This window comes from Coregonus clupeaformis, chromosome 3 (assembly GCF_020615455.1).
Source record: "Coregonus clupeaformis isolate EN_2021a chromosome 3, ASM2061545v1, whole genome shotgun sequence".
Classification (NCBI taxonomy): Eukaryota; Metazoa; Chordata; class Actinopteri; order Salmoniformes; family Salmonidae; genus Coregonus; species Coregonus clupeaformis.
In genome coordinates, this window is record NC_059194.1 from 36,396,053 (window position 1) to 36,540,231 (window position 144,179).

Below are 144,179 nucleotides of genomic sequence, written 5' to 3' on the forward strand. Positions count from 1 at the left end.
TTTGGTCGGTGGTGTCTGCCTCTCCTACTCTCCAGTTCCTCCCTGCCTCCCCCATTTTGCTGTACTCTCTCCTCTCGCTCTCAGTTTGGTTTAATTTAATAATAAGAGATGTCTGTTCTTTCACCTTGTTAGTTCCCTACTCTCCCTTTCCTGCATTTCAGTTTATGGAAATACACCCCGACTGCACTCAGGGATACTACCTTTGCAAATTCCTCTGATAAAATGTAATGGTAAAGGTTTGAATGTAAACAGTAGAGTGCTGAGAAACTTCACAGAGGAAATAAAAGGGAGTTCCAGTGAACTCCAGCCAAGCTTAGGGAGGCAAAGGAGAAAAGAACTGACAGCCTCAGTCATAGCAATGATGAGAAAGTCGGAGACAAACATAAGTCTCTGCCTTGCTCCGACTGTTGTTCCTTAACCTGAAAGTACACAGACATGATTCTCTAGAGTCCAGAGAAAAGCTGAGGAAAAATACTGATCCTGTCATTTTCATAGTAATGGCACAGAATAATCATTGGACATCTGTTGTTTACCGTACCATCTCTATCCTCTGAAGACATTAGAGATGTTTAAAGGGACAAAACAAGATCGCTTTCAAATGTCAGCAAATGTTGAAACAATTTAAGCCCACATATGAAGAAAGGTAAGGACACTAGGAGCTGAATTAGGGAATTGGAAAAGTTTGCTGTAGCGTCTGTTTGTGTTGTAAAGTTTGAAGAGTGGTGCAACTCTATCACTGGTCGGTTGGCAGGCCGGAGCTTCGTTTGCGGAAAACTGACCGTATTGTGTCGAGCCACTTTGACAAAATGGCACTCCTACAGTGAACTACAGCATGCCATAATTTCTCACTCAGTTACTAAAATATGGACTGAACTGTCAGACAGGGAGTACTGCAACGTACTTCCTCCTCTAAATACCCCCTCCAATGTGGGTGGAGAGCTACAGTGGTGGCAAAATAAAGGCATTAATCCGGAAGGATCCAAAAGGAAATGTTTTACTCTCTGGCTCCTACAGTGCTGCTTCTCTCCAATGAATGTTATAGTATGTGGCTCTGTCTCTAAAAATGTCCCAGTCTAATTCATATTTAATGACTATATTCATTTACATTTGCATATTTATTATATGTGAGGTTATAGCAGAATAGTCTGAAAGTCAATGCAGCTACCCCCCAACCTGCAAATAACTTATAGAAAAGCACTTCAAGGCTTGTTCTAATGAGTTTCTAAATATTTCATTTCTATTCAAATGTACTCTGAATGAATGTAAGTTTCTCTCAACAATTAAACTAATGATCAGCACTTACTGTACTGTTTGTAGAGGTTGCACTGTATACTCTCACTTACAAAAGCACAAAAGACATTCTGAATTTTTTTTACCCCTTGAAAGTTCAGCCACATGCCTAAAGCCTATAGATTCCTTCTCCAACTGCATAAATTTTTTATTTACCATTTTATTCTGGGTGGTGGTGTTACTTTAATGTTTTCTTCTGGTGGTATTGTGTTTCTGACTTTTCTGTTGAATCACAACAGCTCTTAAGCACTAGAGGGAAGCAGGTTTGAACAGATGCTGCAGATGAAAAGAGCCACAGCCAAATTCCCTGCAAAACATTAGGAAAATTTAAAGCCATTCTCTGATACTCTCTACCATGCATCATCGGTGGAGGCTGAACCCCAAAGAGCATCCTAATGATCTCCATTGTGAAAGACGGTGAAGATTATTGCATCTCTGAATAGATCACATTTTAATTAAGGCAGACAGCATGCTGGGATGACAGCAGCTGCCTAGTAATATTTTTGAGATAGGCTGGCATGGCTGGCGTAGTCCTCCTAGCACAGCCATTACACCCAGCCCTGGCAGGGTACACCACCCTGTGCCAGGGCCTCATTATGCCCCCTTTGTACATTCTGCCTGAGGGTAAAGGTGTGTCCTGCCTCCTGCCCCCGGGCTGTGGGTGGCACCTCGGATTCCAATGCAGCAGATGTGCCCGTGCTGCACAATGGGACACATGGTTCGGTTGACAGGGTTTTATTAAACAAGGCTAAAACCGGGTCCCTCCAGGAGCAATGTGTTTGATTGAGTTGGAAAAGCATCGCTATTGTCCAGCGGTTTATGGGGAAACAGGTTACACTGATAGTCCCCAGTAAGGGTGTTATGGCCAGCCAATGACAGTTGTCCTAAGAAACCTGGGCTGCTCCACAGAGAAGGCACCTTTAGCTGGTGTCAGACTCTGTTTATTGCAGCCTCATTGATGTTATTCTTCTCTCAGCGTTTGTCAGTTTCTGCTGTGGAGGGATTTTGTAAAGAATATTTCATATCAAAAGAATTGTGTGTAGGTTTCAGGTTTGTATTGAGCTTTTTTTTATGATCTCGATATCCACATTTCTAAGGTCCCACTGCATAGAACTCAAGGACTCAAAATAACATAAAACATAAATAATTGCCGAAGCAAAACGCCTCCCTTATTGCAAAATCTCGGGAAGGAAGGGCTTGGAAAGGGAGCATTGGGTGTTCTCAAATCTTTTTCACATTTAACTTTACGCTTTGTTTTTCTTTAATTATTATCAGGCTAACATTTTTAATAAGTTATTAAATACAGTGGGGAAAAAAAGTATTTAGTCAGTCACCAATTGTGCAAGTGTCACGGTTTCGGCCGAGGCTGCTCCTCCTCCTGGTTCGGGCAGGCTTCGGCGGTCGTCGTCTCCGGAGTACTAGCTGCCACCGATCTATGTTTCATGTTCGTTTGGTTTGGTCTTGATGTTGTACACCTGTGTCTAGTTAGTCCTCGTTAGTGTTCTATTTAGTTCTCGTTGTGTGTGTCTGTGTTTGTGTGTTATTGTTTGACTGTCGTGCCGGTAGGCTGTATTTTCCACTGTTTGCTCGGTTGAGCATTTTCTCCAATTGTTTGGAGTGTTTTGCGCACCTGTTTGTGCGCCCGTTGTTATTCGCCTACGTGCGGAGTTTTGCCTCAGGGCATTTATTCGTGATTTATTTTGTTGTGCTCTACTAAAGTCTTTTGGACTAACGTACTGCGTCCTGCGCCTGATTCCAACACCACACCCACCTACATCTACACTGACAGAATAACACACCATTATGGAATCAGCAGGATCGGCTGTGACACCGGTGTCGCTCGAGGAGCATATCCATTGGCAGGAGGGCCAGATAAGACAACTGCAGACCGCTCTACAGGACGTGATCAACACCCTGCACCGATGGGAAGCCAGCAGGGTACCCACACCTCCACCTACCCTGTCCACCCCATCGGCCGGTCCACCAGCCCCAGGTCCGGAACCCAGGAGGATTCGGCTCTCGCTCCCGAGGGCGTATGACGGAACAGCTGCCGGGTGTCAGGGGTTTCTCCTGCAGGTGGAGCTCTACCTGGCCACTGTACACCCGGTGCCCTCGGGACACGAGAGCGTTTCCGCTCTCATCTCCTGTCTCTCGGGAAAGGCGTTGGAGTGGGCTAACGCTGAGTGGAGGAAGATGGACGCCAACACCATCTCCTACGCCGAGTTCTCCCGCCGCTTCAAGGCCATGTTTGACCATCCACCTGAGGGCAAAGCGGCGGGGGAGCGGCTAGTCCACTTGAGACAGGGGAGGAGGAGCGCACAGGCGTTTGCTTTGGAGTACCGGACTCTAGCGGCGGATGCAGGGTGGAATGAACGGGCTCTCATTGACCATTTTCGGTGTAGCCTCCGGGAGGACGTTCAACGAGAGTTGGCCTGCAGGGATACCCATCTGACTTTCGACCAGTTGGTTGATATGTCCATCCGTTTAGACACCCTGCTGGCCACCCGTGGACGTCCCGAGGGGGGTCCGTCCATTCCTCCCTCCGGCACCTCCGAGCCGAGCCCTATGGAGCTCGGGGGTGCCGGCGCTAGAGAACGGAGTGGGAGGAGCCCGAGGGGGCCTGTCTCCTGCACCAAGTGCGGCCGTGGAGGGCACACTGCGGCCAGGTGCTGGGGAGGGTTCTCCGGGGGAGAAGACAACAGGCCACGCACTGGGGGGGCCTCCCAGGTGAGTAGACGCCCCACCTACCCAGAGCTTTCTGTTGCGCACTTTTGTATACCTGTTGGTTTTCCACAGGTTGCACCTCATTCCCAGCATAAGGCGCTAATAGATTCAGGCGCAGCTGGGAATTTTGTTGATCGAAAGTTTTGTTTAGAGTTAGGGATCCCTCTCCTACCCGTTGACAAACCTTTTCCCGTTCATGCCTTAGATAGCCGTCCGTTGGGGTCGGGGTTGATCAGGGAGGTTACAGCGCCACTTAGGATGTGTGCGCAGGGGGGTCATGAAGAGACTATACAGCTGTATCTGATCGACTCTCCTGCGTACCCAGTGGTGCTGGGGATTCCCTGGTTAAGCACCCATAACCCTGCTATTTCGTGGCAACAGAGGGCTCTCGATGGGTGGTCTGCTCAGTGTGAGGGGCGATGTCTGGGTGTTTCCGTGGGGGCGACTTCGGTGAAAAGTCCAAACCAAGTGCCCGCATTGCACATTCCGCCTGAATATGGGGATTTAGCTCTTGTGTTTAGCAAAACTAGGGCGACGCAGTTGCCTCCCCATAGACAGGGGGATTGTGCGATTGATCTCCAGGCAGGAGCAGCGCTCCCACGGAGCCATGTGTATCCTTTGTCTCAAGAGGAGAGAAAAGCTATGGAGACCTACATAGCCGAATCTTTGAGACAGGGATACATTCGGCCTTCCACTTCCCCCGCCTCTTCGAGTTTCTTTTTTGTGAAAAAGAAAGATGGAGGGTTGCGCCCGTGCATTGATTACCGTGGTCTCAATCAGATTACTGTGAAATACAGTTATCCACTCCCTCTGATTGCGACCATGACAGAATCATTGCATGGGGCGCGGTTTTTCACAAAATTGGATCTCAGGAGCGCGTATAACTTGGTGCGCATTAGGGGGGGCGATGAATGGAAAACAGCGTTTAGTACCACGTCAGGTCATTTCGAATATCTTGTCATGCCATATGGGTTGATGAATGCTCCATCAGTCTTTCAATCCTTTGTAGATGACATTTTCCGGGATATGCAGGGACAAGGGGTGGTCGTGTACATTGATGATATTCTGGTGTACTCGTCTACCCGAGCCAAGCATGTAACCCTGGTGCGACGTGTATTGAGGAGGCTGTTGGAGCACGACCTATATGTCAAGGCAGAGAAATGTCTGTTTTTCCAGGAATCGGTCTCCTTTTTTGGGTTATCGGTTGTCCGCGTCAGGGGTGAGTATGGAGGTGGATCGTGTGTCCGCTGTGCGTAATTGGCAAACTCCAACCACTGTAAAAGAGGTGCAGCAGTTCTTGGGCTTTGCGAATTACTACCGGAGGTTTATCCGGGGGTTTTGGACAGGTGGCAGCTCCCATCACGTCCCTTCTGAAAGGGGGGTCCGGTGCGCCTGCAGTGGTCAGCTGATGCGGACAGGGCCTTTGGGAGACTGAAGGACCTGTTTACGTCGGCTCCGGTGCTGGCGCATCCGGATCCCACAATTCCCTTTCAGGTTGAGGTGGACGCGTCTGAGGCTGGTATAGGGGCCGTGCTCTCTCTACGGTCCGGCTCGCCACCTAAACTCCGCCCCTGTGCTTTTTACTCCAAAAAGCTCAGCCCGGCGGAGCGTAACTATGACGTTGGGGACAGGGAGCTGTTAGCTGTAGTTCAGGCCCTTAAGGTGTGGAGGCATTGGCTTGAGGGGGCTCAACACCCTTTCCTCATTTTGACTGACCATCGGAACCTGGAGTACATCCGGGCAGCGAGGAGACTGAACCCTCGCCAGGCTCGATGGAGTATGTTTCTCACCAGGTTCGTATTTAAAATCACGTACATCCCTGGGTCCCAGAATGGCAAGGCAGATGCACTGTCCCGGCGGTATGACACGGAGGAGAGGTCCGTTGAGCCTACTCCCATCCTACCGGAGTCTTGCCTTGTGGCACCGGTGGTGTGGGAGGTCGATGCCAAGATCGAGCGAGCGTTGCGTACCGACCCCAGCCCTCCACAATGTCCTGAGGGTCGGAGGTACGTTCCGCTCGAGATTCGGGATCGACTCATCTACTGGGCTCACACGTCACCCTCCTCAGGACATCCGGGTATTGGCCGGACAGTGCATTGCCTTAGCACTAAATACTGGTGGGCTACATTGGCTAGGGATGTGAGGGTTTATGTCTCCTCCTGCTCGGTGTGCGCCCAGTGTAAGGCGCCCCGACATCTGCCCAGGGGTAAGTCACAGCCCCTACCCGTTCCACAACGACCATGGTCCCACCTCTCGGTGGATTTTGTAACAGACCTTCCCCTCTCTCAGGGGAATACCACCATCCTGGTAGTTGTGGACCGGTTCTCTAAGGCCTGTCGTCTTCTCCCTATGTCGGGTCTTCCTACTGCCCTACAGACCGCTGAGGCCATATTTACCCACGTCTTCCGGCATTACGGGGTCCCCGAGGATATAGTGTCTGATCGAGGCCCCCAGTTTACCTCCCGTGTGTGGAGAGCGTTTATGGAGCGTTTGGGGGTCTCGGTTAGCCTTACCTCGGGGTACCACCCGGAGAGTAACGGGCAGGTGGAACGTGTCAACCAGGATGTGGGTAGGTTTCTGAGGTCGTATTGCCAGGACCGGCCTGAGGAGTGGGCGTGTTACATTCCCTGGGCCGAGATGGCCCAGAACTCTCTCCGCCACTCCTCTACTAACCTAACCCCTTTTCAATGTGTATTAGGTTACCAGCCGGGTCTGGCACCGTGGCAGCAGAGCCAGATCGAGGTCCCTGCGGTGGATGATTGGATGAGGCGCTCGGAAGAGACGTGGAACGCTGCCCACGTCCACCTGCAGCGGGCCGTCCTTCGTCACAAGGCGAGATCCGATCTCCACCGCAGTGAGGGGCCGGTGTACGCACCCGGAGATCGAGTCTGGCTCTCTACCAGAAACCTGCCCCTCCGCCTGCCCTGCCGGAAGCTGGGTCGGCGGTTTGTGGGGCCCTTTAAAGTCCTGAGAAGATTGAACGAGGTGTGTTATAGGTTACATCTACCTGTTGAATATAAGAATATTAACCCCTCGTTCCATGTGTCTCTTCTCAGGCCGGTGGTAGCTGGTCCACTCCAGGACAATGAGATAGGAGAGGCTCCTCCGCCCCCATTGGACATCGAGGGGCTCCGGCGTACACCGTTCGGTCCATCTTGGACTCCAGACGCCGGATGGGGGTCTCCAGTATCTCGTGGAGTGGGAGGGGTACGGCCCGGAGGAGCGGTGCTGGGTGCCGCGGAGGGACATCCTAGACCCATCTCTCCTGTCGGAGTTCCACCGGGACCATCCCGCGCGCCCTGCTCCGCGTCCTCCTGGTCGTCCCCGAGGCCGGGGTCGGCGCACGGCTGGAGCCGCGCGTCAAGGGGGTACTGTCACGGTTTCGGCCGAGGCTGCTCCTCCTCCTGGTTCGGGCAGGCTTCGGCGGTCGTCGTCTCCGGAGTACTAGCTGCCACCGATCTATGTTTCATGTTCGTTTGGTTTGGTCTTGATGTTGTACACCTGTGTCTAGTTAGTCCTCGTTAGTGTTCTATTTAGTTCTCGTTGTGTGTGTCTGTGTTTGTGTGTTATTGTTTGACTGTCGTGCCGGTAGGCTGTATTTTCCACTGTTTGCTCGGTTGAGCATTTTCTCCAATTGTTTGGAGTGTTTTGCGCACCTGTTTGTGCGCCCGTTGTTATTCGCCTACGTGCGGAGTTTTGCCTCAGGGCATTTATTCGTGATTTATTTTGTTGTGCTCTACTAAAGTCTTTTGGACTAACGTACTGCGTCCTGCGCCTGATTCCACCACCACACCCACCTACATCTACACTGACAGCAAGTTCTCCCACTTAAAAAGATGAGAGAGGCCTGTAATTTTCATCATAGGTACACGTCAACTATGACAGACAAAATGAGAAAAAGAAAATCCAGAAAATCACATTGTAGGATTTGTTATGAATTTATTTGCAAATTATGGTGGAAAATAAGTATTTGGTCAATAACAAAAGTTTCTCAATACTTTGTTATATACCCTTTGTTGGCAATGACACAGGTCAAACGTTTTCTGTAAGTCTTCACAAGGTTTTCACACACTGTTGCTGGTATTTTGGCCCATTCCTCCATGCAGATCTCCTCTAGAGCAGTGATGTTTTGGGGCTGTCGCTGAGCAACACACACTTTCAACTCCCTCCAAAGATTTTCTATGGGGTTGAGATCTGGAGACTGGCTAGGCCACTCCAGGACCTTGAAATGCTTCTTACGAAGCCACTCCTTCGTTGCCCGGGTGGTGTGTTTGGGATCATTGTCATGCTGAAAGACCCAGCCACATTTCATATTCAATGCATTTGCTGATGGAAGGAGGTTTTCTTTCAAAATCTCACGATACATGGCCCCATTCATTCTTTCCTTTATACGGATCAGTTGTCCTGGTCCCTTTGCAGAAAAACAGCCCCAAAGCATGATGTTTCCACCCCCATGCTTCACAGTAGGTATGGTGTTCTTTGGATGCAACTCAGCATTCTTTGTCCTCCAAACACGACGAGTTGAGTTTTTACCAAAAAGTTATGTTTTGGTTTCATCTGACCATATGACATTCTCCCAATCCTCTTCTGGATCATCCAAATGCACTCTAGCAAACTTCAGACGGGCCTGGACATGTACTGGCTTAAGCAGGGGGACACGTCTGGCACTGCATGATTTGAGTCCCTGGCGGCGTAGGGTGTTACTGATGGTAGGCTTTGTTACTTTGGTCCCAGCTCTCTGCAGGTCATTTACTAGGTCCCCCCGTGTGGTTCTGGGATTTTTGCTCACCGTTCTTGTGATCATTTTGACCCCACGGGGTGAGATCTTGCGTGGAGCCCCAGATCGAGGGAGATTATCAGTGGTCTTGTATGTCTTCCATTTCCTAATAATTGCTCCCACAGTTGATTTCTTCAAACCAAGCTGCTTACCTATTGCAGATTCAGTCATTCCAGCCTGGTGCAGGTCTACAATTTTGTTTCTGGTGTCCTTAGACAGCTCTTTGGTCTTGGCCATAGAGGAGTTTGGAGTGTGACTGTTTGAGGTTGGGGACAGGTGTCTTTTATACTTATAACAAGTTCAAACAGGTGCCATTAATACAGGTAACGAGTGGAGGACAGAGGAGTCTCTTAAAGAAGAAGTTACAGGTTTGTGAGAGCCAGAAATCTTGCTTGTTTGTAGGTGACCAAATACTTATTTTCCACCATAATTTGCAAATAAATTCATAAAAAATCCTACAATGTGATTTTCTGGATTTTTTTCTTCTCAATTTGTCTGTCATAGTTGACGTGTACCTATGATGAAAATTACAGGCCTCTCATCTTTTTAAGTGGGAGAACTTGCACAATTGGTGGCTGACTAAATACTTTTTTTCCCCACTGTATAATCTCCACTAGTAAAGGCCTTGCCTCATCATTAGCTTGTAGATTTATTCTGTCCTGGTAGCTACAGTAGTTCCTCAATGAAAGGTTTCGAGCTTATGCCGCGACACATTTGTGGTAGATGGTGTTAGATTTTGGTAAATTGTGTCATTGCGCCACACTATCGCAAGGGGGAATTAGAACGCTGATTACTCGTTTGGTTATGCTTTTGGTTTCTCTCCCTCGAAAAACAGAAATAATTCTAAAATAACAAACTGGCTTTATTTACCACAGTGTGGAAAGAGTGATAGCCCCTCTACAGTGCCTTCGGAAAGTATTCAGACCCCTTCACCTTTTCACATTTTGTTACGTTACAACTTTATTTTAAAATTGATTAAATTGTTTAGTTTTTTCTCATCAATCTACACATAATACTCATAATGACAAAGCAAAAACAGAAAAATCACATTTACATAAGTATTCAGACCCTTTACTCAGTACTTTTTTGAAGCACCTTTGGCAGCTATTACATTATAGACTCTTCTTGGGTATGACGCTACAAGCTTGGTACACCTGTATTTGGGGAGTTTCTCCCATTCTTCTCTGCAGATCCTCTCAAGCTGTGTCAGGTTGGATGGGGAGCATTGCTGCTCAGCTTTTTTCAGGTCTCTCCGGAGATGTTCGATCGGGTTCAAGTCCGGGCTCTGGCTGGGCCACTCAAGGACATTCAGAGATTTGTCCCAAAGCCACTCCTGCATTATCTTAGCTGTGTGCTTAGGGTCATTGTGCAGTCTGAGGTCCTGAGCGCTCTGTAGCAGGTTTTTATCAAGGATCTCTCTATACTTTGCTCAGTTCATCTTTCCCTCGATCCTGACTAGTCTCACAGTCCCTGCCGCTGAAAATCATCCCCACAGCATGATGCTGCCACCACCATGCTTCACTGTAGGGATGGTGCCAGGTTTCCTCCATACGTGACGCTTGGCATTTAGGCCAACGAGTTCAATCTTGGTTTCCTCAGACCAGAGAATCTTGTTTCTCATGGTCTGAGAGTCTTTAGGTGCCTTTTGACAAACTCCAAGAGGGCTGTCATGTGCCTTTTACTGAGGAGTGGCTTCCATCTGGCCACTCTACCATAAAGGCCTGATTGGTGGAGTGCTGCAGAGATGGTTGTCCTTCTGGAATGTTCTCCCATCTCCACAGAGGAACTCTAGAGCTCTGTCAGAGTGACCATCGGGTTCTTGGTCACCTCCCTGACCAAGGCCCTTCTCCCTTGATTGCTCAGCTCTAGGAAGAGTCTTGGTGGTTTCAAACTTCTTCCATTTCAGAATGATGGAGGCCACTGTGATCTTGGGGACCTTCAATGCTGCAGACATTTTTTGGTACCCTTCCCCAGATCTGTGCCTCGACACAATCCTGTCTCGGCGCTCAACGGAAATTTCATTCAACCTCATGGCTTGGTTTTTGCTCTGACATGCACTGTCAACTGTGGGACCTTAAATACACAGGTGTGTGCCTTTCCAAATCATATCCTATCAATTGAATTTACCACAGGTGGATTCCAATCAAGCAAAGGGTCTGAATACAAACATTAAAAAAAAACTGTTTTCACTTTGTCATTATAGGGTATTGTGTGTAGATTTTTTATTTAATCCATTTTGGAATATGGCTGTAAAGTTACAAAATGTGGAAAAAGTCAAGGGGTCTGAACACTTTCCGAAGGCACTGTATATAAAGTGAGTTCCTGAAACATTTGTCATTTATCTCAATACACCCTCATATGCCATGTCTTGAAATATGCAGACAGACGGATTAAAAGTACATTTCCATTTTAATACTTCTGACAGCCAACTTTCTAACTCCGCATAACATTCCCAAAAGGCATGGATTATTATAACCTAAAGAAAAATGAACCTGGTATCCAATTTAATTTACTGCGAGCCTAAGACCAATGGGTTTAACCTTTTGAGTAAATTATTATATTAAAGAAAGAAGCAGTCTCTTATGAGTTCCGAGAGCCGATCCATTACCCAACAAAATAACATCAATTTATTTAACCTAATTGTTTTTATGACTATTTTAGGCTATTATTCCTCTTTTCCTGCATTAATTAATTTGTCTGCATGTCTATTCAACATTTGGCTAAAAAGAAACCATGCCATGAATTAAGAACAATATATGTTTCTTTTCACAATGCAATGCGGCACATTGACAACTGAAATCGTTTCGAGAGAGCCGTCTAATATTAGCCAACAAAAAAAGTACTAAAACAATCACTTCAAAAACAGTCCATTCATCACTCGTATTTCTTCACATTGCTGTGCAGGAAAAGCCTGTCATCCACTGTACATGGTCACAGGCTCACAGCTGGCTTCTCTCTGACACCACAAATCAATCTGTAGGTGACGCTTTATACTTTAAAACCAGGTGAAGAGTAGGCTGTTTGCTTCGAACAATAGAGGAAATCAACAAGATCCACAAGTATTCTTTCACAATAGCTGACCTTATGTTATCTGCAGTTTTGAGCTGGGAACTGTCCCACTCTTTGGTGGATAAAACTCTCTCCACGAGCACCCACTATTTGTTTAACATTTTTACATTTTAGTCATTTAGCAGACGCTCTTATCCAGAGCGACTTAGTTAGTGAGTGAGTGCATACATATTTGTATTTATTTATACTGGCCCCCCGTGGGAAACGAACCCACAACCCTGGCGTTGCAAACGCCATGCTCTACCAACTGAGCTACATCCCTGCCGGCCATTCCCTCCCCTACCCTGGACGACGCTGGGCCAATTGCGCGCCACCTCATGGGTCTCACGGTCACGGCCGGCTACGACAGAGCCTGGATTCGAACCAGGATCTCTAGTGGCACAGCTAGCACTGCGATGCAGTGCCTTAGATCACTGCGCCACTCAGGAGATATGAGCTGTAAGGCACAGTATCCTTTTTTTTTTACCGTCAGTCCACATGTCAAGTTTTATTGCACCATTGTATTTAACCAAGTTCACTCTCAACTCCGGGACCACCTACTTTTTTTTTTGCCCAATACAGGACTCTACTGCAAGAGAGAGACTCTCGGACATAAACATTCACACATTCATCAATTTACAAAAGGATAGTCTAATAGCTTGGCTAGGTGTGAAAAATCCCCCAATTTGTATGCCAGTTTAGGCTACCGATAGATGCTGCAGTCAGTCAGAGTTTAGTTATATTGTAAAGTGTAGCCTAATGGCCAGAAACGGCAAACTTGCAATGTATTTGAGACGTAAGTCCTCTAACGTTTTACATTTCTAACTCAATATCTCAAAGTTCCTGGGAGTGTGTAAACTTACATTTTGTATTGCCCTATCATTTTTGTATGTTCTCTGTAGTTACAGTTGAAGTTGGAAGTTTACATACACTTAGGTTGGAGTCATTAAAACTCATTTTTTCAACCACTCCACAAATGTCTTGTTAACAAACTATAGTTTTGGCAAGTTGGTTAGAAGATCTACTTTGTGCATGACACAAATAATTTGTCCAACAATTGTTTACAGACAGATTATTTCACTTATAATTCATGTATCACAATTCCAGTGGGTCAGAAGTTTACATACACTAAGTTGACTGTGCCTTTAAACAGCTTGGAAAATTCCAGAAAATGATGTCATGGCTTTAGAGTCAATTGGAGGTGTACCTGTGGATGTATTTCAAGGCCTACCTTCAAACTCAGTGCCTCTTTGCTTGACATCATGGGAAAATCTAAAGAAATCAGCCAAGACCTCAGAAAGAATATGGTAGACCTCAACAAGTCTGGATCATCCTTGGGAGCAATTTCCAAACACCTGAAGGTACCACGTTCATCTGTACAAACAATAGTACGCAAGAACAAACACCATGGGACCACGCAGCCATCATGCCGCTCAGGAAGGAGACGCGTTCTGTTTCCTAGAGAAGAACGTATTTTGGTGCGAAAAGTGCAAATCAATTCCAGAACAACAGCAAAGGACCTTGGGAAGATGCTGCAGGAAACAGGTACAAAAGTATCTATGTCCACAGTAAAACGAGTCCTATATCGACATAACCTGAAAGGCTGCTCAGCAAGGAAGAAGCCACTGCTCCAAAACCGCCATAAAAAAGCCAGACTACGGTTTGCAACTGCACATGGGGACAAAGATCGTACTTTTTGGAGAAATGTCCTCTGGTCTGATTAAACAAAAATAGTAATATTGATGGCCATAATGACCATTGTTATGTTCGGAGGAAAAAGGGGGTTGCTTGCAAGCCGAAGAACACCATCCCAACCGTGAAGCATGGGGGTGGCAGCATCATGCTGTGGGGGTGCTTCGCTGCACGAGGGACTGGTTCACTTCACAAAAAGGAGGGCATCATGAGGAAGGAAAATGATGTGGATATATTGAAGCAACATCTCAAGACATCAGTCAGGAAGTTAAAGCTTGGTCGCAAATAGGTCTTCCAAATGGACAATGACCCCAAGCATACTTCCAAAGGTGTGGCAAAATAGCTTAAGGACATCAAAGTCAAGGTATTAGAGTGGCCATCACAAAGCCCTGACCTCAATCCTATAGAACATTTGTGGGCAGAACTGAAAAAGCGTGTGCGAGCAAGGAGGCATACACACCTGACTCAGTTACACCAGCTCTGTCATGAGGAATGGGCCAAAATTCACCCAACTTATTGTGGGAAGCTTGTGGAAGGCTACCCGAAACGTTTGACCCAAGTTAAACAATTTAAAAGCAATGCTACCAAATACTGATTTAGTGTATGTAAACTTCTGACCCACTGGGAATGTGATGAAATAAATAAAAGCTGAAATAAATCATTCTCTCTACTATTATTCTGACATTTCACATTCTTAAAATAAAGTGGTGATCCTAACTGACCTAAGACAGGGAATTTTTACTAGGATTACATGTCAGGAATTGTGAAAAACTGAGTTTAAATGTATTTGGCTAAGGTGTATGTAAACTTCCGACTTCAACTGTATGTACTTGAAAATGTATCAATTTACCAATTTGGCACATTTGGGCAGACTTGATACAAAATAGTCCAGTATTACAATGCTTCACTGGATCAATCTGAAACTTTTCGCACACTGCTAAATTGCGCCTAAACTGCAATATTATATTGTGGCCTTTCTCTTGCATTTCAAAGATTTTTTTGGTTTGTAATATCTTTTACTAGATCTAATTTTTTTAATTCTCCTACATTCATTTCACATTTCCACAAACTTCAAAGTGTTTCCTTTCAAATGGTATCAAAAATATGCATATCCTTGCTTCAGGTCCTGAGCTACAGGCAGTTAGATTTAGGTATGTCATTGTAGGAGAAAATTGAAGAAAAGGGTCCGATCCTTAAGAGGATAACCACCATCGAGCTGTAGGCCGAAAAGCGCATCCTGTTTAGTCCTAATACTGTAACTTACTACGCTTGAAGCCTCTTTAGTCATAAGAGTTCCACCTATTCAACAGATATTTAGGAGACCTCATGAGCTGTCCTAACAGTTAAGAGTAACCAGCAGGTGTCTTGATTATAGAAAAAGACAGCAAATCAGTGGTTACTGCACCACAGACAGGCAATTGCTTTGTTAAAATAATGTTTTGATATTTCTGTATGATCAAACCATAAATGATCTAGACCTACATGCAACAGTATCTGTTGCACTTTTGACAATGATGTTACATGAGGCCTAATTCACATGATATGCCTAAAATACTTATAACCACTAGGCTAATAAATAATCACATTTTCCTTTTGATTATTTCATTAACTTATACCTATGTTATTTTAAGGTATCCTTTTGGAGTGCATGCAAAAGTGATTTAGAGTTGTTGAACTGGAGTGACGAGTGTGTTGATATAATGGTAATATTTTTAAAATTATTAAAAGCGGAATAGTTATAAAATATTTTTCCATTACAACATTTGATATGCAGTCACATTCACCCTGGTTGTCTGAAGCGTGCTGTAGAGTTCACATCTGGCGATGTAACCAATATAATAACCAATTGCGATGACACAACTCACATGTCTTTCAAAGAGTCTTCTAATAACCTAATGAAAGCCTAAAGCCAACAAAACAAGATATTTACAACCAATATTGTTTAGATAATATATATATTTTTTTAAATATAAACTTAAATAAACAATTCCCAGAATGAAATATAGGCTGCAAAAATCCTATGTTAAATTTAATTTGCTAAAATATTTCATTAATCACTTGAACGAAAGCCTCAATTAGCCGACAAATAAAGCTAAAACAATGTAGGGCTGTAAGGCACAAATATCCTATTTTTAGAAAATCTAATGTTATTGCACTATTGTATTTACCCATGTTCTCTCTCATGACCACCCACCAGCTGATTTTCTTGCCCAATGCAGGACTCTATAGTGCGAGAGGAGAGCGACTCTTGGACAGAAACATTCACACCCCCATTAATTTACAAAACGATAGTCTAATAGCTCGGCTAGGTTTGAATGCTGTGGTCAGTCATCTGGGCAAGGGTAGGAGCGCAGACTGATCACTAGAAATAGTGCCACCACAGTTGTCAATGCTCTAGCAAGCTGTGAGAATCCTGTGAATACTGATGATACCTCATGGTAATAGCTAGTCATTTTGAATAATTTTGTTTTAAGCCTTCCCCAAACCATAACCCTAACCTTAACCACATGGAATTAATGCCTACACTGTTAACCTTTTAGTTGTTTCTATTTTAACCCTGTAACCAATGTGAAATTAACCCTGTAAAGACAAGGAAAGAAAGAAGGCACTTTTTATGATTATATGTATATGACTATATATAACGATTTATTTAAGTTGCTGTAAGACTGGAATGTTACCAAATAGATAACAACGCTAGAAAAATTAAATATATCTGACCATTTGGAACTGTGTAAACAACACAACAAATGCAATAATAGTACTGCCAAGATTAAAAACAGGCACATGCATACGTGATTAGAATTGCTTTAGCCAACATGTTGCAGTTCATTTATTGTTTAATTATTCAAGCCTCCCTTTGTTATTTATTTTTATAACTAAAATGCTTGAACTAAGTTGTCAGACCAAAGGAGCGGACTGAACAGTTCACCTGACACAAGACTAAAGTTGGACATTTGTAACTCATTATCACAGACCAAATTTTGCCCTAACAAAAATGCATCAACCCCCTACAAATATGTAAATGTATTATTTATTCCGCATAATAATCAAAACAACCTTATAATAGGTAATGATTTATACACTGTATATCCAATAGAAAGAAACACATACAGTATTTGTTCATCAACATCTTTGTTTTCGTTAATAAAATGATTAAAAGGACGAGCTAGAGTAGATGTGCTCAAAGATGCCCTCTAGTGGTTCAAATGAGCATTAACGGCAAGCACTGCGACTCGTCGAGGCATACCACAGCATACCTCACGCTATACTCCAGTATGACACAACTTTGAAATGAGGAACCACTGTAGGTAAACCATGTGTTGCCTCAGAAGAATCCATCAAAGGGGAAGAGAGATGAGAGAGGCGCTGTCAGAAACGTCAGGAATCAGATTTATTTCACTCCTGTTCCTATATTGTGGAATTAACATGCAGTTATCTTTAACAAATTCTCAATGCATGAGTTAACACGGTAAAGGGGTCACGTGACAAGATGGCGGTGCGAATCACCTCAAGATAAAAACGTAATATTCAATATCAGTAAGTTAGACTAAATATTAGCACTTCATATACTCTTGGGTAATAACATTCAATCTGGATAATAACACAAAACAAATCATAAGGCTAGAGAAATCTATCGACAAATATTACAACAACACGCAACACTCAAACATGACGGAGGTTAAACGAGGAGAATCAATGTCCAAGAGAAAACGTGACATCTCGACGGATACATATTATTTAAAGTTGAAGTCGGAAGTTTACATACACCTTAGCCAAATACATTTATACTCAGTTTTTCACAATTCCTGACATTTAATTATAGTCTTAGGTCAGTTAGGATCACCACTTTATTTTAAGAATGTGAAATATTAGAATAATAGTAGAGAGAATGAATTCCACATTCCCAGTGGGTCAGAAGTTTACATACACTCAATTAGTATTTGGTAGCATTGCCTTTAAATTGTTTAACTTGGGTCAAACGTTTCGGGTAGCCTTCCACAAGCTTCCCACAATAAGTTGGGTGAATTTTGGCCCATTCCTCCTGACAGAGCAGGTGTAAAGTGGCTTGCGAAAGTATTCACCCCCCTTCGAATATTTCCTATTTTGTTGCCTTACAAATGAAAATAGATTTTTTTTAGGTTTGTATCATTTGATTTACACAACATGCCTACCACTTTGAAGATGCAAAATATTTTACAAACAAGAAATAAGACAAAACAACAGAAAACTTGAGCGTGCATTACTAGTCTGTCCTAAGGACAGATACTCCAATATCCACTGTGGAGCTTTGCAGCTCCTTCAGGGTTATCTTTGGTCTCTTTGTTGCCTCTCTGATTAATGCCCTCCTTGCCTGGTCCGTGAGTTTTGGTGGGCGGCCCTCTCTTGGCAGGTTTGTTGTGGTGCCATATTCTTTCAATTTTTTAATAATGGATTTAATGGGGCTCCGTGGCATGTTCAAAGTTTAGGATATTTCCTTATAACCCAACCCTAATTTGTACTTCTCCACAACTTTGACCCTGACCTGTTTGGAGAGCTCTTTGGTCATCATGATGCCACTTGCTTGGTGGTGCCCCTTGCTTAGTGGTGTTGCAGACTCTGGGGCCTTTCAGAACAGGTGTGTATATACTGAGATCATGTGACAGATCATGTGACACTTAGATTGCACACAGGCATACTTTATTTAACTAATTATGTGACTTCTGAAGGTAATTGGTTGCACCAGATCTTATTTAGGGGCTTCATAGCAAAGTGGGTGAATACATATGCACGCACCACTTTTCCGTAATTTATTTTTTAGAATTTTTTGAAACAAGTAATTTTTTTCATTTCACTTCACCAATTTGGACTATTTTGTGTATGTCCATTACATGAAATCAAAATCAAAATCCATTTAAATTTCAGGTTGTAATGCAACAAAATAGGAAAAATGCCAAGGGGGCTGAATACTTTTCCAAGGCACTGTAATGGAGTCAGGTTTGTAGGCCTCCTTGCTTGCACACGCTTTTTCAGTTCTGCCCACACATTTTCTATAGGACTGAGGTCAGGGCTTTGTGATGGCCACTCCAATACCTTGACTTTGTTGTCCTTAAGCCATTTTGCCACAACTTTGGAAGTATGCTTGGGGTCATTGTCCATTTGGAAGACCCATTTGCGACCAAACTTTAACTTCCTGACTGATGTCTTGATGTTGCTTCAATATATCCACATAATTTTCCTTCCTCATGATGCCATCTATTTTGTGAAGTGCACCATTCCCTCCGGCAGCAAAGCACCCCCGTGTTTCACGTTTGGGATGGTGTTCTTCGGCTTGCAAGCACCCCCTTTTTCCTCCAAACATAACGTTGGCAATTATGGCCAAACAGTTCTATTTTTGTATCATCAGACCAGAGGACATTTCTCCAAAAAGTGCAGTTTCAATCCGTAGTCTGGTTTTTTATGGTTTTGGAGCAGTGGCTTCTTCCTTGCTGAGCGGCGTTTCAGGTTATGTCGATATAGGACTTGTTTTACTGTGGATATAGATACTTTTGTACCTGTTTCTTCCAGCATCTTCACAAGGTCCTTTGCTGTTGTTCTGGGATTGATTTGCACTTTTCGCACCAAAGTATGTTCATCTCTAGGCGACAGAATGCGTCTCCTTCCTGAGCGGTATGACGGCTGCGTGGTCCCATGGTGTTTATACTTGCGTACTATTGTTTGTACAGATGAACGTGGTACCTTCAGGCATTTGGAAATTGAGAGAGAGAGAGAGAGAGAGAGAGAGAGAGTGCTCTGTTAAAGGCCCAGTGCCAATAATGACTCTGTCCCTCAGATAGAAGCCGCAGTGCCCCCTTCCCTGCCACGCACCACTCCCTGCTCATCCTTTACTGAAGCAAGTGCAATTTCCCCTGCAATCCAGCCTTTCCAGAGTGACAGTAACAGATGGACAGGTGTTCTCTTTATTGAGAAATCTGCCACAATTCTCGATTTTCACTCCACCACCTTGATTTTGATTGATGGCAAACTTAACAAACCACTTAGGAATTTCCCTGCTGCAAAGTTTGCTGTATTCTAGAGGCATACAAATAACAAAAATCCAACTCAAGAAAGTAAAAGGTCCTGGGACATATTTCCTTGTTTTTACATTTGCTGTGTTGCATAAGGTAATCCATATGTTTTCCTAGCCATGTCTGTCTATATTCATATGACCTCATCAAATGCATGTTAAGATTGAGGCAAACATCTGGCTCTGTTGACCTCCTGGGCTGTGAATAAATATACTGACACTTAAGAGTTTCATTTTCAATCTCATCCCTTTCATACCAGCAGGGAGGGAGGAGGAACAACCGTTCTCTCCAAAGAAGCAGCGTACTATTCAAACACAGTGTCGACACCGGGAAAGGTCCAGTGTCCCTTCACATGGGACTGAGGAAAGAAACCATTTTACCAATCCAAAAATATTCTCCCTGGGGAGACCATTACATTCAGCCTCTCTCGCCATGAGAGCAGCTAGATGAAAAACAGGGCTGGCTATTCAAGAGTGAGAAATGCTCTATGTTGGCTGTATTACACAAGAACAGACTGAGCTGTGGAATAACAATCCATTGGCTCTGCCTTGGATCAGCATTGATCAATGTTTACCTGAGGCTGTGTTCAATTTTACATTACTGCTTCAGCACAACTCTGTGCATTTGGGATATTTTACCACTGCGGGTTACCAATCAATCCTGTTAAAGATTCCGAACTCAAATCCCAAACTGTTCTATGTCTGTGTATATCTGTATTTCCCACTAATCTCAAGGTCTAAATGTCACGATCGTTGAGAGACGGGTCAGACCAAGGCGCAGCGTGGTATGCGTACATATTTATTAAATAGAATAAACACTTGACAAAAAAACAAAAGCAACATAACGTGACGTGACGTCCTATGGGCTATACTCACAACAAGCCTAACAGGAACACAAACACGAGTTAAGATCCCACGACAAAGGCAGGCAAAATGGCTGCCTAAGTATGATCCCCAATCAGAGACAACGATCGACAGCTGCCTCTGATTGGGAACCACACCCGGCCAACATAGATCTACACATACTAGATCATACACATAGATATACACATAGAAACTCACACCCTGACCAAACCAACGAGAAACAACAGGCATTTACAGGTCAGGGCATTACAGTACCCCCCAAAGGTTCGGACTCCGGCCGCAATACCTAACTTAAAAGGGGAGGGTCCGGGTGGGCATCTAGCCTTGGTGGCGGCTCCGGCTCCGGGCGTGACATCCTCTCCCTTACTGCCTCCCCGTTGCACCCCTGGTCTGGTCTGGACCGGACCTCGGCGCGATGCTTCCCCTCTCAGTCCTCCCACGATGCACCAAGCCCTGTCTGGACCCTGGTGTGGAGGCCCTGACCCTGGATAGGGGCCGACGTCTGGGCCTGGACTGGCAATCTCCCCGCGATGCACCAAGCCCTGTCTGGACCATGGTGTGGGAGGCCCCGACCCAGGAGAGGGGTTGACGTCTGGTTCTGGAGCCACTGACCGGAGCTGAATTGGACCCCGGTGGAGCGGACTGCTCTGCCTCTGGACTGAAGCAGCTGACCAGAGCTGGACTGGACCCCGATGGTGCGGACTGCTCTGGCACTGGATTGGTGCAGCTGACCGGAGCTGGACTGGGCACCGGTGGAGCGGACTGCTCTGGCACTGGAGTGGAGCAGCTGACCGGAGCTGGACTAGGCACCGGTGGAGCGGACTGCTCTGGCACTGGAGTGGAGCAGCTGACCGGAGCTGGACTGGACACTGGTGGAGCGGACTGCTCTGGCACCAGCCGTACCGGTCTGGGGACACGCACCACTGGTCTGGTGCGAGGAACAAACATGGGCCGCACCGGGCTGGGAACACGCACCACTGGTCTGGTGCGAGGAGCAGGCACGGGCCGTGCCGGACTGGAGACGCGCACCACTCATTTGGTGCGAGGAGCAGGCACGGGCTGTGCCGGACTGGGAACACGCACCACTGGTCTGGTGCGAGGAGCAGGTACGGGCCGTACCGGGCTGGTGACACGCACCACTGGTTTGGTGCGGGGAGCAGGTACGGGCCGTACCGGACTGGATACACGCACCACTGGTTTGGTGCGGGGAGCAGATACGGGGCGTACCGAGCTGGTGACACGCACCACTGGTTTGGTGCGAAGAGCAAGTACGGGCCGTACCGGACTGGATACACGCACCACTGGTTTGGTGCGGGGATTAGGTACGGGGCATACCGAGCTGGCGACACGCACCACTGGTTTGGTGCGAGGAGCAGGTACGGGCCGTACCAGACTGGATACACGCACCACTGGTTTGGTGCGGGGAGCAGGTACAGGGCGTACCGGGCTGGCGACACGCATTACTGGTTTGGTGCGGGGAGCAGGTACGGGCGTACCGGGCTGGCGACACGCACCACTGGTTTGGTGCGGGGAGCAGGTACGGGACTGTGGAGGCGTACTGGAGGTCTGGATTGTAAAGCTTGCACAACCCGTAATGGCTGGATGCCCACTTGTGCACGGCACGTGCGGGGCGCTGGCACAGGTCGCACTGGGCTGTGAACGCGCACTGGTGACACAGTGTGTAGGACTGGCGCAGGATATACTGGACCGTGGAGGCACACTGGAGACCAGGAGCGTTGCGCCGGCACAACCCGTCCTGGCTGGATGCCCACTTTCGCACGACACGTGCGGGGCGCTGGCACAGGACATACTGGGCTGTGAATGCGCACTGGCAACACAGTGCGTATCTCCTCATACCTAGGTTCCTCAATAAACACACGCTCCTTTTGTTGCCTGACCAGCTCCTCTCTCCGTGCCTCCACTATTTCCTTCTCCCTACGGGCCTCTTGCAGCTCCTCCTCTTTAAGGGAGCTCTCCTGCTCTATTCTCCCTATCAGCCCCCGTAATGTGGTGGCCTCCTCTCTTAAACTCTCGATCCGCAGGTCTTGGAGGACCTCTAAAATAGCGGCCTCCTCCTCTATTGTCAGCCCTTTCACGGCCTCCTGCTGCCTCGTCGTCCACCCCGTGTGCCCCCCCGATATTTTTTTATTGGGGCTGCTTCTCTGGCTTTCTTCGTGACTGAGTCCTTTTGAGTCTATGTTTCTCCTCTCCTGCCTGGGCCGCCTCCTTCGCCCAGGGTCCTCTACCAGCCAATATCTCCTCCCAAGTCCAAAATGTCTTTCCCACCTGTGTCCAGGGTGTCTACTGCTCCTGGGCACGCTGCTTGGTCTTTTGGTGGTGGGATCTTCTGTCACGATCGTTGAGAGACGGGTCAGACCAAGGCGCAGCGTGGTATGCGTACATAATTATTAAATAGAATAAACACTTGACAAAACAACAAAAGCAACATAACGTGACGTGAAGTCCTATGGGCTATACTCACAACAAGCCTAACAGGAACACAAACACGAGTCAAGATCCCACAACAAAGGTAGGCAAAATGGCTGCCTAAGTATGAACCCCAATCAGAGACAACGATCGACAGCTGCCTCTGATTGGGAACCACAGCCGACCAACATAGATCTACACATACTAGATCATACACATAGATATACAGTGGGGAAAAAAAGTATTTAGTCAGCCACCAATTGTGCAAGTTCTCCCACTTAAAAAGATGAGAGAGGCCTGTAATTTTCATCATAGGTACATGTCAACTATGACAGACAAATTGAGAAAAAAAATTCCAGAAAATCACATTGTAGGATTTTTTATGAATTTATTTGCAAATTATGGTGGAAAATAAGTATTTGGTCACCTACAAACAAGCAAGATTTCTGGCTCTCACAGACCTGTAACTTCTTCTTTAAGAGGCTCCTCTGTCCTCCACTCGTTACCTGTATTAATGGCACCTGTTTGAACTTGTTATCAGTATAAAAGACACCTGTCCACAACCTCAAACAGTCACACTCCAAACTCCACTATGGCCAAGACCAAAGAGCTGTCAAAGGACACCAGAAACAAAATTGTAGACCTGCACCAGGCTGGGAAGACTGAATCTGCAATAGGTAAGCAGCTTGGTTTGAAGAAAACAACTGTGGGAGCAATTCTTAGGAAATGGAAGACATACAAGACCACTGATAATCTCCCTCGATGTGGGGCTCCACGCAAGATCTCACCCCGTGGGGTCAAAATGATCACAAGAACGGTGAGCAAAAATCCCAGAACCACATGGGGGGACCTAGTGAATGACCTGCAGAGAGCCGGGACCAAAGTAACAAAGCCTACCATCAGTAACACACTACACCGCCAGGGACTGAAATCCTGCAGTGCCAGACGTGTCCCCCCTGCTTAAGCCAGTACATGTCCAGGCCCGTCTGAAGTTTGCTAGAGTGCATTTGGATGATCCAGAAGAGGATTGGGAGAATGTTATATGGTCAGATGAAACCAAAATATAACTTTTTGGTAAAAACTCAACTCGTCGTGTTTGGAGGACAAAGAATGCTGAGTTGCATCCAAAGAGCACCATACCTACTGTGAAGCATGGGGGTGGAAAATTCATGCTTTGGGGCTGTTTTCCTGCAAAGGGACCAGGACGACTGATCCGTGTAAAGGAAAGAATGAATGGGGCCATGTATCGTGAGATTTTGAGTGAAAACCTCCTTCCATCAGCAAGGGCATTGAAGATGAAACGTGGCTGGGTCTTTCAGCATGATAATGATCCCAAACACACCGCCCGGCAACGAAGGAGTGGCTTCGTAAGAAGCATTTCAAGGTCCTGGAGTGGCCTAGCCAGTCTCCAGATCTCAACCCCATAGAAAATATTTGGAGGGAGTTGAAAGTCCGTGTTGCCCAGCGACAGCCCCAAAACATCACTGCACTAGAGGAGATCTGCATGGAGGAATGGGCCAAAATACCAGCAACAGTGTGTGAAAACCTTGTGAACACTTACAGAAAACGTTTGACCTGTGTCATTGCCAACAAAGGGTATATAACAAAGTATTGAGAAACTTTTGTTATTGACCAAATACTTATTTTCCACCATAATTTGGAAATAAATTCATGAAAAATCCTACAATGGTGATTTTCTGGATTTTTTTTCTCATTTTGTCTGTCATAGTTGACGTGTACCTATGATGAAAATTACAGGCCTCTCTCATCTTTTTAAGTGGGAGAACTTGCACAATTGGTGGCTGACTAAATACTTTTTTTCCCCACTGTACACATAGAAACTCACACCCTGACCAAACCAACGAGAAACAACAGGCATTTACAGGTCAGGGCGTGACACTTAAAAACAATGAGATAACCGAAATGTGATGGAAAAGTGCACTGTCATAGAATAGGACATGATTGGAGAGCAAACTGTGCAGTAGAAATCAGGGTTGGGCTCAATTCGAATTGAAGGCAGTCAATTCAGGAAGTAAATTGAAATTCCAATTCAATGATTAAAAAAGGGGCATCTATTTTAAATGACTTCTCAATTAACTGAAAAGGAGAAGCTATTTATGTTAAAAAATATTACATTTTAGGATTTTAAATTCAAATCACTTCCTGAATTGACTGTCTTTAATTCGAATTGAGTCCAAACCTGGTAGAAATGTGCTGCAAGGTTAAAGGCAGATGGTGATGGGTCGAATGACAACTACATGAGACAAGAGCAATGAGCCCGAAGGATTTCGCCTACCCACAACCCAGTCAGTCCATGTGTAGGGTGGCCCAGCCCCCGAAGTGACACTTATCAACTGTTTGCAAGGATTCCTCTGTGTTGATCTTGCCAACCCCCATTCTGTCACATCTCTGGGTAGCAGAGGTTCTGTTGTCTTCACATCCTGTAGGTCTGATATCTGATTGGAAGTTAACAGACAGTAATGCTATTGGTCAACAACTCAGATTTAAAATCTAAACATGGTCAAATGGTTATAAAAGGAACGTTATGAGGTGGGATTATGGTTAATTGTTTAGTTAGCTATTTTCTGTAATTAGCTTGACATTAACTTGTAAATAATGATCTTGTTGTGCGTTTATTTTCCTGTAATAATGAACACAAATTAGTTAAAGTTAAGAAGTTGTCAGCTATATGAAATTGTCATTATTTGAACTGGCTAGAAACGAACCAAAACATTGTTTAGAAATTTGCTTTTCGTTGCGTGGTTTGCTAGATTGACATACTAAATTCATTTTTAAAAGACACCAGTTATGCTATTTTTGTCAGATGACAATAGAATGTTCATGATGTCACTGCGACAACTGTGTACAGACCAGCCTGTAATCTTTGGTTATTTACTACACTACCGTACTCACTCTGTTTAGCACATGGCCTAATGTGAATCCTTAAAGAGTTGGGTGGGGCTAAGGTTTAAGAGGGTGTGAACACTGTGGAATGGGTGTAGACAAAGAAGAGCTCTCCAGTAGATGTACCAAAACATTCAAGTTCCATTTAATGGGTTTACAAGTTTATCAACTTCCAAAGCACAATTACTTTCCCATTGTTCCTCAACTGTAGAGTATGACATACCATTTTCTAGCTCTGAGTCTCTACTTTTATCCAATGTAAAAAAAAAAATATTCAAATGTTGCTACATGAGACTGAATCGGGCCGGTCGGTCACATATAATATGCTATGATAAATATTACCACACTACACATGCATTTGGTTCGAACACGCCAAGTCTGGGACCAAAATACTCCTTAACAGCTTCTACTCCCAAGCCATAAGACTGCTGAACAGTTATTCAAATGGCTATTTGCATTGACCCCTTTATTTTATTCTTATTTATTTAAAACTCTTGCATAGGCTCGATGTACACTCACTGGACACTAACCACACACTAACACATACTACACTGACACTCCAACACACACACACACACACACACACACACACACACACACACACACACACAGTCTTGTATAACTGACCTTGTGGGGACACACAATTCAGTCCCATTCAAAGTCCTATTTTCCCTAACCCTTACCCTAACCCTAACCTTAACCCAAAAATCTAAATTTAACCCCAACCCTAACCCTAGCTCCTAACCCTAATCCTAAAACGGATCCTAGCTCCTAAACCTAATTCTAACCCTAACACTAATGCTGACCTTAACCCTAAACCCCCTAGAAATAGAATATAACCTTGTGGGTCAGTTGGACAAATGTTTGTTTGTTTGCTATTCTTGTGGGGACCAGAAGTATAGTTAAACATGTCCGCACTTTATGTTACGTTATGGTAGTCCATCGTATCCGATGATGACTTGCACTTCTGAGGTAACGGTGAAATCTTTGGTGACTGTATAGTCCAATCCGAGATCCACAAACTTTATTGCAGGTGGGGCATGTGCAGTCTGTGTTGGCGAGGGCAGGCATGGTTGTACGGTGCATTTGGAAAGTATTCAGAACCCTTGACTTTTTTACGTTACAGCCTTCTTCTAAAATTGATTCAATTGATTTTCTTCCTCATCAATCTACACAATACCCCATAATGACAAAGCAAAAATAGGTTTTTATAAATGTGTGCAAATTTATTTAAAAAAAGAAACAGAAATATCACATTTACATAAGTATTCAGACCCTTTACTCAGTACTTTGTTAAAGCACGTTTGGCAGTTATTACAGCCTCATATTTTCTTGGGTAAGACACTACAAGCTTGGCACATGTATTTGGGGAGTTTCTCCCATTCTTCTCTGCAGATCCTCTCAAGCTCTGTCAGGTTGAATGGTGAGCATCGCTGCACAGCTATTTTCAGGTCTCTCCAGAGATGTTCCATTGAGTTGAAGACCGGGCTCTGGCTGGGCCACTCAAGGACATTCAGAGACTTGTCCAGAAGCCACTCCTGCGTTGTCTTGGCTATGTGCTTAGGGCCGTTGTCCTGTTGGAAGCTGAACCTTCACCCCAGTCTGAGGTCCTGAGCGCTCTGGAGCAGGTTTTCATCAAGGATCTCTCTGTACTTTGCTCCGTTCATTTTTCCCTCGATCCCGACCATTCTCCCAGTCCCTGCCACTGAAAAACATCCCCACAGCATGATGCTGCCACCACCATGCTTCACCGTAGGGATGGTGCTAGGTTTCCTCCAGATTTGACGCAAGGCATTCAGGCCAAAGAGTTCAATCTTGGTTTCATCAGACAATAGAATCTTGTTTCTCGTAATAATATAATAATATTCCATTTAGCAGATGCTTTTATCCAAAGCGACTTAAAGTCATGTGTGCATACATTTTTACGTATGGGTGGTCCCGGGGATCGAACCCACTACCCTGGCGTTACAAGCGCCATGCTCTACCAATTGAGCTACAGAGGAGTCTGAGAGTCCTTTAGGTGCCTTTTGGCAAACTCCAAACAGGCTGTCATGTGCCTTTTACTGAGGAGTGGCTTCTGTCTGGCCACTCTACCATAAAGGCCTAATTGGTGGAGTGCTGTAAAGATGGTTGGCCTTCTGGAAGGCTCTCCCATCTCCAAAGAGGAACTCTAGAGCTCTGTCAGAGTGACCATCGGGTTCTTGGTCACCTCCCTGACCAAGGCCCTTCTCCCCCGATTGCTCAATTTGGCCGGGCGGCCAGCTCTAGGAGGAGTCTTGGTGGTTCCAAACTTCTTCCATTTAAGAATGATGGAGGCCACTGTGTTCTTGGGGACCTTTGATGAGGCAGAAATGTTTTGGTACCCTTCCCCAGATCTGTGCCTCAACACAATCCTGTCTCGGAGGTCTACAGACAATTCCTTCAACCTCAAGGTTTGGTTTTTGCTCTGACATGCACTGTCAACTGTGGGGCCTTATATAGACAGGTGTGTGCCTTTCCAAATCATGTCCAGTCAATTGAATTTACCACAGGTGGATTCCAATCAAGTTGTAGAAACATCTCAAGGATGATCAATGGAAACAGAATGCACCTGAGCTCAATTTTGAGTCTCATAGCAAAGGGTCTGAAAACTTATGTAAATAAGGTATCTGTTTTTTATTTTTAATACATTTGCAAAAAATTCTCAACCTGTTTTCGCTTTGTCATAATGGGCTATTGTGTGTAGATTGATGAGGAAAATATTTTATTTAATCAATTTTAGAATAAGGCTGTATGTGGAAAAAGTTAAGGGGTCTGAATACTTTCCGAATGCACTGTATGTCTCCTGAACTGGAACGGTTGGCAGCAGCTTCTTCCAGGTCTGTAGGTTTGATGTTGCACTTCTTCAGCAACGTTTTCAGCTGGTCCTTGTAGCGCTTCATCCGCCCCCCTGCAGACCGCCGGGCAAGATGTAGCTGGCCAGACAGGATCTTCCGCAGCAAGCGCTCCTTAGACATTCTACTGACATGCTCAAACCAGTGCAGTGTGTGTTGGGTGATCATGGCCTCCATACTCTTGCAGTTGGTCTTAGCAAGTATTTCTGTATGGGGCACACGGTCGCACCAGGTGGTTTTAGGGTGCGCTGCAGGCATCTTATGTGGAATTGCTCAAACTAATTGTTGTGGCGATTTTAAGTGACCCAGGCTTCACAGCTGTAAAGAAGTGTGGTGATGCAGAGAGCTTGATAGATGCGACTTTGGTGTAGAGGTGGAGATCCCTCTTTTGGAAGACCCTGCATCTGAGTTTTTTTAAGGCAGCTGATGCTTGCTTGATCCTCTTTTGAATTTCAAGGTTGATGCTTCAGTCCTCCGAGAGGATGCTGCCCAGGTATTTGAATGACGGGGCCTGGTAATTGACCGTAAATTAACATAAACACATTTAGCATCTCCTGGCTTCCACACATAGCCTACAAGCCACTGATGCAGACCTTTGGAACATCTATATTTTAAAAAGTCTAATAAATCCATGTAATATAGCCTACACCTTCACAATAAATCCATTATTTATTTTCGACAGGTCTAAAGAGACATGATATGAAGAGAATGTTGTCTATTTCAGAAGAACAGAATAGCATTCTCTGAGTTATCCTTATGTTAGGTCCTGATATGGCTATGCCATATGGCTGTGGGCTACACTCATTTAGCAGATAAGATTAGCTTAGAATTCGGTGGCATTATTTTATAGTATGAAGAACACAATTGAACAAAGCTGAATAAAATAGAAAGGATATCTTCTCCAAATGATTTGAGGGAGTGTGCAAATGCGGCTATTCTGTGTTGAGCGGTTAACAAAGAAACAGGTACTCCTATATGCTTAATTTAGAGTTATTTATGTAACTTTAGTTGTGATACAACTACAGCCCCCCTAAAAAAATCCTTGCCTTTTGCGGCCAGTGGCCGTTGTGCCCTTGGGCTGAATATAATCATTTTAATTCCCTTCTCCCTGCTGTGTGCTCCGAAGCACGTCTCACTCGCATGGCTCTCCGTCATGTGATCGGGTCTTTTTCACAGGCTACAAGTGAAGACAGACACATCCGGGATGCAACTGCGCACATCCTTATCCAATTTCAAGGTGCATATTGAAGATATTGGAAGAACTGTCCACATTTTATTTTTGTCAGCCAACAAGATGAGTAGGGCTAACGAACATCGAAAGCACTAGCCCATGTCAATCTACTATCCCCCATAGAACAAAAGTTGACCTATTCTGTGCAATAAATAAATATTCCAAATATAGTCTGGGACAGTTGTGGGATGTGAGAGATCCAAAATTAATACAACCACTAGCATCAAAAAAATATTTGTTACACAATGAAGCTGATGCAACAGATCAGAACGTTTAGCTTAAAATGTTGATGAACTATTAGGCTATTTCTTCACATTACAAGCGCAGCAATGCGCACATGGCAGTAGGCTATAAGCGCAAATGTTTAGCAGGAAAACAACATGATCAAAAGTGATCGAAAATGCGTTCATGTATGTAATGCTTCTATTATAAAGGTGCATTGTTATGGTGAAAATGATCTTCCCCAAAGTTGAAACGCATGCACTGCGTACAGTATGTATGCCAGTTAGGCTCTACACACGTTGTAAAACGAAATAATGTGCTTAATTTTAAGAAGTTATTTGGCTCTTTAGTTATGATACAAACCTTATCAAAACATATAGGCCTATTGGCTAGGCTACATGAGGTGTGCGACTATGATTTGAAAAAGTCGCAAAAAAAGGTATGCATTGTTTCTTGCCTCACAAGTGATAATATATAATTCACAAGTGATCGGCTAATATTGTCACCCATCAGACTATTCTTGATTTCATCTTTACATATATTAAATAAAATATGTGAAATTTGTTTTGATTTAGAATGGACCATTATCCTGCACCTGTCTCGAAACAGGGGCAGGGGGAAAAAATACATGTCATCTATGCACTTAAATAGCAAATGGAGGACACTTTTCCCATGGTTCATTTTCATTCCAGCCAGGAACACTACACTCTTGTTGTAAAGACAAGCGATGTGCTTAATATTAGGAAAGTTGAGATATAAACATATTAGGCCTAGCCTATAGAAAGCTAATGTGATCCTCCTCTTTATAATAGAAGCCATCACTCTGTTTTCTCACACAATTGCATAGCCTATAGAAATGTTGCGCAACATGAGCTCATGTGCTCTCATGAAGTGTTTGATTAGATTTTCGATCACATTTGCATTGATGTTAGAGTGATTAGAGGGACGATAGAGTGCTGAGTACCAGGCAGTTAGCAAGTTTGGTAGGCTACTAATGACCATCAGCAGCATCAGAGCTTGGAGAAGCCTAATCACCGTGACTAAACGGTCACAAGGAATTTGACTGCCTTCATGACTCGTGACCTGCCGGTAATACGGTCACCGTAACAGCCCTACTCCTGCCCACCTATGGCCACCCGAGCCATCATCCCATCATGGAACTGGCAGGATTTTGACAAATTTGTCTGGATAGCCAAATACATTTGAGTAGAATGGCCCATAGTAGTTCCCTGCTTACAGTGTCGAAGGCCTAGGAGAGGTCGAGAAAGGCCATGAAAAGGTCCTGATGTTGTTCACGGCACTTCTCCTGGAGTTGCCGTGCTGTGAATGTCATGTCACCTGTACTCCTGTTCTTTCTGAAGCCACATTGTGACTCTGTCAGGAGTTCCTCTTTGATGTTGTTCACCAGCCTGTGTAGCATCACCTTGGCCAGGACCTTGCCAGCAACAATCAGAAGGGATATCCCCGGCTGTTGCCGCAGATGGACTTGCCACCCTTGTTCTTATAGATGGTGACAATGTTTGCATCCCGGTCCCAAACCTCAGTGATGTACTGGTGGAATGTTCTGGTGCAGAAGTAACCTCCCTTCTTAAGTAAATATGTCTGGATGCTGTCAGCGCCAGGAGTCTTGTTGTTCTTGAGGGAACATATAGCTAATAACACCTCTTGGAAGTTTGGTGAATGGTTGAGGTCTTGAATGGGTGGACGGACAGGAAGTTCTTCCAGGATGGAGTGGACTGTAGGAGAGCGCTGATTGAGTAATCCTTCAAAGTGGTCAGCCCGACTCATCAGGATCTGGTTTTGGTACTTCAAGAGAGTCAGACCATCAGCTGTTTTCAGGGGGGTGACGGAGCAACTTCTAGGGCCATAGATAGCTTTAGCTGAGTTGAAGAAATTGTGCACGTCATTTTGTCGGCATACATTTGGATTTCCTGTGCCTTATTCGTCCACCATTCATTCTGCAGAGCACGCAGGGTTGTTTGCACTTCCTTGTGTGATGCACGCAGATGTGAGGCTGTTGAGAGTAGCTCTGTGCGCTTTGTGCATATTGTCCAGTAAGGTTGTAATGGTGTCTAAATTCTCATCGAACCAGTCCTGATGTTTTCTACCTCTGTAGCCAATGGAGTGGGCCGCTGCCTGATAGAGCACTGAGCTGATAGATGGCCACTTCTGGTCCATGGGGTCCTCTGCGCTCAGAAGAGGCTCAGTCTCCATCAGCCTTTCAGCAAGAGAGCGACGGAACTCGTTCCTTACTGCAGCTTTCACAGGCCGGGTACACTCTTACTGGACATTGAGGGGACGTATTTTCACCTGGAGTTTAGCCAGTGTCATACAGTGATCTGTCCAGCATTCTGCACCCCTCATGGCACGTGTCAGCAGGACGTCATTAGTGTCAGAACTTCTCACTATCACGTAGTCTATCAGGTGCCAGTTTTTGGAGCGTGGGTGCATCCATGATGTTTTATATTTGTTATTCTGCTGGAACAAGGTGTTAGTGATGATGAGATCATGCTCAGCACATAGAGTTAGCAGTCTCATGCCGTTCTCATTGACCTGGCCAACACCATGCCTACCCAGCACTCCGCTCTATCTCCTGTTGTTCTGTCCCACTTTAACGTTGAACTCACCCAGCAGAAAGATCTTGTCATTCCTGGGGATGCGGTGAAGGGCCATTTTTAGGCTGCTCGGTCAGCTGGGGTGAGCAGTGTGGCTCCTAAATAGGGCTGCTCGGTCACACAGGGGTCTGCCGAGAGCAGCTGCCACTCAAGTCCCAACTGCTGGTGACCATAATAGTCCTGTGCCACTGGTGTGCAGGGGTCTGATTAAGGGCTACCGGTGCATTCACTCCTGTCCCCGTCACCAGACACCCCAACGCCGCCAGAGTTTATTCCAGTTTCCGGTTGATGACTTCACCGAGGTCAGAAGTGGATACCTGCGCAAAGGAAGTTATTTAAAGTGCCACTGAGGGTGCGCAATCCCCAACAGCACTAGTTCACTGTAAGAAGGTGAATTCCAGTGGCAAGGGGGGAAACCCAGGACGACCAGTATCTTCCACAGCTGCAGGAGGCTGCCGGATCCCCAGTCTGTCAGTGTCTGCCTACCGCGCGCCGCCAGCACACAGCTTTTCTCTCAGGGTGTGCTCCCCTAGCCTTTGTTGTACCAGACTAACCCACAAGGCAGCGGGGCAGTGGTTGATGGCTGCCAGGGTGTGTCCATACAGAGGTGGGCTTGTACAGACGCTGGTTAACCCCTGCCGGTTATCCTGGAGTTTCAAGACAACCAGTTAACGTGTGCCGCCACAAGGAGGCCCGACAGGAGTCTTGGTTATGGAGAGGCTTTGTACCGGCAAGGGCTAGCCAGTGGCAGCGAGCTATAAGCGAGAGTATACAAGCATGGTAAGCGGGCATCCAACTTACCTCTACCTAGGAACTACTGCACTAGAGGCGTCACATGCACCCTGCAGTTGCCTGCCTACACACTCGTCCACACATACAAACACATACACATACACACAAGCACGCATATTGACGCCACACACATACATTCACATACACACAAGCACGCATATTGACGCCACACACATACATTCACATACACACAAGCACGCATATTGACGCCACACACATACATTCACATTCCTTCACACTCTTCACATAAGTTGCTGTGACTCTCTGTTTATTAACTATGCATAGTCACTTTACCCCTACCTACGTGTACATATTACTTAAATTACCTCGATTAACCCGTATCCCTGCAAATTGACCCGGTACCAGTACCCCTTTTATATAGCCTCATTATTGGTATTTTTGTTCCTTACTTTTTAAAAACTCTGCATTGTTGATTAAATTACCATTAAAAAAAGATGATAAAAATATCATCCCACTGGCTCAACTTTAACTGACACTGACTCAGCTCCTGCCGACTCAACTCCCAAAGACACAACTGCTTCTGACGCTGACAACAGTCCTGCGTTTCAACTCATCAGGCGTCTGCTCATTACAGTGCTTACACACAGGCTTCAGATATACCTGTCAACATCATGCTCACTTCACTTCATGTTGTACGCGTAATGAGGGAGAGCTCGGTTTGTTATTTTGGAATGTTTGTTGTTTTGAAAGTTTCTGAAAAAAAGTGTTCTATTGAAAAATTTGGTTACTAGCTAGCTACCTTTTAAAGTTTGATTCCGAGACGCGGTTGGCATCAGTTGCTGGGGCCACTGCTATCTGTCCAGGGATCCTGCCGAACCAAAGGTCTGAGGAGCTGTTTGGCGTAGCAGCTAGTCTAGCTGCTAGCTGCCTATCAAGCTAGCAGGGTTTCCTTGAGGGCTTGAACGCAGCCCGCAACACAGTTAGCCCTTTTGGCTGGGACCGCAGATTGTCCCGGGCTTGTGGCTGTCTAGATCCCTGCTGTTTGTTGCTCTTTCCATCTTCCCTGCAACTTGCCCTGTCTGGAACTGTGAGGAGTAACAGCGTAGCCTACATTGCTACCAAGACAAAGACCAAAACAGGTGAATGATCTTTTAAACAAAAATAGTTCTACAAGCAGTTGTTACAACAACAAGAAAATTGCTTTAAGTGTTGTGTCCAAATACTGGTCGAGTCCACTAATAAAATAATGGACGACCTGAGGTGCAGGATCTGAAGAACAGTTTGCATTTCTCCCAGGGTCAGTTCAATGAGTTTAAACAGGAGAACGGCAAGATGACAGCAATCTATAAGTGATTGAGAGAGGACATCAGTTCTGTATGTGAATCCATGATAACAATGACGGAGAAATCAGATTATCTCGAGGGACAATCAAGGCGGAACAACATTGTTGTGGACAGAATTTCCACATGAGACCTGGACGGATCTTGGAGAAACTGGACCACAGGATAATTTAAGATGGAGCGCCCACAGGACTGGAAAGTCAACCAGCAGCCCAGGTGACAGGCCCAGGCTGATAGTAGTCAAGTTCCTGAGGTTCAAGGACGAGTTAGCGGTTCTGGAAAGAGCCAAGAACTTGATTGGAAAATACATCTTCCTCAATGAAGACTATCCTTAAGCTGTGCGCCAGAAGAGGAAAAAACGCATCCCAGCCATGAAAGCTGCCAGAGCGTGTGGGGACATTGCTTACATCCATTGTCCACCCTCCCTCCCAAAAGCCTGGAAGGGATTAGCTTCAACCCTGCAGCGCACACACATACTTACACACACCAACTGATTAATGGACTGCTGAATGTTAGTTTTTTTATCTTGTTGTGTTTGTTCTTTTACATATTATGTCTATCTCTGATAAACTACCCAGGAAAGAGCTGAAAATAGCCCATATTAATATGTAGCCTTAGAAACAAGGTTCATGAAACGAATAACTTGCTAACACCAGAGAACATTCATATATTAGCCATTTCTGAGGCTCACTTAGATAATTCCTTTGATGATACAGCAGTTGCAATACAAGGATATAACATCTATAGAAGAGACAGGAATGCTTATGGGGGAGTTGTTGCTGTATATATTCAGAGCCATATCCCTGTAATGCTTATAGTGTTGTGGTTGCAGGTTCACCTGCTTCATCTAAACCCTATTATTTTAGGTGTTGCTATAGATGTAAAGTGTTGGTCCCATGTTTCATTAACTCAAATAAAAGTTCCCGAAATTTTCCATATGCACAAAAAGCGTATTTCTCTCAAATTTTGTTCACTAATTTGTTTACATCCTTGGTGGTGAACATTTATAATTTTCCAAGATAATCCATCCACCTGACAGGTGTGACATATCAAGAAGCTGATTTAACAGCATGATCATTACTAGGTGCACCTTGTGCTGGGGAAAATAAAAGGCCACTCTAAAATGTGCAGTTTTGTCAAAAAACACAATGCCACAGATGTCTCAAGTTTTGAGGGAAGGTGCAATTGTCATGTTGACTGCAGGAATGTCCACCAGAGCTGTTGCCAGAGAATTGAATGTTCATTTCTCTACCATAAGCAGCCTCCAACATTGTTTTAGAGAATTTGGCAGTACATCAAACCGGCCTCACAACCGCAGACCACATGCATGCCTTGGTGTGGGTGAGCTGTCAATGTTGTGAACAGAGTGCCCCATGGTGGCAGTGGGGTTATGGTATGGGCAGGCGTAAGCTATGGACAACAAACACAATTGCATTTTATCAATGGCAATTTCAATGCAGAGAGATACCGTGACGGGATCCTGAGGTCCGTTGTCGTGCCATTCATCCGCCACCATCACGTCATGTTTCAGCATGATAATGCACGGCCACATGTCGCAAGGATCTGTACACAATTCCTGGAAGCTGAAAATGTCCCAGTTCTTCCATGGCCTGCATACTCACCAGATATGTCACCAATTGGGCATGTTTGGGAGGCTCTGGATCGACGTGTACGACAGCATGTTCCAGTTCCCACCAATATCCAGAGGGACAACATTCCACAGGTCACAATTAACAGCCTGATACCCTCTATGCAAAGGAGATGTGTCGCGCTGCATGAGGCAAATGGTGGTCACACCAGATACTGACTGGTTTTCTGATCCACCCCCCTACTTTTTTTTAAAAGGTATCTGTGACCAACAGATGCATACAGTGGCTTGCGAAAGTATTCACCCCCCTTGGCATTTTTCCTATTTTCTTGCCTTACAACCTGGAATTAAAATTGATTTTTGGGGGGTTTGTATAATTTGATTTACACAACACGCCTACCACTTTGAAGATGCAAAATATTTTTTATTGTGAAACAAACAATAAATAAGACAGAAAAACAGACAAGTTGAGCGTGCATAACTATTCACCAGTCACTCACATGGGTGAGAAATTGTGACTATAATTGCATAATGGAACTGTATTTGATTTGTATGTGAACTTTATGTCCAATTACAAAAAAGAGGGGCTTTGCACTCCAGACTGGGACTCATCAAAGCCAACAGCAGGGCCAGGAGGGGTGAAAATGCTAGAGGCCTTCCAGCTACTGCAGACCTACTGTACTTCACCCACTGTTGGTCTGCCTACATCACCACCAGTATCTTGAGAGGGTTACCTGGGTCCTCAGATTCAGGGTTCTCAATGGCCACAAGGTTGGGGGGCAGCACCTCACTGTCACTGTCAGAATTTACAAAAATCTCCTGAATTTCTGCATTTCTGAGATGTCGCCTTTTGAAAGGCATTGCTAATGCTTCAGCTTAGCCCACTAGCTACATACAGAAACAACAACACTGAATGGTTCCAAGTGAGTGTCGGGGTGACGTGATTGGCTGCCGGTGTGGTGATACTGATGATTTATCTCCACAGATGGTTTGTTTACATAGCAGGTTAGGACCATTAACATGGCAGGTTAGGTGAATTAACGTAGGAGGTTAAGATAATTAGGTTAGGGTCAGGAAAAGGGATAGGCTTAGCTACAATGCTACAGTTGTCCCCAATGCGACCTCTAGATAGAGCTTTTGTAGGTCTAGCTACTCCAACTAGCCACAATGGTAGAAACGTAAACAAACCATCTGTGGCGGCAAATCATCAGTATCACAACACCGGCACGGGCCACTTGTATCAATTAATCACTATCAGAAAATGGTTTGTGTGGTAATCATTTATTTATTATTTTATTCACGTTTTCAAGTACTGTTGACAAATCATGAATTCCAATAATTGCATAGATTGTAATGGACACGTGTGTAAAATACTTTGAAGGTTGTACTGATTATGATGAGCTAATGCTAAGCAATTTGCCGGCTATGTGTGGAGCCATGTTTGTTGACATCATTCAAAGCATTCTTGGTGTCACGTAAACGTCTGTCATACCAAAGATGTTTTAGCAAAATGAGGTGAAGGGATGGTTCAGTCGTCTTTTGATTAAACTTCCAGAAATGAATGATGGGAAGTGAATGATGGTAGACGACACACCCCCTTCACCTTCAACATGCATCCTGCAAATAAACCCAACTCATCTTGTCACCTCTTCTTATCTTTGGTTGACGAAGAAAAACAAACTTGCCGCGTACAAACAACCCACCGTCAAATTACTTTGGACTTTTAGAAAAGTATTTTACTCAATTATTTCGATCACTGGTGAGCTCACCCGTGATGTGATGAATTGTAAATAGCAATTGGCTAATGCATGTTATGGTTTCTATCAGCCAAGATTTGGCTAAAAGTTAGCGCTAGGACAGCCTACATTTTCCGATTTGGATGAATATTGTGTTATGCTGTTGCTGCTTCTCTGAATGTCTGCATCCAAAAAGAAGCGGTTCACATTGAGGACAGTGTGTTCGTATGTGTCAAAGGGTTTCAACCTACCATCCTCATTTATTGATCGCATTTTTACTAACACTGTAAAACTTTGTTCTAAAGCTGTATCCGTACCCATTGGATGCAGTGATAGTGGCTATTTCCAGGAATGTCAAAGTTCCACTAAAATAGTGTTTAAGAGATCATACAAAATATTTTGCTGTGACTCTTATGCGGATGATGTAAAAAATATTTGTTGGTCTGATGTGATTAATAAGGAGCATCCAGACGCTGCACTTGATTAATTTATGAAATTACTTCTTCCAATTATTGATAAACATGCACCTGTTAAGAAACTGTTAGAACTGTTAAGGCTCCATGGATTGATAAGGAATTGAAAAACTGTATGGTTGAAAGAGATGGGGCAAAAGGAGTGTCTAATAAGTCTGGCTGCACGTCTGACTGGCTGACTTATTACTGCAACTTTAAGAAGAAGAAATTGTATTATGAAGCCAAGATCAATGATAGAAAGAATGATGGGAAAAAAACGTTGGAATACTTTAAATGAAATTATGAGCAGAAAGACACATTCTACTCCATCTTTCATCGAATTAGAAGGCTTATCCATTTCATGTTGCCAATTATTTGAATGATTACTTAATTGGCAAATTGGGCAAATTTAGGCAGGAAATGCCAACAACGAATAGTGAGCCATCGTATTCATGCATAAAAAAAACAAATAATGAAAAGCATTGTAAGTTATGATTTTGTAAAGTCAGTGTGGGAGAGGTGAAAACATTATTGTTATCGATCAATAATGACAAACCTCCTGGCATTGACGAAGATGGAAAGCTACTGAGGATGGGAGCTGACTCTATAGCCACTCCTATCTGTCATATCTTTAATGCTTGGATTAAAATGTTGTCCTTGTTGTGCGTCTGATTAAATCACCATGGAAGCATACCAGAGCTGCGGACATTTCTTTTTTCTTTGATACGTTCTTTTGTCCTGCACCTGATTAGTTGAATGTGCATATTTTCTCTTTTTTCTTTCAGCTTGCTGCCAGCTCTTAGCAAACTGTTGGAACAAATTGTGTTTAAACAAATACGATGTTATTTCTCTGTAAACAAATTAACAGACTTTCTGCATAATTATAGAGAAGGGCACTCAACATGTACTGCATTGACACAAATTACTGATGATCCTGTCAGGATGTATCACCGCCTGGTACGGCAACTGCACCGCCCGCAACCGCAGGGCTCTCCAGAGGGTGGTGCGGTCTGCCGAACGCATTACCGGGGGCAAACTACCCGCCCTACAGGACACCTACAGCACCCGATGTCACAGGAAGGCCAAAAAGATCATCAAGGACATCAACCTGTCACGATTCAGACAGACGACCAGAGGACCACAATTGCGTCACACCAGAAAGTTTATTAAACTTAAGGGAAAAGGGAAGTAGGGAGTGAATGAAGGCTCCAGGGGTAACAGGGATCCCGTCCAATGCGCTGGGTCTGTGCCCCCCCAGTGGCAGCGATGCGTCCTATGAAGCCGGTGGTGGGTGGTCCAGAAGTCCTGGGGGGGGGGAGACACAGACACAACAGGGCGGAATGAAACCAGGCAGCAGTACAGTTCAAGGGAAATCCAAAATACGTAGTAGCAAGGCAGAAGGCTGGTCAGAGTTACCGGGATTGAAGAGTAGTCAGGAGTCGTAATGGCAGAAGCAGGTCTGGATCTCCTGAGGCAGAAGAGTATCCAAAAAACAGGCAGGTCCGGGGTCACAAAACCAGGGTGAGCCAGAAGCGCGAGCAAACAGGTTCCGGGTGTGAGCTTTGCAGACGATCTGACACCGGAGAGCTGAAAGACAGGGCCTTAAATACTGGGAGAGGTTAGTGGGTAATGCAGCGCAGCTGGCAGAGTAATTAGAGCCGAGCAGAGCAGGGACAGGTGGAGCTAGTTAGGCTGAGTAGAGAGAGGGAGGTGAGCAGAGTGGAAGATAGTGGAAACAAATTAAGGTGGTAACCCGGTGGAGTGAGAGGGCTCATGACAGAACCCCCCCCAAGGGACGGCCCCAGAAGTCCCAAGAGCAACACCACGCCGGGCGGGAGGAGGGGAGCCGGAGGAGGGCTAGAACTCCTCCGAACGGTCCGAGTGAACGTCCTCATCCTCGGAGGAAGCCGGAGGGCCGTGGTCGGGGAGATGGGACAGGTCCCGAGACAGGATCAGGCACAGGACAGGAAGCCGAGCGGGCCGGACGGTTAGGGACCCCTCTGGGGCGGCCCCTACGGATTGCAGGTTGATCAGGATGCCGTTGGTGGAAAGCGGTGATGAGAGTCCTATCCACAATCCGACTAGCTGGCACCCAGGTCCTTTCCTCAGGTCCATAGCCCTCCCAGTCAATGAGGTACTGGAGACCCCTACCCCTCCGTCTGGACCGAAGCAGGCGGCGGACGGTGTAAACCAGACCACCATCGACGAGCCGTGGAGGAGGAGGACCAGGCGCAGCAGGGACCAGCGGACTCTCATGGATGGGCTTAATCTTAGACACATGGAAAGTGGGGTGCACCCTCAGGGAATTAGGCAGTTGGAGCCGGACAGCAGTTGGGCTAATCACTCTTATGATAGGGAATGGGCCAATGAACCGAGGTGCCAGCTTCTGCGACTCCACCCTGAGTGGCAGGTTCTTCGATGACAACCACACCCTTTGACCAACATGGTAGGTGGGAGCAGGAATTCTCCGACGGTTGGCCCCGGTAGTGTAGCTGGCAACGGACCTGAGGAGTGTGGCTCGGGCTTGTGACCAGGTGCGGCGACATCGACGGGCAAAAGCAAGTGCAGATGGGCAAGTAACCTCCTCCTCCTGGCTGGCAAATAGAGGAGGCTGGTATCCATAAACACATTGGAAAGGGGACATACCGATGGCAGAGCAGGTCAGAGAATTGTGTGCGTACTCCACCCATGTCAATTGCTGCGACCAGGAGTGGGGGTTGCGTGAAGTCATGCATCGCAGCGCCTTCTCGAGCTCCTGATTAGCCCGCTCTGACTGCCCATTGGATTGGGGATGGAATCCGGAAGTCAGACTGACTGTGGCTCCCAGCAGGTGACAGAACTCCTTCCAAAAAGCGGAGGAGAATTGTGGACCACGGTCAGAAACAACATCCCTTGGCAGTCCGTGGATCCGGAAGACGTGTTCCAGGACCACCTGGGCGGTCTCCTTGGCGGTTGGGAGCTTGGGGAGGGGAATGAAGTGTGCCATCTTGCTGAAACGGTCAACGATGGTGAGAATGACGGTCATGCCACTTGAAGGGGGGCAGCCCCGTGACAAAGTCAAGGGCGATGTGAGACCAGGGACGTCTGGGCACAGGCAGGGGCTGCAGCAATCCGGCAGGGGGCTGGCAGGACGACTTGTGTTGGTTGCAGATGGGGCAGGCTTGGACGAATTCCCGTACATCCTTCCTCAGAGAGGGCCACCAGAACCTCTGGGCGAGCAGGTTGTAAGTGCGGGTGGAGCCAGGGTGACAAGCTAGGCGGGAGTCATGTCCCCACTGAATGACCTGGGACCTCAGGTCTTGGGGGACAAAAAGGCGGTCAGCTGGGCAAGTGCTGGGACCTGGCTGGTTACGGAGAGCCTCCAGCACCTGTTCCTCAACAGCCCAGGTCAGAGCTGCAACGATGCAGGGACTTGGCAGAATCGACACAGGGTCCTTGGAGGGGGTGTCATCCTTCTGGAATTGACGGGAGAGGGCGTCTGGCTTGGTGTTGCGTGATCCAGGCCGGTATGACAGAGTGAAATTAAACCTGGTGAAGAACAGGGCCCAGCGGGACTGCCTGGAGTTCAACCGTTTGGCCGTGCGGATGTACTCCAAGTTCTTATGATCGGTCCAAACGAGAAATGGAATGGTGGACCCCTCCAGCCAGTGACGCCACTCCTCCAAGGCAAGCTTCACAGCCAGCAGCTCACGGTTCCCTATGTCGTAATTGCACTCAGAGGGGGACAACCGACGTGAGAAAAAGGCACAGGGATGGAGCTTCCTATCCTCCGCAGCCCACTGAGAAATCACAGCCCCAACTCCCACATCCGAGGCGTCCACCTCCACAATGAATTGCCGGTCCACATCAGGCATCTGGAGGATGGGAGCGGAGGTGAACCTCACCTTGAGGGTACTGAAGGCTTTGTCGGCTGCTGGGGTCCAGGTGAAGGGTTGCTTGGTGCTGGTTAGAGCAGTGAGAGGGGCAGCAACGGTACTGTAGTTCCGGATAAACTTCCTATAGAAGTTAGCAAACCCCAGAAACTGTTGCAGCTTCTTTCTGTTCTCCGGAACAGGCCATGAAGTGACTGCTGATACTTTGGCAGGATCCATTTGGATACTTCCTTCTGCCACTATGTACCCCAGGAAGGCCACTGTCTTGACGTGAAACTCACATTTCTCTGCCTTGGCGTAGAGGGAATTCTCCAGAAGACGATGAAGGACTTGCTGGACATGGCGGGTGTGTTCAGACAGGTTTCTGGAGTAAATTAAGATGTCATCCAGGTAAACGAAGACAAACTTGTTTAACATGTCCCGCAGTACATCATTCACTAGAGCCTGGAACACAGCCGGAGCATTGGTGAGGCCAAAAGGCATAACCAGATACTCGTAGTGGCCTGTTGGTGTATTGAATGCGGTTTTCCATTCATCTCCCTCCCGGATCCGCACTAGGTGGTAAGCGTTTCTGAGATCCAACTTGGTAAAAACAGTGGCTCCCTGGAGCAACTCAAAAGCAGAGGTGAGCAGAGGCAGAGGGTAACGGTTCTTCACTGTGATGTCGTTGAGTCCCCTGTAGTCGATGCAGGGGCGAAGAGATCCGTCCTTCTTCCCCACAAAGAAGAAGCCAGCACCAGCAGGAGATGAAGATGAACGGATTAATCCTGCGGACAGAGAGCCATTGATGTAGTCCTCCATGGACTTTCTTTCAGGAGCAGACAACGAATAAAGACGACCCCTTGGAGGAGCTGTTCCAGGGAGGAGGTCGATGGCACAGTCGTACGGTCGGTGAGGGGGCAGAGATGTGGCTCTTGCTTTGTTAAACACCTCTCTGAGACCGTGGTAGCATTCTGGGACATTGGAGAGGTCAGGAGCGGAGTTAGTAGGTACTGGCCGAGGGGGTAGTGCGGCAGCAAGCAGGCAGGTTCGGTGGCAGTCCTCTCCCCACTCCCTGATCACCCCGGTCACCCAGTCGAGCTGAGGGTTGTGCCGGGCGGAGCCATGGGTAACCCAGGATGAGGGGTTGGCCTGGAGAGGGGGAGCAGGTGAAACTGGATAGTTTCTTGATGGTTTCCGGACAGACCCATCGAGACCGGGGCCGTGACATGAGTGACCGATCCGAGTAAGTGTCCGTCCAGTGCCCGGGCAGGAATAGGAGGTGTCAAACGGAGGTTCTCCAGTCCCAGTTGGCGTGCCAGCTTGATGTCCATTATGTTGGCTTCGGCGCCAGAATCCACCAGAGCAGCCAGGGTGTGAGTTGAGTCAGAGAGGCGGAGGTGAACTTGCAGCAGGGGTTTGCGGTCGGAGGACTGGATGGTCATTGAACTCAACCGGACTCCCCCTACGCCCGGTGAGCTTCGGCCCTTTAAAGGGCAGGTTACCACACGATGTCCATCACCTCCACAATAGAGGCAGAGGTTTGAGGTGAAGCGGCGCTGGCGCTCTGCAGGAGTGAGGGAGGCTCGCCCAATCTCCATAGGCTCAGACTGATCAAGCTGACCTGGGTGAGTGGCAGTAGATGACAGGAACCCAGTCGGATCTCTCCGAATGCCGGTAGTAGGTGGACCTTGGCGCCCCCTCTCACGACGACGGGTCTGTATCCTTCTGTCGATCCTGACAGTCAGTGCGATGGCTTCATCAAGAGTGGAAGGCAGTTCATGGGAGACCAACTCGTCCTTGATATAGTCAGCCAAACTATGGAAGAACGCGTCCACCAACGATGGTGTGTTCCAAGAACTTCGTCTAGCCAGGGTTCGGAAGTCGATGGAATGGTCTGCGACTGTACGTCTGCCTTGTCGAATACTGAACAGTTCACGAGACGCCTCTGCGGTGGGTGAATCCAGGTCAAACACCTTCAGCATCTCCTCAGCAAACAGGTCGAAGGTTGCACATGCGGGGGGTTTGACGTTCGAACTCTGCTGTTCCCCAGAGTCGAGCTCGGCCCGTCAGGTGAGTGATGGCATACCCAACTTTAGCCCCTCCGTGGCGAAGGTCCTTGGCTGCAAGGAGAACTGAAGTCGGCAGCTAGTCAGGAATGGCCGGACCTGGGTTGAATCGCCGTTGAACCGCTCGGGGTTTCCAATCTTGGGTTCGGAGCAGCGGCTGCAATGACCGGGGCAGGTAACTCGGGGGCTGGGCTGGTGGGCAGACTGGCTGGGGTAAGGTTGGTGAGGAGTTGAATGATCATGGCGAGTTGTTGTTGCTGCTGCTGGAACTGCTGCTCATGCTCATCGGTTTCCATGTCGGGGAAAGTGTGCGCTGAGTCCATAATGGTCAGATCGTACTGTCACGATTCAGACAGACGACCAGAGGACCACAATTGCGTCACACCAGAAAGTTTATTAAACTTAAGGGAAAAGGGAAGTAGGGAGTGAATGAAGGCTCCAGGGGTAACAGGGATCCCGTCCAATGCGCTGGGTCTGTGCCCCCCCAGTGGCAGCGATGCGTCCTATGAAGCCGGTGGTGGGTGGTCCAGAAGTCCTGGGGGGAGACACAGACACAACAGGGCGGAATGAAACCAGGCAGCAGTACAGTTCAAGGGAAATCCAAAATACGTAGTAGCAAGGCAGAAGGCTGGTCAGAGTTACCGGGATTGAAGAGTAGTCAGGAGTCGTAATGGCAGAAGCAGGTCTGGATCTCCTGAGGCAGAAGAGTATCCAAAAAACAGGCAGGTCCGGGGGTCACAAAACCAGGGTGAGCCAGAAGCGCGAGCAAACAGGTTCCGGGTGTGAGCTTTGCAGACGATCTGACACCGGAGAGCTGAAAGACAGGGCCTTAAATACTGGGAGAGGTTAGTGGGTAATGCAGCGCAGCTGGCAGAGTAATTAGAGCCGAGCAGAGCAGGGACAGGTGGAGCTAGTTAGGCTGAGTAGAGAGAGGGAGGTGAGCAGAGTGGAAGATAGTGGAAACAAATTAAGGTGGTAACCCGGTGGAGTGAGAGGGCTCATGACACAACCACCGGAGCCACTGCCTGCGCACCCCGCTATCATCCAGAAGGCAAGGTCAGTACAGGTGCATCAAAGCTGGGACCGAGAGACTGAAAAACAGCTTCTATCTCAAGGCCATCAGACTGTTAAATAGCCATCACTGGCACATTAGAGGCTGCTGCTGCCTATAGAAATCACTGGCCACTTTAAGAAATGGAACACTAGTCACTTTAATAATGTTTATATATCTTGTATTACTCATCTCATATGTATATACTGTATTCTATAATATTCTACTGTATCTTACAGTTTACATTACATTTTAGTCATTTAGCAGATGCTCTTATCCAGAGCGGCTTACAGTTAGTGAATGCATACATGTTTTTTTTTTTGTTTTTTTTTTTCATACTGGCCCCCCGTGGGAAACGAACCCACATCCCTGCCGGCCAAACCCTCCCCTACCTTGGACGACGCTGGACCAATTGTGCGTTGCCCATGGGTCTCCCGGTCGCGGCCAGCTGCGACAGATTATGGACTCGAACCAGGATCTCTAGTGGCACAGCTAGCACTGTGATGCAGTGCCTTAGACCACTGCGTCACTCGGGAGTCAAGTCTTAGTCCATGCCACTCTGCAAGGGGCACCATGAAGACCAAGGAGCACTCCAAACATGTCAGGGACAAAGTTGTGGAGAAGTACAGATCAGGATTGGGTTATAAAAAATATCAGAAACTTTGAACATCCAACGGAGCACCATTAAATCCATTCTAAAAAATTTAAAGAATATGGCACCACAACAAACCTGTCAAGAGAGGGCCGCCCACCAAAACTAATGGACCAGGCAAGGAGGGCATTAATCAGAGAGGCATCAAAGAGACCAAACATAACCCTGAAGGAGCTGCAAAGCTCCACAGCGGAGATTGGAGTATCTGTCCATAGAACTACTTTAAGCAGTACACTCCACAGAGCTGGGCTTTACGGAAGAGTGGCCAGAAAAAAGCCATTGATTAAAGAAAAAAATATGCAAACACGTTTGGTGTTCACCAAAAGGCATGTGGGAGACTCCCCAAACATATGGAAGAAGGTACTCTGGTCAGATGACACTAAAATTGAGCTTTTGGGCAATCAAGGAAAACGCTATGTCTGGCGCAAACCCAACACCTCTCATCACCCCGAGAACACAAACCCCATGCATGGTGGTGGCAGCATCATGCTGTGGGGTTATTTTTCATCGGCAGGGAATTGAATGAATGATGGATGGCGCTAAATATAGGGAAATCCTTGAGGGAAACCTGTTTCATTCTTCCAGAGATTTGAGACTGGGACGGAGGTTCACCTTCCAGCAGGACAATGACCCTAAGCATACTGCTAAAGTGACACTCGAGTGGTTTAAGGGGAAACATTTAAGTGTCTTGGAATAGCCTAGTCAAAGCCCAGACCTCAATCCAATTGAAAATCTGTGGTATGACTTAAAGATTGCAGTACACCAGCAGAACCCATCCAACTTGAAGGAGCTGGAGCAGTTTTGCCTTGAAGAATGGCCAAAAATCCCAGTGGCTAGATGTGCCAAGCTTGTAGAGACATACCCCAAGAGACTTGCAGCTGTAATTGCTGCAAAAGGTTGCTCTACAAATTATTGACTTTGGGGGGGTGAATGCTCAAGTTTTCTTTTTTTGGGTCTTATTTCTTGTTTGTTTCACAAAAAAAAATATTTTGCATCTTCAAAGTGGTAGGCATGTTGTGCAAATGAAATGATACAAACCACCAAAAAATCTATTTTAATTCCAGGTTGTAAGGCAAGAAAATAAGAAAAATGCTAAGGGGGTGAAACCTTTTGCAAGCCACTGTATGTTGTGAAATTGTTAGATATTACTTGGTATATATTACTGCACTGTCGGGGCTACATGCGCAAGCATTTCATTACACCCGCAATAACAACTGCTAAACACGTGTATGTGACAAATAAAATGTGATTTGATTTGATTGGTTGAACGAAATTGATAAGAAGAAGATTGTGGGAGCTGTACTGTTAAATTTCAGTGTAGCCTTTGATATAATTGACCATAACCTAATGTTGAGAGAACTTACAGGTACAGTTCCAGTCAAAAGTTTGGACACACCTACTCATTCAAGGGTTTTTCTTTATTTTTACTATTTTCTACATTGTAGAATAATAGTGAAGACATCAAAACTATGAAATAACACATATGGAATCATATAGTAACCAAAAAAGTTATATTTTATATTTGAGATTCTTCAAATAGCCACCCTTTGCCTTGATGACAGCTTTGCACACTCTTGGCATTCTCTCAACCAGCTTCACCTGGAATGCTATTCCAACAGTCTTGAAGGAGTTCCCACATATGCTGAGCACTTATTGGTTGTTTTTCCTTCGCTCTGCGGTCCGACTCATGCCAAACCATCTCAATTGGGGATTATGGAGGCCAGGTCATCTGATGCAGCACTCCATCACTCTCCTTCTTGGTAAAATTGCCCCTACACAGCCTGGAGGTGTGTTGGGTCATTGTCATGTTGAAAAACAAATGATAGTCCCACTAAGCCCAAACCAGATGGGATGGCGTAGAATGCTGTGGTAGCCATGCTGGTTAAGTGTGCCTTGAATTCTAAATAAATCACAGACAATGTCACCAGCAAAGCACCCCCACACCATAACGCCTCCTCCTCCATGCTTTACGGAGGGAACTACACATGCGGAGATCATCCATTCACCCACATCGCGTCTCACAAAGACACGGTGGTTGGAACCAAAAATCTCAAATTTGGACTCCAGACCAAAGGACAATTTCCACTGGTCTAATGTCCATTGCTAATTTTTCTTGGCCCAAGCAGGTCTCTTCTTCTTATTGGTGTCCTTTAGTAGTGGTTTCTTTGCAGCAATTCGACCATAAAGGCCTGAATCAAACAGTCCCCTCTGAACAGTTGATGTTGAGATGTGTCTGTGACTTGAACTCTGTGAAGCATTTATTTGGGCTGCAATTTCTGAGTCTGGTAACTCTAATGAACTTATCCTCTGCAGCAGGACATGCAGGGATCTTTTTAAAGACCACCCCACTGGCTACCGTGGCAATGGAACAGTTGTATAGGACTTTGATAGCACAGACAACAAGGTGTATTTCACAGAATGCCTCTGCACCAGGGGTTGGAACCGGTTCAGAGAACCGAACTGAAAACATTTTTGGAGGAAAATAATCTGAACTGAGAAGGAAAGTGATCAATACTGTTCCGGAACAGAACCCTCACACTGTCACAACGTATTCCATTGTCTGCCTGCCAGCTGAAAATCTTTGCCAGTGTCCGTGCATGTGTAGGCTACCTTCCCCTTCCCCTCTGAAGCATAGGCTACTGTAGCGTACTGACGTTACAAGCATGATTCAGAAATTAGGGAGGGAGATTTTTTATTAGAAAAGAATGGATTCACTTTTTCAATGCTAATTAGGGATTCTATATTTATCACGTTTCACATTAGATTCAGTAACTAATGCTGGTGCCGCTCTGCACACACAAGCTTGTTAGCTAGCTAGCTAGCTCTGGTCCAACATTAAGCCAACTCTTGGAAGTTCAAGGACATTCAAAGTTCATTCATAGAAGCCGCTCCTCCATAGTTCAAATTCTGTGGGCCTAATTCAGATAATGCATTTCATACAAGATACCCAGCGCTTCGAGCCAAGCTTCCTCCTCCACCCTCTCACACTCTCTCTCCACATGCAAAATTTCAGTCGCATCCCGTGCCCTATACTTGCGTGTCCAATACATGTAAACAACAGCTTTCCCACTCCATAGCAAGCTGCTCTATCCGCACTGATTGGTGAACCAATTTAATGTCGAGCTAAATAAAATCTAAAACATTTCAGAGGTTTAGCAGAGAGCAACGATATAAACCATCACTTTTGGGGAGTTCGAACCGGTTCAGAACTTTATTTTGCTGGTCGGAAAAGTGTAACGGAACAAAAATAAATAATGGTTCTGTTCAGAACAAAACGATTTGAAAATAATTAAGTTCCAATTTCACACCTGCCTTCGCTTTGGCTCCTCCTCCTGTCCAGCTCAGGCATTCGGTGTCACCGGCCTTCTAGCTGCTATCGAACCTGCTGCTGGAAAACGCCTTTCACTCATCAACCCCGGACTTGTCTCATCATCATTACACACACCTGGTTCCAATCCCCACTCTATCACTGTATATACAGTACTCCCTCTGTCATTTGTCTTTGTCGGTCATTGTAATTGTTGCTTGTTTTCCTGAGAGGAATCTCTCCTACTATTTCCTGAGTACTGTATATTTAGCACCGTGGGTTTCGTCTCGCTTTAAGCTATGGTGCGCTAATAAATTCAGTAGTTCTAAATCTGCGACTGCTTCCTGCCTACTCCTCTCTATACCTGTGACATCCAACCCCTGCTCAGCACTTCTGAAGACATTGACGAATAACAACGTCATTGCATTGGCATTCTCTGCAATACCACCACCACCCAAAAATGTTTTTTCAGCTATATAGTATATCACGTCTCATCAATTACTCTGCCTATTGTAATTCTGCTGCTTGTAACAAACCTTTAACAAAAACATTTGTTCAGTTCATTTTTAGTTTGTCATGTCAAATCTTTACTGTTCACCCTTACAGTCCCGGGGTTTAGATTTTGTTTTTTGGGTACTAGTGTCTAATGTACCACCTATGATCTCATAGGACAACTGATGCATTTCCACTTGTACAACTGGTAGGTCTAATACAGCCATTATCATATAATTTACCCCAAAAGGGTATAGTATGGCTAAGGGTTCAATTAGGGTTTGGGATAGAGAATAAAGAACAACATACCCAATACAGTTACAGTGAGGGAAAAAAGTATTTGATCCTCTGCTGATTTTGTACATTTGCCTACTGACAAATAAATGATCAGTCTATCATTTTAATGGTAGGTTTATTTGAACAGTGAGAGACATAATAACAACAAAAAAATCCAGAGAAAAGCATGTCAAAAATGTTATACATTGATTTGCATTTTAATGAGGGAAATAAGTATTTGACCCCCTCTCAATCAGAAAGAATTCTGGCTCCCAGGTATCTTTTATACAGGTAACGAGCTGAGATTAGGAGCACACTCTTAAAGGAGTACTCCTAATCTCAGTTTGTTACCTGTATAAAAGACACCTGTCCACAGAAGCAATCAATCAATCAGATTCCAAACTCTCCACCATGGCCAAGACCAAAGAGCTCTCCAAGGATGTCAGGGACAAGATTGTAGACCTACACGGGAGGATCTTGTCAATGATCTCAAAGCAGCTGGGACCATAGTCACCAAGAAAACAATTGGTAACACCCTACGCCGTGAAGGACTGAAATCCTGCAGTGCCCACAAGGTCCCCCTGGTCAAGAAAGCACATATACAGGCCCGTCTGAAGTTTGCCAATGAACATCTGAATGATTCAGAGGAGAACTGGGTAAAAGTGTTGTGGTCAGATGAGACCAAAATCGAGCTCTTTGGCATCAACTCAACTCGCCGTGTTTGGAGGAGGAGGAATGCTGCCTATGACCCCAAGAACACCATCCCCACCGTCAAACATGGAGGTGGAAACCTTATGCTTTGGGGGTGTTTTTCTGCTAAGGGACAGGACAACTTCACCGCATCAAAGGGACGATGGACAGGGCCATGTACCGTCAAATCTTGGGTGAGAACCTCCTTCTCTCAGCCAGGGCATTGAAAATGGGTCGTGGATGGGTATTCCAGCATGACAATGACCCAAAACACATGGCCAAGGCAACAAAGGAGTGGCTCGAGAATAAGCACATTAAGGTCCTGGAGTGGCCTAGCCAGTCTCCAGACCTTAATCCCATATAAAATCTGTGGAGGGAGCTGAAGGTTCGAGTTGCCAAACGTCAGCCTCGAAACCTTAATGACTTGGACAAAATCCCTCCTGAGATGTGTGCAAACCTGGTGGCCAACTACAAGAAACGTCTCACCTCTGTGATTGCCAACAAGGGTTTTGCCACCAAGTATTAAGTCATGTTTTGCAGAGGGGTCAAATACTTATTTCCCTCATTAAAATGCAAATCAATTTATAACATTTTTGACATGCGTTTTTCTGGATTTTTTTGTTGTTATTCTGTCTCTCACTGTTCAAATAAACCTACCATTAAAATTATAGACTGATCATGTCTTTGTCAGTGGGCAAACGTACAAAATCAGTAGGGGATCAAATACTTGTTTCCCTCACTGTAGCTAATGTCATTGACTGTCCATTTTACTCTTTCAGACAATGACCACTGAACATTTTCCTACAGCCTCATCTATTTTCCATCTTCCTATGAAAACAATGAAATGAGAGCATTATAAGGGCAGTCAAAATATGGACAATGTCAACTTATGAATATAATTTCTACTATATATAATTTCAAATACAGGTGAAAAGGTCAGTTAAGTTCATTCCAAATATTCTGGTACTTTGTTTCACAATGTTACCCATTCTGTTCTTACTCTTTACGTTTAGATTACCAAAACATCAGATCATATAGAATGTTAACATGGATTCAATGAATGATCATGTTTGCAGTAACTGGAAAAAGTTAGTGAAACCAAGGAAAAAATAAGTAACTGCCATCACTCAAAATAAAATAAAATAAAATAAAATTGTATTGGTCACATGCGCCGAATACAACAGGTGCAGACATCACAGTGAAATGCTTACTTACAGCCCTTGACCAACAGTGCATTTATTAAAATAAAAATTAAAATTAAAAATTAAAACAACATCAAAAAAAGTGTTGAGAAAAAAAAGAGCACAAGTAAAATAAAATAACAGTAGGGAGGCTATATATACAGGGGGGTACCGGTGCAGAGTCAATGTGCGGGGGCACCGGCTAGTTGAGGTAGTTGAAGTAATATGTACATGTGGGTAGAGTTGTCCATTACTGCCTTTAACCTTAGTTTCACAGAGCTTGGGGCTGCAGTTACAACAGTTTAACTTGGTATTATTTATTGTTGTTTGCTGATACAAGTATCAAACCATATAACAACAATGACAGCCACATACAAATACATCTATGAACACAAGTTTGTGTAAAAAATGTATCATAATTGAAAAGTATTCCAGTGGGTGTACCAAGCAAGAAGGCAGCAAGTGCCATCTAGGGTCAAAGGTCATGCCAGTGTTGAGGGTCATTATGAATAAAAAATTACCTCATAGTAAGACAACAGATAACCACATCGCCAATGATCTGACAACAATTAATTTGGCTGGACAATTAAAAAACGTTGAATGTACTTTTCCATAGTTTCACTCTACAAGCAGTTACTACCCTTATGCTTGGTAGGGCAGTGTACATCCCTCCATTTTATTGCTGATAAAGGGAACCACCATAATTGAATATGGTTTTCAAAAGTACATTTCAGTGAGAAAACACAAACCAAACTCAATTACTACAATTACATTTAATCAAGTTATTGCCATTCCACTGCCAGCTACACTCTTAGAAAACAAGGTTCCAAAAGGGTTCTTCGGCTGTCCCCACAGGAGAACACTTTTGGGTTCCATGTAGAATCCTCTGTAGGAAAAGGCTCTACATTGAACCCAAAAGGTTTCTACCTGGAACCAAAAAGGGTTCTTCAAATGGTTCTCCTATGGGGACAGCTGAAGAACCCTTTTAGGTTCTAGATAGCAACTTTTTTTCTAAGAGTGTAGATAAGCGAAGTTATCGGACTGTAGTGATTCTTGGGTGAAAGAAATGCATGAATAATCCGTAGCTGCCATCTCCCAGCGGTAGTTGGTGTTGCCTGAGTAGAGTAGTCCTTATTATCCCTGTGGGGCAATTCATTTTTCAGCACATAGTAAAAACACAATAGACACATGACAATAAATATACACAAAAACCCTACATGCAGCAATATGTAGGCTACACAGCTACCTGTACTAGTACAGCTTATTGAGAAATCTGATAGCAGCTGGCATGAAGGAGAGTTTAGACCTGTTAGTTTTAAACTTTGGGAGCCTGTATCTGTGCTCTGAGGGAAGCAACATAAATTCATCAAACAAGGGATGCTGGGTGTCCCTCAGAATGGATTGCACCTTACGTATGAATCATGTCTGGATACAGGTGAGAAAGGTCAGTTAAGTTCATACCAATAATCGTGGTACTTTGTTTCACAATGTTACGCAGACTGTTCTTACGCTTTAAGTTTAGATTACTGAAACAGCAGATCATAATGAATGTTAAAATGGATGCACTAAACAATCTGTAGAAGATTGTCATCAGTGTCTTATCCACCTTGAAACTGCAGAGCCTGAGGATGAGATTTCTGGGAATCTGCAGCCAAGATGTTATGAACTTGCCAGAAACGGACTCGCCGGTGAAGCAGCGGCAGGATCTGATAAAGAACTGCAGTACACATTTTAATACCTCCCCAAATAACACCTGGACTTAATTAAAATGAAAAACAACAGAACCTAAACTACAAAAGAATGAACAACACCCATTACTGAAGACCAACCTCAAACATGATATGTAGGGCTGTCTCGTCTGCAGGAGCACAGTTGCATCAGTGGTGCATCGGCAATGTGTGGGGTGGATGGCCAATGTCCACTGCCTCTTTAGTGAGAAAGACACAATGCATAATATATTGACTTCTGACCTTTATAAAATGGGTTTTGTGGACAGTTAGCAAATAAGTTGTATAGTAGCACTTATGTGTTACTGTACCTTTGGAGGGTGATGTGTGCTGGTGATTTGTATTATGTCTAATATTAAAGAAGTCTCAAGGTATTGCTCGCCTGAGGAAGAGTACCTCATGATAAGCTGTCTACCAAGAGAGTTCTCTTCTATATTATTCGTAGCCGTCTATTTACCACCACAAACCGATGCTGGCACTAAGACCGCACTCAACGAGCTGTATAAGGCCAAATCAAACAAGAAAATGCTCATCCAGAAGCGGCACACCTAGTGGCCGGGGACTTTAATGCAGGCAAACTTAAAGACGGATTAACAGGGCGTGTACTCAGAGCATGCGCTGACCAACTGGCAAGTGTCTTCACTGACATTTTCAACCTCTCCCTGACCGAGTCTGTAATACCTACGTGTTTCAAGCAGACCACCATAGTCCCTGTGCCCAAGAATGCGAAGGTAACCTGTCTAAATGACTACCGTCCCATAGCACTCACGTCGGTAGCCATGAAGTGCTTTGAAAGGCTGGTCATGGCTCACATCAACACCATTATCCCGGACACGCTAGACTCACTCCAATTCGCATACCGCCCCAACAGATCCACAGATGATGCAATCTTAATAGCACCACACTGCCCTTTCCCACTTGGACAAAAGGAACACATATGTGAGAATGCTGTTCATTGACTACAGCTCAGCGTTCAACACCATAGTGCCCTAAAAGCTCATCACTAAGCTAAGGACCCTGGGACTAAACACCTCCCTCTGCAACTGGATCCTGGTCTTCCTGACGGGCCGTCCCCAGGTGGTAAGGGTAGGCAACAATACCTCTGCTACACTGATCCTCAACACCGGGGCCCCTCAGGGGTGCGTGCTAAGTCCCCTCCTGTACTTCCTTTTCACCCACAACAGCATGGCCAAGCACAACTCCAACACCATCATTAAGTTTGCTGACAACACAACAGTGGTAGGCCTGATTATCGACAACGATGAGAGAGCCTATAGGGAGGAGGTAAGAGACCTGGCAGTGTGGTGTCAGGACAACAACTTCTCCCTCAATGTGAGCAAGACAAAGGAGATGATCGTGGACTATTGGAAAAGGAGGGCCAAACAGGCCCCCATTAACATCGACGGGGCTGTAGTGGAGCGGGTCGAGAGTGTCAAGTTCCTTGGTGTTCACATCACCAACAAACTATCATGGGCCAAACACACCAAGACAGTCGTGAAGAGGGCACGACAACACCTTTTCCCCCTCAGGAGACTGAAAATATTTGGCCCCAAATCCTCAAAAGGTTCTACAGCTGCACCATCGAGAGCATCCTGACCGGTTGCATCACCGCCTGGTATGGCAACTGCTCGGCAATTGACCATAATGCGCTACAGAGGGTAGTGCGTATGGCCCAATACATCACTGGGGCCAAGCTTCCTGCCATCCAGAACCTAAAATACTAGTCAAAAGTTTGGACACACCTACTCATTCAAGGGTTTTTCTTTATTTATACAATTTTTTACATTGTAGAATAATAATGAAGACATCAAAACTATGAAATAACACATATGGAATCATGTAGTAACCAAAAAAGTGTCAAACAAATCTAAATATATTTTATATTTGAGATTCTTCAGAGTAGCCACCCTGTGCCTTGATGACAGCTTTGCTTTTCCAACAGTCTTGAAGGAGTTCCCACTTGTTGGCTGCTTTTCCTTCACTCTGCGGTCCATCTCATTCCAAACCATCTCAATTGGGTTGAGGTCGGGGGATTGTGGAGGCCAGGTCATCTGATGCAGCACTCCATCACTCTCCTTCTTGGTTGAATATTCCTTACACAGCCTCGAGGTGTGGGGTCATTGTCCTGTTGAAAAACAAATGATTGTCCCACTAAGCCCAAACCAGATGGGATGGCGTATCGCTGCAGAATGCTGTGGTAGCCATGCTGGTTAAGATTTCCACGGTTCTAATGTCCATTGCTCGTGTTTCTTGGCCCAAGCATGTCTCTTCTTATTATTGGTGTCCTTTAGTAGTGGTTTTATTTGCAGCAATTCGACCATGAAGGCCTATTCACGCAGTCTTCTCTCAACATTTGATGTTGAGAAGTGTATTTTACTTGAACTCTGTGAAGCTCCCCCCCCCCACAACAACCTTGTCACAACACAACTGATTGGCTCAAGAAGGAAATAAATTCCACAAATTAACTTTTAACAAGGCACACCTGTTAATTGAAATGCATTCCAGGTGACTACCTCATGAATCTGGTTGAGAGAATGTCAATAGTGTGCAATGCTGTCATCAAGGCAAAGGGTGGCTACTTCGAAGAATCTCAAATATACAATATATTTTGATTTGTTTAACACTTTTTTGGTTACTAGAAACAGTATAGACATTGTTAATGTTGTAAATGGCTATTGTAGCTGGAAACGGCTGATTTGTAATGGAATATCTACATAGGCGTACAGAGACCAATTATCAGCAACCATCAGTCCTGTGTTCCAATGGCACGTTGTGTTAGCTAATCCAAGTTTGTCGTTTTAAAAGGCTAATTGATCATTAGAAAACCCTTTTGCAATTATGTTAGCACAGCTGAAAACTGTTGTGCTGATTAAAAAAGCAATAAAACGGGCCTTTATTTTATTTTATTTCACCTTTATTTAACCAGGTAAGCCAGTTGAGAACATGTTCCCATTTACAACTGCGACCTGGCCAAGATAAAGCAAAGCAGTGCGATAAAAACAACAACAACACAGAGTTAAATATGGAATAAACAAAACGTACAGTCAATAACACAATAGAAAATCTATGTACAGTGTGTGCAAATGTAGTAAGTTATGGAGGTAAGGCAATAAATAGGCCATAGTGCAAAATAATTACAATTTAGTATTAACACTGGAGTGATAGATGTGCAGAAGATGATGTGCAAATAGAGATACTGGGGTGCAAATGAGTAAAATAAATAACAATGTAAATAACAATATGGGGATGAGGTAGTTGGGTGGGCTAATTACAGATGGGCTGTGTACAGGTGCAGTGATCGGTAAGCTGCTCTGACAACTGATGCTTAAAGTTAGTGAGGGAGATAAGTGTCTCCAGCTTCAGAGATTTTTGCAGTTCGTTCCAGTCATTTGCAGCAGAGAACTGGAAGGAATGGCGGCCAAAGGAGGTGTTGGCTTTGGGGATGACCAGTGAGATATACCTGCAGGAACGCATACTACGGGTGGATGTTGCTATGGTGACCAATGATCTAAGATAAGGCGGAGATTTGCCTAGAAGTGATTATAGATGACCTGGAGCCAGTGAGTTTGGCGACGAATATGTAGTGAGGGCCAGCCAACGAGAGTGTACAGGTCACAATGGTGGGTAGTATATGGGGCTTTGGTGACAAAACGGATGGCACTGTGATAGACTACATCCAACTTGCTGAGTAGAGTGTTAGAAGCTATTTTGTAAATGATATCGCCGAAGTCAAGGATCGGTAGGATAGTCAGTTTTACGAGGGAATGTTTAGCAGCATGAGTGAAGGAGGCTTTGCTGCGAAATAGGAAGCCGATTCTAGATTTCACTTTGGATTGGAGATGCTTAATGTGAGTCTGGAAGGAGAGTTTACTTTCTAACCAGACACCTAGGTATTTGTAGTTGTCTACATATTCTAAGTCAGACCCGCCGAGAGTAGTGATTCTAGTCGGGCGGGCGGGTGCAAGCAGCGTTCGATTGAAGAGCGTGCATTTAGTTTTACTAGTGTTTAAGAGCAGTTGGAGGCCACGGAAGGAGTGTTGTATGGCATTGAAGCTCGTTTGGAGGTTTGTTAACACAGTGTCCAATGAAGGGCCAGATAATGTATACAAAATGGTGTCGTCTGCGTAGAGGTGGATCTGAGAGTCACCAGCAGCAAGAGTGACATCATTGATATACACAGAGAATAGAGTCGGCCCGAGATTTGAACCCTGTGGCACCCCCATAGAGACGGCCAGAGGTCCAGACAACAGGCCCTCCAATTTGACACATTGAACTCTATCTGAGAAGTAGTTGGTGAACCAGGCGAGGCAGTCATTTGAGAAACCAAGGCTATTTAGTCTGCCAATAAGAATGCGGTGATTGACAGAGTCAAAAGCCTTGGCCAGGTCGATGAAGACGGCTGCACAGTACTTTCTTTTATCGATCGCGGTTATTATATCGTTTAGGACCTTGAGCGTGGCTGAGGTGCACCCATGACCAGCTCGGAAACCAGATTGCATAGCGGAGAAGGTACGGTGGGATTCGAAATGGTCGGTGATCTGTTTGTTAACTTCGCTTTCAAATACTTTCGAAAGGCAGGGCAGGATGGCTATAGGTCTGTAACAGCTTGGATCTAGAGTGTCACCCCCTTTGAAGAGGGGGATGACCGCGGCAGCTTTCCAATCTCTGGGGATCTCAGACGATACGAAAGAGAGTTTGAACAGGCTAGTCATAGGGGTTGCGACAATTTTGGCAGATAATTTTAGAAAGAAAGGGTCCAGATTGTCTAGCCCAGCTGATTTGTAGGGGTCCAGATTTTGCAGCTCTTTCAGGACATCAGCCATCTGAATTTGGGTGAAGGAGAAGCGGGGGGGGTGCATGGGCAAGTTGCAGCGGAGGGTGCAGAGCTGGTGGCCGGGGTAGTGGTAGCCAGGTGGAAAGCATGGCCTGCCGTAGCAAAATGCTTGTTGAAATTCTCGATTATCGTAGATTTATCGGTGGTTACAGGGTTTCCTAGCCTCAGTGCAGTGGGTAGCTGGGAGGAGGTGCTCTTATTCTCCATGGACTTTACAGTGTCCCAAAACTTTTTGGAGTTAGTGCTACAGGATGCAAATTTCTGTTTGAAAAAGCTAGCCTTTGCTTTCCTAACTGATTGTGTATATTGGTTCCTGACTTCCCTGAAAAGTTGCATATCGCGGGGGCTGTTCGATGCTAATGCAGTACGCCACAGGATGTTTTTGTGCTGGTCAAGGGCAGTCAAGTCTGGGGTGAACCAGGGGCTATATCTGTTCTTAGTTCTGAATTGTATTTAAGATGGAGAGGAAAGCACTTTTGAAGAACATCCAGGCATCCTCTACTGACGGAATGAGGTCAATATCCATCCAGGATACCCGGGCCAGGTCAATTAGAAAGGCCTGCTCGCTGAAGTGTTTTAGGGAGCGTTTGACAGTGGTGAGGGGTGGTTGTTTGACCGCGGACCCATTACGGATGCAGGCAATGAGGCAGTGATCGCTGAGATCCTGGTTGAAGACAGCGGAGGTGTATTTAGAGGGTAAATTAGTCAGGATGATATCTATGAGGGGTGCCATGTTTACGGATTTAGGGTTGTACCTGGTAGGTTCCTTGATAATTTGTGGGAGATTGAGGGCATCTAGTTTAGATTGTAGGACGGCCTGGGTGTTAAGCAAATCCCAGTTTAGGTCACCAAGCAGTACAAACTCTGAGGATAGATGGGGGGCAAGCAATTCACATATGGTGTCCAGGACACAACTGGGGGCTGAGGGGGATCTGTAGCAAGCGGCAACAGTGAGAGACTTATTTCTGGAAAGGTGGATTTTTAGAAGTAGAAGCTCAAACTGTTTGGGCACAGACCTGGATAGTATGATAGAGCTCGGCAGGCTATCTCTACAGTAGATTGCAACTCCGCCCCCTTTGGCAGTTTTATCTAGATGGAAAAGGTTGTAGTTCGGGATGGACGTTTCTGAATTTTTGGTGGCCTTCCTAAGCCAAGATTCAGACACTGCTAGAACATCAGGGTTGGCAGAGTGTGCTAACGTAGTGAATAACTCAAACTTGGGGAGGAGGCTTCTGATGTTAACATACAAGAAATCAAGGCTTTAACGGTTACAGAAGTCAACAAATGATAGCGCCTGGGGGGTAGGAGTGATACTGGGGGCTACAGGGCCTGGGTTAACCTCTACATCACCAGAAGGATACGGCTAAAGGCTTTAAGAACTGGTTTCTAGTGCGTTGGGTACAGAGAATAAAAGGGGCAGATTTCCGGGTGTTGTAGAATAGATTCAGGGCATTATGTACAGACAAGGATATGGAAGGATATGAGTACAGTGGAGGTAAACCTAAGCATTGGGTAACTATGAAAGAGATAGCATCACTGGAGGTACCGATTGAGCCGGTCTCCACGTGTATGGGGGGTGGGACAAAGGAGCTCTCTGAGGCTGATTGAGCGGGACTGGGGGCTCTACAGGGAAATTGTATAATAATAACTAACCCAAACAGCAATAGGCTAGGCATATTAACATGGGAGAGAGGCATAACGCAATCACAGGTGTTATTCGAGAGGGCTAAGACAACAACTGGTAATGGCGATGAAAGTTTGGGCTGAGGCTAAACAGATAAACAGGATGGGGTACCGTGTAAAGGAACAGTCCAGCAGGCATTAGCTGTGTAGCTGAGTGATCATAAGGTCAAGTGAACAGCAATAGGTAAGTCCGGGAGCAGTTCGTAGGCTGCTACAGCACAGGCGAGCAGGAGGCACAGCTGTTGATTGCGCATGCTAGCGGGCCGGGGCTAGCAGATGGATCTGCGTGGTCGTCGCAACGGGTAGCCTGTTGAAACCACATCAGACGATTACATTGGCAGATCAGTTGTGATGGATCAGCGGGGCTCCGTGTCGACACTAGGAGGTCCCGTCCGGTTGACAGAGAGGTAGATAGCCCGGAGATGGGCCTGGCTCGAGGCTAGCTCAAGGCTAACTGGTACGTCGGGACAGTGGTGATTAGCCAACAACAGCCATTGGGTCGCAGCTAGCTAGTTGCGATGGTCCGGTGTTAAGGTCCAGTGATTCAGTGATCCCGGCAGAAAATCCAATATGCTCTGGGTCGATAGCACGCTGTGCAGACTGGCCGATAATTGTCCAGGCCAGAGCTTGCTGGTAGGTAGTGCAGGCCACGGACAGTGGTGAAGACCGCTAATGGTGGCTAATAGCAAGTAGCTAGTTAGCTGGCTAGTGTTGTGGAAAATAGCCACTATACTTTATTACAAATAAGGTCTTACAGAGTTTTTTGTTGCACCAAGATATTACTTTATTAGAGTTTCAACAAAGCCGATGCCAGTCTGCAAAATGGCACACCCTCTTAGTCTCTCCCTCCATCTTATATAGTCCCCTCTTCAGTTTCCCGCTCTTTTATTGCTCCTCCCACTTCCTTTGTCTCTAAGGGCGGCTAAACTCTACTTTTATTTTGCACATAGTACTCCAACCAATCACTCACTCCCCTGTCTTGCACACACACTCATGTTTAGTTTAACCATGACAAGGCCCTAAATCCTTGAAACATACACAAACCCCACACACACAGTGAAATGACCCAATTAAATTCCTGGCCCAGTTACAAAGAAATCTAACTCTATGCTCTTGATTAACCCAGTTCTACCTCATAGTGCATTAAACTCTACAGTTTATTAATAATAATTCACCACACTAGCTGGCAAATTTCAGCCGTAGGTTCTTGATAAAAATAAAGAAATAATAGAATCCGTTCCACATTGGGTGAGGCGGGTTGCAGGAAAGTATATGTAGTTAAAGGATGGAAAGTGAGATAGAGAAATATATATGAAAAAAAAAGACAAAAATCTAAAAAACTGGCTATTTACACGAGGACACAACAGAATACACGACCGCACTGCTACGCCATCTTGGATATCAGGCCTTCTAGAGACTGGTTGAGTATCTGGAGCATCAGCAATTGTGGGTTCGATTACAGATTCAAAATGGCCACAAACACATAACTTTCTTCTGAAACACGTCAGTCTATTCTTGTTCTGAGAAATGAAGGCTAGTCCATGTGAGAAATTGCCAAGAAACTGAGAATATTGTACAACGCTGTGTACTACTCTCTTCACAGAACAGTGCAAACTGTCTCTAACCAGAATACAAAGAGGAGTGGGAGGCCCCGGTGCACAACTGAGCAAGAGGACAAATACATTAGAGTGTCTAGTTTGAGAAACAGACACCTCACAGGTCCTTAACTGGCAGCTTCATTAAATAGTACCCGCAAAACACCAGTCTCAACGTCAACAGTGAAGAGGCAACTCCGGGATTTTGACGACCTAGGCAGAGTTGCAAAGAAAAAGCCATATGTCAGACTGGCCAATAAAAAGAAAAGATAAAGATGGGCAAAAGAACACAGATAATGGACAGAGGAAGATTGGAAAAAAGTGTTATGGACAGACGAATCGAAGTTTGAGGTGTTCAGATCTCAAAGAAGAACATTTGTGAGACGCAGACCAAATTAAAAGATGCTGGAGGAGTGCTTGATGCCATCTGTCAAGCATGGTGGAGGCAATGTGATGGTCTGGGGATGCTTTGGTGGTGGTAAAGAGGGAGATTTGTACAGGTTAAAAGGGATCTTGAAGAAGGAAGGCTATCACTCCATTTTGCAACGCCATGCCATACCCTGTGGACGGCGCTTGATTGGAGCCAATTTCCTCCTACAACAGGACAATGACCCAAACACAGCTCCAAACAATGCAATAACTATATAGGGAAGAAGCAGTCAGCTGGTATTCTGTCTATAATGGAGTGGCCAGCACAGTCACCGGATCTCAACTCTATTGAGCTGTTGAGGGAGCAGCTTGACCGTATGATACGTAAGAAGTGCCCATCAAGCCAATCCAACTTGTGGGAGGTGCTTCAGGAAGCATGGGGTGAAATCTCTTCAGATTACCTCAACAAATTGACAACTAGAATGCCAAAGGTCTGCTAGGCCGTAATTGCTGCAAATGGAGGATTCTTTGACGAAAGCAAAGTTTGAAGGACACAATTATTATTTCTATTAAAAATCATTATTTCTAACCTTGTCAATTACTACATTTCCTATGCATTTTGCTATATTTCCTATTCAAACTCATTTCAGATATGTTTTCAAGGAAAACTGTCATGAGCCCTCTCACTCCACCGGGTTACCACCTTCATGTGTTTCCACTATCTTCCACTCTGCTCATCTCTCTCTCTCTACTCAGCCTAACGAGCTCCACCTGTTCCTGCTCTGCTCGGCTCTAATTACTCTGCCAGCTGCGCTGCATTACCCACTAACCTCTCCCAGTATTTAAAGTCCCGTCTTTCAGCTCTCCTTTGTCAGATCGTCTGCAAAGCTCACACCCGGAACCTGTGTGCTCGCGCTTCTGGCTCACCCTTGTTTTGTGACCCCGGACCTGCCTGATTCTTGGATACTCTTCTGCCCCAGGAAAACCAGACCTGCTCTCTGCCATTACGACTCCGGACTACTCTTCGACCCCGGTAACTCTGACCAGCCTTCTGCCTTGCTACAACGTATTTGGATTTCCCTTGAACTGTACTTCTGCCTTGTTTCATCCGCCCCGTTGTGTCTGTGTTTCCTCCCCCAGGACTTCTGGACCACCAACCACCGGCGTCATCGGACGCATCGCTGCCACTGGGGGGGCACAGACCCAGCACATTGGACGGGATAACCCTGGAGCCTTCACTCACTCCCTACTTCCCTTTTCCCTTAAGTTTTAATAAACTTTCTGGTGTGACGCAATTGTGGTCCTCTTGTCGTCTGTCTGAACCGTGACAGTACGATCTGACCATCATGGACTCAGCGCACACTTCCCCCGACATGGAAACCGAAGAACCTGAGCAACCCACCGCCATGCTACGCCTGGAACACACTGAGAGAGAGCTAGGTCGCATGAGCGGCGACATCACCTCTCTGCTTCAGGTCGGCCACCAACAGCATCAGCAGTTCCAGCAGCACCAGCAGCAGTCCCAGCAGCAGCAACAACAACTCGCCAGGATCATCCAACTCCTCACCAACCTTACCCCAGCCAGTCTGCCCACCAGCCCTGCCTCCGAGTTACCTGCCCCGGTCATTTCAGCCGCTGCCCCGGAACCCAAGATTGGAAACCCCGAGCGGTTCAACGGCGATTCTACCCAGGTCCGGCCATTCCTGACTAGCTGCCGACTTCAGTTCTCCTTGCAGCCAAGGACCTTCGCCACGGAGGGGGCTAGGGTCGGGTATGCCATCACTCACCTGACGGGCCGAGCTCGACTCTGGGGAACAGCAGAGTTCGAACGTCAAACCCCCGCATGTGCAACCTTCGACCTGTTTGCTGAGGAGATGCTGAAGGTGTTTGACCTGGATTCACCAACCGCAGAGGCGTCTCGTGAACTGTTCAGTATTCGACAAGGCAGACGTACAGTCGCAGACCATTCCATCGACTTCCGAACCCTGGCAAGACGAAGTTCTTGGAACACACCATCATTGGTGGACGCGTTCTTCCATAGCTTGGCTGACTATATCAAGGACGAGTTGGTCTCCCATGAACTGCCTTCCACTCTTGATGAAGCCATCGCACTGACTGTCCGGATCGACAGAAGGATACAGACCCGTCGTCGTGAGAGGGGGCGCCAAGGTCCACCAACTACCGGCATTCGGAGAGATCCGACTGGGCTCCTGTCAGCTACTGCCACTCACCCAAGTCAGCTTGATCAGTCTGAGCCTATGGAGATTGGGCGAGCCTCTCTCACTCCTGCAGAGCGCCAGCGCCGCTTCACCTCAAACCTCTGCCTCTATTGTGGAGGTGATGGACATCGTGTGGTAACCTGCCCTTTAAAGCCGAAGCTCACCGGGCATAGGGGAGTCCGGTTGAGCTCAATGACCATCCAGTCCTCCGACCGCAAACCCTTGCTGCAAGTTCACCTCCGCCTCTCTGACTCTACTCACACCCTGGCTGCCCTGGTGGATTCTGGCGCCGAAGCCAACATAATGGACATCAAGCTGGCACGCCAACTGGGACTGGAGAACCTCCGTTTGACACCTCCTATTCCTGCCCGGGCACTGGACGGACACTTACTCGGATCAGTCACTCATGTCACGGCCCCGGTCTTGATGGGTCTGTCCGGAAACCATCAAGAGACTATCCAGTTTCACCTGCTTCCCTCTCCAGGCCAACCCCTCATCCTGGGTTACCCATGGCTCCGCCGGCACAACCCTCAGCTCGACTGGGTGACCGGGGTGATCAGGGAGTGGGGAGAGGACTGCCACCGAACCTGCCTGCTTGCTGCCGCACTACCCCCTCGGCCAGTACCTACTAACTCCGCCCCTGACCTCTCCCATGTCCCAGAATGCTACCATGGTCTCAGAGAGGTGTTTAACAAAGCAAGAGCCACATCTCTGCCCCCTCACCGATCGTACGACTGTGCCATCGACCTCCTCCCTGGAACAGCCCCTCCAAGGGGCCGTCTTTATTCGTTGTCTGCTCCTGAAAGAAGGTCCATGGAGGACTACATCAATGACTCTCTGTCCACAGGATTGATCCGTTCATCTTCATCTCCGGCTGGTGCTGGCTTCTTCTTTGTGGGGAAGAGGACGGATCTCTTCGCCCCTGCATCGACTACAGGGGACTCAACGACATCACAGTGAAAAACCGTTACCCTCTCCCTCTGCTCACCTCTGCTTTTGAGTTGCTCCAGGGAGCCACTGTTTTTACCAAGTTGGATCTCAGAAACGCTTACCACCTTGTGCGGATCCGGGAGGGAGATGAATGGAAGACCGCATTCAATACACCAACAGGCCACTACGAGTATCTGGTTATGCCTTTTGGCCTCACCAATGCTCCTGCTGTGTTCCAGGCTCTAGTGAATGATGTACTGCGGGACATGTTAAACAAGTTTGTCTTCGTTTACCTGGATGACATCTTAATCTACTCCAGAAACCTGTCTGAACACACCCGCCATGTCCAGCAAGTCCTTCATCGTCTTCTGGAGAATTCCCTCTACGCCAAGGCAGAGAAATGTGAGTTTCACGTCAAGACAGTGGCCTTCCTGGGGTACATAGTGGCAGAGGGAAGTATCCAAATGGATCCTGCCAAAGTATCAGCAGTCACGTCATGGCCAGTTCCGGAGAACAGAAAGAAGCTGCAACAGTTTCTGGGGTTTGCTAACTTCTATAGAAAGTTTATCCGGAACTACAGTACCGTTGCTGCCCCTCTCACTGCTCTAACCAGCACCAAGCAACCCTTCACCTGGACCCCAGCAGCCGACAAGGCCTTCAGTACCCTCAAGGTAAGGTTCACCTCCGCTCCCATCCTCCAGATGCCTGACGTGGACCGGCAATTCATTGTGGAGGTGGACGCCTCGGATGTGGGAGTTGGTGCTGTGATTTCTCAGTGGGCTGCGGAGGATAGGAAGCTCCATCCCTGTGCCTTTTTCTCACGTCGGTTGTCCCCCTCTGAGTGCAATTACGACATAGGGAACCGAGAGCTGCTGGCTGTGAAGCTTGCCTTGGAGGAGTGGCGTCACTGGCTGGAGGGGTCCACCATTCCATTTCTCGTTTGGACCGATCATAAGAACTTGGAGTACATCCGCACGGCCAAACGGTTGAACTCCAGGCAGTCCCGCTGGGCCCTGTTCTTCACCAGGTTCAATTTCACTCTGTCATACCGGCCTGGATCACGCAACACCAAGCCAGACGCCCTCTCCCGTCAATTCCAGAAGGATGACAACCCCTCCAAGGATCCTGTGTCGATTCTGCCAAGTCCCTGCATCGTAGCAGCTCTGACCTGGGCTGTTGAGGAACAGGTGCTGGAAGCTCTCCGTAACCAGCCCGGTCCCAGCACTTGCCCAGCTGACCGCCTTTCTGTCCCCGAAAACCTAAGGTCCCAGGTCGTTCAGTGGGGACATGACTCCCGCCTAGCTTGTCACCCGGGCTCCACCCGCACTTACAACCTGCTCGCCCAGAGGTTCTGGTGGCCCGCTCTGAGAAAGGATGTACGGGAATTCGTCCAAGCCTGCCCCATCTGCAACCAACACAAGTCGTCCTGCCAGCCCCCCAGCCGGATTGCTGCAGCCCCTGCCTGTGCCCAGACGTCCCTGGTCTCACATCGCCCTTGACTTTGTCACGGGGCTGCCCCCCTTCAAGGGGCAAGACCGTCATTCTCACCATAGTTGACCGATTCAGCAAGATGGCACACTTCATTCCCCTCCCCAAGCTCCCAACCGCCAAGGAGACCGCCCAGGTGGTCCTGGAACACGTCTTCCGGATCCACGGACTGCCAAAGGATGTAGTTTCTGACCGTGGTCCACAATTCTCCTCCGCTTTTTGGAAGGAGTTCTGTCACCTGCTGGGAGCCACAGTCAGTCTGACTTCCGGATTCCATCCCCAATCCAATGGGCAGTCAGAGCGGGCAAATCAGGAGCTCGAGAAGGCACTGCGATGCATGACTTCACGCAACCCCCCACTCCTGGTCGCAGCAATTGACATGGGTGGAGTACGCACACAATTCTCTGACCTGCTCTGCCATCGGTATGTCCCCTTTCCAATGTGTTTATGGATACCAGCCTCCTCTATTTGCCAGTCAGGAAGGGGAGGTTACTTGCCCATCTGCACTTGCGTTTGCCCGTCGATGTCGCCGCACCTGGTCACAGGCCCGAGCCACACTTCTCAGATCCGTTGCCAGCTACACTACCGGGGCCAACCGTCGGAGAATCCCTGCTCCCACCTACCATGTTGGTCAAAGGGTGTGGTTGTCATCAAGGAACCTGCCACTCAGGGTGGAGTCGCAGAAGTTGGCACCTCGGTTCATTGGCCCATTCCCTATCATAAGAGTGATTAGCCCAACTGCTGTCCGGCTCCAACTGCCTAATTCCATGAGGGTGCACCCCACTTTCCATGTGTCTAAGATTAAGCCCATTCATGAGAGTCCGCTGGTCCCTGCTGCGCCTTGTCCTCCTCCTCCACGGCTCGTCGATGGTGGTCTGGTTTACACCGTCCGCCGCCTGCTTCGGTCCAGACGGAGGGGTAGGGGTCTCCAGTACCTCATTGACTGGGAGGGCTATGGACCTGAGGAAAGGACCTGGGTGCCAGCTAGTCGGATTGTGGATAGGACTCTCATCACCGCCTTCCACCAACGGCATCCTGATCAACCTGCAATCCGTAGGGCCGCCCCAGAGGGATCCCTAACCGTCCTGCCCGCTCGGCTTCCTGTCCTGTGCCTGATCCTGTCTCGGGACCTGTCCCATCTCCCGACCACGGCCCTCCGGCTTCCTCCGAGGATGAGGGCGTTCGCTCGGACCGTTCGGAGGAGTTCTAGCCCTCCTCCGGCTCCCCTCCTCCCGCCCGGCGTGGTGTTGCTCTTGGGACTTCTGGGGCCGTCCCTTGGGGGGTTCTGTCATGAGCCCTCTCACTCCACCGGGTTACCACCTTCATGTGTTTCCACTATCTTCCACTCTGCTCATCTCTCTCTCTCTACTCAGCCTAACGAGCTCCACCTGTTCCTGCTCTGCTCGGCTCTAATTACTCTGCCAGCTGCGCTGCATTACCCACTAACCTCTCCCAGTATTTAAAGTCCCGTCTTTCAGCTCTCCTTTGTCAGATCGTCTGCAAAGCTCACACCCGGAACCTGTGTGCTCGCGCTTCTGGCTCACCCTTGTTTTGTGACCCCGGACCTGCCTGATTCTTGGATACTCTTCTGCCCCAGGAAAACCAGACCTGCTCTCTGCCATTACGACTCCGGACTACTCTTCGACCCCGGTAACTCTGACCAGCCTTCTGCCTTGCTACAACGTATTTGGATTTCCCTTGAACTGTACTTCTGCCTTGTTTCATCCGCCCCGTTGTGTCTGTGTTTCCTCCCCCCCCAGGACTTCTGGACCACCAACCACCGGCGTCATCGGACGCATCGCTGCCACTGGGGGGGGGCACAGACCCAGCACATTGGACGGGATAACCCCTGGAGCCTTCACTCACTCCCTACTTCCCTTTTCCCTTAAGTTTTAATAAACTTTCTGGTGTGACGCAATTGTGGTCCTCTTGTCGTCTGTCTGAACCGTGACAGAAAACAAGGACATTTCTAAGTGACCCCAAACTTTTGAATGGTAGTGTATGTGTATTAAAGTAGTCTTTAGTTTATTATTTGGTCCCATATTCCTAGCACGCAATGATTACATTTCTAAGCGACCACCAACTTTTGAAACGTAGTGTATATATGTGTATATATATATATATATATATATATATATTGTTCTATTCTTCATTGTTGCCCAAAGCAATGCCTTTTTGAACATGTAAAATGTAATGTGCCTTAATTACAAACTTGTATGGGATCTGTAAATATAAATACAAATATTCAACCTAGTTGAGCCAAGGTGTCAAGGGGTGCTGAAGGTGGGTGTGGTGCATGAATCAAGCGCAGGACGCAGAAGCTCAGTCCAAAAGACTTTAGTGCAATAATCAAGTAGAAAATAAGCACAATAAGCCCGAAGGCGAAATCACGGCACACACAGGCGTCAAACAAACGGCGCACTAACATGTGCGAAAACCCTCTCCAAAACACTGGAGGGAAGAACGTAGCTCCAACACGAAAACAGAAGAGCAATCACACACAAAGACAAACACAACCAACGATAACTAAATAGGACACTAACGAGGACTAACAAGACACAGGTGTACAACATAAAGACAAAACCAAACGAACATGAAACATCGATCGGTGGCAGCTAGTACTCCGGGGACGACGACCGCCGAAGCCTGCCCGAACCAGGAGGAGGAGCAGCCTCGGCCGAAACCGTGACAGTACCCCCCCCTTGACGCGCGGCTCCAGCCGTGCGCCGACCCCGGCCTCGGGGACGACCAGGAGGACGCGGAGCAGGGCGCGCGGGATGGTCCCGATGGAACTCCGACAGGAGAGATGGGTCTAGGATGTCCCTCCGCGGCACCCAGCACCGCTCCTCCGGGCTGTACCCCTCCCACTCCACGAGATACTGGAGTTCCCCCATCCGGCGTCTGGAGTCCAAGATGGACCGAACGGTGTACGCCGGAGCCCCCTCGATGTCCAGTGGGGGCGGAGGAGTCTCTCCTATCTCATTGTCCTGGAGTGGACCAGCTACCACCGGCCTGAGAAGAGACACATGGAACGAGGGGTTAATATTCTTATACTCAACAGGTAGATGTAACCTATAACACACCTCGTTCAATCTTCTCAGGACTTTAAAGGGCCCCACAAACCGCCGACCCAGCTTCCGGCAGGGCAGGCGGAGGGGTAGGTTTCTGGTAGAGAGCCAGACTCGATCTCCGGGTGCGTACACCGGCCCCTCACTGCGGTGGAGATCGGCGCTCGCCTTGTGACGAAGGACGGCCCGCTGCAGGTGGACGTGGGCAGCGTTCCACGTCTCTTCCGAGCGCCTCATCCAATCATCCACCGCAGGGGCCTCGATCTGGCTCTGCTGCCACGGTGCCAGAACCGGCTGGTAACCTAACACACATTGGAAGGGGGTTAGGTTGGTAGAGGAGTGGCGGAGAGAGTTCTGGGCCATCTCGGCCCAGGGAATGTACCGTGCCCACTCCTCAGGCCGGTCCTGGCAATACGACCTCAGAAACCTACCCACATCCTGGTTGACACGTTCTACCTGCCCGTTACTCTCCGGGTGGTACCCTGAGGTAAGGCTAACCGAGACCCCCAAACGCTCCATGAACGCTCTCCAATCACGGGAGGTAAACTGGGGGCCTCGATCAGACACTATAACCTCGGGTACCCCGTAATGCCGGAAGACGTGGGTAAATAGGGCCTCAGCGGTCTGTAGGGCAGTAGGAAGACCCGACATAGGGAGAAGACGACAGGCCTTTGAGAACCGGTCCACAACGACCAGGATGGTGGTATTCCCCTGAGAGAGGGGAAGGTCTGTCACAAAATCCACCGAGAGGTGGGACCATGGTCGTTGTGGAACGGGCAGGGGTTGTAACTTACCCCTGGGCAGATGTCGGGGCGCCTTACACTGGGCGCACACCGAGCAGGAGGAGACATAAACCCTCACATCCCTAGCCAAAGTAGGCCATCAGTATTTAGTGGTAAGGCAATGCACTGTCCGGCCAATACCCAGATGTCCAGAGGAGGGTGACGTGTGAGCCCAGTAAATGAGTCGATCCCGAATCTCGAGCGGAACGTACTTCCGACCCTCAGGACACTGTGGAGGGCTGGGGTTGGTACGCAACGCTCGCTCGATTTCGGCATCGACCTCCCACACCACCGGTGCCACAAGGCAAGACTCCGGTAGTATGGGAGTAGGCTCAACGGACCTCTCCTCCGTGTCATACCGCCGGGACAGTGCATCTGCCTTACCATTCTGGGACCCAGGGATGTACGTGATTTTAAATACGAACCTGGTGAGAAACATACTCCATCGAGCCTGGCGAGGGTTCAGTCTCCTCGCTGCCCGGATGTACTCCAGGTTCCGATGGTCAGTCAAAATGAGGAAAGGGTGTTGAGCCCCCTCAAGCCAATGCCTCCACACCTTAAGGGCTTGAACTACAGCTAACAGCTCCCTGTCCCCAACGTCATAGTTACGCTCCGCCGGGCTGAGCTTTTTAGAGTAAAAAGCACAGGGGCGGAGTTTAGGTGGCGAGCCGGACCGTTGAGAGAGAACGGCCCCTACACCTGCCTCAGACGCGTCCACCTCAACCTGAAAGGGTAATGCGGGATCCGGATGCGCCAGCACCGGAGCCGACGTAAACAGGTCCTTCAGTCTCCCAAAGGCCCTGTCCGCATCAGCTGACCACTGCAGGCGCACCGGACCCCTTTCAGAAGGGACGTGATGGGAGCTGCCACCTGTCCAAAACCCAGGATAAACCTCCGGTAGTAATTCGCAAAGCCCAAGAACTGCTGCACCTCTTTTACAGTGGTTGGGGTTTGCCAATTACGCACAGCGGACACACGATCCACCTCCATTCTCACCCCTGACGCGGACAACCGATAACCCAAAAAGGAGATCGACTCATGGAAAAACATACATTTCTCTGCCTTGACATATAGGTCGTGCTCCAACAGCCTCCTCAATACACGACGCACCAGGGTTACATGCTCGGCTCGGGTAGACGAGTACACCAGAATATCATCAATGTACACGACCACCCCTTGTCCCTGCATATCCCGGAAAATGTCATCTACGAAGGATTGGAAGACTGATGGAGCATTCATCAACCCATGTGGCATGACAAGATACTCGAAATGACCTGACGTGGTACTAAACGCTGTCTTCCATTCGTCGCCCTCCCTAATGCGCACCAAGTTATACGCGCTCCTGAGATCCAGTTTTGTGAAAAACCGCGCTCCATGCAATGACTCCGTCATGGTCGCAATCAGAGGGAGTGGATAACTGTATTTCACAGTAATCTGATTGAGACCACGGTAATCAATGCACGGGCGCAACCCTCCATCTTTCTTTTTCACAAAAAGAAGCTCGAGGAGGCGGGAGAAGTGGAGGGCCGAATGTATCCCTGTCTCAAAGATTCGGCTATGTAAGTCTCCATAGCTTTTCTCTCCTCTTGAGACAAAGGATACACATGGCTCCGTGGGAGCGCTGCTCCTGCCTGGAGATCAATTGCACAATCCCCCTGTCTATGAGGAGGCAACTGCGTCGCCCTAGTCTTGCTAAACACGAGAGCTAAATCCCCATATTCAGGCGGAATGTGCAGTGCGGGCACTTGGTTTGGACTTTCCACCGAAGTCGCCCCCACGGAAACACTCAGACATCGCCCCTCGCACTGAGCAGACCACCCATCGAGAGCCCTCTGTTGCCACGAAATAGCAGGGTTATGGGTGCTTAACCAGGGAATCCCCAGCACCACTGGGTACGCAGGAGAGTCGATCAGATACAGCTGTATAGTCTCCTCATGACCCCCCTGCGCACACATCCTAAGTGGCGCTGTGATCTCCCTAATCAACCCCGACCCCAGCGGACGGCTATCTAAGGCATGAACGGGAAAAGGTTTGTCAACAGGTAGGAGAGGGATCCCTAAATCTACACAAAACTTCCGATCAACAAAATTCCCAGCTGCGCCTGAATCTACTAGCGCCTTATGCTGGGAATGAGGTGCAACCTGTGGAAAACAAACAGGTATACAAAAGTGCGCAACAGAAAGCTCTGGGTAAGTGGGACGTCTACTCACCTGGGAGGCCCCCCCAGTGCGTGGCCTGTTGTCTTCTCCCCCGGAGAACCCTCCCCAGCACCTGGCCGCAGTGTGCCCTCCACGACCGCACTTGGTGCAGGAGACAGACCCCCTCGGGCTCCTCCTCCTCCTTTCTCTAGCGCCGGCACCCCCAAGCTCCATAGGGCTCGGCTCGGAGGTGCCGGAGGGCGGAATGGACGGACCCCCCTCGGGACGTCCACGGGTGGCCAGCAGGGTGTCCAGACGGATGGACATATCGACGAACTGGTCGAAGGTAAGATGGGTATCCCTGCAGGCCAACTCACGTTGAACGTCCTCCCGTAGGCTACATCGAAAATGGTTGATGAGGGCCCGTTCATTCCACCCTGCGTCCGCCGCTAGAGTCCGGAACTCTAGAGCAAAAACGCCTGTGCGCTCCTCCTCCCCTGTCTCAAGTGGACTAGACGCTCCCCCGCCGCTTTGCCCTCAGGTGGATGGTCGAACACGGCCTTGAAGCGACGGGAGAACTCGGCGTAGGAGATGGTGTTGGCGTCCATCTTCCTCCACTCGGCGTTAGCCCACTCCAACGCCTTGCCCGTGAGACAGGAGATGAGGGCGGAAACGCTCTCGTGTCCCGAGGGCACCGGGTGTACAGTGGCCAGGTAGAGCTCCACCTGCAGGAGGAACCCCTGACACCCGGCAGCTGTTCCGTCATACGCCCTCGGGAGCGAGAGCCGAATCCCCCTGGGTTCCGGACCTGGGACTGGTGGACCGGCCGATGGGGTTGGCAGGGTAGGTGGAGGCGTGGGTACCCCGCTGGCCTCCCATCGGTGCAAGGTGTTGATGACGTCCTGTAGAGCGGTCCCCAGTTGTCGTATCTGGTCATCTTGGCCGCGGACATGCTCCTCGAGCGACTCAGGCGTAACTGCAGATCCTGCTGATTCCATTCGGGTGTGTGATTCTGTCAAGGGGGGCTGAAGGTGGGTGTGGTGCATGAATCAAGCGCAGGACGCAGAAGCTCAGTCCAAAAGACTTTAGTGCAATAATCAAGTAGAAAATAAGCACAATAAGCCCGAAGGCGAAATCACGGCGCACACAGGCATCAAACAAACGGCGCACTAACATGTGTGAAAACCCTCTCCAAAACACTGGAGGGAAGAACGTAGCTCCAACACGAAAACAGAAGAGCAATCACACACAAAGACAAACACAACCAACGATAACTAAATAGGACACTAACGAGGACTAACAAGACACAGGTGTACAACATAAAGACAAAACCAAACGAACATGAAACATCGATCGGTGGCAGCTAGTACTCCGGGGACGACGACCGCCGAAGCTTGCCCGAACCAGGAGGAGGAGCAGCCTCGGCCGAAACAGTGACACAAGGAGAGAGCATTGAGCTATACACGGAGAAAGACAGGATCCTTCCCCTCTTGTCATGATTGGCTGAGATAATGTAGTGGCTGGAAATAACGAGATATGAGTCCTGATTTGTTTGTCATGTCACAGGCTTCTGTCTACAACAGAATGGGCTCTTATCTGGTCAGTCTGTATATATATACAGTGAGGGAAAAAAGTATTTGATCCCCTGCTGATTTTGTACATTTGCCCACTGACAAAGACATGATCAGTCTATAATTTTAATGGTAGGTTTATTTGAACAGTGAGAGACAGAATAACAACAAAAAAATCCAGAAAAACGCATGTCAAAAATGTTATAAATTGCATTTTAATGAGGGAAATAAGCATTTGACCCCTCTTCAAAACATGACTTAGTACTTGGTGGCAAAACCCTTGTTGGCAATCACAGAGGTCAGACGTTTCTTGTAGTTGGCCCCCAGGTTTGCACACATCTCAGGAGGGATTTTCTCCCACTCCTCTTTGCAGATCTTCTCCAAGTCATTAAGGTTTTGAGGCTGACGTTTGGCAACTCAAACCTTCAGCTCCCTCCACAGATTTTCTATGGGATTAAGGTCTGGAGACTGGCTAGACCACTCCAGGACCTTAATGTACCTCTTATTGAGCCACTCCTTTGTTGCCTTGGCCATGTGTTTTGGGTCATTGTCATGCTGGAATACCCATCCACGACCCATTTTCAATGCCCTGGCTGAGGGAAGGAGGTTCTCACCCAAGATTTGATAGTCCTGTCCCCTTAGCAGAAAAACACCCCCAAAGCATAATGTTTCCAACTCAATGTTTGACAGTGGGGATGGTGTTCTTGGGGTCATAGGCAGCATTCCTCCTCCTCCAAACACGGCGAGTTGAGTTGATGCCAAAGAGCTCGATTTTGGTCTCATCTGACCACAACACTTTCACCCAGTTCTCCTCTGAATCATTCAGATGTTCATTGGCAAACTTCAGACGGGCCTGTATATGTGCTTTCTTGAGCAGGGTGACCTTGCGGGCGCTGCAGGATTTCAGTCCTTCACGGCGTAGTGTGTTACCAATTGTTTTCTTGGTGAATATGGTCCCAGCTGCCTTGAGATCATTGACAAGATCCTCCCGTGTAGTTCTGGGCTGATTCCTCACCGTTCTTATGATCATTGCAACTCCACGAGGTGAGATCTTGCATGGAGCCCCAGGCCGAGGGAGATTGACAGTTATTTTGTTTCTTCCATTTGCGAATAATCACATCAACTGTTGTCACCTTCTCACCAAGCTGCTTGGCGATCGTCTTGTAGCCCATTCCAGCCTTCTGTAGGTCTACAATCTTGTCCCTGACATCCTTGGAGAGCTCTTTGATCTTGGCCATGGTGGAGAGTTTGGAATCTGATTGATTGCTTCTGTGGACAGGTGTCTTTTATACAGGTAACAAGCTGAGATTAGGAGCACTCCCTTTAAGAGTGTGCTCCTAATCTCAGCTCGTTACCTGTATAAAAGACACCTGGTAGCCAGAAATCTTTCTGATTGAGAGGAGGTCTAATACTTATTTCCCTCATTAAAATGCAAATCAATTTCTAACATTTCTGACATGCGTTTTTCTGGATTTTTGTTGTTGTTATTCTGTCTCTCACTGTTCAAATAAACCTACCATTAAAATTATAGACTGATCATTTCTTTGTCAGTGGGCAAACATACAAAATCAGCAGGGGATCAAATACTTTTTTTCCCTCACTGTATATACATATACAGTTCATTCGGAAAGTATTCAGATCCCTTGATTTTTTCAACATTTTGTTACGTTACAGCCTTATTCTAAAATTGATTAAATTGTTTATTTTTTCCCTCATCAATCTACACACAATAGCCCATAATGACAAAGCAAAAACAGGTTATTCAAAATTTTCGCTAATTTATTTAAAAAATGAAATATTACATTTACATAAGTATTCAGACCCTTTACTCAGTACTTTGTTGAAGCACCTTTTGCAGTGATTACAGCATTGAGTCTTCTTGGGTATGAAGCTACAAGCTTGGCACACTTGTATTTGGGGAGTTCTTCTCTGCAGATCCTCTCAAGCTCTGTCAGGTTGGATGCAGAGCATTGCTGCACAGCTATTTTCAGGTCTCTCCAGAGATGTTAGATCGGGTTCAAGTCCGGGCTCTGGCTGGGCCATTCATGGACATTCAGAGACTTGTCCCGAAGCCACTCCTGCACCCCAGTCTGAGGACCTGAGCGCTCTGGAGCATGTTTTCATCAAGGATCTCTTTGTACTTTGCTCCGTTCATCTTTGCCTCGATCCTGAGTAGTCTCCCAGTCCCTGCTGCTGAAAAACATCCATACAGCATGATGCCGCCACCACCATGCTTCACCGTAGGGATGGTGCCAGGTTTCCTCCAGACGTGACGCTTGGCATTCAGGCCAAAGAGTTCAATATTGGTTTTGTCAGACCAGCTAATCTTGTTTCTCATGGTCTGAGAGTCCTTTAAGGTGCTTTCTGGCAAACTCCAAGTGCGCTGTCATGTGCTTTTTACTGAGGAGTGGCTTCCGTCTTGCCACTCTACTGTAAAGGCCTTATTGGTGGAGTGCTGCAGTGATGGTTGTCCTTCTGGAAGGTTCTCCCATCTCCACAGAGGAACTCTGGAGCTCTGTCAGTGACCATCGGGTTCTTGGTCACCTCTCTGACCAAGGCCCTTTCCTCTGTTTGCTCAGTTTGGCCGGGCGGCCAGCTCTAGGAAGAGTCTTGGTGTTTCCAAACTTCTTCCATTTAATAATGATGGAGGCCACTGTGTTCTTGGGGATCTTCAATGCTGCAGATATTTTTTGGTACCTTTCCTCAGATCTGTGCTCGACACAATCCCGTCTCGGAGCTCTATGGACAATTCCTCTCTCCATCCATCAACTCATCCTGAATGTCACTCAAATGAAGCCCTGAGAATTAAATAGGACTCGGATCTGCTTATGCAGAAACATTTGTTCTGTGTAGGAACATCTATCCTGTAGTTTCCCCATTGCTAATTACCACCCTCAATCTTCCTTGTTAGGCAATTAAATAAGTAATTAGCAAGCTCTTTTTCAGCTTGTAGAAACACTTTCAAGAAAAAAACTGAATCAGTGTGTCCTCAGATGTGTGGAAACAAACGGGCAACTAGGGCGTAGTAATTATTTTAAAGTGCAAGTGATAGGTAAATAGCGGTCAGGTCATATCCTTATCCTTATCTTATCTGTATTTCTATTCACACATTATATCAATTAATTATTTCTTTATTATCTTTTTCTGTGTGTTTATAGAATTCTGTGGATCTTTTTTGATACAGATTGTCAGCCAGAATGTCCTAACTGCCAAGTCAGTTCTCTAGGTGATGTCTCTATGTGAGAATTCTTCCAACATTATGTATCATAGACAGACATGGTTCTGCACAAGTTGCCAGGGAACAGGACAATACCATCTGTGATTAAGCTGAGCACCTGGTCATTCACTGGACTGTAAATATGCACCAGTGTCATGTTGTCGTGTCTTCTCTCTCTAATAGACCACAAAATGTTTTTCTCAACAAAACTACACTTAAGCCTAACAGAGGACATTGGATAAAAACATGGCTGATGCATTTTGGGGCTGGTTGTACTGACATCCCCTACATTTCTTCATAAAGATATATTTTGTTTGAAAGCAGGAGTTTTAGTCTGAATATAATGCCAATGTGCAGCACATTATTCATAACCCACAAACCTAAAAACTGGAATATGCCTCTGTACTGTTCATATTCATAGCCAGCTCATGATAACTGTAATGTTTTAAGAATAGTTTACAGTTTTTGAAGGAAACCAGTTACATCTGTACAACGGAGGAACAAAAGAAACCCAGAAATAGACGAGACGACCTCTCTGCCTCCCTCTATGTTTGAAATCTGCTGTGAGTCAGAGTTGAGTGAAGCGGATCGCTAAGGGGCCATGGTGTATCCAAAAGCAGTTTATAAATAACTGAGTGCAAGGGAACAACAAGCGATCACACAAATCATTAACATAAAAAATGCAGCCATGGCAGAGAGTCAAGCTAATTTAACACATTAATAGAGTGTGAATAGTAAGGCAGGGAAGTAGTGTTGTGCGGTATACCGCAACTTCTGTACTTTTTTTAAAACTAGAACATGAAAAATGGTTCGGTACTAGAATGTGTTACTTTCGGTACTTTTGTCAAATGTGTCTCACGGATCAAGCCTGTCTATCAGCGCAGCTGGCCTCTTATTATAGCACCTGCTCCACTTACTCATTGCTAGCCTGCACTGGGAGTCTGGACTGCATCACTTTAGCTCCCCACTCATGCTGCACAGAAGTTAATATACTTGAATAAGGTGAGTAGAAATGTTGAAACTGTTAATTACTGTTAGCAAAGCAATGTCCATACAGGCTAGAACACTTTACAATACAATAAGATACTGGTCGCTTCCAGCTTTGCAGGCTAACATTCTTTGCTAGCTGACAGCTAAAGCTAACATCAATTCACTACCCTAGTACTTTGTTTGTGATAATATGCAAAATATGGACCAAAAACGTTATTCATTCACTTATTCAGTCTCTCACTCTCGCAAGTCTCTCCCAAAGATGATCTATTGCCTCAGCCAACTGACTGTGCTCTGACGGGCCACCCCCCTCTTGCCTTGTGAATGACGTAATTTTTGGTTAAAGAGACAGCGCTCCATTTTTATAAAATAAGCTACTTCTATGCAAATGTTGTTGATCAGTACAATGAAATAAATCACAAATGGAAGTCAAATGTTTGTCATCTGTAGCCCCATTAAATCAGCCATAACAAGCTCAATAACTCAATGCCTGCACACACTAGGTTAGTATTGTGGAGTAACTACAATGTTGTTTATCCATCCTCAGTTTTCTCCTATAACAGGCATTAAACTCTGTAACTGTTTTAAAGTCAACATTGGCCTCATGGTGAAATCCCTGAGCGGTTTCCTACCTCTCCGGCAACTGAGTTAGGAAGGACTCCTGTATCTTTGTAGTGACTGGGTGTATTGATACACCATCCAAAGTGTAATTAATAAATTCACCATTCTCAAAGGGATACTTAATGTCTACTTTTTTTTACCCACCTACCAATAGGTGCCCTTCTTTGCGAGGCATTGGAAAACCTCTTGGGTCTTTGTGGTTGAATGAGGGACCTTATAGATAATTGTATGTGTGGGGTACAGAGATGAGGGAGTCATTCAAAAATCATGTTAAACACTCTTATTGCACATAGAGTGAGTCCATGCAACTTGTTAAGCAAATTTTTACTCCTGGACTTATTTAGGATTGCCATAATACTCAAGACATTTCAGCTTTTAATTTTTAATTCATGTGTAAACATTTCTAAAAACATAATTCCACTTTGACATTATGGGGTATTGTGTGTAGGCCAGTGAAAAAAAATCTAAATAATCAATTTTAAATTCAGTCTGTAACACATCAAAATGTGTAAAAAGTCAAGGGATGTGAATACTTTCTGAAGGCACTGTACATGGACACACATACACACACACACCTCAGAAGAGTCATCCTATCTCACCCATTAAAGCCTAAAGATGACAATATTGTGTGCAACTTATCAGAAAAGCAGGAACAGTTGCTTTAAATATGACAGCAGAAGTTAGACACAATTTTTCCCCAGCCCCTAGCTGACAGTAATTACCTTCTCCCTCATTCTTATTCCAGCTGTATCTGTAGCTCAGAGACCCCAGTATGATGGCACATACAAAAAAGAGAGAGTTGTTGGTTACAGAGGCGTGTCCTAATACCCATACTTGCGTCCTAATTAGTAGGCCATTTGGGTATGTGAAAAAATTAAGTTTAACCCCCTAAGGTCGATGTCCGCGCCCCTGTGGAAATCAAATTAGCATAATACAAAAATCCCCAGAAACATCCAACAGTTTAAGCAAGAAATACTGTATCAGTTTTTTGCATTGGATGCATCTCAATCCACCGCATCCGCGTATGTAACACTTCCGCATCTGCGGTGAAATGTCACAAAAAAAGGTTTTGAGTAAGTCATGTGGCCATAGTTAGCTCTCTTGCCACTGTACTATGCCCTGCCACTAGCTAATGTTACTAACGCGGTAGCCTAGCTACATTCCTATTTTCCACAGCGGTGCTGGGCCCAACACTTTTCTTTTCTTCTAGTTCTCCTGATTTGTCACATCAGTTTATTTGTGTTGAGCTGATTGTAATGTTCATGCTATGTTTCTACTTTAACAGTTACAGCCTGAATGAGTCTAGCTAGTTTCATTGCACATAGCCTGTTATGGTGAATGTAATGGTAAGCTGCACTTGTTACTGTTTCACCTTGGCACTCCCAAAGCTAGCCTTCTACAAAAAGTACACAACAATAACTTTGCTCATGTTTTTGCTAATGTTGTACTTCATCTTATGTCTTTTCAGGATCTACACAAAGGAATGTGAGCTGGAGGGGTAGCTGTCTCCTGCATGGGTGAAAAAGAAGTGGGAGAACCAAAAATACACGGTACGCTACTGTATGTTATCTTGACATTTGTTGCTGTGCTGTACTTGGCTAATAAGGTTCCCCTTTTCTCTGAGAGCAACAACACATTCCCATCTATTTCCTATGCTTCACCGGCACATTGATGTAAGTGTGAAGATATACAGTGGGGGAAAAAAGTATTTAGTCAGCCACCAATTGTGCAAGTTCTCCCACTTAAAAAGATGAGAGAGGCTTGTAATTTTCATCATAGGTACACGTCAACTATGACAGAGAAAATGAGAAAAAAAAAATCCAGAAAATCACATTGTAGGATTTTTAATGAATTTATTTGCAAATTATGGTGGAAAATAAGTATTTGGTCAATAACAAAAAAGTTTCTCAATACTTTGTTATATACCCTTTGTTGGCAATGACACAGGTCAAACGTTTTCTGTAAGTCTTCACAAGGTTTTCACACACTGTTGCTGGTATTTTGGCCCATTCCTCCATGGAGATCTCCTCTAGAGTAGTGATGTTTTGGGGCTGTCGCTGGGCAACACAGACTTTCAACTCCCTCCAAAGATTTTCTATGGGGTTGAGATCTGGAGACTGGTTAGGCCACTCCAGGACCTTGAAATGCTTCTTACGAAGCCACTCCTTCGTTGCCCGGGCGGTCTGTTTGGGATCATTGTCATGCTGAAAGACCCAGCCACGTTTCATCTTCAATGCCCTTGCTGATGGAAGGAGGTTTTCACTCAAAATCTCACGATACATGGCCCCATTCATTCTTTCCTTTACACGGATCAGTCGTCCTGGTCCCTTTGCAGAAAAACAGCCCCAAAGCATGATGTTTCCACCCCCATGCTTCACAGTAGGTATGGTGTTCTTTGGATGCAACTCAGCATTCTTTGTCCTCCAAACACGACGAGTTGAGTTTTTACCTAAATGTTCTATTTTGGTTTCACATGACCATATGACATTCTCCCAATCCTCTTCTGGATCATCCAAATGCACTCTAGCAAACTTCAGACGGGCCTGGACATGTACTGGCTTAAGCAGGGGGACACGTCTGGCACTGAAGGATTTGAGTCCCTGGCGGCATAGTGTGTTATTGATGGTAGGCTTTGTTACTTTGGTCCCAACTCTCTGCAGGTCATTCACTAGGTCCCCCCATGTGGTTCTGGGATTTTTGCTCACCGTTCTTGTGATCATTTTGACCCCACGGGGTGAGATCTTGCGTGGAGCCCCAGATCGAGGGAGATTATCAGTGGTCTTGTATGTCTTCCATTTCCTAATAATTGCTCCCACAGTTGATTTCTTCAAACCAAGTTGCTTACCTATTGCAAATTCAGTCTTCCCATCCTGGTGCAGGTCTACAATTTTGTTTCTGGTGTCCTTTGGCAGCTCTTTGGTCTTGGCCATAGTGGAGTTTGGAGTGTGACTGTTTGAGGTTGTGGACATGTGTCTTTTATACTGATAACAAAGTTCAAACAGGTGCCATTAATACAGGTAACGAGTGGAGGACAGAGGAGCCTCTTAAAGAAGAAGTTACAGGTCTGTGAGAGCCAGAAATCTTGCTTGTTTGTAGGTGACCAAATGATTATTTTCCACCATAATTTGCAAATAAATTCATAAAAAATCCTACAATGTGATTTTCTGGATTTTCTTTTCTCAATTTGTCTGTCATAGTTGACGTGTACCTATGATGAAAATTACAGGCCTCTCTCATCTTTTTAAGTGGGAGAACTTGCACAATTGGTGGCTGACTAAATACTTTTTTTCCCCACTGTACATTTTAGAAAAGTGCAAGTATTCCAGAGAAATGTACTGCAATTGGCATAATACCTTTTACAGGCCTTAACATATATTATGTTTGATGCTGAAAGCTATCATTTTCCATATTTTTCAGGAGTTGAAAGATCCCCCCACCGGAGACAGCACGGAGGGAGGGGTGGCCACAGCAGCATACTTGAAGTGGTATGCGGTGATGGATGAGGTGATGGATGAGGTGATGCCACTCAATCACCCCACTGGTCATCATCTCCTCCTCTCCCTCCCAGATGTGGAGGCAGGAGAAGGATGTGACTGCCAGGGAGGCACGCTTTATGGCCATTTGAGGCCATGATAAAGAAGTCGTTTTATGTATTTTGTATGTATTTTATTCATAGCTATTCATTTATGAATGTTCTACTGTTTTTGGTGAAGTCCTCTTTTTAAACCTAAATTAGATTTCTTGTTTGTAATAAAACAAATAATAATGATACCGGAACAGCTACTGTTGGTGTGTTTTACTTTTAACATTTAAAAATGCACTCTATCTTGTTGCAGGTGCATGGTAACAATTAGATATGTTGAAATACAAAAGAAACCCACACACTGCTGTTGCTAGTATCACTTTTTTATTGAAGCTAACGTGTCAGACTCGGCCTTCGTCAGAGCTTTTTGCTCTACTAAACTAAATAAACCATCTTTGGTATAATAATAATTGATTACATTTTAATAGCGCTTTTCATAATCTCAAAGTGCATCAAAACAAACAAGCAAAAAAATGAGTTGGCTAGGTCAACCAATAGAGGCCAAGTATGAGTGCATGCATCCTACAAAAATGGAAAGAGACAGTTCATGGCTTGATCAGAGGAAGGTGGTCAAGGAGATGGTTGATGAAGATGTCTGGTGACAATCTTGTAGAGGGCTTCTCTTGGAACCAGCCACTGGACTTCTCCTTCACAATATATGGCACCCACTTAGGTGCTGCCTCAGCAGCTCTGGGTGCCAGAAAGCTCACCACACACAGTTCAGAGTAGTAGCCAGGTGTCCCACACAGGTGTCCCTCATGAAATAGTATGTTGCGTCATTTTAAAAGTTATTAGAGCAATTCATGATTGGCAATGGTGTCCTACACTGCCTTTATTTTTGTGTCCCACATTTATTTATCTAAAAAAACAAACGTGTTAACAACCCAATATTGTTAATCAACCAGGTTGTCACCAAAATAATTATAATATAATAGTAGCCTTACGTTGTTATTTATTTTATTTACATATGTCATTTGAGTCATTTAGCAGATGCTCTTATCCAGAGTGACTTACAGTTAGTGCATTCATCTTAAGATAGCTAGGTGGGACAACCACATATCACAGGCAAAGAAAGTACATTTTTCCTCAATAACATAGCTGTCAGTAGAGTCAGAGCTAGAAGGGGGAGTGGTCAAGTGCAAGTGCTGGGGGGGTGGGGGTCGAGGTGAGGAGGAGGATTATTTAAGATACTGTTTGAAGAGGTAGGGTTTCAGATGTATTCGGAAGATGTGCAGGGACTCTGCAGTCCTACCTTCAGGGGGAAGCTGGTTCCACAATTGGGGTGCCAGGACAGAGAAGAGCTTGGACTGGGCTGAGCGGGAGCTGCCCTCCGTCAGGGGTTGGAGGGCCAAGAGACCTGAGGTGGCAGAACGGAGTGCTCGGGTTGGCGTGTAGGGTTTGAGCATAGCCTGAAGGGAAGGAGGGGCAGTTCCTCTTGCTGTTCCATAGGTAAACACCATGGTCTTGTAGTGGATGCGAGCTTCCACTGGAAGCCAGTGGAGTGTGCGGAGGAGCGGGGTTACATGCGAGAACTTGGGAAGGTTGAAAACCAGGCAGGCTGCTTCATTCTGGATAAGTTGCAGGGGTTTGATGGCACAAGCGGGGCGCCCAGCCAACAGCGAGTTGCAGTAGTCCAGACTGGAGAGGACAAGTGCCCGGATTAGGACCTGCGGCGCTTCCTGTGTGAGGTAGGGTGGTACTCTACGGATGTTGTAGGTCACTGCTTTGATGTTTGCAGAGAACAGGGTGTTGTCCAGGGTCACGCCAAGGTTTTTTGCACTCTGGGAGGGTGACACTGTGGCGTTGTCAACCGTGATGGAGAGGTCTTTGAGCAGGCAGGCCTTTCCGGGGAGGAAGAGCAGTTCCGTCTTGTTGAGGTTGAGCTTGAGGTGATGGGCCGACATCCAAGTTGAGATATTCTGCTAGGCACGCAGAGATGCTTGTCACCACCTGGATGTTAGAAGGGGGGAAGGAGAAAAGTAGTTGAGTGTCATCCGCATAGCATTGATAGGAGAGACCATGTCAGGATATTACTGAGCCGAGTGACTTGGTGTATAGAGAGAAGAGGAGAGGGCCTAGAACTGAGCCCTGGGGGACACCAGTAGTGAGAGTACGTGGCTCAGACACAGATCCTCTCCACGTCACCTGGTAGGAGCAGCCTGCCAGGTAGGATGTAATCCAAGAGTGTGAATAGCCTGAGACTCCCAGCCCTGAGAGGGTGGAGAGGAGGATCTGATTCTTCATGGTGTCAAAGGCAGCGGATAGATCTAGGAGGATGAGAACAGAGGAGAGAGAGTCAGCTTTGGCAGTGCGGAGAGCCTCCGTGACACAGAGAAGAGCAGTCTCAGTTGAGTGACCCTTCTTGATGCCTGACTGGTTAGGGTCAAGAAGATCATTCTGAGAGAGATAACAAGAAAGTTGATCAGAGACAGCACGCTCAAGTGTTTTGGAAAAAAAAAGAAAGAAGGGATACAGCTCTATAGTCTTTGACTTCAGATGAGTCGAGTGTTGGTTTCTTGAGGAGGGGAGCAACTCGGGCCATTTTGAAGTCAGAGGGGACGCAGCCAGTGGTCAGGGATGAGTTCATGTATCCCCATTATTAATGCCAATACTGTTTTCTATGCTTGTTTTCACTTAATACTTTGGGATATTGGTGCACTTGTAGTCAGAATGGCCCTACACAATTTTCTTCATAACGCATTTAATATTTCGTGGAGCCTACATTACACCATTTTCTTCTAAATGCATTTAATACAAGGCTATGTCAAGTTTTATGAAGGTTGCCAGATTTTTGGGGGGGTATTGATGAAGGTATTTGATTGGGGAATGGGGATACATTTTTATGATGGAAATTATAATGCACACCATAATACACACACACGCACACAAACACTTACAGACATCTACACACACTCACTTTGTTTGTACTCATGTTATAGCCAACTCTTGACTTTTGCAATTAATAAATTATTTGTATCTAGTTGTCATGTATTCATTATCTTTAACTGGTTAAATGTTTGTAGTTTGCATGTTTCAGTAATGATTATCATGGTTAAATAGTCGTAAATCTCTGCTTGATTTAGCTTTTGGTATATTTGGCATTTTTATACATATTCTGTATTTCCACTAAAAAAAGCAATAATTAATCAACACACTACTGTAAATAAATGGAGACTACCTTTTAGAAAACATAAATTGATCTCTGTAAATAAATGGTGAGACATGCTCAGTCTGAAGCCATTCGGCCTATAGTAATGATACAAGTTATATCACCTTAACAAGGGTTTATTTACAACCTCTGGGGTATAACATGTTGGGCAAAGTGATATAGGAGAGTCTGACATATAACCCCTAACTTTAGTTCAGTCCTTGCCAATGAGAACCAAGTGGGGCCTAGCTTCGTCGTTCATGACTGGGAAAGGACTCGATTCTAGGCCGTTGAAAATTCTACATCCATCTCATTAGATCAGAACAGGATGGATCAACAGTGATTCATATTGCTGGTTTGCATCCTAAACAAGGACAGTTGTGTTTTGCTGCATAACACACTTACATTGTCTACCCATATGATGTGGATCATTGTCAGGTTATTTGATATATAAGCTTCAGTAACAAAATAAAACCATGGTTGTAATAACACTTTAAACAGGTAGCTTGTAAATGTGTAGAATGTGTTTGTTTTGGGTCCACACTGGTAAGTTAACTTATGTAAATGACATTCACAGAGGATTTTCTTCTGAATAGCTGGTTAAGGCATAGCAGTTTCCATTCCGCTTCAGGCAACTTTGATGTAAGGCTTGATCACACCTTTAGTGACTACTTTTATCCGTCACGCCCATTGTTGCTTATCTATTGTTCACTAGATATATCAATGTATTTACACCCAACACAATGTTGAAAAACAGAATGCTTCCCACCACTAGATAACATAACTAGACGTGAGCTGGACATGATCCCAACGCTGCCACCAATGTAGCGGAAGAAAGTTAATCTCTTAAGTATCAGACCCATCTTTTCAATTTCCGCCTAAAATGACATACCCAAATCTAACTGCCTGTAGCTCAGGACCTGAAGCAAGGATATGCATATGCTTGATACTATTTGAAAGGAAACACTTTGACGTTTGTGGAGATTTTTATTTTTGTTGCATCATCTTTGACATGAAAAAGAAAGGCCATACATTCCGATAGGAAGCTGGAGATAATTTAGATGTAGTCTACAAGAGGGCAACAGTGTATGTGCAATGTGTATGAGCTACATAACATTTAGTATGAAGTCACACACGTGTCCCTCATGAGTTTGCCCAAATGTACCCAAGTGGCCTCCAAGTGGCCAAATTCGTAAATTGATACATTTTCAAGTACATAACTATAGAGAACATACAAAAATGCTATGGTAATAAAAAATACAAGTTTACACACTCCCAGGAATGTCATAAATGATGGATCATTAGCTTCCCTACATAAAACGCACTATCAGGAGATGCGACGAGAATGCTGATCCAATGTCTCCCAACACAGAAGTGAACTTTTTAAGATAAGGGCCAAGTTAGAAGCCAACACTGATCTAATGTCGTAAGTGAATACACCACAAACCACACACAAAGTGACAAAAAAAAACAACAACATATTTTTACACACTATTTACAATTACAGTTTTTAGAACACGCTCAGTCCTCTACACAAGATTGTGCTGCTGATGCCCAAGTCCCATAGCAGTCTCTTTCTGCTGTAAAGCAGAGGGCAACAGAAAAAGTAGTGCAGGTGATGGGAGATTTCTTGTGAAGACACCTGGGTGACTTCATACTAAATGTTATGTAGCTCCCTCAGTCATACACCTTATGGTACAGCGGGGACTGTGAAGCAGCACAAACATAGGCACAGACACATGCATACAAACACACACACACGACAACATGCGCACTACACACACACGTACACATGGATATTGTACTGTAGATATGTGGTAGTGGTGGAGCAAGGGCCTGAGGGCACACAGTGTGTTGTGAAATCTCTAAATGTATTGTAATGTTTTTAAAACTGTTTAAACTGCCTTAATTTAGCTGGACCCCAGGAAGAGTAGCTGCTCCCTTGGCAGCAGCTAATGGGGATCCATAATAAATATAAATACAACGACGCCTCCCTGCTGTGCTCTTTTGGTCCTGAGGCACATTCATGTCATCAGTTATGTATTTTGGCAGGTGAACACAGCTGGTGGCAGGAAAGGGGGATGAAGATGAAGGGGGCTGTACTTTCCAGTCACATCCAGCTTAGGTCCTGGCTGCCTTTTCAGTTTAAATGTTGGCTCCACATCATCTTCTGGGCTGGCCTCTCCACACCTCTAGATGGCCGGGCGGGGGTAGGTGTGGAGCGTGAGACAGCAGCAGGGGTCGGACTGAATAAATTAAAACATTCAGTAAGAATACTTTTACGGATGAGCCCTGCATCAATACATCAAATAAACAACACATATCTATAAACATATATATTATATAGAGTAGGGGGATCATAATCACTTTGGTGAAGTGTGTGTACCAATGGTTATTAAGGCTGGTGAGGGGAGGACGGCTCGTAGTGGTGGCCGGGGTGGGGTGAGTGGAATGGGATGAAGCACATGGTTTTCATCCGTTTGGTGCTGTTCCATTCACTCCTTTCCGGCCAATCCACTCCATTCCGGCCGTCCTCCCGTCACCAGCCCTCACTGGCTTTTATATACACTACCGTTCAAAAGTTTGGGGTCACTTAGAAATGTCCTTGTTTTCAAAAGAAAAGCAATTTTTTGGTCCATTAAAATAACATCAAACTGATCAGAAATACAGTGTAGACATTGTTAATGTTGTAAATGGCTATTGTAGCTGGAAACGGCTGATTTTTTATGGAATATCTACATAGGCGTACAGAGGCCCATTATCAGCAACCATCAGTCCTGTGTTACAATGGCACGTTGTGTTTGCTAATCCAAGTTTATCATTTTAAAAGTATTTTTAATTTATTTAACCTTTATTTAACCAGGTAAGCCAGTTGAGAACAAGTTCTCATTTACAACTGCGACCTGGCCAAGATAAAGCAAAGCAGTGCGATAAAAACAACACAGAGTTACATATGGGGTAAAAAAAAACATAAAGTCAAAAATACCACAAAATATATATATATACAGTGTGTGCAAATGTAGCAAGTTATGGAGGTAAGGCAATAAATAGGCCATAGTGCAAAATAATTACAATTAGTATTAAAACTGGAATGATAGATGTGCAAGAGATGATGTGCAAATAGAGATAATGGAGTGCAAATGAGAAAAATAAATAACAATATGGGGATGAGGTAGTTGAGTGGGCTAATTTCAGAAGGGCTGTATACAGGTGCAGTGATCGGTAAGGTGCTCTGACAACTGATGCTTAAAGTTAGTGAGGGAGATAAGAGTCTCCAGCTTCAGAGATTCTTGCAGTTCGTCCAGTCATTGGCAGCAGTGAACTGGAAGGAATGGCGGCCAAAGGAGGTTTTGGCTTTGGGGATGACCAGTGAAATATACTTGCTGGAGCGCATACTACGGGTGGGTGTTGCTATGGTGACCAATGAGCTAAGATAAGGCGGAGATTTGCCTAGCAGTCTAGATGGCCTGGAGCCAGTGGGTTTGGCGACGAATATGTAGTGAGGACCAGCCAACAAGAGTGTACAGGTCACAGTGGTGGGTAGTATATGAGGCTTTGGTGACAAAACGGATGGCACTGTGATAGACTACATCCAATTTGCTGAGTAGAGTGTTGGAGGCTAATTTGTAAATGACATCGCCGAAGTCAAGGATCGGTAGGAGTGTCAGTTTTACGAGGGCATGTTTAGCAGCATGAGTGAAGGAGGCTTTGTTGCGAAATAGGAAGCCGATTCTAGATTTAACTTTGGATTGGAGATGCTTAATGTGAGTCTGGAAGGAGAGTTTACAGTCTAACCAGACACCCAGGTATTTGAAGTTGTCCACATACTCTAGGTCAGACCCGTCGAGAGTAGTGATTCTAGTCGGGTGGGCGGGTGCCAGCAGCTTTTGATTGAAGAGCATGCATTTAGTTTTACTAGTGTTTAAGAGCAGTTGGAGGCTATGGAAGGAGTGTTGTATGGCATTGAAGCTTGTTTGGAGGTTTGTTAACACAGTGTCCAATGAAGGGCCAGATGTATACAAAATAGTGTCGTCTGCGTAGAGGTGGATCTGAGAGTCACCAGCAGCAAGAGCGACATCATTGATATACACAGAGAAAAGAGTCGGCCCAAGAATTGAACCCTGTGGCACCCCCATAGAGACTGCCATAGGTCCAGACAACAGGCCCTCCGATTTGACACATTGAACTGAGAAGTAGTTGGTGAACCAGGTCATTTGAGAAACCAAGGCTATTTAGTCTGCCAATAAGAATGCGGTGGTTGACAGAGTCGAAAGCCTTGGCCAGGTCGATGAAGACGGCTGCACAGTACTGTCCATTATCGATCGCGGTTATAATATTGTTTAGGACCTTGAGCGTGGCTGAGGTGCACCCATGACCAGCTCGGAAACCAGATTGCATAGCGGAGATGGTACGGTGGGATTCGAAATGGTCGGTGATCTGTTTGTTAACTTGGCTTTCAAATACTTTCGAAAGGCTGGGCAGGATGGATATAGGTCTGTAACAGTTTGGATCTAAAGTGTCACCCCCTTTGAAGAGGGGGATGACCGCGGCAGCTTTCCAATCTCTGGGGATCTCAGACGTTACGGAAGAGAGGTTGAACAGGCTAGTAATAGGGGTTGCGACAATTTTGGCGGCTATTTTTAGAAAGAAAGGGTCCAGATTGTCTAGCCCAGATGATTTGTAGGGGTCCAGATTTTGCAGCCCTTTCAGAACATCAGCTGTCTGAATTTGTGTGAAGGAGAAGCGTTGGGGCATGCGCAAGTTGCAGCGGAGGGTGCAGAGCTGGTGGCCGGGGTAGTGGTAGCCAGGTGGAAAGCATGGCCAGCCGTAGCAAAATGCTTGTTGAAATTCTCGATTATTGTATATTTATCGGTGGTGATAGTGTTTCCTAGCCTCAGTGCAGTGGGCAGCTGGGAGGAGGTGCTCTTATTCTCCATGGACTTTACAGTGTCCCAAAACTTTTTGGAGTTAGTGCTACAGGATGCAAATTTCTTTTTGAAAAAGCTAGTGTTGCTTTCCTAACTGCTTGTGTATACTGGTTCCTAACTTCCCTGAAAAGTTGCATATCGTGGGGGCTATTCGATGTTAACACAGTACGTCTAATTGATCATTAGAAAACCCTTTTGCAATTATGTTAGCACAGCTGAAAACTGTTGAGCTGATTAAATATGCAATAAACTGGCCTTCTTGAGACTAGTTGAGTATCTTGAGCATCAGCAATTTTGGGTTTGATTACAGGCTCAAAATGGACAGAAACAAAGAACTTTCTTCTGAAACTCGACAGTCTACTCTTGTTCTGAGAAATGAAGGCTATTCCATGCGAGAAATTGCCAAGAAACTGAAGATCTCGTACAACGCTGTGGACTATTCCCTTCACAGAACAGCACAAACTTGGCTCTAACCAGAATAGAAAGAGGAGTGGGAGGCCCCGGTGCACAACTGAGCAAGAGGACAAATACAGCAGAGTGTCTAGTTTGTGAAACAGATGCCTCACAGGTCCTCAACTGGCAGCTTCATTAAATAGTACCCGCAAAACACCAGTGTCAACGTCAACAGTGAAGAGGCAACTCCGGGATGCTTACCTTCTAGGCAGAGTTGCAAAGAAAAGGCCATATCTCAGACTGCCCATCTTAACCTTTTATTGGCCAGTCTGAGATATGGCATTTTCTTTGACATTGAGACTGGTGTTTTGTGGGTGCCACTAGTTCAAGCGTAGCAGTTAGATTAACAATAATTTAAGCTTTCTGCCCATATAAGACATGTACATGTATATGTCCTGGAAAATTGGCTGTTGTTTACAACATAGTTGTAGTCACATTATGCATATTGAGCAACAACTGTCCCGTTTATGGGACACAGATCCAGTAGAGGTTAAAGCTGCAACAGGGACTCTAATCAGGGCTCATACAAGGCTGTTGCCATGGAAGCCTAGTAAGCCTCTGGGCAGAGGCAGTAGGCCTACAATGCTGGCATATGCCTTGATACAATAGCCTAAGTATATAAAATGATTGACACGACCGTAATAATGATAATGAAACGGCCTTGGAAGTGCCATAAGTGTAAGCCAACACAATTCATTATGTTACATTAACTTGTTTAACTGCATTGATATGGCTTAATAGTCCAGACTTGTTATAGTTGCACATACCATGCAATTGCGCCACAGGAATTTAAACCAATAATTGCAGGTCTTCTGTTTCCTCACATTTATTGCTGAATTAATTTCTCATCATGAAAATGTATCCCCATTCCCCAATCAAATTCCTTCATCGATACTACACAAAAAAATTGACAAATACAGCTTTTATACTCCAATCTGGCAACCCTCATAAAATCCGACATAGCACCCGTATCCCAAAGTATTAAGCGGAAACAAGCATAGAAAACAGCATTGGCATTAATAAAAAAAAGAAAAACTTAAGTCTACTATTATAAGTATTTTGGTGACAACCTTGTTGTTTTACAATATTGGGTTGTTAACATGTTTTTGTATATATATAAATAAATGTGGGACACAACAAATGGCAGTGTAGAACACCATTGCCCAAAATGAATTGCTCCAATAACTTTCAAAAGATTGTTTCAAAGTTTGCCCCAAAATGTGTTTATTTTCACACTAATTAAGCAAAGACGCACAAAATCTTCTGAAATACTTTTTGTACATATTTGCACGAATTGAGTGTGCGATTGTGTTGCAACAGTACGTAATAGGATTAGTGCACAGTATGCAGCCGAAGTAAGTAGTAGGCAAGCCAGATTTCAGAAATGGCCAGTGCCTTATTTCTTGGGACCTGTTCTTTGAGAATGTCTTCTCTCCTTTGGTGAACAGTGAACACCGAGATCAGGGTGTGTGCATGTCCCTCTGATGTCAGGAGGAGAAAAACCAGGATATTAATTTTATTTTCTTTCCTTGGATCAACAGGGGTCTGACTGACTGCTTCCATCAGTCAGGAGGGTTTTTCAAGTAGATGTGGCATGTTGTTTCAAAGGTGATCACGGTGAAACATACCGGTAATCTATAAATAGTTCCAACTTGAAACTACAATTTTTTATGTTGTTTCCCCATTCGGAAAGTATTCAGACCCCTTGACTTTTTCCACTTTGTTACGTTACAGCCTTATTCTAAAATTGATTAAATATTTTTTCTTCCTCATCAATCTACACACAATACCCCATAATGACGAAGTACATTTTTTAGCAAATGTATACAAAATTATTACATTTACATAAGTATTCAGACCCTTTACTCAGTACTTTGTTGAAGCACCTTTGGCATCGATTACAGACTTGAGTCTTCTTGGATATGACACCACAAGCTTGGCAGACCTGTATTTGGGGAGTTTCTCCCATTCTTCCTCTCAAGCTCTGTCAGGTTGGATTGGCAGCGTCACTGCACAGCCATTTTCAGGTCTTTCCAGAGATGTTCGATCGGGTTCAAGTCCGGGCTCTGGCTGGGCCACTCAAAGACATTCAGAAACTTGTCCCGAAGCCACTCTTGTGTTGTCTTGTCTGTGTGCTTAGGGTCATTGTCCTGTTGGTAGGTGAATATTCGCCCCAGTCTGAGGCCCTTAACGCTCTGGAGCAGGTTTTGCCGTTCATCTTTCCCTCGATCCTGATTAGTCTCCCTGCCGCTGAAAAACATCCCCACAGCATGATGCTGCCACCACCATGCTTCACCGTAGGGATGGTGCCAGGTTTTCTCCAGACGTGACGCTTGGCATTCAGGCCAAAGAGATCAATCTTGGTTTCATCAGACCAGAGAGTCTTGTTTCTCATGGTCTGAGAATCCTTTTGGTGCCTTTTGGCAAACTCCAAGCGGGCAGTCATGTGTCTCTTACTGAGGAGTGTCTTCCGTCTGACCACTCTACCATGAAGGCCTGATTGGTGGAGTGCTGCAGAGATGGTTGTCCTTCTAGAAGGTTCTACCATCTCCACAGAGGAACTCTGGAGCTCTGTCAGAGTGACCATAGGGTTTTTGGTCACCTCCCTGACCAAGGCCCTTCTCCCCTGATTGCTCAGTTTGGCCGGGCGGCCAGCTCTAGGAAGAATGATGGAGACCACTGTGTTCTTGGGGACCTTCAATGCTGCATAAATGTTTGGGTACCCTTCCCCAGATCTGTGCCTCAACAGAATTATGTCTCGGAGCTCTACGGACAATTCCTTCAAACTCATGCCTTGGTTTTTGCGCTGACATGCACTGTTAGCTGTGGGACCTTATATAGACAGGTGGGTGCCTTTCCAAATAATGTCCAATCAGTTGAATTGACCACAGGTGGACTCCAATTAAGTTGTAGAAACATCTCAAGGGTTGTCAATGGAATCTTTCGAGTCTCATAGCAAAGTGCCTGAATATTCATGTAAATAAGGTATTTCAATTTTTATTTTTTTGCAGAAATTTCTACAAACCTGTTTTTGCTTTGTCATTATGGGGTATTGTGTGTAGATTGATGAGGACATAAAAAAAAAAAAAAAACTATTTTATAATAAGGCTGTAATGTAACAAAATGTTGAAAAGGTCAAGGGGTCTGAATACTTTCCAAATGCACTGTAATGTTGCACTTATGACTCCCACGTTAATGCTTATTTTGCTGCCAATTTATGAATTTCCACAAATTAATAAATAACCAAAAGGTCATTCTCATAAACTCCTTATCTGTGATTCTCATTACACCAACCATCACTGTGTTTCTCATTTTAGTTTTTTTTGGCATTGATTCAAATCAAATCCAAATCAAATCAAATGTATTGGTCACATACACATGGTTAGCAGATTTTATTGTGAGTGTAGCAAAATGCTTGCACTTCTAGTTCCGACAGTGCAGCAATATATAGCAAGTAATATCTAACAGTTACACAACAAAAACCTAATACATACAAATCTAAGTAAAGGAATAAGAATATATAAATATATGGATGAGCAATGTCATTATCAGAGTGGCATAGGCTAAGATGCAATAGATAGTATAGAATACAGTATAGACATATTAGATGGGTAATGCAAGATATGTAAACATTATTTAAGTGGCCAGTGATTTTCAAGTCTGTATGTAGGCAGCAAAATAAATAAATAGGAGTGATATCCAGGCTTGCTTACTTTTGTTTGTGGAATTAATGTCAGATGGAAAAGTGTGCGTAGAATATTTCCCAGGTCCACTCCAGACGATATTTGGTATATTGAGCCTTTGGCGGGTACAAAAATAGCTTTTCAAAAGGACTTTGAGAAAGGTCACAGTTACTACATGGGATAAGCTATTATCTACATAATTCCATAGACAAACCTAGAAGATGAGCATGGGACATTCTTTTTTACAGGCTGAGTAACTCCCCTGTGACCCGGTTTGTGGAGAAACCGAACCAAAATCAAGTGGAGGTGACGACAATCCCAGTGTGGTGATCTTAAGGAAGCAGCGGTACCAGGCCAAGCAGACAATCATACAGCTGGCAAAGAATAAGGGAGCAAGGGACTTTCCATCGAATGAAGCTCTACCCCGACATGACTTTTAAAATGACCAGAAATAGAGGTCTGTTCAGCATGGGACATTGTTATTACTGACAAGTACAAATGTGTCGAAATGTGTCCTTTTCAAATATTTCCCCAATATGGCTAATTGTAGCTGAGTACTGTGGGACCTGCACCAGTGTTTATGGCCCCGTACCAGCCCTCTATTTTTCACATTCCAGCGAATGTCAGGTAACTATTGCATTTCTGTTAAAACAGTAAGACAGATAAGCTCTCCCATACTGTTTCAACTCAGCGAGGGAGATCTGCATGGTGTTCTTGTCCATTTCTCAAGCATTCAGCCACACACATGGTAAAGTGAATAAAAGAGACTTGTAAATGTGGTAGCAAAGCATACTACAGGCTCAGCGCTGACAGAAAATAAAATGAACATGAAGCATTGCAGTAGAAAGGAGCTCTCCAGTTTTTTGTGTGTTCATGACTGTCTGTTTTGACTTTGTTTAGATTTACATACAATCACAAAGACAACCTTAAGAAAGAGTGAGAGAAAGTCGTAGGTTGAAGAACACAAAGAGCAACACTTGATTTGGAGTCATTATATGTTTTAGGAAATATCTCTACAGGCAGGCATACTGCAGAAATGCATTACATTACCATCAATCTTGAACATTTGATATTTCCCATGTAAATGAGCTTGGTTCTGCTGGTTCTATTTGGAGGACAAAGTCAAGACCAAGGGCAGAAGCAAGATGAAGACACTGTGCTCTGGAACTGACCAGCCTGCTGAGTGGCATCTTCCTGGACACAAAAGCCTTGGGCGAGCAAAACCATTTGTTATTTTTTGGGATGGGCATTCAGCGCAAAGACTTTCAGTGACATGGTACTTAAAGAGGGAATTGAGTGCTGCTGGGCAAAAAGGAGGAAAAATAAATGTATCACCCCTGACTTAATAACATTGAGAGTAAAGGCCAGTGTATGCTGGCCGCAGTAGGCCTTTTCCAACCCAGAAGTGATCCATAACTACAGCCAATGTGGCAGTAGGTCTCATACCGCTGGCCAAGTAAGACAACGTTACATCCATGAGGGAATACCTGTTTCAGCTGCTCAGGAGACAGGAGGCAACGTCAAACCTTAGAGGGCAATGCCTGCTTTCCAAAGAGTAGTGGGCTACAGCTAGAGCACAGAATTATGTATCTTAAAGTGGAACTGACAGTGTTTTAGCAACTTTAAATCATACTAAAATCTGATGATATACACCCCCAGGAAGAATATGACACCTTCTGTTTTACATTTTCTAACAAGCGAGCAAGTTTTCAGAAATTCATAGAATGTTTGGGAATTACGTATAGTAAGGCATTTGTGAAAATGCTTTAGCAATATAGAGTGGGAAAGCGGACGTGCGTTTTGACAATTAATAGACACTGCAGTATATAAAACCTAATAAAATATTTGTCTTGTCCAGGACCTGAGTCTACGTGGACTGGTGCACCATAGCCAATCAGAGCTACAGTAGGCCTATATGCAAATAAGCCATTTGCCACATGGGCCTGCCATCACTCACTTTGAACTGGATGGTGTCTTTACAGGCAGTAGCAACAGCGCGACTTTAGATCATTAGAACGCATTCACAAAAAGCCACAAAATACACATGAATGGATTTCTACAAAGTCCTCTTACATTTGGGGACTTCACAGTCCTATTGATCAAACAACCATGAAAAGGTAGGCTCTCTCTCCCTCAGTTGCCTATGCACATAAACACCAACAAGATCAACAACTAGCTAATGCTAGCCAGAACAAGATTAGCTAAAATCTAATGAGGGAACATTAGATAAACCCTCTCAAACTTTTTCAGTTATTGGTCATCAAAATTACACTGAGCAATGATGGGGAATAGTAGCTTGCTCGTCCTTCTGCAGCTTACCTGCCAATGCATGCTAATTGTCCCAACCCACGTTTTGACAACAGAATGGGAACTTGCCTGCCTGCCTGCCCATTTGATCGATGTCAAATACATTTGATTGACAACTAAGAGATATGCTAACTGTGGATAACCGTCGTTCAAGTTCAGCGTAGCTAGCTATCTAGCAAAGCATTCACATTTCTTGCTAGCTAACGAAATGACACCTGCATCTCTAGCTGTAACATCTTCCTAGCAGCTAGCTTTCTAGCTAACGTTAGGTTCCGTGTTTTCAGCTTGCTAAATAAATAATGAATGCAGCATTGCTGTATGGTGCACTCAAAATATATTGTAGTTGAGTAGCCAGCCTTGGTTAGTGCTCAAATGTTGCTGCAATAGGCCTACATGTTTCTCCTTTGCACAGTGTTTTGTTGCATGTTTAGTTTTCTGGTTATTCATTGTCAAGCTTTAAAAACCGAAGCCACACTACAACATTTCAGTAGGCTAGCTAGGACTGTGGCATGTCTGTACACTTTCCATCTGCTGCCCGCTGTACATGGGACACAGGAAATCAGCGCAATGGAAGTTGAATTCACCAATGAGAGCACATTAGGGTGTAATTTCATAAAGTAGAAGACTCATTTATACTCACATGTATGTCCTGTTGTCCATTAGTAGTAATTTATACCTGCGTGTGAATCCTTTATTTTATAACTTTTTGACAACCAAGATGACATTTTCTGTAGGCTACAGCAATGACCGTTTGGAACCGGAACTAGGCATTAACATTTAGCCTACAACACCTTTAAACCTTTGTTCTGGTAGAAGATTCGGTCAGTGCCATTAGTGATAATATGATGCTGGCTTCTGTGTGGGTCTGGGAGGACTTTGGCAGTGCTTGCTGTGACTTGTAGTGCAGCGCAATGTGGGCGGTATGGTAGCAGGCTAAATTAATTGACAACCCAAATCATTGTGCGGGCCGGATAGAAATGAATCACGCCTTGTGTTTGACATGTGCGCTAGCCTATTACCCACGTTATGACTGACTTGTGAACATTGCCGTTGCTAGTTTGATTGTATTGACATTCCCAGCCTTAGTTACGGTCGTCAGTTTTTGTTCAAAATATTGAGTCATTAAAACTGAAACAGTGTATCCCGAAAGGGTGGAGGTAGCAAACAATGCTTTGATTTACAACCTGATAGCAATAGTTTTTGGACTAAAAATAAATGTATTTGTAAGGACAGACATTGGTAGACGAGAAGCAAGTATAGGGAGTGAGCATTTAATAGATAGAGACATGAAACAAAACCCGGACAGCTTCTGGACAGAGGAAACATAACGGCATTAATGCTGACACGGGGATCACAACTGAGGAACAGACAGATATTGGGGAGGTAATTAAACAGTGATGAAGTCCAGGTGAGTCCAATGCAGCGCAGATGCGCGTAACGATGGTGACAGGTGTGCGTAAAAATGGGCAGCCTGGCACCCTCCAGCACCAGGGAGGGGGAGCGGGAGCAGGCGTGACAGTATTGGTGAATTATATTAATCATGCATTGAACTGCATCCATCTATTCTGCCAACAATGTCTTACTGTATGTCATGAAACTTTGAGTCAAATATAACCTATTTTTAAAACCTCTTATAAAGTTGGTTTTGTAGCATAAACTGGGGATTTGATATTTTTGGCTGATTTTATGATTGTCTGTTTCATATCTGCAAAGTAGTTAAAACGCTGTCAGTTCCACTTTAACTGAGCTATCTCTGAACCTTGTAGTCATAGCCAATTTAGTCACACTCTGCAATGGAAATTTTAAAAAAATGTCCTCACCATATGCTTACATAGAAAGGTGTTACAACTTCATTTAGGAATGTGGAAAACCCCCACACATGTTTAACATACTGTATAGTCATCTTTACATTTACAGTTATCCCTCAGTATGCTGTTATGAATCTCTGTTTATCCCTGGCAGCGTTAGAGAAAGAGATGAGCAGAGTATTGTTGATCCTCAGGGGCAGGTCCATCGCTGAGAGGCCAGGGTAGTGTCTCATGTACAATTTGACCTGTGCCTTCCTGGGAGACATTCCCACCTCAATAACAGTTGGGCTACAGGAGTCAGAGACAGCAACAAGATACCAGGCTGCTCATGCATTCTAACAAGAGCTACGAATAGAGACTTTGATATTTCCTTGCACTGTACGTCAGAAATAGTACTAAGGCATCAGGTGTGACCAGGCTTCCAAGTCAAGGTAAGCTTTTGGTTGGATTAATTTATTGCCACCGGATCTCGCTGGTATAACTGATTGCTGACTCTACACTGTACTGCATGTTTGTAGTGGTTTTACTAACGCATTAGTTCTAGTAGCTACAGTGAGGGGAAAAAAGTATTGATCAGTCTATAATTTTAATGGTAGGTTTATTTGAACAGTGAGAGACAGAATAACAACAACAAAAATCCAGAAAAACGTTTTAATGAGGGAAATAAGTATTTGACCCCCTCTCAATCAAAAAGATTTCTGGCTCCCAGGTGTCTTTTATAAAGGTATCGAGCTGAGATTAGGAGCACACTCTTAAAGGGAGTGCTCCTAATCTTAGCTTGTTACCTGTATAAAAGACACCTGTCTACAGAAGCAATTCAATTCAAACTCTCCACCATGGCCAAGACCAAAGAGGGACAAGACTGTGGACCTACACAAGGCTGGAATGGGTTACAAGACCATCGCCAAGCAGCTTGGTGAGAAGGTGACAACAGTTGGTGTGATTATTCGCAAATGGAAGAAACACAAAACAACTGTCAATCTCCCTCGGCCTGGGGCTCCATGCAAGATCTCACCTCGTGGAGTTGCAATGATCATGAGAACAGTGAGGAATCAGCCCAGAACTACATGGGAGGATCTTGTCAATGATCTCAAGGCAGCTGGGACCATAGTCACCAAGAAAACAATTGGTAACACACTACGCTGTGAAGGACTGAAATCCTGCAGCGCCCACAAGGTCCCCCTGCTCAAGAAAGCACATATACAGGCCCGTCTGAAGTTTGCCAATGAACATCTGAATGATTCAGAGGAGAACTGGGTGAAAGTGTTGTGGTCAGATGAGACCAAAATTGAGCTCTTTGGGATCAACTCGCCGTGTTTGGAGGAGGAATGTTGCCTATGACCCCAAGAACACCATCCCCACCGTCAAACATGGAGGTGGAAACATTATGCTTTGGGGGTGTTTTTTTGCTAAGGGAACAGGACAACTTCACCACATCAAAGGGACGATGGACGGCGCCATGTACCGTAAAATCTTGGGTGAGAACCTCCTTCCCTCAGCCAGGGCATTGAAAATGGGTCGTGGATGGGTATTCCAGCATGACAATGACCCAAAACACACGGCCAAGGCAACAAAGGAGTGGCTCAAGAAGAAGCACATTAAGGTGCTGGAGTGGCCTAGCCAGTCTCCAGACCTTAATCCCATAGAAAATCTGTGGAGGGAGCTCAAGGTTTGAGTTGCCAAACGTCAGGCTCGAAACCTTAATGACTTGGAGAAGATCTGCAAAGAGGAGTGGGACAAAATCCCTCCTGAGATGTGTGCAAACCTGGTGGCCAACTACAAGAAACATCTGACCTCTTTGATTGCCAACAAGGATTTTGCCACCAAGTACTAGGTCATGTTTTGCAGAGGGGTCAAATACTTATTTCCCTCATTAAAATGCAAATCAATTTATAACATTTTTGACATGCGTTTTTCTGGATTTTTTTGTTGTTATTCTGTCTCTCATTGTTCAAATAAAGCTACCATAAAAATTATAGACTGATCATGTCTTTGTCAGTGAGCAAACTACTTTTTTCCCTCACTGTATGTTGACTATGACATTAGCTAATGTTGTGACAACAATGTAGGCTGTGTGTAGCATACCACCCTGTATCCCACTGATGGCTTGCATCTGAAGCTAAGCAGGCTTGGTCCTTGATGGGAGACCAGATGCTGCTGAAAGTGGTGTTGGAGGACCAGTAGGAGGCACTCTTTCCTCTGGTCTAAAAATAATAATAGCCCAATGCCCTAGGGCAGTGATTGGGGACATTGTCCTGTGTAGGGTGCTGTCTTTCGGATGGGATGTTAAAACAGGTGTCCTGACTCTCTGTGGTCACTAAAGATCCCATGGCATTTATCGTAAAAATAGGGGTGTTAACCCTGGTGTCCTGGCTAAATTCCCTATCTGGCCCTTATACCATCATAGCCACCTTATCATCCCCAGCTTCAAATTGGCTCGTTCATCCCCCCTCCTCTCCCCTGTAACTATTCCCCACGTCTTTACTGTAAATGAGAATGTGTTCTCAGTTCAACCTACCTGGTAAAATAAGGGTAAAATCAAAAATAAATAAATGCGGTTATGATATGAAGGTTTGGCTTGGAAAGGTTTTTGTGCCTGGTCACAGACAGCTGATGTGTTGTGCACAGAAGTCCACAAGCAAAGGGAAAAGGTGAGAGGAGGAGAGCGTGTAGATGTGAGAAGGAATTATACAGCGTTCAATAGATCATGCTGTTTGTATGTGGCTGCTATTAAATTGAACTGTGTTTGCGTGTGATCAGAGGTTTATTAAGAAAAACATTTCTTAAACTGAAGCAAATGGAACAAAACGGTGATAAACATACCTGAATTTGTCCAATAGAAACTCTTGTTTGCAACTGTTGGACTAATGATTGCACCCTAGATCAGCCAGATGCAGGCAAGAGTGTGCAAGAGTATGCAAGGCGGTATTGAATGTGTCACTGTCTGTCACCTTGACTGCTCAAATTTCTTCCGGCCTGTCCACCTACATTGTAAAGTTTCATTCATATGCTAGGTTGTAGCAACCTCATAATCAGTGATGCCAACTTAGCAATTTTGTTGCTAGATTTAGCAACTTTTTTTCAAACAGCACCTAGCAACAAATTTAGCTACTTTTAAAAATGTATTTGGAACTTTTAGCAACTTTTGAAAAGTGACTCAAATGCTAAAATTCACGCATTTTCCCACTAAATGACCCCAAAACGATTTTCTCTGTCACACACTCAGTCACAACACACGTGCCTGGCTGCAAAAGTGCATTGTGAGTGATGTCAGCAGCAGGTGCTCAGCTCGTCAACAGCAGCAGGCCAGCCAAGCAGCACAACAACCTGGAGAGCGCTGGAGAGAGATGCCTAGCGCACACATCATTATTTGAGTTAAGTTGCTTGTTCAATAAGATAGCATATATACCTTGTTATTAGCTTGTACCTATAATTGGTGATCAGTTAGGTAGCATGTTAACTAACTTCCAATACACTGGTTAAAACTATCATTTTTCAGAATGTGTAGGTTTACTAGTTAATAGCTCATAAATAAAATGTAATTGTTCAATAATTCAATGTGTTGTGTTTAAAAATAAGAATATCTGATCATATAAAATGTGTTGTGTTTATATTACTTTTACAAATATAAATATGTGATAATTAACAAACAAATCTAAACTAACAAATGTCAAATCATATTTGTCGCCGAGATGGCCAGTCAATTTGAGTAACGTTATTGGTATTCTACGTAATTACGCAGTTTTACGTTATTACGTAATGACGTCATCACACAATGACATCACAACGTCATTTAGCAACTTTTAGCAACAAATCGACCTGAATCTAGCAATTTCCCCTGAAAATTAGTTGGCAACACTGCTCATGATGCGTATAAGGAAAATGTGAGTATCATGTAGTCGCCTAAATCTATTGATGTTACATTGAGCTGCGTGAATGGAATATGAATCACAGTCATCCAATGTGCTGTAATAGAAATAAGGCCATGCTCATAAAAAAAGATATTGTCCTCCATCATCTTAAACGGTACCGACCACCACTGATTGTCACTATGAATGGTGGATAGAGGGCAGGATAGACAGTTAGACTGGTAAACTATATTGACCTGTGGTATAGTAAAAGTTAGTGAGCGGAAAACCGTAGCGCATAAGGGAAGTACCAAAACACCTTGATATAGGGGAGGCGCATGCAAGCAGATGAGGAAATTTGGCTACGATGTAAGAAAATATATAGTAAAACCCGCAAAAGACCGAATGTAAACCAGGGCAAATCGCACTACCCTTCCCTGTGCCCAATAAAATACCACACAACCCTCCCAAAGCAAAAAAAATAAGTTTGACTACCCTTCCCTATTTTGGACCCTCCCAGTAAATTTCAATCAGTCCCTAATGAACAAGAAAATCTATAGTTATTTATGGTTGTTTATCAAAGTTAGCTGGCTCTCATTGATTCAGCTTTGTAGTATACCCCTCTGGGCTCTTGCGTCAGCCTGGCAGATGTAGTTAGTTAGCTAATGTAGTCATGTTCATAATTTATTCACTCATACATTGCCAGAGTACCTTTTTCTGATAGTTTGCTTAGTTGGGTTGGAATATTCTGGAACATTCTCTTTTTTTCTGTTGTTTAGAGGAGAGGAGACCATGCATCTGTTCTGATCTGGGACTTTACTGTGTCATGTTGCTGTGATCTCACTTGACCCCTGCCTCATTTTACCTCTATCTCTTAGGTGGGCACTGATAGCTCCATCTGGAGGATTTGGTACAGAGATAAGCATTTGGACTAAATCATTTGAGTAAATCTCAGTATTTGGTGGACTCAGAGCGTACGAACAGTGCTCATTAATGCAAATTTGGATGACTCTTATGACCCTGTCAGCGCTACATCTCAATCGTATTTCCCCTCCGATAGTTGGCACATTGTTTTGGAATCCTGATTTATGGCGTAATAATAAAGTCGGGAACTGACTTTCTGAATTAATAATGTTGCAGGGAATAAGGGTTTCTGTGCTGGATGTAACTCTGCATGTCAATGACTCATAAAGAAGGGAAGGGTTTTTTTTTGCCACAGGGAAGGTATTCTTCATGCTTTTCCAGAGAGAAACCTGGGCTGGGAGACAGCAGTGGGAAGCACTATTCCCTCTTCTCTCCCTTTTGGATAATGGGCTTTAAAAGCTGGCGTGGACCAGCACTCATTTAGCCCACAAACAGGGACTGTATGGTAGTGAGGAAATCCTCTGCCACTTTGAAATGGGTACTTCCAAGGAGAAAATAGTACAGCACATCAATTCATGGATTCCTCCCTCCCTTTACTCATGGCTTAGGCTCATTTTGTGACAGATGAAGACGAAACAGACATATGGTATGGAAGCAGGCACATTTTGTAGTAAAGGTGCAGGACAGGGAAAATGATCCTCATGTGTTGGTAGCAGACAGACACTGAGAAAAACAAAATTAGCTGGCCCTAATTTAATGTTCAGGTAGTTCAATAGAGTCAAAGCTTATAGACTCCGTCCTGGTCTCTCTTATAGAGCAACTATTAATAAACTATTAGTTTGATTTATAAAGTATCAATGGCAAATATGTTGGAGAGTTGGGCTTCTCTCTAGCTCCAATTTTGCTCCGGTACCTCTCAGCCACGAGCTTCTAGCATGCTCTGCCCAGCATTTTTCATTTCCTTCATTACTGTTCTTTTAATTAGGCATATTCTGTTGTCTTTATTTAGCTTACCCCACCATTAATGCGCTGATGTTGACATTAGTCGACCAAGAAATAGGTCACACAGTCTGTGTAATTGAAAGTAAGACAACAAATGAACCCATGCAGCAGCACCGGAGATGTTTAGATCTATAGGCTATTGTAAAAAATGTAATAAAAACAAAAATGAGTTTTTAAAAGTGCTTAAGTTGTCTTTCAACTGTAAAATGTGAGCTCAACAGAGCCACAGTTACAACTGAAGTATTTGATCATCAATAGATTAGAGAAAAAGTTGTTTTTTCACACAGCAGCCGCATATCATCAATGGGATTAAGGTCTGGGGAGTTTCCTGGCCATGGACCCAAAATGTCAATGTTTTGTTCCCTGAGCCACTTAGTTATCACTTTTGCCTTATGACAAGGTGCTCCATCATGCTGGAAAAGGCATTGTTCGTCACCAAACTGTTCTTGGATGGTTGGGAGAAGTTGCTCTCGGAGGATGTGTTGGTATCATTCTTTATTCATGGCTGTGTTCTTAGGCAAAATTGTGAGTGAGCCCACTCCCTTGGCTGAGAAGCAACCCCACACATGAATGGTCTCAGGATACTTTACTGTTGGCATGACACAGGACTGATGCTCACCTTGTCTTCTCCGGACAAGCTTTTTTCCGGATGTCCCAAACAATCGGAAAGGGGATTCATAAGAGAAAATGACTTTACCCCAGTCCTCAGCAGTCCAATCCCTGTACCTTTTGCAGAATATCAGTCTGTCCCTGATGTTTTTCCTGGAGAGAAGTGGCTTCCTCGCTGCCCTTCTTGACACCAGGCCATCCTCCAAAAGTCTTTGCATCACTGTGCGTGCAGATGCACTCACACCTGCCTGCTGCCATTCCTGAGCAAGCTCTGCACTGGTGGTGCCCCAATCCCGAAGCTGAATCAACTTTAGGAGACGGTCCTGGCGCTTGCTGGACGTTCTTGGGCACCCTGAAGCCTTCTTCACAACAATTGAACCTCTCTCCTTGAAGTTCTTGATGATCCAATAAATTGTTAATTTAGGTGCAATCTTACTAGCAGCAATATCCTTGCCTCTGAAGCCCTTTTTGTGCAAAGCAATGATGATGGCACGTGTTTCCTTGCAGGTAACCATGGTTAACAGAGGAAGAACAATGATTTCAAGCACCACCCTCCTTTTAAAGCTTCCAGTTTGTTATTCTAACTCAATCAGCATGACAGAGTGGTCTCCAGCCTTGTCCTCGTCAACACTCTCACCTGTGTTAACGAGAGAATCACTGACATGATGGTAGCTGGTTCCTTTTGTGGCAGGGCTGAAATGCAGTGGAACTGTTTTTTGGGATTAAGTTCAATTTCATGGCAAAGAGGGACTTTGCAATTAATTGCAATTCATCTGATCACTCTTCATGACATTCTGGAGTATAGGCAAATTACCATCATAAAAACTGAGGCAGCAGACTTTGTGAAAATTAATATTTGTGTCATTGTAAAAACTTTTGACCACGACTGTATAAGCTAAAAGTAGAGGCTTAAGCGTTGTTCACTAGTTGACTCCAATTAGGGAAGGGGTCGTGGGGTTGGAAAGTAATAAAGGGAAATATTTAAATATTTGTATATATATGTATTTATATAATAATAATAATAATAATAATAATAATAATAATAATAATAATAATAATATGCCATTTAGCAGACGCTTTTATCCAAAGCGACTTACAGTCATGCGTGCATACATTTTTGTGTATGGGTGGTCCCGGGGATCGAACCCACTACCTTGGCGTTACAAGCGCCGTGCTCTACCAGCTGAGCTACAGAGTATATGTATGTGTTTGTATATGCATGCGCACCAATTGTGCAAGTTCTCCCACTTAAAAAGATGAGAGAGGCCTGTAATTTTCATCATAGGTACACGTCAACTATGACAGACAAAATGAGAAGAAAAAAAATCCAGAAAATCACTTTGTAGGATTTTTAATGAATTTCTTTGCATATTATGGTGACAAATAAGTATTTGGTCAATAACAAAAGTTTCTCAATACTTTGTTATATACCCTTTGTTGGCAATGACACAGGTCAAACGTTTTCTGTAAGTCTTCACAAGGTTTTCACACACTGTTGCTGGTATTTTGGCCCATTCCTCCATGCAGATCTCCTCTAGAGCAGTGATGTTTTGGGGCTGTCGCTGGGCAACACAGACTTTCAACTCCCTCCAAATATTTTCTATGGGGTTGAGATCTGGAGACTGGCTATGCCACTCCAGGACCTTGAAATGCTTCTTACGAAGCCACTCCTTCGTTGCCCGGGCGGTGTGTTTGGGATCATTGTCATGCTGAAAGACCCAGCCACGTTTCATCTTCAATGCCCTTGCTGATGGAAGGAGGTTTTCACTCAAAATCTCACGATACATTGCCCCATTCATTCATTCCTTTACATGGATCAGTCGTCCTGGTCCCTTTGCAGAAAAACAGCCCCAAAGCATGATGTTTCCACCCCAATGCTTCACAGTAGGTATGGTGTTCTTTGGATGCAACTCAGCATTCTTTGTCCTCCAAACACGACGAGTTGAGTTTTTACCAAAAAGTTATATTTTGGTTTCATCTGACCATATGACATTCTCCCAATCCTCTTCTGGATCATCCAAATGCACTCTAGCAAACTTCAGACGGGCCTGGACATGTACTGGCTTAAGCAGGGGGACACGTCTGGCACTGCAGGATTTGAGTCCCTGACGGCGTAGTGTGTTACTGATGGTAGGCTTTGTTACTTTGGTCCCAGCTCTCTGCAGGTCATTCACTAGGTCCCCCCGTGTGGTTCTGAGATTTTTGCTCACCGTTCTTGTGATCATTTTGACCACACGGGGTGAGATCTTGCGTTGAGCCCCAGATCGAGGGAGATTATCAGTGGTCTTGTATGTCTTCCATTTCCTAATAATTGCTCCCACAGTTGATTTCTTCAAACCAAGCTGCTTACCTATTGCAGATCAGTCTTCCCAGCCTGGTGCAGGTCTACAATTTTGTTTCTGGTGTCCTTTGACATCTATTTGGTCTTGGCCATAGTGGAGTTTGGAATTTGACTGTTTGAGGTTGTGGACAGGTGTCTTTTATACTGATAACAAGTTGAAACAGGTGCCATTAATACAGGTAACGAGTGGAGGACAGAGGAGCCTCTTAAAGAAGAAGTTACAGGTCTATGAGAGCCAGAACTCTTGCTTGTTTGTAGGTGACCAAATACTTATTTTCCACCATAATTTGCAAATAAATTCATAAAAAATCCTACAATGTGATTTTCTGGAGAAAAAATTCTCAATTTGTCTGTCATAGTTGACGTGTACCTATGATGAAAATTACAGGCCTCTCTCATCTTTTTAAGTGGGAGAACTTGCACAATTGGTGGCTGACTAAATACTTTTTTCCCCCACTGTATTTACTTACTTGAATAGGTTTACACCTACGCCCACGAAGCGGACAATCCTTTGGACTGAAGCATTGTCAAGCGGAGGCGTCGGTTCTGGTCAAAATGTACTGTGAGCAATTTTTTGCGGAGTGGGGGAAAGGGTGTTGAGCACCGGAGCGGGCTTTCTTGAGTGATGAGTGGGATTTCCGACTGCTCAACTCCTGCTCACAAACTGTTTAGTCACCCTTGCTGTGTACTTACAGTAGTGGTTGCATGTGCAGTTAATATTGTGTGCATTTTCTGTATAGGACTGTTTACATGTGCTGTGTAGTTAGATATACAGTGCATTCGAAAAGTATTCAGACCCCTTCCCCTTTTCCACATTTTGTTACGTTACAGCATTATTCTAAAATGTATTAAATAAAACAAATGATTCATCAATCTACACACAATACCACATAATGACAAAGCGAAAAACAGGTTTTTAGAAATGTTAGCAACTTTATTAAAAATAAAGAACAGAAATACCTTATTTATATAAGTATTCAGATCCTTCGCTATGAGACTCGAAATTAAGCTCCTCTATCATTTGTATGATAGCTTTTGTCAAAATATCCATACTCAGAATAGAGTCCAAACTCAGAGGTGAAAAAATCGTCAAATCATACCATCAAATCGTACATTATTCTCACTCTGAAGTCTGCAGAAACCAGAAAGGGAAAAGGAGAAAACCCACATATATAATCAAGCTAAGGGTATAATTGTGTGATATATTCCTAGAAAAGTTTGGTGTGTTCTTGAAAAAGTCATGTCCTGTGAGCAAAATGGTGGCAAAAAGTTCTACATGAGATTGAGATATGCACTCCATTAATTGTTTTCTTGTATCTGACTCCAAAGGGTGCTCTCTCAACCAACCAATGTTTTGAAAGAGTTGGATGCCAAACCTTTATGGCTACATGGTAACTTCTCAATCTTGTACTAAATCAATATATATCAATATGATACAGTACAGGGTAGTGTCTCCAGAGAGAGCCCAAATAGCAAACTTCACCACTGTTGACAACATTTTCAAAATGGAGAATAACTGTGATTTGTATGATTGATCTTGTTTAGCATATCTTCTATGGTTGATGATGTGGATAATTATGTGTCAGTGCATTTCTATTAATGTATTTTTCCCATTTTAATTATATGTCAGACATATTAATTTCTCCTTCACTGGCTTGCCAAGACTTATCGCTGTTGGTTAAATATGGAAAACATAACACTGCATACACTACAGCTCCACATTAGCAGTGTCAAACCCACACTGATGTGGATGAAAATATAGATGAGTTTGTATACTGTATGTGTCTAAATGCCTTCCCACACGTTTATGTGTAGCTTGCTTTTGCAAAATGTATATAAGTGGTCAGTCAATTGAGGGACAGAGTAACATTGTAGTACATTTTTACATTTACATTTTAGCAGACGCTCTTATCCAGAGCGACTTACAGTTAGTGAATACATTTTTATTTTTTATTTTTTTTTATACTGGCCCCCCATGGGAAACGAACCCACAACCCTGGCGTTGCAAACGCCATGCTCTATCAACTGAGCTACATCCCTGCCGGCCATTCCCTCCCCTACCCTGGACGACGCTGGGCCAATTGTGCGCCGCCCATGAGTCTCCCGGTCGCGGCCGGCTGCGACAGAGCCTGGATTCGAACCAGGATCTCTAGTAGCACAGTTTGCACTGCGATGCAGTGCCTTAGACCACTGCGCCACTCAGGAGACTAGTAGCCTTGGTAACTGAACGAAGGGAGAAATGGAAGTATTTTCATAGCCAGTTAAAACATGAGTCATTCAGACAAGATGCATTGATGCACAAAATGACAGAGTCGCGCAAGTGTTTTATGTACTGGACAATAATTACCTATACAATTCCAGGCCAGGTTGTAATTAAAATTATCTCGTAATCTCCAACGTAATCCTATGACCAATCACCCCCGCTCTACGGGCTGTTTCAAATAACTGTCTATTCACATCACAAAGCAGTCCATTCTGACTTCTCCCAGGGCACAATTACCCATGCATTTTCACATTGCTTTGATTAGAAGTATAAGCAAGAACTTTTGGATGGGTCCAAAACGCCCTCTCATCCCGTCTCTCCTCTCCTGCCATGATGTATTTTTTATCTACTCCAAAGGCTGAGTGTACAGAGTGAAGACACCATCTCGTCTATATACAAGACCTTTGGAATATGAGGTTGTAAATCTAAAATATATTATCCTTCAGGGAGGGGTGGTGAATTAATGTTTTAAGCTAAAGCTATAGGCCTACGTCTTTTATTCTTGATGTACAGGCTTTGATGTAGGGGGGTTTGTAAGAAAGAATGCTGGGGGTTGCGATTGGGTGGTGAGATTCCAACAGCTGAAGATCTGTTGGGTACATGTACCTCAAAACAGCCCCCCTGATGTTTAAAGATACAGAGCATGCTCTCTTTGTACAGGCACTACTGAGTGATGTTGGGGGGGGGGGTACTGTCACGCCCTGGCTCTGGGGACGCTTGTATGTTGAGCCAGGGTGTGAGTGTTCTTTATGTTGTTCTAGTTTTGTGTTTCTAGGGTATAGTTATTGTATTGTGTTTCTATGTTGGCCAGAGTGGTTCTCAATCAGAGGCAACAAGTGTCAGCTGTTGCTTGTTGTCTCTGATTGGGAACCATATTTAAACAGTCTGTTTTTCCACAGTGTTTGTGGGATCTTGTTCCAGTGTGGTTTGTGTTAGACCGTGGACGTCACGTTATCGTTTGTTGTTTTGTTCGTGTAATCACTATTAATAAAGAAATATGTTTGCCTTCAACGCTGCGCCTTGGTCCTCCTCCTTCGACGATCGTGACAGATGTTTTGTACATTCAGTATAGTACCAAAGTATAATATGGCAATTATTATGGTGTTCCTTGAGTTTTTTATTCTGACATATGAAGAGTGATGCAACCGTCAGGTGGATAAGTGGGTGAGACCATGTGAGAAGGCTAGCTTGTCTTCCTTCCTGGTATTTTGAGTAATGCTTGAGCAGACTTCATATTAAATTTAGTCAAAGAGGTATTTTTGAAATTTTAGTCACTAATTTGAGTCAATTGATTAGGTTCTTTTTTCCAATTTGACTGGTTCGTTTTAAAATAATTACCCCCTGTCCACTGCTCAGCTAACACTGCATTACGTTAATTAGGTGATTGATCTTGCCTGGTATAACGCGTATATCTATCATGCTGGTAAATAAGTTAGGCTACATTATCCAATGCCTGAACCCATAGAAAACGAGCGCATGTTATACGTTTTAATTGACTTGCTACAAAAAAAGTGAATGGATTATTTTGACAGCCCTACTTTGTTTCAACTGATAGAATATAAATTAGTACTTTAGGTGTGGGTTTGAGTGTGTGAGTGTGTATGTGAGCATGGAGCCGAACTCTTTATTGTTCAATACCAGTGACGTTATTCCCTATGGGGGCCTGTTTCTCTCAGGTTTTGGACGAAAGTGCACTCACACAGCTCTTTGTAGTCATGCTCTGTACTTTCACTCTCGTTTACCCTTACAGGCCTACCAACATCACGGTCGACTCATTGATGACTATTCAACGCTGGTCTGACCAATCAGAATCCATGCTTCAAGATTGTTTTGATCACTGGGATATGTTCCGTGTTGCCTCTGAGAATAACATTGACGTATACAATGTCACAGTGACTGAGTTCATCAGGAAGTTTATAGGGGAAGTTGTTCCCACTGCCACTATTAAAACCTATCCAAACCAAAAAACTGTGGATAGATAGCAGCATTCGCGCAAAACTGAGAGTGCAAACCATCACATTTAACCACGGCAAGGTGACTGGGAATATGATTGAATACAAACAGTCAAGTTATGCCCTCCGTAAGGCAATAAAACAGGCAAAATATCAGTGCAGAGACAAAGTGGAGTTGTAATTCAACGGCTCAGACACGAGACGTATGTGGCAGGGACTCCAAACAATCAAGGATTATAAAGGGAAAACCAGCCATGTCGCAGACACCGATGTCTTGCTCCAGGACAAGCTAAACACCTTCTTCACCCGCTTCGAGGGAAACACAGTGCCGCTTACGAGGGTCACCACCGCTCCCATGGACTGTGAGCTCTTGTATTCCGTGGCCGACATGAGTAAGACATTTAAGCGTGTTAACCCTCGCAAGGCTGCCAGCCCAGACGGTATCCCTAGCCGCATCCTCAGAGCATGCGCAAACCAGCTGGCTGGAGTGTTTACAGACATATTCAATCTCTCCCTATCCCAGTCTACTGTCCTCACTTGCTTCAAGATGTCCACCATTGTTTCTGTACCCAAGAAAGTGAAGTTAACGGAACTAAATGTCTATTGCCCCGTAGCACTCACTTCTGTCATCATGAAGTGCTTTGAGAGGCTAGTTAAGGATCATATTACCTCCACCCTACCTGACACCCTAGACCCACTGCAATTCGCATACTGCCCCAATAGATCCACGGATTACGCAATCGACATCGCACTGCATACTGCCCTATCCCATCTGGACAAGAGAAATGCCTATGTAAAAATGCTGTTCATTGACCACAACTCAACACCATAGTACCCTCCAAGCTCATCATTAAGCTCGGGGCCCTGGGTCTGAACCCCGCCCTGTGCAACTGTGTCTTGGACTTCCTGACCGGCCGCCCCCAGGTGGTGAAGGTAGGCAACAACATCTCCACTACGCTGATCCTTAACACAGGGGCCCCACAAGGGTGTGTACTCAGCCCCCTCCTGTACTCCCTGTTCATCCCTGACTGCATGGCCACGCACGTCTCCAACTCAATCATCAAGTTTGCAGACGACACAACAGTGGTAGGCCTGATTACCAACAATGACGAGACAGCCTACAGGGAGGAGGTGAGGGCCCTGGCGGAGTGGTGCCAGGAAAATAACCTCTCCCTCAACGTCAACAAAACGAAGGAGCTGATCGTGGTCTTCAGGATACAGCAGAGGGAGCACGCCCCCATCCACATCGACGGGGCCGCAGTGGAGAAGGTGAATAGCTTCAAGTTTCTAAGCATACACATCACTGACAATCTGAAATGGTCCACCCACACAGAGAGTGTGGTGAAGAAGTCGCAACAGTGCCTCTTCAACCTCAGGAGGCTGAAGAAATGTGTCTTGGCCCCTACGACCCTCACAAACCTTTACAGGTGCACCACTGAGAACATCCTGTCGGGCTGTATCACCGCCTGGTACGGCAACTGCACCATCAGCAACCTCAGAGCTCTCCAGAGGGTGGTGCATTCAGCCCAACGCATCAACGGAAGCACACTGCCTGCCCTTCAGGACATCTACAGCACCCAGTGTCACAGGAAGGCCAAGAAGACCATCAAAGATCTCAGCCACCCGAGCCACGGCCTGTTCACCCCGCTACCATTCAGAAGGAGAGTACACTAGCCAGCCCCCGCCCAGTACCCTGCCCTGGCATTTAGTCACTGTCACTAGACGGCTACCACCGGTTACTCTACCATGCACCTTAGAGGATGCTGCCCTATGTACATAATCATGGGACACTGGTCACTTAAATAATGTTACACTGGTCACTTTAAATAATGTTTACATACTGTTTTACCCACTTCATATGTATATACTGTATTCTAGTCCAGGCCTATCCTATTGAACTATTGCTGTACATATACTATTCTTCAGATTCATACAGAGGCAAAGATATCTGGATATGTGTGCTTGACTCTGATCCTTAAGATGAATGTGTCTGACAAAAGTCACAAACTTTAGATGCCATTTTGACTACTTTTTAACATACAGTTGCTTTGGAGACATTCTTAACAGAAAGGAATCCCTGTATACCGTACAGTAGTGGTCAGTCTATTGGAATCATACATACAATAAGTACTGATAGGAGTTGGACCTGTAGCCGAAAGGTGGCCGGTCAGAAAAAGGGGGAATTGATATGGTAACTGGAGGGCTGCTGGTTTCACATCCTCAAGACGTTCCCCTACCATTGGGCCCTTGAGCAAGGCCCTTGACCCCACAACATGATCTCCATCCAGGGGAGCTGCACTGCAGCTTGACCCTGTGCTTGTCTCAAATGTATTAGTGGTGATGTGTGCTGTCAGGGAGGCGGTTGTTCACTGTAACATATATTTGTGGCTTATATGGTAGCTGCTCGGCTCTCTAGGCCCTGGGGGCTTGTGGTCTGCATGAGTTGTTCCCGGGGCCTGGAGAGCCGAGAAGCTACTATATAAGCCACAAATGCACTGGCAGGGACACAAAACAGACATACAAGTCATCCTGTTACAGACTCAAAACCCTGAGAGAAAGAGAGAGCCACAAGAATATCCTTGCAGTCCATTGGACCTGTATTATGAGGGTTTTGCCATCTTGAAAAACAGTGATATACACTACCGGTCAAAGGTTTTAGAACACCTACTCATTCAAGGGTTTTTCTTTATATTTACTATTTTCTACATTGTAGAATAATAGTGAAGACAACAAAACAATGAAATAACACATATGGAATCATGTAGTAACCAAAAAAGTGTTAAACAAATCAAAATATATTTTCAAATAGCCACCCTTTGCCTTGATGACAGCCTTGCACACTCTTGGCATTCTCTCAACCAGCTTCACCTGGAATGCATTTCTAACAGTCTTGAAGGAGTTCCCACATATGCTGAGCACTTGTTGGCTGCTTTTCCTTCACTCTGCGGTCCGACTCATCCCAAACCACCTCAATTTTGTGGAGGCCAGGTCATCTGATGCAGCACTCTCCTTCTTGGTAAAAATAGCCCTTACACAGCCTGGAGATGTGTTGGGTCATTGTCCTGTTGAAAACCAAATGATAGTCCAACTAAGCACAAACCAGATGGGATGGCGTACCGCTGCAGAATGCGTGTGTGCCTTGAATTGTAAATAAATTACAGAAAGTGTCACCAGCAAAGCACCCCCACACCATAACACCTCCTCCTCCATGCTTTACGGTGGGAAACACACATGCAGAGATCATCCGTTCACCCACACCGCATCTCACAAAGACACAGCGGTTGGAACCAAAAATCTCCAATTTGGACTCCAGACCAAACGACCAATTTCCACCGGTCTAATGTCCATTGCTCGTGTTTCTTCGCCCAAGCAGGTCTCTTCTTCTTATTGGTGTCCATTAATAGTGGTTTCTTTGCAGCAATTCGACCATGAAGGCCTGATTCAAGACAGTCTCCTCTGAACAGTTGATGTTGAGATGTGTCTGTTACTTGAACTCTGTGAAGCATTTATTTGGGCTGCAATTTCTGAGGCTGGTAACTCTAATGAACTTATCATCTGCAGCAGAGGTAACTCTTGGTCTTCCATTCCTGTGGCAGTCCTCATGAGAGCCAGTTTCATCATAACGCTTGATGGTTTTTGTGACTGCAGTTGAAGAAACTTTCAAAGTTCTTGACATTTTCCGTATTGACTGACCTTCATGTCTTAAAGTAATGATGTACTGTCATTTCTCTTTGCTTATTTGAGCTGTTCTTGCCATAATATGGACTTGGTCTTTTACCAAATAGGGCTATCTTCTGTATACCCCCCCCACCTTGTCACATCACAACTGATTGGCTCAAACGCATTAAGAAGGACATAATTTCCACAAATTAACTTTTAAGAAGGCACACCTGTTAATTGAAATGTGTTCCAGGTGACTAACTCATTAAGCTGGTTGAGAGAATGCCAAGAGTGTGCAAAGCTGTCATCAAGGCAAGGGTGGATATTTGAAGAATCTCAAATCTCAAATATATTTTGATTTGTTTAACAGTTCTTTGGTTACTACATGATTCCATATGTGTTATTTCATAGTTTTGACGTCTTCACCATTATTCTACAATGTAGAAAATAGTAAAAATAAAGAAAAAACCTTGAATGAGTAGGTGTTCTAAAACGTTTGACCGGTAGTGTATCTAGAAATATTGTGCAACAAATGTTCTCTCAAATATAAATTTGAGCTTCACACAGAGGAATCATGTACATTCAAGAAATGAATCTATTTCCTAACCACTTCAAATGAGTTTTTCTTCTGAATGGAAGTCTATAATGTGTAGTTTTACCTCAAGAGACCTGTTCATCATGTTTCCATTTCATATTCTCTTCTCTCACAGTGGCAGCAGCCTCAAATGTGGAATTTTAATGTGAAACATATTGTAAAGCATTGTGATCGTACAGGGGAGGAGGTGGTTCTCGTTAAGTGGGAGAGAGTTATCTGTGGCAGTCAGGGATGGAGCGTCAAAGTCCTGGTTGGAGTGGAACAATGAGCTGAGCATTCAGTACCTACGACAGACACACAGAGAGAGAGAGAGGGAGGGAGAGAGAGAGGAAACTAACCAATTAAAGAGAAATTGCAGAAAGGCAGAGCGGAAGTGGAGAAAGTCAAAGTTGCAGGTCCATTATGATATTCTGAGAGAGCAACTTTGTATATATAACAAGGCAATTAGAAATGTCAGACGGGCTTCTAACTTGATCACTATAAATCAGAATAATTTGAGAGTGCTCTTCTCGACCATTGATGGCCTGATAAATCCTACCCCCGCAAACCTATGTGAACTCACCTCCACATCTAAATGTGGTGAGTTTGTGGCATATTTCAGAGATAAGATAACCTACATTAGGCTGGGTATCAGTCAAGAAAGACCTGATTAGAAGTTTGATGATATGTGTCCTAGCCTACCAAGCAAAGGCACTATGGATTTATTTTCCCTGGTTGACACAGACATGCTCAGGAAAGTGATATGACAACTTAAGCCTTCTACCTGCCTTCCCGATCCTATCCTCACCACCTTCTTCAAAACAATTTTTTATTGCATATCTGAAGAAGTACAAGCTATTGTTAATCACTCCCTGTTCACAGGCACTTTCCCCACTCCATTAAAACTGCTATGGTGAAACCCCTTCTGAAGAAAAGTAATCTAGATTCTTCTGCTCTTAGCAATTTTCGGCTAACAGTTTTTTTGAAAAATTCCAATCTGGTTTTCATGCCAACCACAGCACGCACAGTGACAGCCTTAGTTAAAGTGGTAAATGATCTTAGAGCCAACACAGATGCCAAACAGCTCTCTGTCCTTGTATTCTTAGATTTAAGTGCTGAATTCGACACTGTTGGCCATGATGTCCTTCTGGACAGACTGGAGAGGTGGGTTGGCGTCTCCGGTCCAGTTCTAAATTGGTTTAGGACCTATTTAACCAGTTGAGAGGTTTTTGTCACCCTTGTTGAACATAACCTCTGGAATAGCCTGCCAGAGACCCTAAGGGGGGCTGAAACTGTGGACATTTTTAAAAGAGATCTTAAAACACATCTTTGAGGAAGAATTCATTAACATCATTGCAGTTTTTTCTCCCTTACAACAAACAACCCACTTTGAAAGCAGATAAGCAAAGTTTGTGGGATTAGGTTTGTAATTGTAATGAGAAATGCATTAATTAATTGAATAATCCAATCAATTGCTATGGCACTAAAAAAGCGCTAGCTGCAATTATCTTAAAGGGATTTAAAGCATGGGAACACAGATAATGCATTGATTTCTTGCTTCTGCTCATCTCTCTTCCTCTCCCTGTGCTCACCACCACACTCTCTCTCTCTCTCTCCCCTTCTCTATCTCTTTTCCTTTCTCTTGTAGCAGGTTTGTAATCAACAGGGAGGCTACAGTCCACCACTGAAATCGTCTGTGGTCTCTCTTCAGCTCATGCTGAAACAGCGGGCAGATGAGGCAGATGAAAGGCAGCCATGACTAAAGAGGCCCACTTTGTCCTGCTGCACAGACTCTCCTCTCCTCACAGCATCAGCCGTGCATCACATTCTCTGTCTCTTCAGTGGCCAGTGGCAGGGATATGCTCAACTTTTCTGTCAGCGCAAGTACAACTCTGGCCCCTTGGCTACTCTTTTAAAGTGGATTATAGTGCAGCTGAAAATGGCACAAATGACATCTGGTGCTTTCCTGTCCCTGCTGATAACTTAGCATTGAGCTGCTAGCCACTCAAAGTACTGTAGCAAATGTGGCCGATGCATGTACCGAGTGGGACCCATAATAAAGAAGCTATCAATTCAACATCCAAAGCATTATACCAAGAGGTCAAAACCTCATGTAGCCGTTGCTGATGTTGTACCAAGGGCGTGGTTGCAATAATACTGTATACTGATGCCCTATACAGAGGAAATATGCATCCTAGTGAGTCATGCAAAATGAATAATAGCTATGAGAGTCATTATGCAAAGTAAAAGATTGCAATAGGAGCTATAACACCAAAACAGTTGTGCAAATTATACAACATTTAATCATCTAATTTGGCCTGGTAAGCTAATTGTATTATCTCCTGTCCCCAATGAGTGTGTGAAGTGAAAGGACACTTTGAGAATCCAGGCCATTATTATGTTTACCATCAACCACTTTTGATGCAAAAAGCGTTCATCAACATTTTATTAACTATAATGCATGTGGATCCTCAGGGATCCAGATATTAATTTGGAAGACTAATGTTTTCACTTAATTAATTGTCCAGTCATGCATGGTTTGGGAAGGTCTTTAATTTCATTAGGTTCGTCTCGCACCACTAACATAAACTCCAGTGTTGGACAGTGTCCCAAAGCTTACTTGTATGCATATTTTAAAGTTGCCACTTCCTGATTTGCACACTGTGTTGATATGTATGCCTTTTGTTTGCAGTGTTGGAGAGTGTGTGCTTTTGCTTGGCAAGATTGATGTGTTTTATGTACACCGCCGAAAGTTCTGTGTGACTTTGCCACCTTAATCAACCTGGCTCACCTCTGATGATTGGCAAGTAGAAGATGACCATTTTATCCAGGGGAATTATGTTTGTTGTATACCTACACCTTCTACATAGGTAGAACTGGATTTGGACCAAACAAGACTCGGATGTATTGTATTGGCTAAAGTGAGTTTTCTGAAAGTTTTTCCTGTCTTCTCTGCTTAAGCCTGCTGGTTCCACAGAGCTCCTATGGCTGCGTTTAGACAGGCAGCGCAATTCTGATCTTTTTTTCATTAATTGGTCTTTTGACCAATCAGATCAGCTCTGAACAAGATCTGATGTGAAAAGATCTGATGTGATTGGTCAAAAGACAAATTTGTGGGAAAAAAAGATCACAAATGGGATGCCTGTCTAAACGCAGCCTAAGTGTGTTTTTAATGAATTGTTGATGTCTTTGATGTTAACATTGCAGCTTAGGGGTGTGGGAAGCATTTATTTTGGCTCACTATATGTACTATACAGAACACCTGCATAGGAGAATGGATTACCACAACCATAGGGGGTGAGGGGGATTCCTTAAGCATACTGTCACGACTTCCTCCGAAGCTGCCTCCTCTCCTTGTTCGGGCAGGCTTCTGGCGGTCGTCATCACCGGCCTTCTAGCCACTGCTGCTCCTCATATCATCATTCTATTGGTTTTGTCTTGTTTATTACACACACCTGGTTCATATCCCCTCATCAGTACCTGTATAAGTGTTCCCTCTGCCCCCTTGTCTTTGTGTGTGATTGTTTATTGTGGAGGATAGTGAAGCTCGGTGGAGCTCCGTGTATTTTGTATCGCCGGGATATTTCCCCGTATGCCTTGTGTTTTTGACGCATTACTGCTTAACACTGTATTTGCGAAATGAAGCCTGTCATTCTGTGATTTACCCTCCTGCGCCTGACTCCTTCAATATCACCTCTTCACAGAATCACACACCTGACATGGAGTCAGCAGGAGAGGAGCACATGCCTGGAGTCGTGGCAAGGGTCCGGGAGCATTCGACGATGCTAGCCGGCTTGGGAGAAGCGATGGATCAGGTTCCCAGGTCGTCCAACGCCTGGAGAGGAGAGGACCCGATCTTTCGGGACCAACTGAGCGACCGGATCCAGCCACCCACACCCCAGCACCCAGAAGGATTAATATATTCCGACCACGGGATTTCAACGGGACAGCTGCCCTCTGCCAAGGATTCCTCCTACAACTGGAGTTATACTTCTCAACCATCAGCCCGGCTCCCTCTTGGGGAAAGCCCTGGAGTGGGCCAACGTGGTCTGGAGTGAAGGAGGCGCCGCGTTGGACAACTTTGGGCAGTTCGATCGCCTCTTCTGGGCCGTCTTCGATCACCCGCCCGAGGGTTGAGAGGCGGGCGAGCAAATGGTCTACCTAAGGCAGGGGACGAGGACCGCGCAGGACTTTGCCCTGGAGTTTCAGACTCTAGCGGCTGGGTCCGGGTGGAACGAGCGGGCCCTCATCGACCACTTCCGGTGACATCTGCGAGAGGACGTCCGAAGGGAGCTAGCTTACCGTGACACCACTTTGTCCTTTAATCAACTGGTGGACATGGCCAACCGGTTGGACAAACTGCTGGCTACTAGAGGACGTCCTGGATGGGGCCTGCCCGTTTCACCCTCCCCCAACCCGGATCACGAGACGATGGAGCTGGGTGGTGTGGCGATCCGGGAGAGGGGAGGAAGACCGCGCCAGTGTCACTCTGGTGGCACGAGAGGACATTTCACTGCACGCTGTCGTCAGCGTTCTTTTGGGTCTGGAGGCGGCAGGTAGGGCAGTCTCGCGTCACCCCAGGTATCGAACACCCACACTCGTTCAGAGCCCTCTGCTGCGCACTGTACCCTACACATCCACTTCCCTGATTACACGGTAGTTCCCCAGTGTAAGGTCCGGGTTCGTTAGGGAAGTTACAGCACCAGTCACTATGGTTACTGTTACGTGTGACGTGTTTTTATTTCTCCCCATTTTGCTTTGTAGTGTGTTTGTGTGTTCTGGGCATCACAGGTGTGCTGAGTTGCGGCTGACAATGGTGGGCGTGGCTTCGGTCCGGAGTCCTGGCAGCTGTAGCTGATTGACGAGAGTATACCTGTTTGCCGTGTGAGCTCGAAGAGGGGGGGAGAGGACACTTGTTGTTTGGGTATTGGTTGTGTTAATTTATCTTTGTTTGTGTTCCAGCCTGTCCTCCTGATGTACTCCATCCTACCTAGGTCCTGGAGAAGGGAAAGGTAGATCTGCCCATGGGTGTACATTCCCACGTAGATAACCCATTGTTTTGCACACTAGGTTAGCCGGGAGGGTGTCATCCCTGTATTTTTTGGTAAACAGGCAGAAAAGTGGGTTAGGGTTAGAGTGTGATAGGAAGGTTTAGATGTGTAGAAGAGGAGGGACCTTTTGTTTATTTTCATTAATTGGACCCCGTTCCCAAATATTCCCTTCTCTTACCTTCCCTGGTTTGTTTGATTGAGTTTTGTTTCATTACTGTTTCTTTATGGGTGTTGTATATTTTGTTTAAGTACCTTACTAAATGTCCCCCGAGGGCTAATCTTGAGATCTGGATGTTGTCTGGTTATTTTAGTTCATTACACCCCACATTTCTTCCCCATCCATCCAGTTTACCTTGTGTGCGCAGGCACAAGCATTTACGTCTCCTCCTCAGACAAACTATACCCGAGGGGAGAACGTAACATGGGGGTTCGTCCGGGATATTTTTGATCCAGTTTGTGCCCGCACAATTTGGTAGTAGATGTGGATTGTGTGGTTGTTGTGTTGTGTGTAGTGTTTAGTTCTATGTTGGATGTTGTACTTAGGTGGTGGATGTAGAACATGGCCACCTTTAACCTGAAGTTTTTTTTGGATAACCCTACGTGGGAGGGTTTTGATAATTGTAGGCGAGTGGATTTAGAGACGTTGGCAGACGTCTCTAAGGGATGTGTGGCCGCTGTTACTGCAGTGTAAATTGTCCGGTAAAGCACAGGAGGTGATGGGTACTCTCTCTCTCGCTGATAGTCTTAATTACGACATTGTTAAGGCTACTGTGCTCCGTGGGTATGAGCTTGTGCCGGAGGCTTATAGACAAAAGTTTAGAAAGCACTCCAAATCCTCTATAAAAACTTTTGTCGAATTCGCTAGAGAGAAGTAGTCTCTCTTTGACAAATGGTGCTCAGCGAGTAAAATAAATGACTTTGAAGGTCTTTGTGAATTAATGTTATTGGAAGAATTTAAAAACAGCCTCCCAGAGCGGTTGGTTGTATACATTAATGAACAGAAAGTGTTACAGTTATCTGAAGCCGCGGTGCTGGCAGATGAATTTGTGTTAACACATAAAACGGTGTTTCCCACACCCCGTAGTGAGAATAGACCGGTTGTATCTTCTCTTGTCTACAAATCCCACCGTTACTCAGGAAGTACACGGCTGAATCCAAAGGGGGAACGCGCCTGTTTCTACTGTCATAAAGTCGGACACGTAATTTCGGAATGTATGTCTCTAAAACGCAAGTCACCACCTTCAACCCCTAAACCCCATAAAAGTGTGGGTTTGATTAAGGCAAACTCTAAGAGCTCTGTAAAGGAGAGTCCTGGGGTTGTACTAAGTCGCCCCGATCCCACATACGACCCGTTCATATTTAAAGGCTTTGTTTCACTGACAGGTGATTCTGGCGAACAAAAGCCAGTTTTGATATTGAGAGATACTGGTGCGGCTCAGTCTGTAATTCTCTCAAGTTTTCTGCCCTGGTCAGAGGAGTCTTATTGTGGCTCAAGTGTATTATTAAGATGGATCGAAATGGGTTGTGTGCTTGTTCCGTTACATACTGTCCATTTGATTTCTGATGGATGTTTCAGAATCGGTGTACAGTCCGAGCTTCCCGTAAATGGGGTTTTTCTAATCATGGGTAACGATCTAGCAGGAGGCAAAGTTGTGCCTGTGTTAGAAGTGATGGACAAGCCTGATGCTCAGTCAAGTGCTGATGTTTTGGCCACTACGTTTCCCGAAGCATTTCCAGCGTGTGCCATTACGCGTGCGCAGTCGCGTCGCTTAGGTACCATGGTAGACTTAGCTGACTCTGTGCTTGCACCTATGTTGAAGGGGGAAGATACCCAGTGTTCTACTCCTGTGTTCCCAGTGAGTTCTGATCATGATGATGGTAATAAAGACCAGACAATGGCTTCCTCGGTGGACTGTTTAAGGTTGCCAGTTACTTCCTCGGCGGACTGTTTAAGGTTGCCAGTTACTCGGGAGAAACTAATAGCTGCCCAGAAAGAGGATGTGGGTTTGGCCAAATGTTGTTCCTCCGTATTACCTTTGAGTGAGGCAAAAAGGAAAGGTGTGATGTACTTCCTCGAACGGTCTTTTGATGAGAAAATGGACTCCCCGGGCTGACCTAGAAAATTATTGGAGTTCCGTTTCCCAGATTGTAGTTCCTGCCACGTTTCAGACTAAGGTGTTGTCCCTAGCTCATGATATTCCTTGGTCTGGTCATCTAGGGGCTAAAACCTACGATCGAATCCTCCGTCATTTCTTCTGGCCGGGAATGAAACGGGATGTGGCTCGCTATTGCCGTACATGTAGTATGTGCCAAGTGGTTGGGAAGCCTAACCAGGTAATTTCCCCGGCTCCTCTATGCCCGTTTCCGGTCATGGGAGAGCCATTTCAGAAAGTAATAATCGATTGTGTTGGTCCATTACCCAGGACTAAGTCGGGTAATCAATTATTGTTAACAATAATTTGCACTGCTACAAGGTACACAGAGGTGATTCCTATGCGTAAAATCACAAGTAAGGCAATTGTGAAGGCGCTGATTAAGTATTTCTCTACCTTTGTATTTCCGAAAATCGTACAGACGGATCAAGGCACTAATTTTACATCGAGATTGTTTGGAAGTGTGTTGAAGTCCTTGTCAGTGTCCCATCAGATGTTTAGCGCATACCACCCGGAGAGTCAGGGTGCGCTGGAACGTTGGCGTCAGACGCTAAAAGGCATGTTGCGGAAATACTGTATGGACACAGAAAAAGATTGGGATGAGGGGGTGCCGTACGTGCTGTTTGCTATTCGGGAGACCGTACAAGAGTCTCTTGGGTTTAGCCCAGCTGAGCTAATCTTTGGTCACACAGTGAGAGGGCCTCTAAAGGTACTGAAATAACAAATTATGGCTGATTCAGTCGGGTCCTCTACTAATGTACTAGACTATGTTAGTCAAGTCCGGGAGCGGTTGCATAATGCATGTGCTGTAGCCAGAGAAAATCTGTCTTCCACACAAAATAAAATGAAACGTCACTTTGATGTAAACACTGTGTCTCGTTCTTTTCAACCAGGTGACCAAGTCTTGGTGTTGTTGCCGGTACCCGGCTCGTGTCTCTCTTCCAGTTTCTCTGGCCCATATGTGGTGGAGCGAAAACTCAGTGACACTGATTATGTTATCAAAACGCCAGACCGTAGACGCCCATTTCGGGTATGTCACATTAACATGATTAAAGCCTATCATGTTAGCGGTGGTATCGAATCTCCCATTTGCCAGTGAAAATCCTGTTGTATCCTCTGCTGCTTCTGTGAGCATGGTTACTCACCCAGGAGTCAGCGTAAATGATGAGGACGGTTTGGTGATGGGGAATACTCCTGAGCTGTGTGCTCGTTTGTGAAATTCGGAGATGGTAGCGTCTCTCCCAACCCATTTGTTGTACTTAAATGATCAGCTGAGGGCTGTTATTGAATTACTAATCACTGATTTTCCGAGTCTCTTTAAGGATGTTCCCAGTTGTACAAATGTGTTGAAACATGATATAAATGTAGGTGATGCTGCTCCAATCAAACAGCACCCTTATCGTGTGAATTCAACCAAGAGGGGAGTGATGAAGAAAGAGGTAACTTATTTACTGGAAAATTAGATGGCAATCCCCAGTGGCAGTCCTTGGAGTTCCTCCTGTCTGCTGATTTCAAAGCCTGACGGGACTCAAAGGTTTTGTGCTGACTATAGAAAAGTGAATCATGTTACTATACCTGACTCATTCCCTTTACCTCGCATGGACGACTGTATAGACACTATTGGATCGGCTGCGTATGTTACTAAGCTTGACTTGTTAAAAGGTTATTGGCAGGTGCCTTTAACCCCTCGTGCCTCTGAGGTGTCTGCTTTTGTAACCCCTGACAGTTTCTGCCAGTACACGGTAATGGCTTTTGGAATGAGGAATGCCCCGGCCACGTTTCAACGTTTGATAAATATTGTGTTGGCTGATGTTCCTGATTGTACCGCATATCTTAATGACCTGGTTGTTCATTCGACTACCTGGCTTGATCACATGAGCACATTGAGGGCTGTGTTTGCACGCTTGGCCAGCGCTTCTTTGACCCTTAGCCCAGCCAAATGTGAGTTTGGAAAGGCTACTGTTACCTATTTGGGTAAAGAGGTGGGTCGGGGTCAGGTGCGTACCGTAACCGCTAAGGTGGACGCTATCACCCAGTTCCCTGCCCCTGCCACTTGACAGGAGTTACGCAGATTTTTAGGCATGACGGGTTATTATCGTACATTTTGTAGGAATTTCTCAACTGTTGTAGCCCCAATGACTAGGTTACTCAGTCCTTCAGTGTCCTTTGAGTGGACTGCTGAGTGTCAGTCTGCTTTTGACACTGTAAAAGCACGATTGTGTACTTCTCCTGTTCTTTCTGCCCCTGATTTCCAGAAACCCTTTAAGTTGGAGGTGGATGCCAGTTCAGTGGGTGCAGGTGCTGTACTATTACAGGAACATGATGTTCTAGATCACCCAGTTTGTTCTCTCGCAAATTCAACAGCCATCAGTCACGTTATTCCACTATCGAACAGGAGACTCTGGCGCTGTTGTTTGCCCTACAATTCTTTGAGGTTTATGTTGGCTCCAGTGTGTTGCCTGTTGTGGTATACACAGACCACAACCCTTTAAACTTTTTTGAGCCGCATGTATAACCACAACCAACGTCTGATGCGTTGGGCGTTGGTTATACAGGGTTATAATTTAGAAATTCAGCATATAAAGGGTGCAGAAAACGAGGTTGCGGATGCTCTGTCCCGTGCCTAGTTCAGAAAATAATAAAACGAGGCGTTGACAACTAGGGGGGATGTGTTGTAAGTATTTGATATTATAAAGAAAATATATAGGTATGTGTAAGGTTCTTATCATAAACCCGGGGGTTTATTCTTTTTTTTTGGGGGGCATGTTACGTGTGACGTGTTTTTCTTTCTCCCCATTTTCCTTTGTAGTGTGTTTGTGTGTTCTGGGCATTACAGGTGTGCTGAGTTGCGGCTGACGATGGTGGGCGTGGCTTCGGTCCGGAGTCCTGGAAGCTGTAGCTGATTGACGAGAGTATACCTGTTTGCCGTGTGAGCTCGAAGAGGGGGGAAGAGGACACTTCTTGTTTGGCTGTTTGGGTATTGGTTGTATTAATATATCTTTGTTTGTGTTCCAGCCTGTCCTCCTGATGTACTCCACCCTACCTAGGTCCTGGAGAAGGGAAAGGTAGATCTGCCCATGGGTGTACATTCCCACGTAGATAACCCATTGTTTTACACACTAGGTTAGCCGGGCGGGTGTCACCCCTGTATTTTTTGGTAAACAGGCAGGAAAGTGGGTTAGGGTTAGAGTGTGATAGAAAGGTTTAGGTGTGTAGAAGAGGAGGGACCTTTTGTTTATTTTCATTAATTGGACCCCGTTCCCAAATATTCCCTTCTCTTACCTTCCCTAGTTTGTTTGATTGAGTTTTGTTTCATTACTGTTTCTTTATGGGTGTTGTATATTTTGTTTAAGTTCCTTACTAAATTTCCCCCGAGGGCTAATCTTGAGATCTGGATGTTGTCTGGTTATTTTAGTTCATTACACCCCACATTTCTTCCCCATCCATCCAGTTTACCTTGTGTGCGCAGGCACAGGCATTTACGTCTCCTCCTCAGACGAACTACACCCGAGGGGAGAACGTAACAGTTACGAACAAGGCCCATAGAGAGCAAGTCACTTTTTTATTATTGAGTCTCCTGATTTCCCTGTGTTAGTTCTTCCCTGGTTAGCGCCACAGAACCCCACCTTTTCATGGCCACAGAGGGTTCTCACGGGGTGGTCGCGAGAGTGTCAGGGTAGGTGTCTAGGTGTTTCCATTGGTGCAACCACGGTGGAACCACATGCTTGGTTGCGGAGTAGTGGTCTACATCGATGACATTCTGGTGTATTCCGCTACGCGCGCCGAGCATGTGTCCCTGGTTCGCAAAGTACTGGGCCGACTGTTGGAACATTACCTTTATGCCAAGGCAGAAAAGTGTCTATTTTTCCAACAGTCCGTCTCCATCCTCGGATATCGCATTACAACCTCAGGTGTGGAGATGGAGGGAGATTGCATTACAGCCGTGCGTAATTGGCCGACTCCAACCACGGTAAAGGAGGTGCAGCGCTTTATAGGCTTTGCCAACTACTATCGGAGGTTTATCTGGGGCTTTGGCAAGGTCGCAGCTCACATCAGATCTCTGTTGAAGGGTGGGCCGTCCTGGCTCCGCTGGTCTGCTGAGGCTTTATTTGAACAGTGAGAGACAGAATAACAACAAAAAAATCCAGAAAAACGCATGTCAAAAATGTTATAAATTTATTTGCATTTTAATGAGGGAAATAAGTATTTGACCCCCTCTCAATCAGAAAGATTTCTGGCTCCCAGGTGTCTTTTATACAGGTAACGAGCTGAGATTAGGAGCGCACTCTTAGTGCTCCTAATCTCAGCTTGTTACCTGTATAAAAGACACCTGTCCACAGAAGCAATCAATCAATCAGATTCCAAACTCTCCACCATGGCCAAGACCAAATAGCTCTCCAAAGATGTCAGGGACAAGATTGTAGACCTACACAAGGCTGGAATGGGTTACAAGACCATCACCAAGCAGCTTGGTGAGAAGGTGACAACAGTTGGTGCTATTATTCGCAAATGGAAGAAACCCAAAAGAACTGTCAATCTCCCTCGGCCTGGGACTCCATGCAAGATCTCACCTCGTGGAGTGAGATCTCACCTCAGCCCAGAACTACATGGGAGGCTCTTGTCAATGATCTCAAGGCAGCTGGGACCATAGTCACCAAGAAAACAATTGGTAAGACACTACGCCATGAAGGACTGAAATCCTGCAGCGCCCGCAAGGTCCCCCTGCTCAAGAAAGCACATACAGTGGGGAAAAAAAGTATTTAGTCAGCCACCAATTGTGCAATTTCTCCCACTTAAAAAGATGAGAGAGGCCTGTAATTTTCATCATAGGTACACGTCAACTATGACAGACAAAATGAGGAAAAAAAATCCAGAAAATCACATTGTAGGATTTTTAATGAATTTATTTGCAAATTATGGTGGAAAATAAGTATTTGGTCAATAACAAAAGTTTATCAATACTTTGTTATATACCCTTTGTTGGCAATGACACAGGTCAAACGTTTTCTGTAAGTCTTCACAAGGTTTTCACACACTGTTGCTGGTATTTTGGCCCATTCATCCATGCAGATCTCCTCTAGAGCAGTGATGTTTTGGGGCTGTCGCTGGGCAACACGGACTTTCAACTCCCTCCAAAGATTTTCTATGGGGTTGAGATCTGGAGACTCCAGGACCTTGAAATGCTTCTTACGAAGCCACACCTTCGTTGCCCGGGCGGTGTGTTTGGGATCATTGTCATGCTGAAAGACCCAGCCACGTTTCATCTTCAATGCCCTTGCTGATGGAAGGAGGTTTTCACTCAAAATCTCAGAATACATGGCCCCATTCATTCTTTCCTTTACACGGATCAGTCGTCCTGGTCCCTTTGCAGAAAAACAGCCCCAAAGTATGATGTTTTCACTCCCATGCTTCACAGTAGGTATGGTGTTCTTTGGATGCAACTCAGCATTCTTTGTCCTCCAAACACGACGAGTTGAGTTTTTACCAAAAAGTTATATTTTGGTTTCATCTGACCATATGACATTCTCCCAATCCTCTTCTGGATGCACTCTAGCAAACTTCAGACGGGCCTGGACATGTACTGGCTTAAGCAGGGGGACACGTCTAGCACTGCAGGATTTGAGTCCCTGGCGGCGTAGTGTGTTACTGATGGTAGGCTTTGTTACTTTGGTCCCAGCTCTCTGCAGGTCATTCACTAGGTCCCCCCGTGTGGTTCTGGGATTTTTGCTCACCGTTCTTGTGATTATTTTGACCCCACGGGGTGAGATCTTGCGTGGAGCCCCAGATCGAGGGGAGATTATCAGTGGTCTTGTATGTCTTCCATTTCCTAATAATTGCTCCCACAGTTGATTTCTTCAAACCAAGCTGCTTACCTATTGCAGATTCAGTCTTCCCAGCCTGGTGCAGGTCTACAATTTTGTTTCTGGTGTCCTTTGACAGCTCTTTGGTCTTGGCCATAGTGGAGTTTGGAGTGTGACTGTTTGAGGTTGTGGACAGGTGTCTTTTATACTGATAACAAGTTCAAACAGGTGCCATTAATACAGGTAACGAGTGGAGGACAGAGGAGCCTCTTAAAGAAGAAGTTACAGGTCTGTGAGAGCCAGAAATCTTGCTTGTTTGTAGGTGACCAAATACTTACAGTATTTTCCACCATAATTTGCAAATAAATTCATAAAAAATCCTACAATGTGATTTTCTGGATTTTTTTCCCTCAATTTGTCTGTCATAGTTGACGTGTACCTATGATGAAAATTACAGGCCTCTCTCATCTTTTTAAGTGGGAGAACTTGCACAATTGGTGGCTGACTAAATACTTTTTTTCCCCACTGTATACAGGCCCGTCTGATGTTTGCCAATGAACATCTGAATGATTCAGAGGAGAACTGGGTGAAAGTGTTGTGGTCAGATGAGACCAAAATGGAGCTCTTTGGCATCAACTCAACTCCCTGTGTTTGGAGGAGGAGGAATGCTGACTATGACCCCAAGAACACCATCCCCACCGTCAAACATGGAGGTGGAAACATTATGCTTTATTATGTTTTTCTGCTAAGGGGACAGGACAACTTCACCGCATCAAAGGAACGATGGACGGGGCCATGTACCGTCAAATCTTGGGTGAGAACCTCCTTCCCTCAGCCAGGGCATTGAAAATGGGTCGTGGATGGGTATTCCAGCATGACAATAACCCAAAACACACGGCCAAGGCAACAAAGGAGTGGCTCAAGAAGAAGCACATTAAGGTCCTGGAGTGACCTAGCCAGTCTCCGGACCTTAATCCCATAGAAAATCTGTGGAGGGAGCTGAAGGTTCGAGTTGCCAAACGTCAGCCTCGAAACCTTAATGACTTGGAGAAGATCTGCAAAGAGGAGTGGGACAAAGTCCCTCCTGAGATATGTGCAAACCTGGTGGCCAACGACAAGAAATGTCTGACCTCTGTGATTGCCAACAAGGGTTTTGCCACCAAGTACTAAGTCATGTTTTGCAGAGGGGTCAAATACTCATTTCCCTCATTAAAATGCAAATAAATTTATAACATTTTTGACATGCGTTTTTCTGGATTTTTTTGTTGTTATTCTGTCTCTCACTGTTCAAATAAACCTACCATTAAAATTATAGACTGATCATGTCTTTGTCAGTGGGCAAACGTACAAAATCAGCAGGGGATCAAATACTTTTTTCCCTCACTGTACATCCCGGGTACGAAGAACGTGAAGGCAGACGCACTGTTACGGCTGTACGACACAGAGGATAGACCCATAGCGGAGAGGTCCATAGACAACACCCCCATACTCCCGGGCCTCCTGCATTGTGGCGCCGGTAGTATGGGCGATGGATGCGGACATAGAGCGGGCGTTATGCACAGAACCATCTCCACCTCAGTGTCCAGCTGGGCTGCAGTACGTACCGTCTCTTGTCCGTGACTGTCTAATCTATTGGGCACACAAGTCCCCCTCCTCTGGTCACCCATGTATCGGCCTTACAGTGCGCTGCCTGACCGGAAAGTACTGGTGGCCTACCTTGGCTAAGGACGTGAGGGTGTATGTCTCCTCCTGCTCGGTGTGCGCCCAGAGCAAGGCACCTAGGCACCTCCCAGCGGGTAAGTTACAGCCCCTACCAGTTCCACAACGGCCATGGTCCCACCTGTGTATTGACTTTCTCACTGATCTTCCCCTCTCTCAGGGTAACACCACCATCTTGTTCTTTGTGGATCACTTTTCAAAAAGCCTGCCACCTCCCTCCTCTGCCCAATCTCCCCACGGCCCTGCAGACTGCGGAGGCCCTGTTTACTTACGTCTTCCGGCACTACGGGTTGCCAGAGGACATAGTGTCTGACTGGGATCCCCAGTTCACATCCAGGGTCTGGAAGACGTTCATGGAAAGTCTGGGGGTCTCGGTCAGCCTGACCTCTGGTTTCACCCCGAGTCTAATGGGCAGGTGGAACAGGTGAATCAAGATGTGGGTAGGTTCCTGCGGTCCTACTGCCAGGACCGGCCGGGGGAGTGGTCAGTGTTCTTGCCATGGGCCGAATATGTCACGACTTCGTCATCGTCACCGGCCTTCTAGCCACTGCCGCTCCTCATCTCATCATTCCATTGGTTTTGTCTTGTCTATTACACACACCTGGTTTCTATCCCCTCATCAGTACCTGTATAAGTGTTCCCTCTGCCCCCTTGTCTTTGTGTGTGATTGTTTATTGTGGAGGATAGTGAAGCTCGGTGGAGCTCCGTGTATTTTGTATCGCCGGGATATTTCCCTGTGTGCCTTGTACAGGTACTGATGAGGGGATATGAACCAGGGATATGAACTGGGCATATTCGCCTGTTTTGCGCACTGGAGTGTTTTTGACACATTTCTGTGTAACTCTGTATTTGCGGAATAAAGCCTGTTATTCTGTGATTTTCACTCATGCGCCTGACTCCTTCATCACCTCATCACACATACAGTACCCTAATAATCTATACCTGGAACCATAGAAGTACACATACAATATATAGGCCTAGTAAAATAATAGGATCTGTGTGCCAGGAACACCGTAATAAAACTCCTAAATTAGTCACTATTTGATTTAAAAAATATATAGCTTTTATGAACTACTACTAAAAAGCCAACAGGTAAAAGGCTGATCTCCCAAAGAAATAGAATGAAATCAGAAATACCCGTCAAGTACTCTTTGATAACAATTCACAATCAAAATGATCAACCAAATGAATAGAGGAAACTGTAGAGGCCTGTTATTTCAGCATACATTTAATTCATAATGTCACAGCTAGCAATGAGGCACGGCCCAATTGCGGCCCTATTCCAGCGGGTCGGAACAGATTTCATCGTCACGTATCCAGGTCATAATGAATGACTGCCCAGATTCGGCTCTAGTACATCAATCCGTTTCCGTCTGACATAACTAAGCCAGTGTCATGCCAGAACCACCCCAGAAGTGGCCCGATGCAAATTCATATTACCCATCCAACTCCCTGATAGTTTCAATTCAGTGCTATTGCTTTAGACTATATTGAAATACAAACAGCTGTAAATTAACAACCTTAAACAATGAACAAGTAGACATTTACTGATTTATTGTATTTTATTATTTTAACAGGAGATGGTGAAAAGCTTCAGGTTCCTCGACGTACACATCACTGACAATCTGAAATGGTCAACCCACACAGACAGTGGGGTGAAGAAGGCGCAACAGCGCCTTCTTCACCACAACAGCGCCTTCTTCACCACAACAGCGCCTTCTTCACCACAACAGCGCCTTCTTCACCACAACAGCGCCTTCTTCACCACAACAGCGCCTTCTTCACCACAACAGCGCCTCTTCAACCTCAGGAGGCTAAAGAAATGTGGCTTAGCCCCTAAGACCCTCAAAAACTTTTACATATGCACCATTGAGAACATTCTGTCGGGCTGTATCACTGCCTGGTACGGCAACTGCACCATCTGCAAATGCAGGGCTCTCCAGAGGGTGGTGCGGTCAACCCAACGCATCACCGGGAGCACACTGCCTGCCCTACAGGACATCTGCTGCACCCGGTATCACAGGAACGCCAAGAAAATCATCAAGGACCTCAACCACCCGAGCCAATGCCTGATCACCCCGGTCCCATCCAGAAGGAGAGGTCAGTACAGGTGCATCAAAGCTGGGACTTAGAGAAAAAATATATATATATATATATCACAAGGCCATCAGACTGTTAAATAGCTATCACTAGCCAGTCTGCACCCAGTTCCCTGCCCTGTATTTAGTAACTGTCATTAGCCGGCTACCACTCGGTTACTCATCCCTGCACCTTAGAGGCTGCTGCCCTATGTACATGGACATGGAACACTGGTCATTTTAATAATGGATCACTAGTCACTTTAATAATGTTTTAATACTGTTTTACCCATTTCACATGTATATACTGTACTGTATTCTAGTCAAGGCCATCCTATTCAACTATTGCTGTACATATACTATTCTATCCATTTATTCTTTAGATATACTACATAATCTATCCACATACTGTCCATAATATCTGTACATCCCATCGCATATACACTACCAATCAAAAGTTTGGACACACCTACTCATTCAAGGGTTTTTCTTTATTTTTCACAGTTTTCTTCATTGTAGAATGATAGTGAAGACATCAAAACTATGAAATAACACATATGGAATCATGTAGTAACCAAAAAAGTGTTAAGCAAATCAAAATATATATATTACAAATACGTATTTAGTCAGCCACCAATTGTGCAAGTTCTCCCACTTAAAAAAATGAGAGAGGCCTGTAATTTTCATCATAGGTACACGTCAACTATGACAGACAAATTGAGAAAAAAAATTCCAGAAAATCACATTGTAGGATTTTTAATGAATTTATTTGCAAATTATGGTGGAAAAAAAATATTTGGTCACCTACAAACAAGCAAGATTTCTGGCTCTCACAGACCTGTAACTTCTTCTTTAAGAGGCTCCTCTGTCCTCCACTCGTTACCTGTATTACTGGCACCTGTTTGAACTTGTTATCAGTATAAAAGACACATGTCCACAACCTCAAACAGTCACACTCCAAACTCCACTATGGCCAAGACCAAAGAGCTGTCAAAGGACACCAGAAACAAAATTGTAGACCTGCACCAGGCTGGGAAGACTGAATCTGCAATATGTAAGCAGCTTGGTTTGAAGAAATCAACTGTGGGAGCAATTATTAGGAAATGGAAGACATACAAGACCACTGATAATCTCCCTCGATCTGGGGCTCCACGCAAGATCTCACCCCGTGGGGTCAAAATGATCACAAGAACGGTGAGCAAAAATCCCAGAACCACACGGGGGGACCTAGTGAATGACCTGCAGAGAGCTGGGACCAAAGTAACAAAGCCTACCATCAGTAACACACTACGCCGCCAGGGACTCAAATCCTGCAGTGCCAGACGTGTCCCCCTGCTTAAGCCAGTACATGTCCAGATCCGTCTGAAGTTTGCTAGAGTGCATTTGGATGATCCAGAAGAGGATTGGGAGAATGTCATATGGTCAGATGAAACCAAAATATAACTTTTGTTTGGAGGACAAAGAATGCTGAGTTGCATCCTAAGAACACCATACCTACTGTGAAGCATGGGGGTGGAAACATCATGCTTTGGGGCTGTTTTTCTGCAAAGGGACCAGGACGACTGATCCGTGTAAAGGAAAGAATGAATGGGGCCATGTATCGTGAGATTTTGAGTGAAAACCTCCTTCCATCAGCAATGGCATTGAAGATAAAACGTGGCTGGGTCTTTCAGCATGACAATGATCCCAAACACACCGCCCGGGCAACGAAGGAGTGGCTTCGTAAGAAGCATTTCAAGGTCCTGGAGTGGCCTAGCCAGTCTCCAGATCTCAAACCCATAGAAAATATTTGGAGGGAGTTGAAAGTCCGTGTTTCCCAGCAACAGCCCCAAAACATCACTGCTCTAGAGGAGATCTGCATGGAGGAATGGGCCAAAATACCAGCAACAGTGTGTGAAAACCTTGTGAAGACTTACAGAAAACGTTTGACCTGTGTCATTGCCAACAAAGGGTATATAACAAAGTATTGAGAAACTTTTGTTATTGACCAAATACTTATTTTCCACCATAATTTGCAAATAAATTCATTAAAAATCCTACAATGTGATTTTCTGGATTTTTTTCTTCTCATTTTGTCTGTCATAGTTGACGTGTACCTATGATGAAAATTACATGCCTCTCTCATCTTTTTAAGTGGGAGAACTTGCACAATTGGTGGCTGACTAAATACTTTTTTTCCCCACTGTATATGTAAGATTCTTCAAATAGCCACCCTTTCCTTGATGACAGCTTTGCACACTCTTGGCATTCTCTCAACCAGCTTCACCTGGAATGCTTTTCCAACTTCACTCTGCGGTCCGACTCAACCCAAACCATCTCAATTGGGTTGAGGTCGGGGGATTGTGGAGGCCAGGTCATCTGATGCAGCACTCCATCACTCTCCTTTTTGGTAAAATAGCCATTACACAGCCTGGAGGTGTGTTGGGTCATTGTCCTGTTGAAAACCAAATGATAGTCCCACTAAGCCAAAACCAGATGGGATGGTGTATCGCTGCAGAATGCTGTGGTAGCCGTGCTGGTTAAGTGTGCCTTGAATTGTAAATAAATTACAGAAAGTGTCACCAGCAAAGCACCCCCACACCATAACACCTCCTCCTCCATGCTTTACGTTGGGAACTACACATGCGGAGATCATCCGTTCACTCACACCACGTCTCACAAAGATACAGTGGTTGGAACCAAAAATCTCAAATTTGGACTCCAGACCAAAGGACACATATCCACCGGTCTAATGTTCATTGCTCGTGTTTCTTGGCCCAAGCAAGTCTCGTATAACAGAACAGATAGATAGCAATAAAAACTGTAACATAGAGGCTCAGAATAAATTAGAGGAAAAACAAAAAGAAATGGAGAAACTTATTCAAGAAAGATCAAGAGTAAAATATTATAAAAAATAAAGCAAACTGGATGGAATATGGGGAAAAACTTTTAAACTTCAACATAGGAATGCTACCAAAAATAATTTATTGAATCTCGTTACAAATGACGGAGTCACCCATGATTCACCATATGATATTTTGACGGAAGAAACAAAGTACTTTAAGCATATGTTTTCGTTTCAGTCGCCTCCATCTCCTCTAACTGAAGCAAATTGTAGAGATTTTTTTTCTATTGATAATGTCAAATTAACAGCCATACAGAAAGACTCATGTGAAGGTGAAATTACAGAGGAGGAACTTCTGGATGCAATTAAAGACTTTAAGTCTGGGAAAACTCCAGGGTTGGATGGCATACCAGTCGAGGTATACCAAACCTTTTTTGATATACTCAGAGGACCGTTATTAGCATGTTTTAGTCACTCCTATGTAAATGGTAGATTATCAGACACTCAAGAAGAAGGTCTGATTTCATTATTACTGAAACAGGATACAAGTGGAAAATATAAAGATCCAGTCCATTTTAAAAATGTGCGGCCCCTTACACTTCAGTGTTGTGATGCAAAAATTCTAGGAAAATGTATAGCGCATAGAATCAAAAAGGTATTGTCGGACATTATTCATTCTAATCAGACAGGTTTTTTACATGGGCGATACATTGGAGATAATATAAGGCAAGTACTGGAAACAATAGAACACTATGGAAAATCTGGGAAACCAGGCCTACTATTCATAGCAGACTTCGAAAAGGCATTTGATAAAGTAAGACTGGGGTTTATATATAAATGACTGGAGCATTTCAATTTTGGTCAATCTCGTATAAATTTGGTTAAAATCATGTATACTCACCCTAGGTGTAAAATAGTAAATAATGGCTATTTCTCAGAAAGTTTTAAACTGTCAAGAGGAGTGAAACAAGGTTGTCCACTATCGGCACATCTATTTATTATTGCCATCGAGATGTTAGCTATTAAAATCAGATCCAACAATAATATCAAGGGATTAGAAATCCAGGGCTTAAAAACAAAGGTGTCATTGTACGCTGATGATTCATGTTTTATTTTAAATCCACAACTTGAATCTCTCCACAGCCTCATAGAGGATCTAGATACATTTCCGAACCTCTCTGGATTACAACCAAATTATGATAAATGTACTATATTACGTATTGGATCACTAAAAAATACCCTGATTAACTCTTTAGTATTATCCCAGTTTAGCTATTTGCTTATGGTCTTGCCTACGCCTAGCGAACAGTTTTTTAAATTAAATGAGAAAAATATATTTATTTTTTTATTTTTATTTTAAAGCATTAGACCTATCACTAAAAGCTTCAGTCATACAAAAATTATACTTAAATCCGAACTGGTTCTCTAGCAAACTAGTAAGATTGTCTCACCCAATGTTCAAGAAGGGACTTTTTTTCCTTTATTCAGATTACAACCCCTCACTTTCAGGTATTTTAAAAGGAAATCATCTCCCAAATATCACTATTTCTAAAACAAGCCATAGAAAGTTGGTTGCAATTTCAATTTAATCCTCCAGAAATGACAGAACAAATATTGCAACAAATATTGTGGTTAAACTCAAATATACTAATTGATAAAAAAACGTTATTTTTTGAGAAAATTAAAAAAAAAGGTATAATCTTCTTAAATGATATTATCGGTAGGAATGGTGGAGTTATGTCGCACCTGCAGCTAACAAAAACATATGGAAATGTCTGCTCTACCCAAAATTACAACCAAAATAATTGCAGCATTACCGCAAAAATGTTAGAGGAAAGTCGAAGGACGAAAAAGTAACGAACTTTGTCTGTCTGCCTTGCATTAAAGAACATAATTGGTTAAAGAAAGTTGTGATAAATAAAAAAGTTTACAAGTTTCATTTGAGGACCAAAAGATTGACAGCCATCCCATGTAGATTGCAAAATAGTTGGGAAGAGATTTTTGACGTAACAATTCCATGGCATAGTGTTTATGAACTGATACGCAAAACGACACCGGATTCAAAACTTAGAATTTTTTAATTTAAATTATTATATACAATTCTTGCTACCAATAGAATGTTATTTGTATGGGGGATACAATCTTCCCAGCTCTGCAGATTTGGCAGTGAAGAGACAGAATCATTAGATCATTTGTTTTGGTACTGTCCATTTGTAGCTTGTTTCTGGACACAGGTCCAGGAATGGCTGAAGGATTGCAATATTTGCATGGAGCTGACCCTGCAGATAGCACTACTGGGTGATCTGAAAAGTCATAGTCAATCGATCAATAATATAATCATACTTTTAGCAAAAATGTTTATGTTCAATTCACAAACTGTAGAAACAATGAGAAAAGAAAGGTTCAGAACTTTTGTAAAACATCACAGTACAGTTGAAAAATATATGGCAAATAGAAATCAAATATGGATGGTGTTAAGAGATAGATGGGAAGTGTTGAATGGAGCTGAAGGATGGGACTAATAACAACAACTAATAACAACAAGATAACCAGTGTAAGACATGCTGTGTCCATAATAAGTATATAGGTTATACAGTGGGGAGAACAAGTATTTGATACACTGCCGATTTTGCAGGTTTTTCTACTTACAAAGCATGTAGAGGTCTGTAATTTTTATCATAGGTACACTTCAACTGTGAGAGACTGAATCTAAAACAAAAATCCAGAAAATCACATTGTATGATTTTTAAGTAATTAATTTGCATTAAGGTGTTAATATATGTCACACTGTTCTAGGTTAGTGTCTGCTCTGCAGACAAGCCAGAGAGAGACAATAGACACTCAGCATTTGCTGCTGGTTGTAACAACATTGTAATTACTCACTCTGAGAGACTAGGAAGAGTCAAAGCAGCAGGTCAAGGCAGTGAGATGAGGGTTACTAGCAGAGAGAGACAGAGAAAACAACAAAATTCAAATGACTGCTGGTTGTAACATTGTTATAACTCTTCTGTGACGAGAATCAACTGCCTAACTATACACTCTTTCTGAAATATTAATATAGAAACTCACTCAGAGGATGGGAGACATGGGTCTAGGCACAGTAAAATGATAACAGAGAGAAGTCGACAACTTTTGAAGGACTGCACAGCTTTAACTTCACGTTGAGAAAAATCAAATGGCTGGCTAGATAGCTAGCTACTAACTTAACGATAGCTAGGCTAGTGTCTGTTCTGCAGATGAGAGAGAGCGAGACAGTAGACAGGATGTGCATGACAGCCTAAGTAGTAGCTAAGTTAAGTTACACATGGTGGTTTATGAAACTAGCTAGCCACGTATCATCATCTGCTAGCTAAAGTTAAGTTGCATACTTAAGGTCAGATGGCTTAAGCTGTCCAATGTTAGCTAGCTAACATTAGCCTAGCTAGCTAGCTAGCTATGAATAAGGGAAATGTTCAACACAACCAAACAGTGGGAAATGACTATGACTAAATTAATGTAGCTAGCTTACTGTCTATTTAGCTAGCTAGATATGTTCACTATATATACATCTAATACACAATGTCAGCTAGGTAAGTTAATGTTCACGTAAGGCTTGCTAGCTAGCTAGCCAGCTAATGTTAATGTTGGGCTTATTAGCTTTATGTTTTAAATTCATTGATAAAACCTAGCTTGATGACCAAATTCTACGAACATCTAACACATATTCAATGTTATAAATCGCCATTTGGTCAAAACTAAGTTTGGCTAACGTGCAATTTAGTTACCTAGCTAACTTTAGCTTACCTGAAAAAACATTATATGTTCCTTTTTAGAGGACGACGACGGAGTGAAAAAAAAACGTTGGAACATTGAGCGCCTCGATCCTCGACCACTCCGCGCGCTCTTCTCAGAATCCCACGAGACTACAGATTGGGACACATCCCGACCGATTTTCTGTACAAAATACGTTGTCTGGGACATGAAAACGCCCCTCTAACCTCCCTTCCCCTCTACAATGTGAATCTAAAGTATTATGTTTTTCCATCATTTGTCATGTAGTTGCCTTGATCGGCCTGAGCTATTATCGCCATAACCCAAAACCTTGTGATAGCATCAAAGTTGGCATGGTGTTGGCCCAGTTGACGACACACAACGCTAACTCTCAGCTGATCATGCCTTCACTCAACCGAGTTCGGCCCGAGTCCTGGTGCTAGATGGGGTCTATGTGACAGATTAAACATTATTAGAAATGTTGTGTAAACATTGTTAACCTAATAATTATCTGATAATTAATCAAAACAAGCTGGCTCTGCTTCAGAGTCACTGTATCAAATCCAATATTCACAGTTAGTTGGACTGTTCTTCAAACACTACAAGAGGGACTTCAGAATTACATTTTTGCCTAAGAGCCTCTATCTTTTATCTTCCCCTCTCTTCCTTCCACTTATTTTCTTCTATCTGTGGCACATGGCATGTTGCTATGGGAGCAAATGTATTGTTTCTTTGAAACATCACAGTCAGTTATTCACAGGGGACTGTAGCTGGGATAAGACACAGGACCTATAGGAGACTTCCTCCTCAATCGGCTAAGGGTTTAGACAGAGGTTAACTGTTGCATCAGCACCCCCATGGGAAAGAAGGAAACTGCTTCCTTCTGAACCCAATATTGTATTCTCCATCCATATCATGGCTCATAGTAAAGTCCACCGGCTCTGCCAGCATTAGCATAGTCATGGATGTCGAGGACTACACTACAGTAAATCTGAGTTCCAGAAATCTGCATTTTAACAGTGGCCCTTTAAAATGTGCTAAATGTGTGATATTGTGGGCCAGAGAGACTGGAGCCAACAACACATACCGAAGACGTTTGAAGAGACATACTTCAAAAGAGAACAGAGATGTGATATAAATGAACTGGCAAAATAGGAACTGATTTTAGTTTAATCGTCTAGTATTAAATTGCAAGGTTTAAATAGGAGCAGTGTTGAATGTACATTTTGGGAAAAAATTAAATGAAACAGTGCCGGAGAAGATGGCTGCCGTTTTACAGCCCTCTAACCAATTGTACTATTATGTGTGTTTTTCCGCGTTATTTGTAATTTATTTTGTACATAATGTTTCTGCCATCGTCTCTTATAACCAAAAAGAGCTTCTGGATATCAGGACAGCGATTACTCACCTCGTATTGACGAAGATTTTTTTCTTCAACGAGGCGGCCGCGAGGGATATCATACAGACACCCGACAAGGCCCAAATCCCCGTCATTCGCGTGAGGAAGAGACGGAGATATCGTGGACGTAGATCGGGGTGCCTTGTAAGGATCCGACGGCGAGCGAGTAAACTGCCTCTTCCATCAATCCTATTAGCCAACGTTCAATCTTTTGAAAATAAAGTGGACTACTTAAGATTACGGTTATCCTACCAACGGGACATTAAAAACTGTAATATATTATGTTTCACCGAGTCGTGGCTGAACGACGACAATGATAACATTCAGCTAGCAGGCTATACGCTACATCGGCAGGACAGAACGGCTGACTCTGGTAAGACAAGGGGTGGCGGTCTGTGTATATTTGTATACAACAGCTGGTGCACAAAATCAAATACTAAGGAAGTCTCGAGGTTTTGCTCGCCTGAGGTAGAGTATCTTATGATAAGCTGTAGACCACACTATTTACCAAGAGAGTTTTCATCTATATTTTTCATAGCTGTCTATTTACCACCACAAACCAATGCTGGCGTTAAGATTGCACTGAATGAGTTGTACAAGGCCATTAATCAACAGGAAAACGCTCATCCAGATGCAGCGCTCCTAGTGGCCGGGGACTTTAATGCAGGGAAACTTAAATCCGTTCTACCTAATTTCTACCAGCATGTTAAATGTGCAACCAGAGGGAAAAAAAACTCTAGACCACCTTTACTCCACACACAGACGCATACAAAGCTCTCCCTCGCCCTCCATTTGGCAAATCTGACCATAACTCTATCCTCCTGATTCCTGCTTATAAGCAAAAACTAAAGCAGGAAGCACCAGTGACTCGGTTAATAAAAAAGTGGTCAGATGACGCAGATGCTAAGCTACAGGACTGTTTTGCTAGCACAGACTGGAACATGTTCGGGATTCTTCAGACAGCATTGAGGAGTACACCACATCAGTCACTGGCTTCATCAATAAGTGCATCGATGATGTCGTCCCCACAGTGACTGTACGTACATACCCCAACCAGAAGCCATGGATTACAGGAAACATCCGCACTGAGCTAAAGGGTAGAGCTGCCGCTTTCAAGGAACGGGACTCTAACCCGGACGCTATAAGAAATCCCGCTATGACCTCCGACGAACCATCAAACAGGCAAAGAGTCAATACAGGACTAAGATTGAATCGTACTACACTGGCTCTGACGCTCGTCGGATGTGGCAGGGCTTGAAAACTATTACAGACTACAAAGGGAAGCACAGCCGCGAGCTGCCCAGTGACACAAGCCTACCAGACGAGGCTAAACCACTTCTATGCTCGCTCGAGGCAAGCAACACTGAAGCATGCATGAGAGCACCAGCTGTTCCGGATGACTATGTGATCACGCTCTCCGTAGCCGATGTGAGTAAGACTTTTAAGCAGGTCAACATTCACAAGGCCGCAGGGCCAGATGGATTACCAGGACGTGTACTCCGAGCATGTGCTGACCAACTGGCAAGTGTCTTCACTGACATTTTCAACATGTCCCTGACTGAGTCTGTAATACCAACATGTTTCAAGCAGACCACCATAGTCCCCGTGCCCAAGGACTCTAAGATAACCTGCCTAAATGACTACCGACCCGTAGCACTGACGTCTGTAGCCATGAAGTGCTTTGAAAGGCTGGTCATGGCTCACATCAACAGCATTATCCCAGAAACCCTAGACCCACTCCAATTTGCATACCGCCCCAACAGATCCACGGATGATGCAATCTCTATTGCACTCCACACTGCCCTTTCCCACCTGGACAAGAGGAACACCTACGTGAGAATGCTATTCATTGACTACAGCTCAGCATTCAACACCATAGTGCCCTCTAAGCTCATCACTAAGCTAAGGATCCTGGGACTAAACACCTCCCTCTGCAACTGGATCCTGGACTTCCTGACGGGCCGCCCCCAGGTGGTAAGGGTAGGTAACAACACATCTGCCACACTGATCCTCAACACTGGGGCCCCTCAGGGGTGCGTGCTCAGTCCCCTCCTGTACTCTCTGTTCATCCATGACTGCATGGCCAGGCACGACTCCAACACCATCATTAAGTTTGCCGACGACACAACAGTGGTAGGCCTGATCACCGACAACGATGAGACAGCCTATAGGGAGGAGGTCAGAGATCTGGCCGTGTGGTGCCAGGACAACAACCTCTCCCTCAACGTGACCAAGACAAAGGAGATGATTGTGGACTACAGGAAAAAAAAAAGGACTGAGCACGCCCCCATTCTCATCGACAGGGCTGTAGTGGAACAGGTTGAGAGCTTCAAGTTCCTTGGTGTCCACATCACCAACGAACTATCATGGTCCAAACACACCAAGACAGTCGTGAAGAGGGCACGACAAAGCCTATTCCCCCTCAGGAGACTAAAAAGATTTGGCATGGGTCCTCAGATCCTCAAAAAATTCTACAGCTGCACCATCGAGAGCATCCTGACTGGTTGCATCACCGCCTGGTATGGCAACTGCTTGGCCTCCGACCGCAAGGCTCTACAGAGGGTAGTGCGTACGGCCCAGTACATCACTGGGGCAAAGCTTCCTGCCAACCAGGACCTCTATACCAGGCGGTGTCAGAGGAAGGCCCTCAAAATTGTCAAAGACTCCAGCCACCCTAGTCATAGACTGTTCTCTCTGCTACCGCACGGCAAGCGGTACCGGAGTGCCAAGTCTAGGTCCAAAAGACTTCTCAACAGCTTCTACCCCCAAGCCATAAGACTCCTGAACAACTAATCATGGCTACCCGGACTATTTGCACTGCCCCCCCCACCCCATCCTTTTTACGCTGCTGCTATTCTGTTAAGTATTTATGCATAGTCACTTTAACTCTACCCACATGTACATATTACCTCAACTACCTCAACTAGCCGGTGCCCCCGCACATTGACTCTGCAACGGTACCCCCCTGTATATATAGCCTCCCTACTGTCACTTTATTTTA

The 144,179-nt window shown here is 45.1% G+C and overlaps 1 long non-coding RNA gene across 1 annotated transcript; it reads left to right on the forward strand.

The window, feature by feature from the left end:
- The first annotated feature begins 78,736 nt into the window (after positions 1-78,736).
- Positions 78,737-83,094, forward strand: LOC121547057. The gene is made up of 3 exons (XR_005996484.1): positions 78,737-78,771; positions 80,849-80,930; positions 82,798-83,094. It is a non-coding gene; the product is annotated as an uncharacterized LOC121547057 (long non-coding RNA).
- Positions 83,095-144,179: the final 61,085 nt, after the last annotated feature.